This window comes from Scyliorhinus torazame, chromosome 10 (assembly GCF_047496885.1).
Source record: "Scyliorhinus torazame isolate Kashiwa2021f chromosome 10, sScyTor2.1, whole genome shotgun sequence".
NCBI classification, from domain to species: Eukaryota; Metazoa; Chordata; class Chondrichthyes; order Carcharhiniformes; family Scyliorhinidae; genus Scyliorhinus; species Scyliorhinus torazame.
Window position 1 is genome coordinate 184874215 of NC_092716.1, and position 140253 is coordinate 185014467.

A 140253-nucleotide genomic window follows, 5' to 3' on the forward strand; every position below is an offset into this window, starting at 1 on the left:
TAACAGGACCTGACCCTAGACCCCAGAAGCAATATGGATTTCCCCAAGAGGCAGAGGGAGACATCTCAAAGGTTATCGATAGCTTATTAGAACAAGGCGTACTTAGATCAGTAGCCTCTACTAATAATGCCCCGATTTGGCCAGTGAGAAAGCCCAATGGATCATGGCGACTGACCATCGATTACCGGGAACTCAACAAAGTCACCCCCGCAGCAGCCCCCACGGTAGCCACAAGTCCTGAGACCATGTTCAAACAGGGACTCAACGCACAATATTTTACGGTTTTGGACATCAGTAACGGATTCTGGTCCATTCCATTGGCAAAGGCGTGCCAGTACAAATTTGCCTTCACTTTTAAAGGTCAGCAGTACACGTGGACATGCCTTCCACAAGGATTCCACAACTCCCCCTCCATTTTCCACCAACAGATGGCTAATGGTTTATCAAAATTTTCTCGCCCCGAATGTCTGGTCCAGTATGTAGACGACCTATTACTGCAGACAGACACCAAGGCAGAGCACATCGAGCTTCTGTCCGAACTCCTGGAACTCCTACAGCAAATTGGATGCAAAGTGAACCCCAAGAAAGCCCAAATTTTGGAAAACAAAGTGGCATATTTGGGAACGATTATCACGCATGGTAAACGCAAGATCGAGCATAAAAGAATTGACTCGATTGTCAAATTGCCCCTTCCTCAGAATGTTTCAGCCCTCCGGTCGTTTTTAGGACTGGTTGGCTACTGCCAAAACCATATTGACGGTTTCGCCACCAAAGCAGCACCCCTCTCGGAACTCCTAAAGAAAAGAGCCCCTTGGGAATGGCTTCCGCAGCACACGGATGCCAGATATTTTAAAGCGGGCACTCATTGCAGCCCCCGCACTACAGGTTCCAGACCCGTTTTCCCCCTATGCTATAGAGATAGCTAGCACCGACCGCACCCTTTCAGCTGTGCTCCTCCAGGAACGGCACGAACAGTTAAGACCCGTGGCTTACGCCTCCAGAGTTTAGATCCTGTGGAGCAGGGATTTTCAGCCTGTGAAAGGCACCTGCTCGCAGTTTTCTGGGCAGTTCAATACTTCTCATACATCACCGGACTAAACCCCATCACAATCCTCATGGAACACACCCCGACCCAACTTTTACTAGACGGACGACTCAAGGACGGTGCAGTAAGCCAGATTAGAGCAGCCAGATGGACCCTTCTTTTGCAGGGACGGGACATCACTGTTAAAAGGACCAAGACCCACACTTTCCTAGCCGACAACCTTCAGCACCCAGGCACCCCCCACAAATGGGAAATCATCTCACCGCACCACAACACGGGCCCCTTTATCGCGGAAACACCACCCAAAAAGATAGGTAGTTCACCCCAGAGCCTCCAGCATACAGACACGTGCGCACCTTTGAGAATATATGTGGATGGTTCTTCCACTGTATTAAACGGGAAGCGCATTACAGGATGCGGCATCTATGTTGAGGACACGCAGGGACGCGCCCTAGAAGAAATTTCCTTAAAACTGCCAGGACACTTAGGCGCGCAGGCGGCAGAACTAGCAGCCATTGCGTACATTATAGATCACCCAGGTTCCTTCCCTAGCCCAGCAGACATATACTCGGACAGCCTCTATGTCTGTAACAGCCTCACAGAATTCCTACCCCTGTGGAAAACAAGAGGATTTGTTTCCATGGACAGAAACCCCCCCCCCTTCAGCCCCATTGCTCCGGCACATTTTGGACAAAGCACAGGACAGAATATTTGGTGTCATTAAAGTACGAAGTCACCACCGTTCCTCCCCACCTGGAAATGTAAAAGCCGACGCACTGGCTAAAGCAGGTTCCAGACACGGACATTTTTGGAACACCCCCGAAAGCGCCCCAGTGAATGCAGTTCAGGTCTCACAGGCTAATATAGAGGATTTAGTGCAGGCCCAGAAGCAAGATAGTAATCTCAGGGAGATTTTAAAAGGAAACTTTCCAGCCCCATACAATAGGTTTAAAAATGCACTGACCACACATGACGGCGTGATCCTAAAATACACCCTTTATGTGGTTCCTGAACAGGACAGGAATCAGCTTATTTGTTTGTTCCATGATAGTCATGGGCATCAGGGAATTGACCCCACAACAGCCCACCTCAGGCAGCTCTGTTGGTGGCCGAATTTAAAGGACGACGTCACACACTATGTTGAAAAGTGCCTTATCTGTGCTCAAAACAATCCGGGCAGATATGCGAAGAAAGCTCAGCTTAGCCACACCCGTCCCGTTAATGGCCCCTGGACTAACCTCCAGATTGATTTTATAGGACCATTGCCCCCTAGCAGGAATGGTCACAAGTATGTGTTAGTTGTGATAGACACGTTTACAAAATGGGTAGAAGCATTCCCATCTAGAACAAACACGGCAAAGACTAAAGCCAAGATTTTAACCCACCACATCTTTACGAGATGGGGACTCCCCCGCAGCATTGAATCCGACCAAGGTTCCCATTTTACGGGATGTGTCATGAAGAACGTCCTCATGATATTTGGCATTACCCAAAAATTCCACATCGCAAACCACCCCCAGTCAAGTGGTATCGTGGAGCGAATGAATCGGACCCTAAAAGCAACCCTCAGGAAAATGGTCCAACAAAACAGCACCACTTGGGATTCAGTCCTCCCTTTTGCACTAATGTTTTTGCGTAACACTGTTTCGACATCCGCAGGATACACCACCCACACTCTCATGACCGGACGCCCCATGAAAGGCACAGAATTTTTATTAGGACTTGACTTGACCAGCCACGAAGGGACCGCCCTCACACACGAGAACGCAGTGAAACAATTAGTTGAGAATGTGAAAACGGCTCAGCTAGCAGCCGCAGTAAGATTAGGCACAAGGAAGAAACAGAGCAAGGCCTGTTTCGACAAGACAGTACATGCGACTGAGTTTGATATAGGACAGCAGGTCATGCTCTCCATTGACAACCCCAGCACGTTCCTGTCACCCAAGTATTCGGGTCCATACTCCATTGCGGACAAAGTAAGCCCCTCCGTTTATAAGATCAAGTACTCCAACGGGAAGACTCCAACGGGTTTCATATTAACCAGCTCAAGGCATATGGCTCGCAGTCTAACCACACACCCCACGTCATATTCGACGCAGCAGACCACGCCCTGCCCACAGCCCACGCCCTGCCCACAGCCCACGCCCTGCCCACAGCCCACGTATCCTCACCCTCTCCCAACACGCCCACCCCATCCACGGACTCGAGCTCGACTCCATCCCAGCACTCTAGACTCCGCCCAGGCACGCCCACAGACAGCAGCAGCAGCAACAGCGACACAGACAATAGCCACAGCACGCCTCCCTACTATGCCTATGCAACATGACCCACACCCAGCGAATCTGAACACGATTCGAGTGATCCCTTCCTGATCACATTCCTTGACAAACCTCACCAAAGACCAACGCCCTACGCTGACGACCCCGACTCCATCTCCACAGAATTAGATACAACTTTTTGGCACCGTGACAATTCGTACAGGCTCGTCCGAAACGACGAGATGGACCCGAAGTCACACCATGCAGCTTTAGCAACCCTCAACCACTCAAGAGTATGGCATCCAGGAGAAGATGATGACTTTGAGTCTGACTCCCAAAACGACAACCCCTTTGCGACCCTGTTCGCAACTGATAACTGAGGTGTCCAGATGATGTTTTAAAAGAAACCGCTTGGGAGAAACGGTGTTCTTTCTGATGGAACCTGCAGCATGTTCGTTCAATGTTTGTTCGTTAATGTTATCGTTAAGTGTTGTTTGTCAACTCGGAAGTTTCACGGCCCCACGCCACCACTCCGTTGACGCCCGGCTAGTCTATCGACTGAAAATGGTTAAAGGTGCAAGTTTGTCCCAGACAATAGTTCAGAGGAACCAGTCTGTTGACAGAAGATTGTTAGAGGATCTAGTTTGTCCCAGACAACAGTTCAGAGGAACTAGTCTGTCGGCAGACAACAATCATAACTACTCTCTGATTCGAAGGTAATCATGAGAGGCAGCCCCCACGACGACCACATTCTTACCCATTCTTGCCGGTTGCTCAGGCAGTGGAGAAACGGCATTGGTCTCCGCCCTGCCTGAGGACCCCCCTCTGGTCAGCTACGCTCGGGTAGAGCACATACAGCATTGATCACTGTCCTACCCGGGGATTTCATCCAAATCTTACCTGCCGCAGCCCATACGCACCCCATTTTGGCTCGATTACGTTCAAAATTCTTTTGTTTGGTTTCAGCAACCCTTAGGATTGCTTCCCTATGCTATTTACATCCTCAAACACTGGGATGGTAAATCTCACAGGCTGCGAGACGGCTCGCAGTATGGCAGTATTTCCTTAGATGTCTAGTCCAAATATTCGGTTTAAAAAGAAAATGAGGGAGTCACACATGGTGACCAATTATAAAGGGAAATTGGCACTAAAAGACAGACATGCTAACGTACAAAGATATTGAACAAGATAGTAACAGAAACTATGCTTGATTTACAGAATTCCTGAAGGTCCAGGAAGAGAGAAGAGACGGAAAGGAAGAGAAGAAAGAAGAGAACAATGAAGACGTCATACGTGTTTTTCGTTACCATAATTTGTATTCGGTTACGCGCAGACGCGAACCCCCGACCCCAAACCCCCCCAGCCATCAATGAATCACTTCCTCATAGCACCCAGAGCCCAGTGACAAGTAACAACACACCATCATGGTGTGATAGGTTTATAACATGGTACTCCCTTTCATACGTAATTGAATCCCTTTTAGTATTGGCGATATCCTGCAGCATCGTGCAGACTATCCGCATGAGAAAATGGCGAAGGAGAGCCTACCACTCTCGCACCCCGGTATACAGGATGAGATCCCCTATTTTCGGTTTTCACCAGGCCCCCGAACCCCTTGATCTACAATAAAGGACATTCGTTCGGCATCATTTTGTGAATAAAGACAACTGAAAGATTGTACAACTCTGAGCTTGACCACCAAACCAGAGGGAAATGTGAATGCTACTATTATTTGTGTATTGTTAGGAAGTTAGTATGATTGGATGTTTAAGTGAGTGTAGTTTATGGAAGATAGTTAAGAGGTACCATTTTTTAAAATGTTGTACTGCATGTCCCTGTTGTAACATAGCGCCACTTAGAATTTTCAGTTAAAATTTTCATATATAGTTATGGTCAGTGTAGAGGCTATGGAAGAGTGCTCGCTGGGTCAGGAAGTGAAGACAACGCAGTTATGTGATCCTTTGCCACCTCTCAGCCCAGCGCTGAGAGGTGGCAAATGGAGTTTAATGCAGAAAAGTGTGAGGTGATTCATTTTGGAAGGAATAACAGGAAGACAGAGTACTGGGCTAATGGTAAGATTCTTGGCAGTGTGGATGAGCAGAGAGATCTCGGTGTCCATGTACATAGATCCCTGAAAGTTGCCACCCAGTTTGAGAGGGTTGGTAAGAAGGCGTATGGTGTATTAGCTTTTATTGGTAGAGGGATTGAGTTTCGGAGCCATGAGGTCATGTTGCAGCTGTACAAAACTCTGGTGCGGCCGCATTTGGAGTATTGCGTGCAATTCTGGTCGCCTCATTATAGGAAGGATGTGGAAGCATTGGAAAGGGTGCAGAGGAGATTTACCAGAATGTTGCCTGGTATGGAGGGAAGATCTTATGAGGAAAGGCTGAGGGACTTGAGGCTGTTTTCGTTAGAGAGAAGAAGGTTGAGAGGTGACTTAATTGAGGCATACAAGATGATCAGAGGATTAGATAGGGTGGACAGTGAGAGCCTTTTTCCTCGGATATGATGTCTAGCACAAGGGGACATAGCTTTAAATTGAGGGGATAGATATAAGACAGATGTCAGAGGTAGGTTCTTTACTCAGAGAGTAGTAAGGGCGTGGAATGCCCTGCCTGCAACAGTAGTGGACTCGCCAACACTAAGGGCAGTCAAATGGTCATTGGATAGACGTATGGACAATAAGGGAATAATGTAGGTGGGCTTTAGAGTGTTTTCACAGATCGGCGCAACATCGAGGGCCGAAGGGCCTGTACTGCGCTGTAATGTTCTATGTTCACGCTTCGCGCTAGGGATCACAAGGAGGGAGTGTAGCCACCTGGGTTGCCACTTCCCGACTTAAAATGGAGATCCGCAAAGAATGCAGGGAAATTCAGTCAAGCCAGGAAAAACTAGCAGGTGCAAAGTTTCCTGTGTATTAGAACTTGCAGAAACCCAGACAGCACTGAAACCAACAGCCATCTGCATATTCATGAGCGATCCCCCGGAACAATTGAAACATTTAAGGTAAATAAGGCCAAGCCAGACTCCTGGGCGCCAGCAGGAGCCAAGACAAAGGAAGGCAAACGGACACTCAGGAACCGCCCAGCGATCAGGGAACGGCTCTAGTATTGGAGAAATCGATCCAAGTGATCGGAACGTAGTCCAATCACTTGGAACCAGATACGGGGTCCACCCCGAACGGCGCGAAGCCCCTGGGGACTATCGAGTAGAATCCCCAAGTTCAATTCGTCCTTCTTGGCAGGGCCTCTCAGCAGCTCGAAACAACCCTTGACAGTGACCTGCCTAGCCACTACATCAACCAAGTAAGTCTCCAGTCAACGCACGCTACGAGATAGGCGCTCCTAGCTACCAGTCCATACGAGCTTTTGAATCCTGCAGACTCAGAATCGAACGAAAGGCCATTTGTTCCCCTGACCTGGTGGGCCAGTTCCAAAGCTAAGTATAGGCCTTTTAGTGATAGAGATAGTCTAGTAAGTAGAGTTTTATGCATGAGTAGTGATTGACTGTGTATAATAAATGTGTTTTGAGTTGAATCTTACTAATTGGTGTGTCGAGTTATTGATCAGCACTTGAACTTGAACCTCGTGGCGGTATCATAAAGATACCTGGCGACTCTAGAGCAAAGTTTATAGAAACAGAGCAAATTAAGTAAAGACACAACAGGCAACAAATTAAGAGCCAACCAAAGTTAGCAACATTCGGATCTAGGAGATGAAATACATCTCCAAAACAAAAAAAGGGAGAATCCTGTTGGGGAACACTGCTAGGAATTCCCATGACTTAAGTTATTTTAAAATATTGTTTTCTGTTTGCGCTTTACATCTACAACCATCTGGAAAATCTGACTTTGACTTTCACAGGCAGAATGAATGGCAGATTGTGTCATTCATCCATCAATTAATCAGTGATCTTTGGAATTTTCTCTGCATGTTTCTTATTTTGAAAGAGTGGAAAGATTTGACTGGGACTTGGGAGAATGGAGCAGATTATTGAAACCCTTGGGAGAATATATACCATAAGAAAATATTAGCCAGCTGAGAATACTGCGGGCAGATTGTGGCTTGTTCTGGAGTTTGAAACTATCAACAGAGCCCCAAATCAAGCAAACTTAATTCCACTTGCTCTTTCCCCCAGTGAAATATCTGTCCAAATAGAGGTGGCTCAAATTGAGAATTCTATATTTAAACCGAGAATTCGGGCAGCATGGTAGCGCAAGTGGTTAGCACTGTGGCATTACAGCGCCAGGGTCTCAGGTTCGATTTCCCACTGGGTCACTGTGTGTGTGCGGAGTCTGCACATTCTCCCAGTGTGTGCAGGGGTTTCCTCTGGGTGCTCCGGTTTCCTCCCACAGTCCAAAGACGTGCAGGTTAGGTGGATTGGCCGTGCTAAATTGCCCTTAGTGTCCAACAAGGTTAGGAGGGGTTATTGGGTTACGGGAATAGAGTGGAAGTGAGGGCTTAAGTGGGTCGGTGCACTCGATGGGCCGAATGGCCTCCTTCTGCACTGTATGTTCTATATTTTATTAAGAGTAGTTTCTTCAAAAATAAACACACAACTGGACATTTTTAAACACTTTTATTTCATCTTAAATATTCTTGTAAAATGGATCATGTTTCATGATTTCAGCAGTAACTTCATTGATCCTAACTAAAAAATGCTTTTAAAAAAGGGACAGGCAGGAGTACAGCTGTTACATGGAACTGCAAAGAAATTTATCCATTTGCGATGCCTCTACTTGATTGGGCAGCATACAAGTCCCAGATAAACACTCCACTTCCTGCAGATCACATAACAGATCAGACAGTTATTTTCATTCATTCTCAGGATGTGGATGGCATTGGCAAGGCCAATATTTATGGCGCATCTCTAATTGCTTTGGGGTGGTGGTGATGGGCCTTCTTGAACCATTGTAGTGGATTTGACATAGCTGAAATGTCTGAGAACAGACAGAAGAGTTGAATAGGGACTGGAATCACATATTAGATGGCAGGTTTCCTTCTCTTCCTTATAAGGACATTAATGAGGCAGTTGGGATTTCAGGACTATTTGACATCTTCATGCTCACTTTTACGGAGACCAGGTTTTCCAAACTGAATTCAAATTCCCTGAAGGGATCTGGACTCATGATCTCTGGGTTACTGGTTCAGTGACATAACCTACACTACATATGTGATGGCAGCTACAGTGTGGAGCGGCAGGAATACCTGAAAGATCGGGATAGTCACAACCACAGAGAGAGACTGCAAAGACAGAAGCGATTGCATATATCAAGACAATTACATTTCTTCAGGTACTCATTACCTACAAGAATCAGTTCATCAATCAACTTTAGGCGGCACGGTGGAGCAGTGGTTAGCACTGCTGCCTCACTGTGCCGAAGACCTGGGTTCGATCCCGGCCCCGGGTCACTGTCCGTGTGTTGTTGGCGTATTCTCCCTGTGCCTGCGTGGGTCTCACCCCCACAGCCCAAAGATGCGTAGGTTAGGTGGATTGGCCACTCTAAATTGCCCCTTAATTGGAAAAAAAAAAATTGGCTACTTGAAAACATTTTTTAAAAAATCAATCAACTTTAAATGCAATGTCTGCGCTTTCACTTTGCACATTGCATTGCAAACAAAAATAATCAGTGCGACTGTAACCCCCGGGGCTGGTTGCAGTTGGTGGGCAGACATCCTGGTACAAACAAAGTCTGCGCAATATTAATCAAAGTCTGCGCAATATTAATAGGCTACAATAAATGAAAAGTTCCTGGCATGCAGGGACACAGAAATGAGTAAAGTCCAGGGCCACCATCGCTTTAAAATATGGAACTTTGTTCCTTTGATAGCGATAAAAGCCCTGCGAGAATAAGCAAAGCTGATACAGTTTGTGATATGGAAGTACAGAAAGTGAACCCCCCCCCGCCTGTCCCAAGACATTAAAATACAGTTCATTTCTGAAAATGAACCACTGAAATTTCTACCATTATTTTAAAAAGAGTCAATTGAGTTACACCAGACAGATAGCAGCGGTTAGGTTAGGATATCCTGTGCCTGATGTTCCACCAGTAACGCCACATTCTTCACATCCTCACACCAGTAGTCCAATCTCTCTTTCATCCCTTTAATCTGTAACATTGAGGGGCAGTTGTTAATGCACTGGGTTTACATCAATAGTCAATTGTGGCATTAACACATAGTGCAAAGACAATAAATAAATCAACAAACAGTACAGATTAGATGATTAGCAATGGTAAAACCTTTCGCCTGCCAGAAAGTGAGTTTTAAACCAAGTTACTTGTAAACCAAGTTACAGTCACAAAGTGACTGTAAAAACCCATCGTCCGGTGATCACACGCTAATTACTGAAATATTTTCCAACAACCACATTAGTTCCCCACTTTAAGGTTCAGTGTTTACCTGCTGCAGATCCAACACTCGGGGTTGAACCCACGTCATGTGAACGCGCTCATCTACCTCATCAATGCTACCCTTCACCAGACCGACCGAGAGTGCCTTCATCACGAGCAGCTCCACCTGTAAGATCGACATCAGCAACTGTAACCGTTCATTCAACACGTCCAAGCTCAGGCTACTCTGGTCACTGAGCCACTTGCACACGCTTGAGAAGTCACACAAAAATGGGGAGCGAGTACACAGGCAGGGTGGCGCATGGGAGAGAATCTCATTGATTTTAATAGGCTTGAACTTGGGTGGGGGGGGGGATATATAGAATTTAAGCCTTTGAACAAAGTATCTGCACACAGAATTTCCTGTATTTTGGTAGTGATTGAACATTCTTTTCTTTTAGAATCTATATTCTAAACGTTGCAACTGGGTTAGTGCAAATGTAGTCACAGAAAAGGAGTTCACCTCACTAACAGGAACCTTTGCAATCTGAGAAATCTCCTTAAACGTCAGCTGCCGGTGGTTGGCTGGACGGGTGAAAGTCATCTAAAAGGAAGAGAAAACAAGTTAGGACCGCTTCCTATTCATCTCGTAAAATATTAAAGGATCTGTCCTAGCACCCAAGATACTGTTTAGAAACAGCCAACCCACATTCGATAAGAGGAAGTACCTGACATGGTCCCTGGAGAAGTGCAGTGGATACACAGGCTTTAGGAAAGCTTTTGACAAGGTACCACCTGGGGCATTAATACGGCTGATTAAGGGGTATGGCAACAGGGGGAAAACAGCCAACCGGATTATAAAGTGGTCGGAAAGGAAGGAACAGAGTTGGACTCAACATTTAATGCAAACTAACAGGAGAAACTATTTCACAAAGGCTGCGAGATACACTTCACTGACTTCAAGCATTGGTCTAAGCAGCTGGGAGAAAAAGTAGCTTAACACATAGGGACCTCGGCATTTCAGGAGAAAGTCCGCGGCAGGCAAACTGATGACATTTAGCTAAAGTCTAGTGAAAAGGTTACTGAGGCGGGAAGTTATCATGAGACAGTAGAGCTATACTGTAAATCGTGAGAGTGAGAGATGAAGAGAAATTGTTCAGAACAAGAGAGGAAATTCAACATACCTCCATTAGGCAAAGGAGTTGGATTTTTTGCATCAGCCGCAGTTCATTGGCTCTCAGGTCAGGCTAGAATCATACAGAAAAAACAAATTAGGCATCTTCATCACTGACACAGCCACAACCAAGTCACCCATCGCACATTCTCTTGTCCCCCCAACCTTGTTCCACTTTCTCTCTCTCTCCCGAACCGTGGGCCACTTGTTCTGCCCCTACTGCTCACACACTCTGTCCTTTGCCTCGCTTTCTGTCTCCACCCGCCACCAGCCCCGCCCCCCAAACTCTTCCCCATGTCCTGTCCCCTGCACACTCTCCCTAACCCTACCGCCTGTGCCTGGCTCTCCCTCCTCCCAGGAGACTATTTACCTGCTGGCCCCAGGCTGCCTTGAGAGCTTGAAACTTCTCCACATTGCCACTGTTGAAGGCGTGCAAAGTGTCAATCAGCCACTGTTTATCTGTGGTCCGGAGAGACTCCAGCACAGGATGCATTAACTAAAAGGGACAATAAGATCCCAGCGTTAGGTACAATTTCACAAAGTAATCAAGTAAACACTCTCATTATCGCAAATATACTTACAAGTTCTCCAAAGTTGTAAACACCTTCGCCTAAAAGCCCCGCCAAACCAAGAGTGAAAGCTCTCTCCTGATGCTCAGCAACTGAATCAGAAATACAAAATCAAACCTTAGCCAATCACCATGACATCATGTGGCAAATCAATAAGGTGGAGGCGTAGCCTCCCTGTGAAGTATTTGGTGGTGAAACAAACCTCTAAACCCAAAGGAAAAAAGCCACAAGTAAACATTTTATATAAAGATCTATTTCTCAGACTAAACCTTGGAACAGGCCAATGTGAGGAGTGAAGCATTTCATTAAAAAAACTCTTGAAAATAAACATGTGTAAAATAGAAGTGAAATATTTCGCGAAAGTTTCTCTCGAGACCAGAACATGGATACAAGAATAAAACTCAGGAATAAAGTTCATGATGAGCAATGCTTCTCCAGTTTATCTTACAGTGAAACACAGAGATAGACAGATACTGTGAATGCTTTAAAATCTGAAACAATTTAATATCCATGCTTTAACCATGAAGAAGCTGGATTTCTACTTAGAACAGAGAAGTTAAAAAATTATTTGATAGGAGTCTGCAAAATCATGGAAGATTTTGACAGAGGAAACATCTTAGAACAGTTCCTAGTGGCAGTAGAATCAGTAACCAGAGGACACAACTTAAAGATAATTGACAGGGATTGGATTATGTCCTCGAGTCTGAAGTGGGGTTTGAACCTTCTGTTCGGAGAAGAAGATTGTTACCTAGAGTCCCAGCTGACCCTCTAGGGAAAGATAAGGCACTTAAACTTATTGTTCCTTGAATGTTAAATGGAACTACGAATAAAATGTAACCCGTTCTCAGTGTTCCACTCCATGAGCAAAGACGGAATTTACAGGGCTCCAAGTTACAATAAAAGGTGACAGTGAGCAGAATTGGATGGATGTCACTCTGCATGGGGCAATAAGAGATGAAGAGACCTGGCTGAATCTGGCTGTTGCACAAACATCTAGGTTAGAAATACCAGAAAGGGCTGAGCATGACTTTGCTGAGAAACATTTTTAATGCTGTTTGTTACCTGGCAAATCTTTGATATCAATGCAGCCCAGGAAACGCAGGGCGTCCTTGTAGTAAGAAGCATGATTCCCAACTATCTGGTAATACTTGCTTGACAGATCATAAAAGCGTCCATGAACGGATGTCACCCCAGGAAGGTTCACCAGCATCTCATCCACCTCCTCAATTGTTTTCTGGAAGAAAATTGAATTCAAGTTATTCTTCTCAACAAGATTACACCCTTCCTGGAACTAAAACCAAACAGGAATAGGATTAAGATAAAGAACTAAATGAATCAAGTGTGCCAAGTTAAGATTTAACTTTAACAATAGGAAGATGTGGGACTGGAAAGTCCCGAAAGATGTGCTTGTTAGGTGAATTGGACATTCTGAATTCTCCCTCTGTGTACCCGAACAGGCGCCGGAGTGTGACGACGAGGGGATTGTTCACAGTAACTTCTTTGCAGTGTTAATGTAAGCCTACTTGTGACAATAATAAAGATTATTATTATTAAAACATACATATCTCATCCTCACCCACCTGCTCAAGTGCAGAGCTCAAGTTCATGTATCCCTTGCTCAAGGATTGTCTAAAGATTTCCCCTCCCTTCTCCAGGGAATGTTTGGAGCAGGGTTCAAGTCCTGCAACTTCTGACAGGCAAGAATGTCAGTCAAGTACTTTAAAAACTACACTTCCCAGAATAGTCTATTAGTCATTCCCAACTTCCCCTCTGATTCCATCTCCCAGTCTACATTTTGCTGAAAAGTCCTGAATCCTTTCTCTCTCAGATTTACTTTCAGTGATAAATTTTACATTAAACCAGTAGCTTTGTTTTGTATTCAAGGTATTGACATATATATGCCCATACACATTAAGGATAAATCAGATGCACATTATCTTTGATGAGTGTTATGTAAAATTCTCATTTACTGTGTTCTTTCTGATCATTGATCTATGGCTGTTCTACAAAGCTTCCTCTCTCTCCCCTCTATCTGGTAATTTACAGAATACTAGGACTCGATGGGCTGAATGGCCTCCTTCTGCACTGTAGGGATTCTATGATTATGCATCAGAGGAACAGAGTCATTAATGAGAGCACAAATTCTCATTGCTCTAACTTCTGTTCTCCAGTGTGTGGCTCTGAGCCCACGATCTGGATGTGGTGCAACCAATTACCAAGCATCTCTAAGGTGTTCCCCCGACTGACAATCCACAATTCCCAGAAGTACATGTCTGGCCAACACTGGCAATGTTGTTCCAAAAGATCATGGTTGATCTGTAACCTATCGCCATATACCTGCCTCGTTACCTGTCCATCAATGCCTTTGGCTAACAAAAATCGATCAATCTAAGATTTAAAATGAACAAGCACCTTTTGCGGAAGAAGGTTCCAAATTTCTACCACGCTTTATCTGAAGTTTTTTCCTCCCTGACTTCAGATCTTTCAGGAGTGGCTATATATTTTTAGACTCTACCTCCTAGTCCTATATAACCCAACCGTGAAAAGGTTTTTCTTTCAATCCTTACCGTTCCATTCAGTGTCTTGAATCACCGCTTAACCTTCTAAGTTCCAGGAAACAGAACCCTAACTTGTGCAATCTCTGCTTGGAATTTAATGTGTGAAGTCCTGATGCCACACTAATAAATCTCATTCAAGGTCAACATATCCTTCCTAAGGTGTGGTATCCAGAACTTCTCACAATTCTCCAGGTGGCTGAAGCAGGATTTTTCCCTCCTTGTATTATAGTCTTCTGGATATAAAAGGCAATATTCTATTTGTCTTCTCAATTATTTTCTTTATTTGTTAATGATCTACTTAACGAGAACCCCAAGTTTCTGACCCCTCAGTGAGGAAGTGTCATGTTCTATCCTCCCTCCTCACCCCTCCCATGTGGACGGTTTCACACATGAACAAATTGTAATGCCATTTCATTTAAAATCAATATCTCTTTGTAATTTTATGCTTCTAGCAACACTGCTTACAATATCGCCTATCCTTATCTCGTCATCAAACTCGGTTATGTAGCTCTCTATCTCATCATCCAAGTCATATTTTGAGGCCCCAGCACAGATACACAGGACGTCAGTCTCACTTCGTCAATGTTGGGAATATTTCCAGACTGAACTTTTCTTTTACAAAATGGAAGGACATGGCATCATTTGTACATTTGGAATTTTTTTAAAGAATCGTAAGTTCCCCTTAGAGTTGTCAACAAGCAGGCCACTGACTGGAAATCATATGGGGGAGAGAGAAAAAACTTTAGCAGTGAACCTGCTGGATTTAAAGGCAGTCGTGTTGGGGAATAAGCTGAGGAAGGAAGCCTACCCTAAGTGTCTCTCTGTGTCTCAACCTTGCCTAAAATAGTGTGTGGCTATCAACTTGCAACCAAGTATCCCTCATCTGAGTGTAACTGGTCTGCATTTGGACCTGCAGAGACCAGTTGGTGAGAACTCCCAGACGTCCACCGGAACTGATGTGTTGGGTACTCTGGATCTGTGGACACTGCGTTTACCTTAGCAGTAACATAGACAGGCTACCAACACTTGTAATAGTACAACTCTATTTTATTTAACTAAGAGCTGTTAAACATACTTGCACTGTGGGTCGACACAATGTTAGATTGACTGAAGACCTATGCCTAACCTGACAAGCCTATACTGCTAGCACATGGTGGATGTTCGTGCTACTGACTGCGGGCTCTGTCTCAGAGGCTGCACCACGAATGAGCGGGAAAACTAGTGCCCTCTGTCTTTATAGTGACTGTGCCCTAACTGGTGATTGGCTGCTGTGTTGTGTGTGTTGATTGGTCTTGCAGTGTGTCAGTCAGTGTGTCTCTGCACCATCATATACTGATGTGTATATTATGACACCCCCCCTTTTCTAAAAAAGTGTGTGTTTGTGGCAATAAATAATGTAGTATGCGAATGTTCCTAACTATGTGTGGCACATGCGAGCATATTTACAGGACTATGTACAGAAACTCTAAGATATTTACATTGGAAGGTGTCTAGTGCAGATGGACAGTATATAACACAAAATATAACTAGAACAATAGTATGTACAAACCAGTGAGTTAATCAAACAGGGTAACAAAACAATCAGTTTATGAGTTCAATGAGTCCATGAATTCAGGCAGTTCATAAATTCAGTCTCTGAGGTGGGCGATGAATTCTGGTTGACCGCCTCAAGGGTGGGTCAGGGGCCGCCTGTTCTGGAATGGGCGGGACTGTGTCAGACTCAGAGGGTGGCAGAGCGAAAGGGAGATCTGCAAAGTCGTGACGGGTTCGTCGTGACGGCGAGGCAGGACATGATGATCTGGTGGCGAGCGAGGAAGGAGTCGTAGTCCCCACCTATTTCGGTGAAGAAGAGAGCCGTCTTGTAGACGAACCAAAAATGACCTGGGGGCCACTTGTCTGAGCACCACAGCGGTGGCGGACCAACCACCATCGGGAAGTTGGACACGGACCTCAGGAGGCAGAGCAGGGAGATCCGTGGCGCGGGCGTCATATGCCGATTTGTGTTGGGCCCGAGACAACTGCATTCGACGAAGGACCGGAAGGTTGTCCAAGTCCGGGACATGAATGGCCGGCATCGTCGTCCGCAGCGTGTGATTCATAAACAATTGAGCCGGTGACAGGCCGGTGGACAATGGAGCTGATCTGCAAGCAAGCAGGGTGAGGTAAAAATCGGAGCTGCTCAAGGACGAGGTTCCGCATGCTGTGCGGAATGACAATCCTATCCAGCTTTAGTAGAATTCCATCTACCACTGCCAGGTCATCTTTAGTGTTATAGAATTGAGGGCATTGGCCCTTGAGCCACCCGTCTTATCAGGTGCCGCATGACACATTGGAGCAGGGGATCGTTGGCCGTCTCATGACGAATCTGGATGAGTCGTTCGTCCGTGCCGGGCAGATTGGATGCCACCTGAGCATCAATTTGGCACACGAAGCCCGCAGGGTCGCAGGGTGTGGTGACAGATCGGGAGAGTGTATCGGTGACGATGAGCTCCTTACCCAGGGTGTAGGCGAGTTCGAAGTAGTACCGCCTGAGTTTAAGGAGAATGCGCTGCAGGCGTGGCGTCATGTCGTTAAGGTCTTTTTGAATGATATTGACCAGTGGCCTGTGGTCTGTCTTGACTGTGAACTTTGGGAGTCCATAGACACAGTCATGGAACTTGGCCACTCCGGTAAGAAGGCCCAGGCACTCTATTTCAATTTGCGCATAGCGCTGTTCGGTGGGCGTCATTGCACGTGACGCGTATGCAACAGGAGCCCATGAGGAGGCGTTGTCACGTTGAAGGAGCACTGCTCCAATGCCGGACTGACTGGCATCCATGGAGATCTTTGTTTCTTTGGCCGGATCGAAAAATGTCAACACCGGGGCCTTGGTCAACTTCACCCTGAGTTCCCGCCATTCTTGTTCGTGGGCGGGGAGCCATTGGAACTCGGTCGTCTTCTTAGCCAGGTTCCTGAGAGCCGTGGTGTGGGAGGCGAGGTTAGGGATGAATTTCCCCAGGAAATTGACAATGCCCAGGAAGCGGGGGACCGCCTTCTTGTCCTCCGGTGTCTTCATGGCCTTAATGGCAGATACCTTGTCAGCATCCGGCTGCACGGCAAACTGTGAAATTTGGTCTCCGAGGAATTTAAGTTCTGTTTGACCAAAGGAGCATTTGGCCCTGTTGAGGTGGAGGCCATGCCCATGGATTCGTCGGAAGACGCGTTGGAGGCGATCAATGTGCTCCTGCGGGGTGGTAGAACAGACGATGATGTCGTCCACATATACGCGAACCCCTTTGATACCTTCCATCACCTGCTCCATTATTCTGTGGAACACTTCCGATGCAGAGATGATGCCAAACGGCATCCGGTTGTAGCAATACCGGCCAAATTGGGTGTTAAAGTTGCAGAGCTTCCGACTGGATGCTTCGAGTTAGATCTGCCAGAACCCCTTGGATGCGTCTAGCTTGGTGAAAAACTTGGTGCGAGCCATCTCGCAGGTGAGTTCTTCGCGCTTTGGAATGGGATAGTGTTCTCTCATAATACTGCGGTTGAGGTCCTTGGGATCAATACATATGTGTAATTCGCCGGATGGTTTTTTCACGCACACCATAGAGCTGATCCAGTCAGTCGGTTCTGTAACTTTCGAAATTACACCCTGGTCCTGGAGGTCCTGCAGATGCTGCTTGAGGCGGTCCTTGAGGGGTGCTGGTACCCTGCGAGGTGCGTGCACCACAGGCGTGGCATTTGGTTTTAACAGGATTTTATAAGTGTATGTGAGTGTGCCCATGCTCTCGAATACACCTTGGTATCGGATGATGATGGCGTTCAGCTATGTCCGAAAGTCAGCGTCCTGAGATGCGGAAGCGTCAGCGGGTGACAGGGAGTGAACTCTTTGGACAAGGTTTAGAAGTTTGCACACCTGAGCATCAAGCAGGGAGGCTTTAGTGGATCCCAGTATTTCGAATGGCAGGTTAGCCTTTAATGACCGGTGCGACACTTCAAGCTGGCAAGAGCCACTGGCAGCAATGGCATTACCATTATAGTCCAGAAGCTGGCAGGCGGATGGCAAGATGGTAGGCTTGACATGGAGGCTTTCGAGGTCAGACTGTGAGGTTGGCTGAAGCGCCGGTGTCCAGGCGGAATCGGATGCGGGATCGGTTGACCGTGAGGGTGGCACACCACTCGTCGTCCGGATCAATGCGGAATATTGGGAGACTTGGCTTTTGTCTTCTGGAGCATCTTGTGTTTGGTGATGATGCCCACCCGAAATGGTGCTTTAGGGTCCTCGGTGTCAAGGTCCGGAATCAAGTCGGAGTTGGAATCGGTGACCGGTGGCTGGATGGTTCGGACATCCTTGCGTGGCTGGTTGGAGCGACGAGAGGTAGTAGGTTGAGCAGACCTGCATAGGGCTGCATAGTGGCCAAGCTTGCCACATTGGAGACAGCGTCGGGATTTTGCAGGACATTGCTGCTTTAAGTGGGCGAAGCCACAGTTGCCGCACGTCGTGACGTCAGAACGTTTGGTACGCCATCGCACATCCGCGGTGCAGTCATACGTAGTGCGCGCCTGAGCAGTGCGGTCTTCGGCCTCGCTGTCCCCTCGGTCAGTGCGTGCATGCACGGGAGCCCGCGAAAAGCGCGCGAAATGGCGGCCCTCATCCAGGCTTAGGCCCTGGAGTTATTTAATGGCTTGCACCCGCTGTGCCTCGTGGGGACCTTGCTGCGCCGTTTCAGCCGCTTGAATGTGTGAGTATCGGTTAGTGGCGTGTTCATGCAGAACGCAGGTCTCAATGGCTATTGCAAGGGTGAGCTGTTTAACCTTGAGGAGCTGCTGGCATAGGGAGTCCGATTGCACACCGAAAACGATCTGGTCACGGATCGAGTCGGAGGTGGAGCCGTAATTGCAGGACTGCGCGAGGATGCGAAGGTGGGTGAGGAAAGATTGAAAAGGTTTATCCTTACCCTGCAGACGCTGTTGAAAGACATAGCGCTCAAAACTTTCATTTACCTCGATGTCACAGTGACTGTCGAATTTGAGCAGGACTGTCTTGAACTTGGACTTGTCTTCAGCGAAAGTGAGAGAGTTGAAGATATGGATGGCGTGGTCCCCGGCCGTAGAAAGGAAGAGAGCAATCTTCCTGGCGTCTGAAGCAGCTTCCAGGTCTGTAGCTTCGAGGTATAGCTGGAATCGTTGTTTAAAGATTTTCCAGTTCGCATCGAGGTTGCCGGTGATGCGGAGCGGCGGGGGAGGGCGGACGCTGTCCATACTACCTGATGGCTGATTGCTGGTTGAAGGCAGATCACTTGAAGGTAGGTCTATTAAACTCTAACATCAAATACTGGTACCATGATGTGTTGGATACTCTGGATCTGTGGAGACTGCGTTTACCTTAACAGTAACATAGACAGGCTACCAACACTTGTAATAGTACAACTCTATTTTATTTAACTAAGAGCTGTTAAACATACTTGCACTGTGGGTCGACACTATGTTAAATTGACTGAAGACCTATACCTAACCTGACCAGCCTATACTGCTAGCACATGGTGGATGTTTGTGCTACTGACTGCGGGCTTTGTCCGTCTCAGAGGCTGCATCCCGAGTGAGCGGGAAAACTAGTGCCCTCTGTCTTTATAGTGACCGTGCCCTAACTGGTGATTGGCTGCTGTGTTGTGTTGATTGGTCTTGCAGTGTGTCAGTCAGTGTGTGTCTCTGCACCATCATATACTGATGTGTATATTATGACAGGGACCAGTAACCTGTCTTCACACAAGGAACTCCAAGTCAACACCAGTGAGATTCTGTGAACTTTATCCTTTATAACGCACATCCTGTAAAGCCCGATTTGTTTGTCCTTTTTGTGTGTGTGTTGGGCAGTTCTTTATGAAGAGATAGATGGTTACACTCCTTGATTACAACTGTGTTAATCAATACTTTCAACTTGTTAAAATAAGTTTTGTTTTTAATAAACAATTGTTTATTGAAAGAAGTCTGGTTTAAAAACTCTTTATTTTGGGGACCCAGAGAGATGGTAAACAATTGGCCATTTTGGGGAGTAAACTGAACGATTAAATTAATCATACAACCTGCAGTAGAAGCGCTAAGTAATATGCACACTACTCCCATCCTGGTTGGAACAGTACCCACCCGTTATCCCTGCTCGGTTTCCTGCTGCTCAGCCAATTTCCGAACCAGGACTTCAACTTTAGTTAACAATCTCTGATGAAGAACTTTTTAAAATGCTTTTGACAGATAAATAACATCTATAGACACCCTGTTCAACACTTCAGTTAAAAAATTCAACCAGATTTTTCAGCAAAAACCTCAGCCTCTACAAACCAATGCTGGCTCGGGCTATTCAGCCACAATGTCCTTATTATAGCTTCACATAATTTCCCAACTATAATTACTTGGTATCTGCAATCACCCTTCTTAATTAGTGAGTGACATGCATAATTTTTCAACCAAAAGGCAGAGTTCTCAAATCAAGAGAATTTAGGAAGGTTACTGTTGAGGAATTTACAATGTTGCACCTGAGACCACATGGATGATAGTGGTCAAGGCGGCAGCTCACCACCACTTTCTCAAAGACAATTACGACAAATAATGCTGGCCTTGAGAGCAATATTCACATCTCATGAAATAATAAAACTAACATTTATCTGTGTTGCCACTCTTGCTGTTATTTGTAGTGCACTCAAGGATCTGTTATCTTTTTGTGTTTTTGTGTGCTTTCTCTTTTAGTTTTATGTTGTCTCTTACCTCTTTAGTTCGTCATGGATGCCTTTTTTGGCAAGTAGAGCTGGTGCCCCATAGGGATATAAACTGTTCTTGTAGCACATTGCATTATTTTCTGAACACCTCCTACCGATCTTCTGCCACCTTACCCATTAACAGATTTAGTCTCATTGCAGTGAGCCTCATCTAAATTCAGAATCTTAGTAGCTTGTCTCCTTTCAAACACTATGACAAATTCAATCATATTGCAATCACTATTAAATAAGTGTTTACACACATTAGGCTGTCATTAAAACTGGTTTATTACACATGACTAAACTTAACTTAGCCTGCCCTCTGTTGGTTCTAAAATATTGTTGCAGAAGAACAGACAAACTTGAGAAATTGACTAATGCACAAACCAAAGGGATCATTTCCCCTTTGTCAGTTTGGTCCACTCTGCAATCACCCCACCATTTCCTTCCCTTCATAAGAACTGGAAGCAGGAGTAGGCCATCTGGGCCCTCAAGCCTGCTCCACCATTCAATGAGATCATGGCTGATCTTTTGTGGACTCAGCTCCACTTTCCGGCCCGAACACCATAACCCTTAATCCCTTTATTCTTCAAAAAACTATCTATCTTTATCTTAAAAACATTTAATGAAGGAGCCTCTACTGCTTCACTGGGCAAGGAATTCCATAGATTCATAACCCTTTGGGTGAAGAAGTTCCTCCTAAACTCAGTCCTAAATCTACTTCCCCTTATTTTGAGGCTATGACCCCTAGTTCTGCTTTCACCCGCCAGTGGAAACAACCTGCCCGCATCTATCCTATCTATTCCCTTCATAATTTTATATGTTTCTATAAGATCCCCCCTCATCCATCTAAATTCCAACGAGTACTGTCCCAGTCTACTCAACCTCTCCTCGTAATCCAACCCCTTCAGCTCTGGGATTAACCTAGTGAATCTCCTCTGCACATCCTCCAGTGCCAGTACGTCCTTTCTCAAGTAAGGAGACCAAAACTGAACACAATACTCCAGGTGTGGCCTCACTAACACCTTATACAATTGCAGCATAACCTCCCTAGTCTTAAACGCCAACCCTCTAGCAATGAAGGACAAAATTCCATTTGCCTTCTTAATCACCTGTAAACCAACTTTTTGCGACTCATGCACCAGCACACCCAGGTCTCTCTGCACAGCAGCATGTTTTAATATTTTATCACACAGCATCTTTCCATGCAGATGCAACATCTGGGGTGGGATTCTCCGACCCCCCGCCGGGTGGGAGAATCGCCAGGGGTCAGCGTGAATCTCGCCCCCGCCGTCCTCCCAATTCCTCCGCCCCCCCAAAAACCGGCGTGGCGCAAGTCGCGCCGTCCGCCACGGAGAATGGCGGGGTCCGGCACGACTCAATGGGCCCCGGGACTGACCGGATTCTCTGGCCCGCGATGGGCCGAAGTCCCGCCCGTTCTATGCCAGTCACGCCGGCGTAAATTGGAGTTGGTCCCTTACCGGCGGGACCTGGCGGCGCGGGCGGGCTCCGGGGTTCATGGGAGGTCGTGGGGGGATCTGGCCCCGGGAGGTGCCCCCACGGTGGCCTGGCCCACAGTCGGGGCCCACCGATCTGCGGGCGGGCCTGTGCTGTGGGGGCACTCTATTCCTTCCGCACCGGAGGCTGTGGTCATCCGCCATTCCCGGTGCAGAAGTGACTCCACGTGCGCATGCACAGGGATGACGCCAGCATGCGCTGGCACTCCCGCGCATGCGCGGACTCACGCCGGCTGGCGGAGGCCTTTCGGCACCTGTTGGAATTGCGCCAGGCCCCTATCCCGCCGGCCGGCAGGGCGGCAACCACTCCAGGGTGGGCCTAGCCCCTGAAGGTGCGGAGGATTCCGCACCTTTGGGGCGGCCCGACACCGGAATGGTTCACGCCACTCGGTCCCGCCAGGTAGGGGAGAATCCCGCCCCAGATCTTTTACCTCCTCTCTCCTCAGCATAAAAGGTCCCAAACAATCCTCCCGGGTGGAAAAGCAATTTAAGTTCACTACCTTCAATTTAGTCTACTATATTCGCTGCTCACAATGCAGTCTACTCTAAACTGGGGAGAATGCTTTGCAAACCGAATGGTGATGTTCGCAAGTAGGAACTCGACTTTTTGATTAAGTGTCATTTGAGTTCTCCACCCTACTCTGTCCTCAGCCTCCTGCAGCGTTTGTTCCAATGCAAGCTCAAAAACAGCACCACATCTTTTGATTGGGCACCTGACAAGTCCAACAATTTCAGAATGCTCTCTGCTTCAATCTCGTTTCCTTTCTCATCGTATGCCTCGGTTTTAATCTTGTTAATGCTTCCAGAGAGCAGCTGTTCATCACTCCACCATCAGGAGAATCCTAACCCCTCTGGGAGTAGAAAACTCCAAAGATACGGAAGAACCCTGTGAAGAAATTTGTCCTCATCTCAGTCCGAAATGATCAGCCCCTTATCCTAAAACCGTGCCCTCATGTTTTAGATTCACCAGCCAGAGGAAACATCCTCAGTGTCTAATAACCCATCAAGCCCCTTCAGAAAATTTACGTTTGAATGAGATCACCTCTCATTCTTCTAAACTCAAGGAAGTATAGGCCCAATGTACTCAGCCTCTCATCATTTCATTACTCAAATAGAAATGAGCAAGGACAATCTGACAGCTAAAACAGAGACATGGCTGCAGAATGGCATAGATTGGGACCTGAATATTGATGCATACAAGACATTTCAGAAGGACAGGAAGCTAGGAAAAAGATGGGGCAGAGATGGTTCTGTGGATTATTTATGGTATTAGCACATAAGAGAGGGATAATGGAAGTTCAGGAATTCAGCATGTAGAAGCGGTTTGGTTGGAGGCGAGAAAAAAATAAAGGCAAGAAATCACAGTAGGACTGGTGTACAAGCCCAAAGCAGTAACCACATGATAAGAGGAATTATTAAGGAAAAAATAATGGGAGCTTGTCAGAAATGTACAGTAATAATCATGGGGGATGACTTCCGGGTGTGGCGATGACCAGCTGAGTCGCACGTTTCGGCAGCTCCCGGTGAAACGGACTTTTGGGCTCTTGATAGGAGCCCCAACGGCAATTTTGACGGCTAAAAACACTGTGTGGTAAACCAGAAGGGAATCCCCCCTGGATACGGATGGAAAAAGGAGGAGAAAGTGGCCGGATTGCAGTGGATCCTTTAGAACAGCAGCAAGGAAGGCAAGCAAAAACCAAGATGGCGTCGGAAGGTGGCAGTTTAACATGGGGCCCTGAACAACAAGAGTTCTTGAAATGCTGTGTGGAAGAGATCAAAAAGGAAATGAAGAAAGAGCTGTTGGCCCCGATACTACAGGCGATCGAAGGGCTAAAGGAGGAACAAAAGACCCAGGAGCGGGAGCTTCGGGTCGTGAAGGCAAAGGCAGCTGAGAATGAGGACTACATACAGGGCCTGGTGGTGAAGACGGAGACGCAGGAGGCACATCAGAAACGATGTGTGGAAAGGTTGGAGGCACTGGAAAACAACGCAAGGAGGAACAACCTGAGGATTCTTGGTCTTCCTGAAGGTGTGGAGGGAGCGGACGTCGGGGCATATGTGAGCACAATGCTGCACTCGTTAATGGGAGCGGAGGCCCCGGCGGGTCCGTTGGAGGTGGAGGGAGCATACCGAGTGATGGCGCGAGGATCGAGAGCAGGAGAAATTCCCAGAGCCATAGTGGTGAGATTCCTCCGTTTTAAGGATAGAGAAATGGTCCTTAGATGGGCGAAGAAAACTCGGAGCAGTAAATGGGAGAACGCGGTGATCCGCGTTTATCAAGACTGGAGTGCGGAGGTGGCGAGAAGGAGGGCGAGCTTTAATCGGGCCAAGGCGGTGCTTCATAAAAAGATAAAATTTGGAATGCTGCAACCGGCAAGACTGTGGGTCACATATCGAGGGAGGCACCACTACTTTGAGACGGCGGATGAAGCGTGGACTTTTATTGTGGAAGAAAAACTGGAATGAGTGGGTTATTAAAAAGAACGTTTGAACAAAGTGGTGGGGCGAATGTGGGGGGCAAAGAGGGGGGTTAAAAAGGGGGAAAGAGGAGTTTTATGTACTAATCCTGCGACGTGGTAACTTTTCTCTCTCCCACAGGTGGTGATGGGGGGAGGAGGGGAGGTGGAGGAGATGGGGCGTTGGCCATTGGGGGCGGGGCCAAGGGAGTAGCGCGGGCTTGGTTCCCGCGCTATGATAATCATGGCGGGAATAGAGAAGCAGGAAGGAGGGGGCGTCGCACGGTGTGAGCCGAGGTCACGGGGGGAAGCCGAGGTCGGCCAGAGTTTGCTGACTTCTGGGAGCAACATGGGGGGGGGAGTAATTACGCTAGCGGGGGATCTAGCGGGGGGGGGGGTGGGAGGGGGGAATTACTGGGTTGCTGCTGCTGGGGAGAGGGGGGGGCTGGTATGGGGGAGGATGGGCGGGGGGGCACCGCCTGGGGGAGATACAGCTGCGTGGGAACCGGGTGAGGAGCTGGAAAAAGGTGATGGCTAATCGACAAGGGGGGGGGGGGGGGGGGGTAGGAAGCCCCCCAACTCGGCTGATCACGTGGAACGTGAGAGGGCTGAACGGGCCGATAAAGAGGGCACGGGTACTCGCACACCTTAAGAAACTTAAGGCAGATGTGGTTATGTTACAGGAAACGCACCTGAAACTGATAGACCAGGTTAGGCTACGCAAAGGATGGGTGGGGCAGGTGTTCCATTCGGGGCTAGATGCGAAAAACAGGGGGGTGGCTATATTAGTGGGGAAGCGGGTAATGTTCGAGGCAAAGACTATAGTGGCGGATAACGGGGGCAGGTACGTGATGGTGAGTGGCAAACTACAGGGGGAGACGGTGGTTTTGGTAAACGTATATGCCCCGAACTGGGATGATGCCAATTTTATGAGGCGGATGCTAGGACGCATTCCGGACCTAGAGATGGGAAAGCTGATAATGGGGGGAGATTTTAAAACGGTGTTGGAACCAGGGCTGGATAGGTCGAAGTCCAGGACTGGAAGGAGGCCGGCAGCAGCCAAGGTACTTAAAGATTTTATGGAGCAGATGGGAGGTGTAGACCCGTGGAGATTTAGCAGACCTAGGAGTAAGGAGTTCTCGTTTTTCTCCTATGTCCATAAAGTCTACTCGCGAATAGACTTTTTTGTGCTGGGTAGGGCATTGATCCCGAAGGTGAGGGGAACGGAGTATACGGCTATAGCCATTTCGGATCACGCTCCACACTGGGTAGACTTGGAGATAGGGGAGGAAACAGGAGGGCGCCCACCCTGGAGAATGGACATGGGCCTAATGGCAGATGAGGGGGTGTGTCTAAGGGTGAGGGGGTGCATTGAAAAGTACTTGGAACTCAATGATAATGGGGAGGTCCAGGTGGGAGTGGTCTGGGAGGCGTTGAAGGCGGTGGTTAGAGGGGAGCTGATATCAATAAGGGCACATAAAGGGAAGCAGGAGAGTAAGGAACGGGAGCGGTTGCTGCAAGAACTTTTGAGGGTGGACAGACAATATGCGGAAGCACCGGAGGAGGACTGTACAGGGAAAGGCAAAGGCTACATGTAGAATTTGACTTGCTGACTACGGGCACTGCAGAGGCACAATGGAGGAAGGCACAGGGTGTACGGTACGAATATGGGGAGAAGGCGAGCAGGTTGCTGGCACACCAATTGAGGAAAAGGGGAGCAGCGAGGGAAATAGGGGGAGTGAGGGATGAGGAAGGAGAGATGGAGCGGAGAGAGTGAATGGAGTGTTCAAGACATTTTATAAAAAATTATATGAAGCTCAACCCCCGGATGGGAGGGAGAGAATGATGGGCTTCTTGGATCGGCTGGAATTTCCCAAGGTGGAAGAGCAGGAAAGGGTGGGACTGGGAGCACAGATCGAGGTAGAAGAAGTGGTGAAAGGAATTAGGAGCATGCAGGCGGGAAAGGCCCCGGGACCGGATGGATTCCCAGTCGAATTCTATAGAAAATATGTGGACTTGCTCGCCCCGGTACTGACGAGGACCTTTAATGAGGCAAAGGAAAGGGGACAACTGCCCCCGACTATGTCTGAAGCAACGATATCGCTTCTCTTAAAGAAGGAAAAGGACCCGCTACAATGCGGGTCCTATAGACCTATTTCCCTCCTAAATGTAGATGCCAAGATCCTGGCCAAGGTAATGGCAATGAGAATAGAGGAATGTGTCCCGGGGGTGGTCCACGAGGACCAAACTGGGTTTGTGAAGGGGAGACAGCTGAACACGAATATACGGAGGTTGTTAGGGGTAATGATGATGGCCCCACCAGAGGGAGAAACGGAGATAGTAGTGGCGATGGATGCCAAGAAAGCATTTGATAGAGTGGAGTGGGATTATTTGTGGGAGGTGTTGAGGAGATTTGGTTTTGGAGAGGGGTATGTTAGATGGGTGCAGCTGTTGTATAGGGCCCCAGTGGCGAGCGTGGTCACGAATGGACGGGGATCTGCATATTTTCGGCTCCATAGAGGGACAAGGCAGGGATGCCCTCTGTCCCCATTATTGTTTGCACTGGCGATTGAGCCCCTGGCGATAGCGTTGAGGGGTTCCAAGAAGTGGAGGGGAGTACTTAGGGGAGGAGAAAAACACCGGGTATCTTTGTATGCGGACGATTTGCTACTATACGTGGCAGACCCGGCGGAGGGGATGCCAGAGATAATGCGGATACTTGGGGAGTTTGGGGATTTTTCAGGGTATAAATTGAACATGGGGAAAAGTGAGTTGTTTGTGGTGCATCCAGGGGAGCAGAGTAGAGAAATAGAGGACCTACCGTTGAGGAAGGTAACAAGGGACTTTTGTTACCTGGGGATCCAGATAGCTAAGAATTGGGGCACATTGCATAGGTTAAATTTAACGCGGTTGGTGGAACGGATGGAGGAGGATTTCAAGAGATGGGATATGGTATCCCTGTCACTGGCAGGGAGGGTGCAGGCGTTTCAGTGCCTCCCAGTGGTGATCACGAAGGCTTTTTTTAAAAGGATTGAAAAGAGCATCATGGGTTTTGTGTGGGCCGGGAAGACCCCGAGAGTGAGGAAGGGATTCTTACAGCGTAGCAGGGATAGGGAAGGGGCTGGCACTACCGAGCCTAAGTGAGTATTATTGGGCCGCTAATATTTCAATGGTGAGTAAGCGGATGGGAGAGGAGGAGGGAGCGGCGTGGAAGAGATTAGAGAGGGCGTCCTGTAGGGGGACTAGCCTACAGGCTATGGTGACAGCCCCATTGCCGTTCTCACCGAGGAACTACACCACAAGCCCGGTGGTGGTGGCTACACTGAAGATTTGGGGACAGTGGAGACGGCATAGGGGAAAGACTGGAGCCTTGGGGGGGGTCCCCGATAAGAAACAATCATAGGTTTGCCCCGGGGGGAATGGATGGGGAATATGGAATGTGGCAAAGAGCAGGAATAACGCAACTGAAAGATCTGTTTGTGGATGGGAAGTTCGCGAGTCTGGGAGCGCTGACCGAGAAATATGGGTTGCCCCAAGGGAATGCATTCAGGTATATGCAACTGAGGGCTTTTGCGAGGCAACAGATGAGGGAATTCCCGCAGCTCCCGCCACAAGAGGTGCAGGACAGAGTGATCTCAAAGACATGGGTGGGGGATGGTAAGGTGTCAGATATATATAGGGAAATGAGGGACGAAGGGGAGACTATGGTAGATGAACTAAAAGGGAAATGGGAAGAGCTGGGGGAGGAGATCGAGGAGGGGCTGTGGGCAGATGCCCTAAGCAGGGTAAACTCGTCGTCCTCGTGTGCCAGGCTAAGCCTGATTCAGTTTAAGGTATTACACAGGGCACATATGACTGGAGCACGGCTCAGTAAATTGTTTGGGGTGGAGGATAGGTGTGCGAGGTGCTCGAGAAGCCCAGCGAATCATACCCATATGTTTTGGTCATGCCCGGCACTACAGGGGTTTTGGATGGGGGTGACAAAGGTGCTTTCAAAAGTAGTAGGAGTCCGGGTCGAACCAAGCTGGGGGTTGGCTATATTTGGGGTTGCACAAGAGCCGGGAGTGCAGGAGGCGAGAGAGGCCGATGTTTTGGCCTTTGCGTCCCTAGTAGCCCGGCGCAGGATATTGCTAATGTGGAAAGAAGCCAAGCCCCCGGGGGTGGAGACCTGGATAAATGACATGGCGGGGTTTATAAAGCTAGAGCGGATTAAGTTCGTCCTAAGGGGGTCGGCTCAAGGGTTCACCAGGCGGTGGCAACCGCTCGGCGAATACCTCGCAGAAAGATAGACGGAATGGAAAAAAGAAGGCAGCAGCAGCAGCCCAGGATCGGGGGCGGGGGGGGGAGGAACCAGAAGGACTCTCAGGGTTGTTAATATATACTGTATAGTAAGTATAGGTCGTTGCTACAGATAATTATATATTGGACTGTTAAATTATATTTTTGGAGAGTGTTACTTGTGACAAGGCAGTTGCCAATTAGGGCTAGTTTTCATTTTTGTTATTTATTATTTATTCATTTTTTGTTTATAAAATAGGTCATTGTTATTTGTGTTGTTATAATATTGTGTAAAGGATGCACAATGTACTGTGTTGGTTGACCAAAAATTTTCAATAAAATATTTAATAAAAAAAAAAATAATCATGGGGGATTTTAATCGACATATGGACTCAAAAAATCAGATGAGCAAAGGTAGCCTAGATGAAGAGTTCATAAAATGTTTTCACAGTAGCTTCTTGGAACATCGCATTCTGGAGCCAGAAATCAGGCTACAGGCCTGGTATTGTGCAACTAGATAGGATTAATGACCACATAGTGAAGATGCAATTAGACAGCAGTAATCATAACAGATTGAATTATATATTCAGTTTGAGGGAGAGAGTGGGTCCAAGACTAGTATTTTAAACTTAAATAAGAGCAATTATGAGGACATGAAAGCAGAGCTAGCTTAGTGAACTGGAAAATTAGGTTAAGGGATAGGTCAATAGAGATGTAGAGGCAAACATTTTAAGGGATACAGTTCAAGAAAAATTCTAAGGTGAGGTTCCATCATCTATGGTTAACTAAAAAGGTTAAAGAAAGAAAAAGCATATAATTGTGCAAGAATCATAGAATTTACAGTGCAGGAGGCCATTCGGCCCATCGAGTCTGCACCGGCCCTTGGAAAGAGAACCCTACTTAAACCCATGCCTCCACTCTATATCCCCTTAACCCAGTAACTCCACCTAACCTTTTGGACACGAAGGGGCTATTTAGCATGTCCAATCCACCTAACCTGCACATCTTTGGATTGTGGGAGGAAACCGAAGCACCCGGAGGAAACCCACGCAGACACAGGGAGATGTGCAAACTCCAACAGTCACCAGAGGTCGGAATTAAACCCTGGAGCTGCGAAGCAGCAGTGCTAACCACTGTGCCGCACCAATGGTGGCAGGTCAGAAGATTGAATGAAATAATTTTTAAAGAAGCATAGAATGGCTAAAGGATTAATGAGGGGAGGAAAAATTAGTGCATGCGAGAAAGCTTGCTAAGAATATAAAGATAGTAAGTTTACATGGATATTTTTTTTTAAAGTTAACAAAGTGAGCGTTGGTTCTACAGAAAGTGGGTTTGGGGAATTAACAATGAAAAACAAGGAAATAATGCATCAATTGAACAGGAATTTTGTATCAGTCATCACTATGGAGGACGCAAGTAACATCCCCAAAATAGCTGCAAATCAGGAAATGGAAGGGATGGAGGAATTCAGGAAAATTACATTCACCAGGGAAGCAGTGTTGAGAAAACTGTTGGAACTGCGGGCTGACATGTGCCTGGATCCTGATGCACTTCATCCTAGAGTCATAAAAGCGGCTAGTGAAATAGCTAATGCATTTGTTTTAATTTTCCAAAATTTACTAGATTCGGGTAAAATGCCATTACATTGGAAAATAGCTAAAGGAGAGCAACTCCTTTATTCAAAAAGGGGGGAGGCAGAAAGCATAAAACTATAGACCAGTTAGATAAACATTTGTCACAGGGAAAATGTTAAAAGCTATTAAATATGATCTAGCAGGGCACTTGGTAAATTCAAAGTAATCAAACAGAGTCAATATAGTTTTGCAAAATTGAGATCATGCTGAACCCACTTATTGCAGTTCTTTGAAGGAGTCACGTGTGCTGTGAATAAAGGGGAACAGGTGGATGTATTGTACTTCACTTTCCTTTTATTTTAGAAAATAAAAGCGCATGGTGTAAGGGTAACATATCAGCATGGATAAAAGATTGACTGACAAACAGGAAACAGTAGGCACAAATGGGTCATTTTTTGGTTTGCAAGATGTAATGAATGGTATGCCACAGAGATGAGGACTGGGTCCTCAACTGTTAACATATATATATATTATATATGGTTGGCAAATGCCTGATGACAAAGATAGGGTAAGAGAGTAAGTTGTGAAGAGGGCATAAGGAGGCAACAAAAAGATGAAGATAAAGTGAGTGGGCAAAGATCTGGAAAAGTGAGTACAAGATGGGAAAATGTAATCTTGTCCATTTTGGCAGGAAGGAAAAATAAATAAATGTATTATCTAAATGGTTCGAGATTGATGTACTCCGAGATGCAGAGGGTGCCCTGGTGCATGAATCACAAGATGTTAGTATGCAGGTACAGCAAGTAATTAGCAAAGCTAATAGAATGTTATGTTTATTGCGAGGGAAATTGAAAACAAGGTTATGCTTCAGTTATACAGGGCATTGGTGAGGGTACATCTGGACTGTACAGTGTGAGCCTCCTTATTTAAGAAAAAATGTAAATACACTGGAAGCAGATCAGAGACGATTTAGGAGACTAATACTTGAAACGGCAGGGTTGTCTTATGAGGAAAGGCTGGACAGGCTAGGCTTGATCGACTGGAATTTAGAAGAGTAAGAGGCGGCTTGGCTGAAACATAGAAGATCCTGAGGGGTCTTGACAGGGTGGATGTGAAGAGAGAATGTTCCCTCTTGTGGGAGAATCCAGGACTAAGGGGTCATTGTTTACAAATAAGCGGTCACCTATTTAAGACAGAGATGAGGTGAAATTTCCTCTTTCAGTGTCGTGATTCTTGGGAATTCTGTTCCTCAAAAGGTGATGGAGTCTTTGAAGTTTTTTTAAAGGCAGAGCTAGATAAGCAAAGGCGTGGAAGGTTAGAGGGAGGGTGGGAATGTGGAGTTGAGGTTATATTCCAATCAGCCGTGATCTTGCAGAATGGTGGAACAGACTCGAGGAGCGAGTGGCCTACTCCTGCTCCCAATTCAAATGTTCAGATTTAATCTGTTCTACCCTCCACCTGATGATGGATCTTAGTTTTATTTTCCCTGCACTCTTTCCTCCACCCCCCCCCCCCCCCACACACTTGCTTCAAACATGTTCTATTTCTAACATTCTATCACTTCGAAGCTACTATCAGACCACATCTGGAGTATTGTATCCAGTTTTGATCTCTGTATTTGAGGAAGGATGTGGTGGTACTGGAGGCAGTTCAGAGGAGGTTCACCAGATTGATTCCGGGGATGAAAGGATTAACGTTTGAGGAGAGATTAAACAGTTTGGGCTTATACTCGCTGAGAGGGGATCTGATCGAGGTATATAAAATACTAAGAGATTGATAAAGTAAACATAGTCAAAATGTTCCCCCTTGTCGACAATCTAGAACGAGAGGCCACAGATATAGGTTGAGAGGTTGTAGACCTAAATCCGAGGAACTACTTCTCGCAGAGGGTGATGAATTTGTGGAACTCGCTGCCCCATATTGCAATAGAGTCCGAATCATTAAATGGTTCCACGAGGGTGATACATATATTTATGATTTTTTTTAAAACAGAATATGGGGAATAGGTAGGGAGGTGGACTTGATACAAGGAAGAGATCAGCCGTGATCTGAGTGAATGGCGGAGCAGGCTCGAGGGGCTGAATTGTCTACTTCTGTTCCTAATTTCTATGTTCCTAAACAATCCCCATTACAGGCTTAAATATTTTTCTATTTCCTAATTCTACCCATCAAGTCTCCAAGCCTGCGTGCCCATCATTATAATTTCAGCCTCATTCATTTAAGCTCTACCCCTCTCCCATCTTTCCTGTAAACCTTACAATTTGGTATCATTAGTTCCCAGCACTGGTCATCTTGTAGCTGTACTCGATAATGGCTATGCTGCCATACCCTTCAAGCTAAATTTATGTTGGCAACTCAGTCAATTTGTTGCTTATATTGAGTTTGTGTAAAGAACACTTATTTGGGTCATACAACCCAACCCGTCATTCTGCTCTTACATTTGACTAGTAGGATTTTTTTTTTTTTTTTTTAATTGCTCGTGGTTTAATTACTTTACATCTTTTAGTTTTCCCTTCACCAGTAGCACCTATAACACGATTTCTGACTGTTACTCCATTCCCTTTTGTTTGCAAACCATGACTCATTATCTTTTCCACCATTTACTAGTGTAAAGTCCTTGTGACCACCCTATTTATCCTTCCTGCTAGGGCCCTGGTTCCAGCTCAATTCAGGTGAAGTCCAACAGTTCCTTCCTGCCTCAGTACTGGGTGACAGTGTTCCATGAAATGCCCAATAAATTCCTTCAGGATATGAACAGCGAGCGAGTAAGTGGAGTTAAGGCTGACGAGCACTCAGGATTGTATTGAAAGGTGGAGCAAGCTCAAGGGGCCATATGGCCTACTCCTGCTCCTACTTCCTACTTTCTTGGGTTCGGCAGTTGTACGCAAGATTTAGTATCTTACGTAAATCATATCATTTCACACTCCATCCGTAGGATACCAAGTTGAAGTTCTATGGTGATTTGTCCTTGCAGCATTCGGAGTTGTTCTCCATATAATGAAATGAAAACAAGACTCTTAATGTCATGCTTTACCTTTGTCACAGGCAGATCTCCAACATTTAACTTCAGAGCACCAATAGCGGTTTTGCAGAGAATTACTGCCTCGTCACTGGATTTGACCTAAATCAATGAAAATATGCAAAAAATAAATAAAGAAACTAATATGAATAAAACTAGTGGAACACAACAAAAAAAAAAACAATGCTCACCTTTTCTTTTGTTTTTTCCAAAAATATTAGGGCCACATTAGGATCTGCAATTAAACACACGGCATATTCATCACAAAGGACATATGAAGACTGATCAATGATTTAATTACCGGGGCCAATATGCACTTCCTACTGGCTGGCTTTAAGATGACATTGTCTTTAATAGATGCGGATGGTGTTACGTTCCCATTTGCTATTGTAACTAGACGAGAAGATTGCAGAATGGAACCCTGGCTCAAAAGACCGCAACTTTTACTTAAAAAGAAACGTGGAGGAATGGAGTCACGGGACCTCTAATTAGTTTTAACAAGATAAAAAGCATTTAAACATGAAAAAATTGGATGTCCCCACCAAGCTTAACAATTATACACAGGTTTTAGGATATGGGTTACAAAGTACATCTTAATCTATAATGGTTTCATTAACATAAAGTCCCTTTTAAGCACACAAGATGACTGTGAGTAAATACACTCCACTCTAAACCCCAAGTGAATATTTGCGGATGTCTCTTCAGAATTACCCTCCCACCCAGATAATTGTCAAGTGAGAGTTTCCAAACTCCACTCCCAAGAACACGCTTTAAAATCTTTTCTCATAATTATGCTTTCCCTTAGCGATTTACATTCCGAACTCCAGACTGTTTTCCAAATGACACTTTTAAACAAAGCTTCTGCTCCACTTTGAATCCTGTCCAGTCTTTCTTCTGGCAGAGTTGAGAGATGTTCACTCCCTGAGGCTCCATCTCCAACTGTCATCAAATTAGCTAAACTAATACTGAAAAGCTTTTCTACCGTACAAGATCCCAGTTGCTAAGCAACCACCACTGGTTTATTTACTCTTCACACCATAACACTCTCTAAGCACAATATAGTCACAGTTGGAATTGAAACCAACGCTCACATATACAAACACGATGTTCTGTTTTTTAATACAAATTTAGAGTACCCAATTAATTTTTTCCAATTAAGGGGCAATTTAGCGTGTTCAATCCACCTACCCTGCACATCTTTGGGTTGTGGGGTCGAAACCCACGTAAACACGGGGAGAATGTGCGAACGCCACACGGACAGTGACCCAGAGCCGGGATCGAGCCTGGGACCTCGGCGCCGTAAGACTGCAGTGCTACCACTGCGCCACCGTGCTGCCCTTACATATACAAACACCGTTGTCCAACATGTATCTAACTATAGGTTTTGCCCTTCCAGGCCCCGAAACATTAAGTTAAAGCCATTTAAAACTATACCTTATTTCTAATATTTACCAATACAAATATAAATCCCTTAAAATTACCTCTGTTTTCTTAACATTGGTTAATTTACTCCCTTCCACTACTTTCGTGATCTCAGACATGAAACTCTCAGCCTTGTTGTTCCTGTTAATCTGCAGGCATTCTTCAAGCTGTGGAAATCCGTTTCGGACTTGTCTAACAGTTCCAGCTTCAGAAAATTCAAACAAGCCAAAACTAGGGCGTGTATAACAGAAGCAAGAGTAGTGGTTGTCTAGGTGATTAGTCATGATCTCACAAGATGCACTGGTGGCACTGTGATATTGTCAGTGGACTAATACTCCAGAGACCCAGGGCAATCCTCCAGAGTCCTGGGTTTGAGTTTTTAAAAATTCATTCATGGGATGTGGGCGTTACTGGCTGGGCCAGCATTTATTACCCATCCCCAAGGGCATTTAAGAGTCAACCACTTTGTTGTGGGTCTGGAGTCACATATAGGCCAAGTAAGGATGACAGTTTTCCTTCCCTAAATGACATTAATGAACCAGATGGGTTTATATGACATTCAACAATACTTTCCTGGACTTCCGGGTGCGGCGATGACTAGCTGAGTCGCACCTTTCGGCAGCTCCCGGTGGAACGGACTTTTGGGCTCTTAATAAGAGCCCCAACGGCAATTTTAACGGCTAAAAGTACTGTGCGGTGAACCAGAAGGGAATCCCCCCCGGATACGGATGAAAAAAGGATAGGCAGGTGGCCGGATTGCGGTGGATCCTTTAGAGCAGCGGCAAGGAAGGCAAGCAAAAACCAAGATGGCGTCGGAAGGTGGCAGTTTAATATGGGGCCCTGAGCAACACGAGTTTTTGAAACGCTGCGTGGAAGAACTCAAAAAGGAAATGAAGAAGGAGCTGTTGGCCCCGATATTACAGGTGATCGAAGGGCTAAAGGAGGAGCAAAAGACCCAGGAGCGGGAGCTTCGGGTCGTGAAGGAAAAGGCTGCCGAGAATGAGGACGACATACAGGGCCTGGTGGTGAAGATGGAGATGCACGAGGCACACCATAAACGATGTGTGGAAAGGCTGGAGAACAACGCGAGGAGGAACAACCTAAGGATTCTTGGTCTTCCTGAAGGTGCGGAGGGAGCGGACGTCGGGGCATATGTGAGCACGATGCTGCACTCGTTAATGGGAGCGGAGGCCCCGGCGGGTCCGCTGGAGGTGGAGGGAGCATACCGAGTGATGGCGCGAGGACCGAGAGCAGGAGAAATTCCTAGAGCCATAGTGGTGAGATTCCTCCGTTTTAAGGATAGAGAGATGGTCCTTAGATGGGCAAAGAAAACTCGGAGCAGTAAGTGGGAGAACGCGGTGATCCGCGTATACCAAGACTGGAGTACGGAGGTGGCGAGAAGGAGGGCGAGCTTTAATCGGGCCAAGGCGGTGCTTCACAAAAAGAAGATAAAATTCGGAATGCTTCAACCGGCAAGACTGTGGGTCACATATCAAGGGAGGCACCACTACTTTGAGACGGCGGATGAGGCGTGGACTTTTATCGTGGAAGAAAAATTGGAATGAGCGGGTTATTGAAAAAAGAACGTTTGAAACAAAGTGGTGGGGCGAGTATGGGGGGCGAAGAGGGGGGTAAAAAGGGGGGAAAGAGGAGTTTTATGTTATTAATCCTGCGATGTGGTAACTTTTCTCTCTTCCACAGGAGGTGGTGGGGGGAGGAAAGGAGGTGGAGGAGATGGGGCGTTGGCCATTGGGGTTGGGGGCGGGGCCAAGGGGGAAGCACGGGCTCGGTTCCCGCGCTATGATAATCATGGCGGGAATAGGGAAGCAGGAAGGAGGGGGCGTCGCACGGTGCGAGCCGAGGTCACGGAGGGAAGCCGAGGTCGGCCAGAGTTTGCTGACTTCTGGGAGCAACATGGGGGGTGTAACTACGCTAGTGGGGGATCTAGACTTTTTTGTTTTGGGAAGGGCGTTGATCCCGAAGGTGAGGGGAACGGAGTATACGGCTATAGCCATTTCGGATCACGCTCCACATTGGGTGGACTTGGAGATAGGGGAGGAAACAGAAGGGCGCCCACCCTGGAGAATGGACATGGGACTAATGGCAGATGAGGGGGTGTGTCTAAGGGTGAGGGGGTGCATTGAAAAGTACTTGGAACTCAATGATAATGGGGAGGTCCAGGTGGGAGTGGTCTGGGAGGCGCTGAAGGCAGTGGTTAGAGGGGAGCTGATATCAATAAGGGCACATAAAGGAAAGCAGGAGAGTAGGGAACGGGAGCGGTTGCTGCAAGAACTTCTGAGGGTGGACAGGCAATATGCGGAGGCACCGGAGGAGGGACTGTACAGGGAAAGGCAAAGGCTACGCGTAGAATTTGACTTGCTGACAACGGGTACTGCAGAGGCACAGTGGAGGAAGGCACAGGGTGTACAGTACGAATATGGGGAGAAGGCGAGCAGGTTGCTGGCACACCAATTGAGGAAAAGGGGAGCAGCGAGGGAAATAGGGGGAGTGAGGGATGAGGAAGGAGAGATGGAGCGGGGAGCGGAGAGAGTGAATGGAGTGTTCAAGGCATTTTATAAAAAATTATACGAAGCTCAACCCCCGGATGGGAGGGAGAGAATGATGGGCTTTCTGGACCGGCTGGAATTTCCCAAGGTGGAGGAGCAGGAAAGGGTGGGACTGGGAGCACAGATTGAAATAGAGGAAGTAGTGAAAGGAATTAGGAGCATGCAGGCGGGGAAGGCTCCGGGACCGGATGGATTCCCAGTTGAATTTTACAGGAAATATGTGGACTTGCTCGCCCCGCTACTGATGAGGACCTTTAATGAGGCAAAGGAAAGGGGACAGCTGCCCCTGACTATGTCTGAGGCAACGATATCGTTTCTCCTAATGAAGGAAAAGGACCCGCTGCAATGCGGGTCCTATAGACCTACTTCCCTCCTAAATGTAGACGCTAAGATTCTGGCCAAGGTAATGGCAATGAGGATAGAGGATTGTGTCCCGAGGGTGGTCCATGAGGACCAAACTGGGTTTGTGAAGGGGAGACAGCTGAATACGAATATACGGAGGCTGCTAGGGGTAATGATGATGCCCCCACCAGAGGGGGAAGCGGAGATAGTGGTGGCGATGGATGCTGAGAAAGCATTTGATAGAGTGGAGTGGGATTATCTGTGGGAGGTGCTGAGGAGATTTGGTTTTGGAGATGAGTATGTTGGATGGGTGCAGCTGTTGTATAGGGCCCCAGTGGCGAGTGTGGTCACGAATGGACGGGGATCTGCATACTTTCGGCTCCATAGAGGGACAAGGCAGGGATGCCCTCTGTCCCCATTATTGTTTGCACTGGCGATTGAGCCCCTGGCAATAGCATTGAGGGGTTCCAAGAAGTGGAGGGGAGTACTTAGAGGAGGAGAAGAACACCGGGTATCTCTGTATGCGGATGATTTGTTGTTATATGTGGCGGACCCGGCGGAGGGGATGCCAGAGATAATGCGGACACTTCGGGAGTTTGGAGAATTCTCAGGATATAAACTGAACATGGGGAAAAGTGAGTTGTTTGTGGTGCATCCAGGGGAGCAGAGCAGAGAAATAGAGGACTTTCCGCTGAGGAAGGTAACAAGGGACTTTCGTTACTTGGGGATCCAGATAGCCAAGAATTGGGGTACATTGCATAGGTTAAATTTAACGCGATTGGTGGAACAAATGGAGGAGGACTTCAAGAGATGGGGCATGGTATCCCTGTCACTGGCAGGGAGGGTGCAGGCGGTTAAAATGGTAGTCCTCCCGAGATTCCTCTTTGTGTTTCAGTGCCTCCCGGTGGTGATCACGAAGGCTTTTTTCAAAAGGATCGAAAAGAGTATCATGAGTTTTGTGTGGGCCGGGAAGACCCCGAGAGTGAGGAAGGGATTCTTACAGCGTAGCAGGGATAGGGGGGGGGCTGGCACTACCGAGCCTAAGTGAGTACTACTGGGCCGCCAATATCTCAATGGTGAGTAAGTGGATGGGAGAAGAGGAGGGAGTGGCGTGGAAGAGATTAGAGAGGGCGTCCTGTAGGGGGACTAGCCTACAAGCTATGGTGACGGCCCCACTGCCGTTCTCACCGAAGAAATACACCACAAGCCCGGTGGTGGTGGCGACTTTGAAAATTTGGGGACAGTGGAGACGGCATAGGGGAAAGACGGGAGCCTTGGTGGGGTCCCCGATAAGAAATAACCATAGGTTTGCCCCGGGGAGAATGGATGGGGGATTTGGAATATGGCAAAGAGCAGGAGTAACGCAACTGAAAGATCTGTTTGTGGATGGGAAGTTCGCAAGTCTGGGAGCGCTGACCGAGAAATATGGGTTGCCCCAAGGGAATGCATTCCGGTTTATGCAACTGAGGGCTTTTGCGAGGCAACAGGTGAGGGAATTCCCGCAGCTCCCGACGCATGAGGTGCAGGACAGAGTGATCTCAAAGACATGGGTGGGGGACGGTAAGGTGTCAGATATATATAGGGAAATGAGGGACGAGGGGGAGATTATGGTAGATGAGCTGAAAGGGACATGGGAAGAAGAGCTGGGGGAGGAGATTGAGGAGGGGCTGTGGGCGGATGCCCTAAGTAGGGTAAACTCATCGTCCTCGTGTGCCAGGCTAAGCCTGATTCAATTTAAGGTGTTACACGGCTCAGTAAATTTTTTGGGGTAGAGGATAGGTGTGCGAGATGCTCGAGAAGCCCAGCGAATCACACCCACATGTTCCGGTCATGTCCGGCACTACAGGGGTTCTGGGTGGGGGTGACAAAGGTGCTTTCGAAAGTAGTGGGGGTCCAGGTCGAACCAAGCTGGGGGTTGGCTATATTTGGGGTTGCACAAGAGCCGGGAGTGCAGGAGGCGAGAGAGGCCGATGTTTTGGCCTTTGCATCCCTAGTAGCCCGGCGCAGGATACTGTTGATGTGGAAGGAAGCCAAGCCCCCGGGGGTGGAGACCTGGATAAATGACATGGCCGGGTTTATAAAGCTGGAACGGATTAAGTTCGTCCTAAGGGGATCGGCTCAAGGGTTCACCAGGCGGTGGCAACCGTTCGTCGAATACCTCACAGAAAGATAGAGGGAATGGAAAAGAAGAAGGCAGCAGCAGCAGCCCGGGGGGGGGGCGGGGGGGGTAGGGGAGGAACCAGAAGGACTCTCAGGGTTGTTAATATATATGTATAATATGTATAGGTCGTTGCTATAAATAATTGTATATTGGACTGTTAAATCATATTTTTGGAGCGTGTTTATCTGAGACAAGGCAGTTGCCATTTAGTTTTAGTTTTTGTTATATATTATTTATTCTTTGTTTATAAAACAGGTCATTGTTATTTATACTGTTATATTATTGTGTAAAGGATACACAATGTACTGTGATGGTTGACCAAAAATTTTCAATAAAATATATTTAAAAAAAACAATACTTTCCTGGTCACCTTTAAACTGAGTCCCACCATGGCAAATGGTGAAATTTGAATTCAATTTAAAAAAAATAGAATTCTAAAGTTTAGTGATGACCACCAAACCATTGTCGATTGTTAAAACCCATCTAGTTCACTAATGTAATTTAGCAAAGGAAACCTGCCATCCTTACCTGGTCTGGCGACATGTGACTCCAGACCCACAGCAACGTGGTGAAGTCTTAAAATGTCCTCTAAACAAGGGAAATTAAGAATGGGCAATACATCCAGGCCTAGCCATGACGCCAACATGAACAAATTTTTTAAAAACTTGGTTTGAAGGTTTTAATTCAAACAGCCTCATTCCTATTTCATTAGTTTGGTGCCCAATCTCATCTCCAATATTGGTAACAAACCTAAAATTTCAATTAACTGCACAGATTGGCCAATTCACCAATTGAAACAGGAAATGCTTAAATATCCAATACTGGTTGAGCAGAAAGTTCCGCCAAATAAACACGGCAAGGACCCAAGCCACTCCCCCAATAAACTCTGTTCTCTGGTAGCACATCACTTAGGAGAAGTAGGCCATTCAAAAGATCAAGTCTGATCTAATTGTGATCTCAACACCACTTTCCTGTCTGCCTCACATAATGCTCGATTCCCTTGTCTATCAAAAAACTGTCGCACTCATTTGCGAATAAATTCAATGGCCCAGCCTCCACTGCTTTCTGGGGAAGAGATCTCTTATTCTTAAGCTGTGTCTCTTAGTTCTAGTCTCTCCCATAAGGGGAAACAACTTCTCAACATCCATCTTGTCAAGTTCCTTCAGAAACGTACTTGTTTCAATGAGATCGCCTCTCATTCTTCTTAAACCCAAAAAGGATTTAACCACAACCTGTTCAACCTTTCTTCATAAGGTGAGCCCTTCATCCAAGGAATCAGAGTGAACCTTCTCTGGACTTCTTCTACTGCAATTATACCCTTTTCAAATAAGGAGACCAAAACTGCACACACTACTCCAGATGTGGTCTCACCTACACCCTGTACAGCTGTAGTATTCATATTTATACTCATTTCCCCTTGCAATAAACTTCAACATTTAATTTGCCTTCCTAATCACTTGCTGTACCTGCATACTAATATTTTGAGATTCATGTACCAGGACACCCTCTGCACCAACGAGTTCGGCATTTACATAGTATATGGCTTTACTATTCTTCCTGCCAGTGGACAAGTTCACATTTTCCCACATTCTACTCCTCCACTCCATCTATCAAATTTTTGCCCATTCACTTCATCTACATATATCCCATTGTAGACTTAACTCCTTTCCTACTTTTCTTTGTGTTACCAATACATTTAGCTAACCTGTTCACTTCATCCAAGTCATTAATAAAGATTATAAATAGTTGAGTCCCCTACCTACCAACACAATCCCTTCTCTGACAACTGTCAAAGGCTAAACCAGACTATTTGGAACCTTGATTAAATGTCTGACCTCGAGATGAGCTTTGATCACATATTCACTCCACCCCTGCTTCAGCTCATCAGCGGGTGAAAATCTCACTTATGCCTTCATAACCTCCTATGCACCCCTGGCTGGTGTCCACAATCTACCCTCCATAAACTTGAGGTCATCCTATGCTCCGCTTGCCATGTCCTCACTTGCATCAAGTCCTATTCATAGATCATTTCTCTGCTCTCCAAATTAATTTTTGTTCTCATCCATGTGTTAAAATCCCTCCATGATCTCACCCCCTCTATTTCTGTAATCTCCTCCAACATCACAATCCTCTATGTTCTCTATGCAGCTCTGATCTTTGCCTGCTGAACATTCCTGATTTTGGCTAGGTCATAGAAGGCAGAGAGTAGCAATGGAAGGGTGCTTTTCTGATTGGAGGGCTGTGACTAGTGGTGTTCCGCAGGGATCTGTGCTGGGACCTTTGCTGTTCATAGTATATATAAATGATATGGAGGAAAACGTAACTGGTCTGATTAGTAAGTTTGCGGACGACACAAAGGTTGGTGGAATTGCAAACAGCGATGAGGACTGACAGAGGATACAGCAGGATTTAGATCATTTGGAGACTTGGGCGGAGAGATGGCAGATGGAGTTTAATCTGGACAAATGTGAGGTAATGCATTTTGGAAGGTCTAATACAGGTAGGGAATATACAGTGAATGGTAGAACCCTCAGTATGGACAGTCAGAGGGATCTAGGTGTATAGGTCCACAGGTCACTGAAAGGGGCAACACAGGTGAAGAAGGTAGTCAAGAAGGCATACGGCATGCTTGCCTTCATTGGCCGGGGCATTGAGTATAAAAATTGGCACGTCATGTTGCAGCTGTATAGCACCTTAGTTAGGCCACACTTGGGAGTATAGTGTTCAATTCTGGGCGCCACACTACCAGAGCGATGTGGAGGCTTTAGAGAGGATGCAGAAGAGATTTACCAGGATGTTGCCTGGTATGGAGGGCATTAGCTATGAGGAGAGGTTGAATAAATTTGGTTTGTTCTCATTGGAACGAAGGAGGTTGAGGGACGACCTGATAGAGGTCTACAAAATTATGAGGGGCATAGACAGAGTGGATAGTCAGAGACTTTTCCCCAGGGTAGAGGGGTCAATTACTAGGGGACATAGGTTTAAGGTGCGAGGGGCAAGGTTTAAAGGAGATGTACAAGGCAAGTTTTTTTTTTACAGAGGGTAGTGGGTGCCTGGAAATCGCTGCCGGAGGAGGTGGTGGAAGCAGGGACGATAGTGATGTTTAAGGGGCATCTTGACAAATACATGAATAGGATGGGAATAGAGGGATACGGACCCCGGAGCTCTATAAGATTTTAGTTTAGATGGGCAGCATGGTCGGCACAGGCTTGGAGGGCCAAAGGGCCTGTTCCTGTGCTGTATTTTTCTTTGTCCTTTCATCACACTACCCATGCCCCAAGCTCACCCCCTTTCCTTTCAGATGCTCCTTTAAATTACCACTTTGTAAATCATTGACCTTCAGACCTGATTTTTTTATGTGGTTTACGGTCAAATGTTTCTTTAAAATATTCTGACGAAGCACCTTAGGATGTTTTGTTTACATTAAAAGTTGCTGCTGTTGTGAAACTTGGACAGAGGTAAAGAGTCAGATGCTCACACCTACTTCACCCCTGGAGCACTCAGTTCAGGGAGGATCAATTGGCCTTCGAGATGGTGCAGTGCAGATTCACCAGAATGATATCAGGCCTAAAGGGATTAAATTAGGAGTCAGGTTGCACTAGCAAGATTTTTCTTCCGTTGAATATAGAAGATTAAGGGGTGATCTAATTGAGCTGCTGAGGATGATTACAAGAGCTACTAGTGTAGATGAAGAGTAACAATTTCCAATGTTAGGGAGAGTCCAGAGCAGTGGTGGGCAACCTGCGGCCCAGGGGCCACATGCAGCCCACCTGGATACTGAGTGTGGCCCATGAGGCATTTTATTGGCTGCTGCTCATGCACAATGTTGCCACATTCCTCTGATTTCCATCCGGGTAGTTTTTTTCCTATCGGTATGACTAAGTGATGGGCACACAAAGCAAGTGCAAGTGAAGTGAGGTGTATGCTGATTGCACACATTGACTGTGGGTGCTGTGAGCTCCCTCGGCATCCAAAGGGTAAATATTTATTTTGTCTTTACCATTTGAAGTTGATGATGGTTCTATTAATATATGATTAGGCATTTTCGATAACTCGTTCTGAAATATTCTGTGCGTATTGAATGTTTTAAATCTTACTCATTGGGTCATGGTTAGTGAACAAGCCTGGTTTCAGGCTTGCGCCCCATGGAGATGAAGGACCTCTCATGGGGCCCACTTACTAGCTTAGGTTGTCCATCATCGGTCTAGAACAGTGGGGGGGGGGGGGGGGGGGGGGGAGAATAACTTTCAAATTTAAGGGGTGATATCATGAAGCATCTCTTCACAAAAACGGTAATGAAATTCCAGAACCGTTTCCCACAAAAAGTGGAGCTTTCAAGACCGAGATGTATAGATTTCTGTTGAGCAAGGGCTTCGAGGGATGGTAGCCCAGATGGTAAAGACGGAATTGGTGGTGATCTAAGTGAATTATAAAGTTTGAGGGCTGAACGTCCTCATCTTGTTCCTATGCTCGGGAGAAACACACTCACCTGACATTTGTCGCACAACATGTAGAACAATCTCCACAAGAGACAGAGGGTTAATCCTGTAACAATATATTGCAAAAAGGGTTTAACCTGAAGAATTTTGATTTAATCGGCCAACATAATTTAAACAAAATATGCTTCTGCTTTGCCAATCCAGCTCTACTCCTTGACACACCTCCATCCACAAAAACATTAATTCTCCAGATCCAGCTGGGATTCACAAGGTCATGACTGTGTGTTTGGTCAGTTATTTTATTTTTGTCTAGAAACACCATTCCCTGCGAATTACTTCTGACGATTCTGAGCACAAACGCAGCTCAGGATGACACAAAGAGCTTTACAACCAATGAAGTAGTTTTTGTGAATGATGGTCATTATTATAACGCAGGAATATGCAGCATTCACATCAGAAAACATCAACAGGCACTGGAGAGATTAGAGTTCATTAAGGAGAGTCAGACCCTGCTTGACCAATCTAATTGTATTTTTGATAAAATAACATAGAAGGTTGATGAACGGGAAAGCAATGATATTGTCTTTAGAATTTTAAGAAAGCATTTGACAATGTACCATATAAAAAGACTGGCTAACAAAAATCAAGTGTCATGGAATGGAAGGGTCAGTGGCAGCATACAGGGTGAGTGATCCAGAGGACCTGACGACAAATGTTCTCGATAAACGAAGAATGGTGTGAAACATTACATAGAATAAGCATAATGAGAAAGAACACACTGGAGGGACTGACATCCTTGAAGGTGGATAAATTGCCATGGCCAGATGGACTGTATCCCAGGCTGTTAAAGGAAGCCAGGGAGGAAATAGCAGATGGTCGGAGGATCATTTTTCAATCCTCATTGAATATAGGAGAGGTACCAGAGGATTAGAGGCCTGCAAATTTTTTATCCCATTGTTTAAAAAGGGTGGGAGGGATAGGTCAAATAATTATACTTTGGTCAAAGTGACTTCAGTGGAGGGCCAATTATGAGAATCAATTCTGAGAGCCAGGATGAACTGATTCTGGCATTTAGACAGATATGGATTAATCAGAGATAGTCAGCATGGTTGAAGATGTGTCTTACCAATTTAATTGATTTTTTTAGAGGAAGTAACAAGGAGGATTAATGAGAATACTGCAGTTGATATGTTCAAAATAGATTTTAATAAGGCATTTAACAAGGTCCCATAAAGCAGACTGGTCAGAAAAGTAAAAGCCCATCGGATGCAGGGGAATGTGCAGAGTTGGATCCAAAATTGGATCTATGACAGGAAACAAAGGGCAAGGGGCTGTTTAGCACAGGGCTAAATCGCTGGCTTTGAAAGCAGAGCCAGCAGCACGGTTCAATTCCCGTAACAGCCTCCCCAAACAGGTGCCGGAATGTGGCGACTAGGGGCTTTTCACAGTAACTTCATTGAAGCCTACCTGTGACAATAAGCGATTTTCATTCATTTCATTTCATGATCGATAAATATTTTTGTGAATAGAAAGCAAGTTCCAGTATTCCACATGGTTCAGTGTTGGGTCCCCTGTTTGTGGTTTTTATTAATGATTTGGACTTAAATGTAGGAATCATGATTGGAAAACTTGCAGATGACACAAAAATTGGCCGTGTAGTTTATATTGAAGAGCATAGCCACAGACTCCAGAATGGTATCAATGGTTTGGCTGAGTGGGGGGAAAAGTGACAAATAGAATTCAATCCAGAGAAGTGTGAAGTCATGCCTTTGGGAAGGCAAACAAAGCAAGAGAATACATAATAAACAGGAAAATACTGAGAAGGGTCGCGTAAGTGCATGTCCACAGATAACTGAAGTAGACAGGATGGATGGATAAGGTGGTAAAGAAGATATAGAAAGCTTTCCTTTATTGTACAAGGTACAGAATACAAGAGCAGGGATGTCATATAGAACTGTATAAAATGCTGGTTAGGCCACAGCTAGAGTTTTGTGTACAGCTCTGCTCACATTACAGGAAGGACACAGAGTCATACAGCGCATTTGGCCCATCGAGTCTGCACCGACAATAACTACCTCTAATCTTGTGCTAATCCCACGCAGCACTTGTCCCATATCTTTGAATGTGACGGTGTTTCAAGTGCTCATCCAAGTGTTTTTTAAAGATTGTGAGGTTCCCAGCCTCCACCACCTTCCCAGGCAGTGCATTCCAGATTCTCACCACCGAGTGAAATTTATTTTTCTCAAATCCCCTCAAAATCTCCTGTCACTCACTCTAAAACTATGCTCTTGTGATTGACCCTTCAACCAAAAGGAACAACTGCTTTCTATTTATCCTGTCCAAACCCCTCAATCATATCCCCCTCAGCCTTCTCTGCTCTAAAGAAAACAATCCAAGCCTATCCAGTCTCTCCTTATAACACAGATGCTCCATTGCAGACAAGATCCTGGTGAATCTCCTCTGTACCCTGTCTCGTGCAATCACCTCCTTCCTATAGTGAAGTGACCAGAGCTGCACACAGTACTCCAGCTGTGGCCTAACCAATGTTCTGTACAGCTCCAACATAACCTACTTGCTCTTATGTTCTATACCACGACTGATAAAGGCAGTTGTCCCATATGCCTTCTTCACTACCCTATGTATTTGCCATCTTCAGGGACCTGTGAACAAGTACCCCAAGACCCATCTGTTCCTCTGAGCCTCTTAGATTCTCTGTCCCACCCCTATATCTAACTGTAACCCACGATCCTCCGCTTCACTGTTAACCACCCTACTAATCTTCACTGAGTAGTACTGCACTCCGTATGCTTCAACTGACGCCTGTGTCTATGTATTTACATTGTGTATATATGTATATCATATGTTTTTTCATGTATGGAACGATCTGTCTGGACTGAACGCAGAACAATACTTTTCACTGTACCTCGGTACACGTGACAATAAATAAAATCCAATCCAATCCGATCTTGGTGACATCTCCAAACTTTCGTATTCCCATGTTCTCGTCCATATCATTTATATATCCAATTGCTTGGTCTTGAAAATTGCAGCAATGAGGAAAGATTGAATAGGCTAGGGTCGTTTTCCTTAGAACAAGGAGGCTGAGGGATGAGGTATATAAAATTACAAGGGGCCGAGATAGAGTAAACAGGGAAGACCTGTTCCCCAAGCATAAGAGGTGAATTACCAGGAGCACAGATTTAAGGTGATTGATAGAAGAATTAGAGCGGATATTAAGTAAAGCTTTTTCACCCAGAGGGTGGTAGGTGTCTGGAATTTTCTGCCCAGGTTGGTGATTGAAGCAGCAACCCTAAACTCATTTAAAAAGGTACCTGGATATGCACTTCAAGTTTTGTAATGTGCAAGGCTACAGGCCACAGGCTGAAGCGGGATTACAATGGGTCGCTGTTTTTTTTTAAATTAGCCGGTGCAGATACAATGAGCTGAATAGCTTCCTTCTGTGCTGTATCTTTTCTATGGTCTATGCAACAGGAGTCCACCAAGGCAACAGGTGGAATATAATTAATACAGCTAGAAAAAGTGAGTTTTAGAGTTTACAATGTCCCAGAAACCTCCACGCCCATTCCTGTCCAACTGTCAGGACAGAAGCGATGGTACAGGAGTTTAATCAGGAGGGTATTGGCCTGAAAGTCTGCAACATTGACTCCAAGCCCCTCAAACTCTCATGGCATCAAGTCAAACATGGGCAAGGAAACCTACTGCTGATTACCAATTACCACCCGCTCATCTGATGAATCACTGCTCCTCCATGTTGGACACCATCTGGAAAAATGTCTTGAGGGTAGCATGGGCACAGAGTGTATTCTTGGTGGGGGAACTTCAATGCCCATCAGCAAGAATGGCTCAGCAGTACAAGCACTGACTGAGCTGGCCCAGTCCTGAAAGACACATATGCCAGGCTGGGCCTGCAGCAGGTTATGAGGGAACTAATAAGAGGAAAAGACCTGTTTGACCTTGGCTGTCACCAATCTTATCTTAGGTGATTTGGACATTCTGAATTCTCCGTCAGTGTAGCCTAACAGGCACTGTAGTGTGGCAACTTGGGGCTTTTCATTGCGGTGTTAATCTAAGCCTACTTGTGAAACTAATAAAGATTATTATCTCTCCATGACAGTATTGGTAGAAGTGACAATCACAGTCCTTGTGAAGACAAAAGTCCCATCTTTGTACGAAGGATACTGCCCATCATGTTCTGTGGCACACCACCATGTTAAATGTGATAGATTCTCAACTGATCGTGCAGCTCAAAATTGGGCATCCATGAGGTGCTATGAACCGTCAGCAGCTACTGAATCGTCTTGCTTGCAATCTGTAACATCAGGCTCAGAATCTGTAACATCAGGCTCTGGAATATCCTTCACTCTACCATTATCAGGCAAGGAAATCAACCCTGGTTCAATGTGGAGTGCAGGAGAGCTTGCCAGGAGCAGCATCACAACATAGGCACCAATCTGCTGAAGCTCCAGCACAGGATTACATGCATGTAAAACAGCAGAAACAGCCTTACGATAGAGCTAAGTGATTTCACATCCAACAGATCAGATCAAAACTCTGCGGCTCTGCCGCATCAAGTTGTAAATGGCGATGGACAATTAAACTAACTAGAGGCTCCACAAAAATCCCCATTGATAATGATGGTAAACCCAGCATGCCTGTACAAAAGATAAGGCTGAAGCATTTGTAACCACCTTCAGCCAGAAGTGCAGAGTAGATGGCCCAATTGTCCAGGTATGCCCCACCACAAAAGAAAGACAAATCCAACCTGACCAATTACCACCCCATCAGTCTATTCTCGATCAAAGTGATGGAAAGTGTTGTCAACAATGGTATCAAGTGGCACTTACACAGCAATAACCTGAGGCAGAACGGTGGCAGAGAAGGAAAGGAAGCAAATCCTGCACTCCAGGTCCCACTACCTTTTGGGGTATTCTGCCCCATGTGCTCAACGACCTGTGGGCCAGTTCAGCCACAGGAAGAACTATGAATGAGACCAATGGCACGGAGTAGACATCATCCTGGAATCGAGGGACAGCTGACGATGAACTCACCATTGCTGCTAACTGTATCTCTTGGCGCTACAATAAGTATGCTGAAATGTTCAGTATACCAAAATCAAAGTCAAATCAGTTCGGGTTCCGCCAGGGCCGTTCAGTTCCTGACCTCATTACAACCTTGGTCCAAATACTGACAAATGAACTGAACTTATGGTGACATGAGAGCAGCTGCCCTTAACATCCAGGCAATATTCAGCCCAAGCAAAACTGAAGTCAATAGGATTCAGGAGGAAAACCTGCCACTGGCCGAAGTCATGTCTTGCACAAAGAAAGGTGGTTGTAATTGTTGCAGGCCAAATAACCCCTAACCTCTGATCTCTGGTTTAGCTGGGACTGGTTAGCACAGGGCTAAATTGCAGGCTTTGAAAGCAGACCAAGGCAGGCCAGCAGCACGGCTCAATTCCCGTACCAGCCTCCCTGAACAGGTGCCGGAATGTGGCGACTAGGGGCTTTTCACAGTAACTTCATTTGAAGCCTACTTGTGACAATAAGCGATTTTCATTTCATTTCATTTAACTCAGTCCCAGGACATCACTGCAGGAAATCCCCAGGGTAGTGTCTCAAACCCAACCATCTTCAGTTGCTTCATCAATGACCTTCCTTCCACCACAAGGTCAGAAGTGGGGATGTTCGCTGATGACTGCACAATATTCAGTACAATTTGCGTCTCATCAGATATGGAAATAGTCTGCGCCCACATGCAGCATGGACAACATTTGGGATTGAGGTGATAGATGGAAAGTAAGGTGGTAGGTAACATTTGCACCACACAAGTATCAAGCAATGACCATGACCATCTCCAGCAAAAGGGAATCTAACCACCTCCCCATGACAGTCAATGACATTACCATTACTGAATTGCGAACAATATTATCATGGGTGTTACTATTGACCTGAAACTGAACTAGCCATGTAAATACCTTTTCTATGGCTACAAGAGCAGATAAGAGGTTCGGAGTTCTGCTGTGAGTAACTCACCTCCTGACTTCTCAAAGATTGTCCACCATCTACAAGACACAATTCAAGAGTGTGATTTACTGCTCCCCACTTGACTTGATGGGTTCCACACTATCCAGGACAAATCAGCCTGCTTGGTCGGCACTGATCCAACATCTTTAATATCCACTCCATCCAACATCAGCGTACAGCGGCAGCAGTGTGAACCATATAAAAGATGCACTGCAGCAACTCACCAACAGTACCTTCCAAACCCACAACCTCAATCACCAAGAAAAGTGATAAACAAATTAGCTTAAGGACAGAAAACAAAGAGTTGTGGTAAATGGTTGTTATTCAGGTTGGATGATAATGAGCAGCAGTGTTTCTCAAGTTAGTGCTGGGACCACAACTTTTGGTATAGTAAGGATGATACTAATCGACTGCAACAGAAGAGGGACTGACTGTCAGAATGAACAGACAAGTGGCACATGGAATTTAATAGAGTGTGAAGTCATGCATTTGGCAGGAGTGGGAGAGGCAATATTGATTTAATGGCACAATTCTAAACAATGTTCAGATTCAGAAGGACCTGGGGCTTTAGGTGCATTGACGCTTGAAAGTGGTTTAACGCATTGAGAAAGTAATTAGCAAAGCACAAGAGATCTTGAGTTCCATAAATAGAGGTATGGAGTAAAAAAGCTTGAGGTTACGCTGAACCTTAATAAAACTATAGCCAGGTTCACCTTAGAGCAAAGGAGGTCGAGGGATGATTTGATAGAAGTCTACACGATTATGCAGATTTAGGTATGATAGACAAATAAAATCTGTTTCCATTAGCTGATGGCTTAACAATTAGGTAGCACATATTTAAGATTTTCAGCAAGAGATGGGGGTAGGGGATGAGAGAGAATTTGTTTTGTTTTACACGGCAAGTGGTAAAGACCTCAGTGCCTACAACAGTAGTAGAAATGAAGACAGTGATTCCAAAAGGAGGGAAATAAACTTGCTGAGTTTGGAAATAGAGAAAAGGACTAACACTGCAGCATGTGGTTGATGGACGAATGGTCTCTTTCTGCGTGTAGTGTCGCCATGAGTTTCAAAGATTAAAACTACACAGGATAGATCAGTATAGATTCACTAGGATGATAACAGGGATGGAAACTTTGGTTAGGACAGACTGGAGACACTGGGATTGTTACCCCTGAAGCAGCGAAAGTCAGAGGAAGTTTAATAACAGATTTTACATTGCAACACGTTTTGGCAAGTGATAAGAGAGTTTGAGAAATTTGTGCAAATAGGTTGCTGAAGTACAGAATAGCTTGAAACACAGAAGGCGTGGAAGAGTCAAGTGAAGCTTCTCAATGGGAAAGCTGGATAAGTGCTTGAAGCAAGGATGATACAGACACTGGCACAAACAGAGATTATTATGGGACTGCCCTAGCACACAGCTGATACAGACAAGGATGGGCTGAAATGCCTCCTTTCATGCTGTTAAATTCCAAAAGTACATTTGATAAGTTATAGGCATAATTAAAATTTACTTCTTACCTGTGCTCAAATTCACTAATAAAATTCTCATAAAGCTGCAAAAGAAAATGTTTTATTATGTAATGCAAAAAGGGCAAACTAAATTGTTTGCATTGAAAGATATATTGTGGCCAAATTGCCTACCTTGATCAAACCATCACCTGTAGCGAAGCAGGGGTTTTGCACAAAATTCTGCAGTCGGACAGTGAGTTGGTGCCACAATCTGTGGTTAAAACAAAACAGGGTTACAAAGCAGAGGCATCTGGAGTAGTCAGCACCTTCCCGAGGGAACCAGCAATAGCTAAACCTAACCCCTCACTGCTGCAGCTGTATCCCATGAAACAAAAATGCCCCCCATAATCACAATCCTCCCACCCTGAACTCATCCAACCCCCCCCTTCCCCATCACCATCCACACAGATCTCTCTGCCCACCCCACCACCCAGATCTCTCTCTGCCCACCTTACCCCATCACCCAGATCTCTCTCTGCCCACCTTACCCCATCACCCAGATCTCTCTCTGCCCACCTTACCCCATCACCCAGATCTCTCTCTGCCCACCTTACCCCATCACCTAGATCTCTCTGCCCACTCCACCCCACCACCCAGATCTCTCTGCCCACCCCATCACCCAGATCTCTCTGCCCACCTTACCCCATCACCCAGATCCATCTGCCCACTCCATCCCATAGATCTCACTCTGCCCACTCCACCCCCATCACCCAGATCTCTCTCTGCCCACCCCATCACCTAGATCTCTCTGCCCACTCCACCCCATCATCCATATCTCTGCTCACCCCACCCAGATTCCTCTGCCCACTCCACCCCATCACCCAGATCTCTCTGCCCATCACCCAGATCTCTCTCTGCCCACCCCACATATCTCTCAGCCCAGCCTATCCCCATTACCCAGATCTCTCTCTGCCCACCCCACCAATCAGATCTCTTTACCCATCCCACCACCATCACTCAGATCTCGCTGCCCAGCCCTCCCCATCACCCAGACCTCTCTCTGCCCTCTTCACCCCATCACTCATGTCTCTCTCTGTGCACCCCCATCCCAGGTCACCCTGACGCGGGTTGTGTGCGTGTCCCTGGGTCAGCGTCGGGGTGGGGGAGGACTGAGAGAGAATCACAGGCCCCGGACGGTGACTCAGCGGGAAGCCCCGGGGCCTGGGAGAGGGGTTGGGGGGGGGGGGGGGGGGCTTGCGGAGAGGGGTTGGGGGGGGGGGGGGCTTGCGGAGAGGGGTTGAGGGGGGGGGGGGGCTTGCGGAGAGGGGTTGAGGGGGGGGGGGGGGGCTTGCGGAGAGGGGTCCTGCTCGCTGGGCTCCGGGCTCTCACTTCTTGTTGTAAAGCTCCTCCATTTGCTGCCAGTCGGGGCCCAGCTCCCCGGCCCCGCTCTGCTGCTGCTGCAGGAAGCCGCTCACATCCCTCATGCTGCCGGCCGCTGTCGCCTGAGGCCCGTGCTGGGGGAGGGGAAGAGGAGCGCTGCGGCCTGTCTGCTCTGGGTCACTCAGCCCCCGGTCAGTCGGACTCGGGCTCTGCCGGCTCGGGCTCCACGTTCAGTCCCGGTCTCTCTCCGCGCGGCTCCTCCCGGAAGTTCCACCCGGCAGCAGGGCCACTTCCGGTACCGTACATATCCGAATAGAGAGCCCAGGCGGCCGGCCTGCTGAGTGTAAAACAACCACTCCCGTCCGACAGCCCATCACACACACTGGCATTTTCCTCAAGGCCTCGTCCCACACCGACACATCCGGTCAGATATTCCCCGGCCTGACGGTTTACAGATTCAAGCAAAAATGCCAAAAGTAAATGAAAATAAACACATCATTGGTGTTACCGCCGCGACGTTTTATTTTTCTGCAGTTTGCTCGCAGCAGCGCCCCGGAGATCAGTGTCGAGCCGCTGGAGCCTCCTCCCGGGACGAAGGGTGGCGCCCCCCCCCCCCCCGCTGACATTGGGAGTCTGGCTGCGGTTGGTTCAGGAGGCGCGTCTGGTCGGAGTGTTACGGCAGGCCCAGGCCCGGGCCCAGTAACCGTCCGGGGAGAGAGACAGCGGGACAGGTAAACACCGCCCGGGGAGAGAGACAGCGGGACAGGTAAACACCGCCCGGAGAGAGAGACAGCGGGACAGGTAAATACCGCCCGGGGAGAGAGACAGCGGGACAGGTAAATACCGCCCGGGGAGAGAGACAGCGGGACAGGTAAACACCGCCCGGGGAGAGAGACAGCGGGACAGGTAAACACCGCCCGGGGAGAGAGACAGCGGGACAGGTAAATACCGCCCGGGGAGAGAGACAGCGGGACAGGTAAACACCGCCCGGGGAGAGAGACAGCGGGACAGGTAAACACCGCCCGGGGAGAGAGACAGCGGGACAGGTAAACACCGCCCGGGGAGAGAGACAGGTAAACACCGCCCGGAGAGAGAGACAGCGGGACAGGTAAATACCGCCCGGGGAGAGAGACAGCGGGACAGGTAAATACCGCCCGGGGAGAGAGACAGCGGGACAGGTAAACACCGCCCGGGGAGAGAGACAGCGGGACAGGTAAACACCGCCCGGAGAGAGACAGCGGGACAGGTAAATACCACCCGGAGAGAGAGACAGCGGGACAGGGAAACACCGCCCGGAGAGAGAGACAGCGGGACAGGTAAATACCGCCCGGAGACAGCGGGACAGGTAAACACCGCCCGGAGAGAGAGACAGCGGGACAGGTAAACACCGCCCGGAGAGAGAGACAGCGGGACAGGTAAACACCGCCCGGAGAGAGAGACAGCGGGACAGGTAAACACCGCCCGGGGAGAGAGACAGCGGGACAGGTAAACACCGCCTGGGGAGAGAGAGACAGCGGGACAGGTAAACACCGCCCGGAGAGAGAGAGACAGCGGGACAGGTAAACACCGCCCGGAGAGAGAGACAGCGGGACAGGTAAACACCGCCCGGGGAGAGAGACAGCGGGACAGGTAAACACCGCCCGGAGAGAGAGACAGCGGGACAGGTAAACACCGCCCGGGGAGAGAGACAGGTAAACACCGCCCGGAGAGAGAGACAGCGGGACAGGTAAATACCGCCCGGGGAGAGAGACAGCGGGACAGGTAAATACCGCCCGGGGAGAGAGACAGCGGGACAGGTAAACACCGCCCGGGGAGAGAGACAGCGGGACAGGTAAACACCGCCCGGGGAGAGAGACAGCGGGACAGGTAAACACCGCCCGGGGAGAGAGACAGGTAAACACCGCCCGGAGAGAGAGACAGCGGGACAGGTAAATACCGCCCGGGGAGAGAGACAGCGGGACAGGTAAATACCGCCCGGGGAGAGAGACAGCGGGACAGGTAAACACCGCCCGGGGAGAGAGACAGCGGGACAGGTAAACACCGCCCGGAGAGAGACAGCGGGACAGGTAAATACCACCCGGAGAGAGAGACAGCGGGACAGGGAAACACCGCCCGGAGAGAGAGACAGCGGGACAGGTAAATACCGCCCGGAGACAGTGGGACAGGTAAACACCGCCCGGAGAGAGAGACAGCGGGACAGGTAAACACCGCCCGGAGAGAGAGACAGCGGGACAGGTAAACACCGCCCGGAGAGAGAGACAGCGGGACAGGTAAACACCGCCCGGAGAGAGAGACAGCGGGACAGGTAAACACCGCCCGGAGAGAGAGACAGTGGGACAGGTAAACACCGCCCGGAGAGAGAGACAGCGGGACAGGTAAACACCGCCCGGAGAGAGAGACAGCGGGACAGGTAAACACCGCCCGGAGAGAGAGACAGCGGGACAGGTAAACACCGCCCGGAGAGAGAGACAGCGGGACAGGTAAACACCGCCCGGAGAGAGAGACAGCGGGACAGGTAAACACCGCCCGGAGAGAGAGACAGCGGGACAGGTAAACACCGCCCGGAGAGAGAGACAGCGGGACAGGTAAACACCGCCCGGGGAGAGAGACAGCGGGACAGGTAAACACCGCCCAGAGAGAGAGACAGCGGGACAGGTAAACACCGCCCGGAGAGAGAGACAGCGGGACAGGTAAATACCGCCCGGAGAGAGAGAGAGACAGCGGGACAGGTAAACACCGCCCGGAGAGAGAGACAGCGGGACAGGTAAACACCGCCCGGGGAGAGAGACAGTGTGACAGGTAAACACCGCCCGGAGAGAGAGACAGTGTGACAGGTAAATACCGCCCGGGGAGAGAGACAGTGTGACAGGTAAACACCGCCCGGGGAGAGAGACAGTGTGACAGGTAAACACCGCCCGGAGAGAGGGACAGCGGGACAGGTAAACACCGCCCGGGGAGAGAGACAGTGTGACAGGTAAACACCGCCCGGAGAGAGAGACAGTGTGACAGGTAAACACCGCCCGGGGAGAGAGACAGTGTGACAGGTAAATACCGCCCGGGGAGAGAGACAGTGTGACAGGTAAATACCGCCCGGGGAGAGAGACAGTGTGACAGGTAAACACCGCCCGGGGAGAGAGACAGCGGGACAGGTAAACACCGCCCGGGGAGAGAGACAGTGTGACAGGTAAATACCGCCCGGGGAGAGAGACAGTGTGACAGGTAAACACCGCCCGGGGAGAGAGACAGTGTGACAGGTAAACACCGCCCGGGGAGAGAGACAGTGTGACAGGTAAACACCGCCCGGGGAGAGAGACAGTGTGACAGGTAAACACCGCCCGGGGAGAGAGACAGTGTGACAGGTAAACACCGCCCGGGGAGAGAGACAGTGTGACAGGTAAACACCGCCCGGGGAGAGAGACAGTGTGACAGGTAAACACCGCCCGGGGAGAGAGACAGTGTGACAGGTAAACACCGCCCGGGGAGAGAGACAGTGTGACAGGTAAACACCGCCCGGGGAGAGAGACAGTGTGACAGGTAAACACCGCCCGGGGAGAGAGACAGCGGGACAGGTAAATACCGCCCGGGGAGAGAGACAGCGGGACAGGTAAACACCGCCTGGGGAGAGAGACAGCGGGACAGGTAAACACCGCCCGGGGAGAGAGACAGCGGGACAGGTAAATACCGCCCGGGGGGAGAGACAGCGGGATAGGAAACACCGCCCGGGGGGAGAGACAGCGGGATAGGAAACACCGCCCGGGGGGAGAGACAGCGGGACAGATAAACACCGCCCGGGGAGAGAGACAGCGGGACAGGTAAATACAACCCGGGGAGAGAGACAGCGGGACAGGTAAATACCGCCCGGAGAGAGACAGCGGGACAGGTAACCACCGCCCGGGGAGAGAGACAGCGGGATAGGAAACACCGCCCGGGGGGAGAGACAGCGGGACAGATAAACACCGCCCGGGGAGAGAGACAGCGGGACAGGTAAATACCGCCCGGGGAGAGAGACAGCGGGACAGATAAACACCGCCCGGGGAGAGAGACAGCGGGACAGGTAAACACCGCCCGGAGAGAGAGAGACAGCAGGACAGGTAAACACCGCCTGGGGAGAGAGACAGCGGGACAGGTAAATACCGCCCGGAGAGAGAGACAGCGGGACAGGTAAATACCGCCCGGGGGGAGAGAGACAGCGGGACAGGTAAATACCGCCCGGAGAGAGAGACAGCGGGACAGGTAAACACCGCCCGGGGAGAGAGACAGCAGGACAGGTAAACACCGCCCGGAGAGAGAGACAGCGGGACTGGTAAATACCGCCCGGAGAGAGAGACAGGTAAATACCGCCCGGAGAGAGAGAGACAGCGGGACAGGTAAACACCGCCCGGGGAGAGAGACAGTGTGACAGGTAAACACCGCCCGGAGAGAGAGACAGTGTGACAGGTAAACACCGCCCGGAGAGAGAGACAGTGTGACAGGTAAACACCGCCCGGAGAGAGAGACAGTGTGACAGGTAAACACCGCCCGGGGAGAGAGACAGCGGGACAGGTAAATACCGCCCGGAGAGAGAGACAGCGGGACAGGTAAATACCGCCCGGGGAGAGAGACAGTGTGACAGGTAAACACCGCCCGGAGAGAGAGAGACAGCAGGACCGGTAAACACCGCCCGGGGAGAGAGACAGCGGGACAGGTAAATACCGCCCGGAGAGAGAGACAGCGGGACAGGTAAATACCGCCCGGGGAGAGAGACAGTGTGACAGGTAAACACCGCCCGGAGAGAGAGAGACAGCGGGACAGGTAAACACCGCCCGGGGAGAGAGACAGCGGGACAGGTAAACACCGCCCGGGGAGAGAGACAGTGTGACAGGTAAACACCGCCCGGAGAGAGAGACAGTGTGACAGGTAAACACCGCCCGGGGAGAGAGACAGCGGGACAGGTAAACACCGCCCGGAGAGAGAGACAGTGTGACAGGTAAACACCGCCCGGGGAGAGAGACAGTGTGACAGGTAAATACCGCCCGGGGAGAGAGACAGTGTGACAGGTAAATACCGCCCGGGGAGAGAGACAGTGTGACAGGTAAATACCGCCCGGAGAGAGAGACAGTGTGACAGGTAAATACCGCCCGGGGAGAGAGACAGTGTGACAGGTAAACACCGCCCGGAGAGAGAGACAGTGTGACAGGTAAACACCGCCCGGAGAGAGAGACAGTGTGACAGGTAAATACCGCCCGGGGAGAGAGACAGTGTGACAGGTAAATACCGCCCGGAGAGAGAGACAGTGTGACAGGTAAATACCGCCCGGGGAGAGAGACAGTGTGACAGGTAAATACCGCCCGGGGAGAGAGACAGTGTGACAGGTAAATACCGCCCGGAGAGAGAGACAGTGTGACAGGTAAATACCGCCCGGGGAGAGAGACAGTGTGACAGGTAAATACCGCCCGGAGAGAGAGACAGTGTGACAGGTAAATACCGCCCGGGGAGAGAGACAGTGTGACAGGTAAACACCGCCCGGAGAGAGAGACAGTGTGACAGGTAAACACCGCCCGGAGAGAGAGACAGTGTGACAGGTAAATACCGCCCGGGGAGAGAGACAGCGGGACAGGTAAATACCGCCCGGAGAGAGAGACAGTGTGACAGGTAAATACCGCCCGGAGAGAGAGACAGTGTGACAGGTAAAACCGCCCGGAGAGAGAGACAGCGGGACAGGTAAACACCGCCCGGGGAGAGAGACAGTGTGACAGGTAAATACCGCCCGGAGAGAGAGACAGTGTGACAGGTAAACACCGCCCGGAGAGAGAGACAGCGGGACAGGTAAACACCGCCCGGGGAGAGAGACAGTGTGACAGGTAAATACCGCCCGGAGAGAGAGACAGTGTGACAGGTAAATACCGCCCAGAGAGAGAGACAGCGGGACAGGTAAACACCGCCCGGGGAGAGAGACAGTGTGACAGGTAAATACCGCCCAGAGAGAGAGACAGTGCGACAGGTAAATACCGCCCGGAGAGAGAGACAGTGTGACAGGTAAATACCGCCCGGAGAGAGAGACAGCGGGAGAGGTAAACACCGCCCGGGGAGAGAGAGATAGCGGGACAGGTAAATACCGCCCGGAGAGAGACAGCGGGACAGGTAAACACCGCCCGGAGAGAGAGACAGCGGGACAGGTAAACACCGCCCGGGGAGAGAGACAGTGTGACAGGTAAACACCGCCCGAGGAGAGAGACAGCGGGACAGGTAAACACCGCCCGGAGAGAGAGACAGTGTGACAGGTAAATACCGCCCGGAGAGAGAGACAGTGTGACAGGTAAACACCGCCCGGAGAGAGAGACAGTGTGACAGGTAAACACCGCCCGGGGAGAGAGACAGCGGGACAGGTAAATACCGCCCGGAGAGAGAGACAGTGTGACAGGTAAACACCGCCCGGAGAGAGAGACAGTGTGACAGGTAAATACCGCCCGGAGAGAGAGACAGTGTGACAGGTAAATACCGCCCGGAGAGAGAGACAGTGTGACAGGTAAACACCGCCCGGAGAGAGAGACAGTGTGACAGGTAAACACCGCCCGGGGAGAGAGACAGCGGGACAGGTAAATACCGCCCGGAGAGAGAGACAGTGTGACAGGTAAACACCGCCCGGAGAGAGAGACAGCGGGACAGGTAAATACCGCCCGGAGAGAGAGACAGTGTGACAGGTAAACACCGCCCGGAGAGAGAGACAGTGTGACAGGTAAACACCGCCCGGAGAGAGAGACAGTGTGACAGGTAAATACCGCCCGGAGAGAGAGACAGTGTGACAGGTAAACACCGCCCGGGGAGAGAGACAGCGGGACAGGTAAATACCGCCCGGAGAGAGAGACAGTGTGACAGGTAAACACCGCCCGGAGAGAGAGACAGTGTGACAGGTAAATACCGCCCGGAGAGAGAGACAGTGTGACAGGTAAATACCGCCCGGAGAGAGAGACAGCGGGACAGGTAAACACCGCCCGGGGAGAGAGAGATAGCGGGACAGGTAAATACCGCCCGGAGAGAGACAGCGGGACAGGTAAACACCGCCCGGAGAGAGAGACAGCGGGACAGGTAAATACCGCCCGGGGAGAGAGACAGCGGGACAGGTAAATACCGCCCGGAGAGAGAGACAGTGTGACAGGTAAACACCGCCCTGGTAGAGAGACAGCGGGACAGGTAAATACCGCCCGGAGAGAGAAACAGTGTGACAGGTAAACACCGCCCGGAGAGAGAGACAGTGTGACAGGTAAACACCGCCCGGAGAGAGAGACAGTGTGACAGGTAAATACCGCCCGGAGAGAGAGACAGTGTGACAGGTAAATACCGCCCGGGGAGAGAGACAGCGGGACAGGTAAATACCGCCCGCAGAGAGAGACAGTGTGACAGGTAAATACCGCCCGGAGAGAGAGACAGCGGGACAGGTAAACACCGCCCGGGGAGAGAGAGATAGCGGGACAGGTAAATACCGCCCGGAGAGAGACAGCGGGACAGGTAAACACCGCCCGGAGAGAGAGACAGCAGGACAGGTAAACACCGCCCGGGGGGAGAGACAGTGTGACAGGTAAATACCGCCCGGAGAGAGAGACAGTGTGACAGGTAAATACCGCCCGGGGAGAGAGACAGCGGGACAGGTAAATACCGCCCGGAGAGAGAGACAGTGTGACAGGTAAATACCGCCCGGGGAGAGAGACAGCGGGACAGGTAAACACCGCCCGGAGAGAGAGACAGTGTGACAGGTAAATACCGCCCGGGGAGAGAGACAGCTGGACAGGTAAACACCGCCCGGAGAGAGAGACAGTGTGACAGGTAAATACCGCCCGGGGAGAGAGACAGCGGGACAGGTAAATACCGCCCGGAGAGAGAGACAGCGGGACAGGTAAATACCGCCCGGGGAGAGAGACAGCGGGACAGGTAAATACCGCCCGGGGAGAGAGACAGCGGGACAGGTAAACACCGCCCGGGGAGAGAGATAGCGGGACAGGTAAATACCGCCCGGGGAGAGAGACAGCAGGACAGGTAAACACCGCCCGGGGAGAGAGACAGCGGGACAGGTAAATACCGCCCGGGGAGAGAGACAGCGGGACAGGTAAACACCGCCCGGGGAGAGAGACAGATAAATACCGCCCGGGGAGAGAGACAGGGGAACAGGTAAACACCGCCCGGGGAGAGAGACAGCGGGACAGGTAAATACCGCCCGGGGAGAGAGACAGCGGGACAGGTAAACACCGCCCGGGGAGAGAGACAGGTAAATACCGCCCGGGGAGAGAGACAGGGGAACAGGTAAACACCGCCCGGGGAGAGAGACAGCGGGACAGGTAAATACCGCCCGGAGAGAGACAGCGGGACAGGTAAATACCGCCCGGGGAGAGAGACAGGTAAATACCCCTCGGGGAGAGAGACAGCGGGACAGGTAAATACCGCCCGGGGAGAGAGACAGCGGGACAGGTAAATACCGCCCGGGGAGAGAGACAGGTAAATACCGCCCGGAGAGAGAGACAGCGGGACAGGTAAACACCGCCCGGGGAGAGGGACAGGTAAATACCGCCCGGGGAGAGAGACAGCGGGACAGGTAAATACCGCCCGGGGAGAGAGACAGGTAAATACCGCCCGGAGAGAGAGACAGCGGGACAGGTAAACACCGCCCGGGGAGAGGGACAGGTAAATACCGCCCGGGGAGAGAGACAGCGGGACAGGTAAACACCGCCCGGGGAGAGAGACAGCGGGACAGGTAAATACCGCCCGGGGAGAGAGACAGGTAGATACCGCCCGGGGAGAGAGACAGCGGGACAGGTAAATACCGCCCGGGGAGAGAGACAGCGGGACAGGTAAATACCGCCCGGGGAGAGAGACAGGTAAATACCGCCCGGAGAGAGAGACAGCGGGACAGGTAAACACCGCCCGGGGAGAGGGACAGGTAAATACCGCCCGGGGAGAGAGACAGCGGGACAGGTAAATACCGCCCGGGGAGAGAGACAGGTAAATACCGCCCGGAGAGACAGCGGGACAGGTAAACACCGCCCGGGGAGAGGGACAGGTAAATACCGCCCGGGGAGAGAGACAGCGGGACAGGTAAACACCGCCCGGGGAGAGAGACAGCGGGACAGGTAAATACCGCCCGGGGAGAGAGACAGATAAATACCGCCCGGGGAGAGAGACAGCGGGACAGGTAAACACCGCCCGAAGAGAGAGACAGCGGGACAGGTAAACACCGCCCGGGGAGAGGGACAGGTAAATACCGCCCGGGGAGAGAGACAGGTAAATACCGCCCGGAGAGAGAGACAGCGGGACAGGTAAACACCGCCCGGGGAGAGGGACAGGTAAATACCGCCCGGGGAGAGAGACAGCGGGACAGGTAAACACCGCCCGGGGAGAGAGACAGCGGGACAGGTAAATACCGCCCGGGGAGAGAGACAGCGGGACAGGTAAATACCGCCCGGGGAGAGAGACAGCGGGACAGGTAAATACCGCCCGGGGAGAGAGACAGGTAAATACCGCCCGGAGAGAGAGACAGCGGGACAGGTAAACACCGCCCGGGGAGAGGGACAGGTAAATACCGCCCGGGGAGAGAGACAGCGGGACAGGTAAATACCGCCCGGGGAGAGAGACAGGTAAATACCGCCCGGAGAGACAGCGGGACAGGTAAACACCGCCCGGGGAGAGGGACAGGTATATACCGCCCGGGGAGAGAGACAGCGGGACAGGTAAACACCGCCCGGGGAGAGAGACAGCGGGACAGGTAAATACCGCCCGGGGAGAGAGACAGATAAATACCGCCCGGGGAGAGAGACAGCGGGACAGGTAAACACCGCCCGAAGAGAGAGACAGCGGGACAGGTAAACACCGCCCGGGGAGAGGGACAGGTAAATACCGCCCGGGGAGAGAGACAGCGGGACAGGTAAACACCGCCCGAAGAGAGAGACAGCGGGACAGGTAAACACCGCCCGGGGAGAGGGACAGGTAAATACCGCCCGGGGAGAGAGACAGCGGGACAGGTAAACACCGCCCGGGGAGAGAGACAGCGGGACAGGTAAATACCGCCCGGGGAGAGGGACAGGTCAATACCGCCCGGAGAGAGAGACAGCGGGACAGGGAAATACCGCCCGGAGAGAGAGACAGCGGGACAGGGAAATACCGCCCGGGGAGAGGGACAGGTAAATACAGCCCGGGGAGAGGGACAGGTAAATACCGCCCGGAGAGAGAGACAGCGGGACAGGTAAATACCGCCCGGAGACAGCGGGACAGGTAAACACCGCCCGGGGAAAATGAGACAGCGGGACAGGTAAATGCCGCCCGGGGAGAGAGACAGCGGGACAGGTAAACACCGCCCGGGGAGAAAGAGACAGCGGGACAGGTAAATACCGCCCGGAGACAGCGGGACAGGTAAACACCGCCCGGGGAGAGAGACAGCGGGACAGGTAAACACCGCCCGGAGAGAGAGACAGCGGGACAGGTAAATACCGCCCGGAGACAGCGGGACAGGTAAACACCGCCCGGGGAGAAAGAGACAGCGGGACAGGTAAATACCGCCCGGGGAGAGAGACAGCGGGACAGGTAAACACCGCCCGGGGAGAAAGAAACAGCGGGACAGGTAAATACCGCCCGGAGACAGCGGGACAGGTAAACACCGCCCGGGGAGAAAGAGACAGCGGGACAGGTAAATACCGCCCGGGGAGAGAGACAGCGGGACAGGTAAACACCGCCCGGGGAGAGAGACAGCGGGACAGGTAAACACCGCCCGGGGAGAGAGACAGCGGGACAGGTAAACACCGCCCGGGGAGAGAGACAGCGGGACTGGTAAACACCGCCCGGGGAGAGAGACAGCGGGACAGGTAAATACCGCCCGGAGAGAGAGACAGCGGGACTGGTAAACACCGCCCGGGGAGAGAGACAGCGGGACTGGTAAACACCGCCCGGGGAGAGAGACAGCGGGACAGGTAAATACCGCCCGGGGAGAGAGACAGCGGGACAGGTAAACACCGCCCGGGGAGAGAGACAGCGGGACAGGTAAATACCGCCCGGGGAGAGAGGCAGCGGGACAGGTAAACACCGCCCGGGGAGAGGGACAGGTAAACACCGCCCAGGGAGAGAGACAGCGGGACAGGTAAACACCGCCCGGAGAGAGACAGCGGGACAGGTAAACACCGCCCGGAGAGAGACAGCGGGACAGGTATACACCGCCCGGAGAGAGAGACAGCGGGACAGGTAAATACCGCCCGGGAGAGAGACAGCGGGACAGGTAAACACCGCCCGGGGAGAGAGACAGCGGGACAGGTAAATACTGCCCGGAGAGAGAGACAGCGGGACAGGTAAACACCGCCCGGAGAGAGAGACAGCGGGACAGGTAAATACCGCCCGGGGAGAGAGACAGGTAGATACCGCCCGGGGAGAGAGACAGCGGGACAGGTAAATACCGCCCGGGGAGAGAGACAGCGGGACAGGTAAATACCGCCCGGGGAGAGAGACAGGTAAATACCGCCCGGAGAGAGAGACAGCGGGACAGGTAAACACCGCCCGGAGAGAGAGACAGCGGGACAGGTAAACACCGCCCGGAGAGAGAGACAGCGGGACAGGTAAACACCGCCCGGAGAGAGAGACAGCGGGACAGGTAAACACCGCCCGGAGAGAGAGACAGCGGGACAGGTAAACACCGCCCGGAGAGAGAGACAGCGGGACAGGTAAACACCGCCCGGAGAGAGAGACAGCGGGACAGGTAAACACCGCCCGGGGAGAGAGACAGCGGGACAGGTAAACACCGCCCAGAGAGAGAGACAGCGGGACAGGTAAACACCGCCCGGAGAGAGAGACAGCGGGACAGGTAAATACCGCCCGGAGAGAGAGAGAGACAGCGGGACAGGTAAACACCGCCCGGAGAGAGAGACAGCGGGACAGGTAAACACCGCCCGGGGAGAGAGACAGTGTGACAGGTAAACACCGCCCGGAGAGAGAGACAGTGTGACAGGTAAATACCGCCCGGGGAGAGAGACAGTGTGACAGGTAAACACCGCCCGGGGAGAGAGACAGTGTGACAGGTAAACACCGCCCGGAGAGAGGGACAGCGGGACAGGTAAACACCGCCCGGGGAGAGAGACAGTGTGACAGGTAAACACCGCCCGGAGAGAGAGACAGTGTGACAGGTAAACACCGCCCGGGGAGAGAGACAGTGTGACAGGTAAATACCGCCCGGGGAGAGAGACAGTGTGACAGGTAAATACCGCCCGGGGAGAGAGACAGTGTGACAGGTAAACACCGCCCGGGGAGAGAGACAGCGGGACAGGTAAACACCGCCCGGGGAGAGAGACAGTGTGACAGGTAAATACCGCCCGGGGAGAGAGACAGTGTGACAGGTAAACACCGCCCGGGGAGAGAGACAGTGTGACAGGTAAACACCGCCCGGGGAGAGAGACAGTGTGACAGGTAAACACCGCCCGGGGAGAGAGACAGTGTGACAGGTAAACACCGCCCGGGGAGAGAGACAGTGTGACAGGTAAACACCGCCCGGGGAGAGAGACAGTGTGACAGGTAAACACCGCCCGGGGAGAGAGACAGTGTGACAGGTAAACACCGCCCGGGGAGAGAGACAGTGTGACAGGTAAACACCGCCCGGGGAGAGAGACAGTGTGACAGGTAAACACCGCCCGGGGAGAGAGACAGTGTGACAGGTAAACACCGCCCGGGGAGAGAGACAGCGGGACAGGTAAATACCGCCCGGGGAGAGAGACAGCGGGACAGGTAAACACCGCCTGGGGAGAGAGACAGCGGGACAGGTAAACACCGCCCGGGGAGAGAGACAGCGGGACAGGTAAATACCGCCCGGGGGGAGAGACAGCGGGATAGGAAACACCGCCCGGGGGGAGAGACAGCGGGATAGGAAACACCGCCCGGGGGGAGAGACAGCGGGACAGATAAACACCGCCCGGGGAGAGAGACAGCGGGACAGGTAAATACAACCCGGGGAGAGAGACAGCGGGACAGGTAAATACCGCCCGGAGAGAGACAGCGGGACAGGTAACCACCGCCCGGGGAGAGAGACAGCGGGATAGGAAACACCGCCCGGGGGGAGAGACAGCGGGACAGATAAACACCGCCCGGGGAGAGAGACAGCGGGACAGGTAAATACCGCCCGGAGAGAGAGACAGCGGGACAGGTAAATACCGCCCGGGGGGAGAGAGACAGCGGGACAGGTAAATACCGCCCGGAGAGAGAGACAGCGGGACAGGTAAACACCGCCCGGGGAGAGAGACAGCAGGACAGGTAAACACCGCCCGGAGAGAGAGACAGCGGGACTGGTAAATACCGCCCGGAGAGAGAGACAGGTAAATACCGCCCGGAGAGAGAGAGACAGCGGGACAGGTAAACACCGCCCGGGGAGAGAGACAGTGTGACAGGTAAACACCGCCCGGAGAGAGAGACAGTGTGACAGGTAAACACCGCCCGGAGAGAGAGACAGTGTGACAGGTAAACACCGCCCGGAGAGAGAGACAGTGTGACAGGTAAACACCGCCCGGGGAGAGAGACAGCGGGACAGGTAAATACCGCCCGGAGAGAGAGACAGCGGGACAGGTAAATACCGCCCGGGGAGAGAGACAGTGTGACAGGTAAACACCGCCCGGAGAGAGAGAGACAGCAGGACCGGTAAACACCGCCCGGGGAGAGAGACAGCGGGACAGGTAAATACCGCCCGGAGAGAGAGACAGCGGGACAGGTAAATACCGCCCGGGGAGAGAGACAGTGTGACAGGTAAACACCGCCCGGAGAGAGAGAGACAGCGGGACAGGTAAACACCGCCCGGGGAGAGAGACAGCGGGACAGGTAAACACCGCCCGGGGAGAGAGACAGTGTGACAGGTAAACACCGCCCGGAGAGAGAGACAGTGTGACAGGTAAACACCGCCCGGGGAGAGAGACAGCGGGACAGGTAAACACCGCCCGGAGAGAGAGACAGTGTGACAGGTAAACACCGCCCGGGGAGAGAGACAGTGTGACAGGTAAATACCGCCCGGGGAGAGAGACAGTGTGACAGGTAAATACCGCCCGGGGAGAGAGACAGTGTGACAGGTAAATACCGCCCGGAGAGAGAGACAGTGTGACAGGTAAATACCGCCCGGGGAGAGAGACAGTGTGACAGGTAAACACCGCCCGGAGAGAGAGACAGTGTGACAGGTAAACACCGCCCGGAGAGAGAGACAGTGTGACAGGTAAATACCGCCCGGGGAGAGAGACAGTGTGACAGGTAAATACCGCCCGGAGAGAGAGACAGTGTGACAGGTAAATACCGCCCGGGGAGAGAGACAGTGTGACAGGTAAATACCGCCCGGGGAGAGAGACAGTGTGACAGGTAAATACCGCCCGGAGAGAGAGACAGTGTGACAGGTAAATACCGCCCGGGGAGAACGACAGTGTGACAGGTAAATACCGCCCGGAGAGAGAGACAGTGTGACAGGTAAATACCGCCCGGGGAGAGAGACAGTGTGACAGGTAAACACCGCCCGGAGAGAGAGACAGTGTGACAGGTAAACACCGCCCGGAGAGAGAGACAGTGTGACAGGTAAATACCGCCCGGGGAGAGAGACAGCGGGACAGGTAAATACCGCCCGGAGAGAGAGACAGTGTGACAGGTAAATACCGCCCGGAGAGAGAGACAGTGTGACAGGTAAAACCGCCCGGAGAGAGAGACAGCGGGACAGGTAAACACCGCCCGGGGAGAGAGACAGTGTGACAGGTAAATACCGCCCGGAGAGAGAGACAGTGTGACAGGTAAACACCGCCCGGAGAGAGAGACAGCGGGACAGGTAAACACCGCCCGGGGAGAGAGACAGTGTGACAGGTAAATACCGCCCGGAGAGAGAGACAGTGTGACAGGTAAATACCGCCCGGAGAGAGAGACAGCGGGACAGGTAAACACCGCCCGGGGAGAGAGACAGTGTGACAGGTAAATACCGCCCAGAGAGAGAGACAGTGCGACAGGTAAATACCGCCCGGAGAGAGAGACAGTGTGACAGGTAAATACCGCCCGGAGAGAGAGACAGCGGGAGAGGTAAACACCGCCCGGGGAGAGAGAGATAGCGGGACAGGTAAATACCGCCCGGAGAGAGACAGCGGGACAGGTAAACACCGCCCGGAGAGAGAGACAGCGGGACAGGTAAACACCGCCCGGGGAGAGAGACAGTGTGACAGGTAAACACCGCCCGAGGAGAGAGACAGCGGGACAGGTAAACACCGCCCGGAGAGAGAGACAGTGTGACAGGTAAATACCGCCCGGAGAGAGAGACAGTGTGACAGGTAAACACCGCCCGGAGAGAGAGACAGTGTGACAGGTAAACACCGCCCGGGGAGAGAGACAGCGGGACAGGTAAATACCGCCCGGAGAGAGAGACAGTGTGACAGGTAAACACCGCCCGGAGAGAGAGACAGTGTGACAGGTAAATACCGCCCGGAGAGAGAGACAGTGTGACAGGTAAATACCGCCCGGAGAGAGAGACAGTGTGACAGGTAAACACCGCCCGGAGAGAGAGACAGTGTGACAGGTAAACACCGCCCGGGGAGAGAGACAGCGGGACAGGTAAATACCGCCCGGAGAGAGAGACAGTGTGACAGGTAAACACCGCCCGGAGAGAGAGACAGCGGGACAGGTAAATACCGCCCGGAGAGAGAGACAGTGTGACAGGTAAACACCGCCCGGAGAGAGAGACAGTGTGACAGGTAAACACCGCCCGGAGAGAGAGACAGTGTGACAGGTAAATACCGCCCGGAGAGAGAGACAGTGTGACAGGTAAACACCGCCCGGGGAGAGAGACAGCGGGACAGGTAAATACCGCCCGGAGAGAGAGACAGTGTGACAGGTAAACACCGCCCGGAGAGAGAGACAGTGTGACAGGTAAATACCGCCCGGAGAGAGAGACAGTGTGACAGGTAAATACCGCCCGGAGAGAGAGACAGCGGGACAGGTAAACACCGCCCGGGGAGAGAGAGATAGCGGGACAGGTAAATACCGCCCGGAGAGAGACAGCGGGACAGGTAAACACCGCCCGGAGAGAGAGACAGCGGGACAGGTAAATACCGCCCGGGGAGAGAGACAGCGGGACAGGTAAATACCGCCCGGAGAGAGAGACAGTGTGACAGGTAAACACCGCCCTGGTAGAGAGACAGCGGGACAGGTAAATACCGCCCGGAGAGAGAAACAGTGTGACAGGTAAACACCGCCCGGAGAGAGAGACAGTGTGACAGGTAAACACCGCCCGGAGAGAGAGACAGTGTGACAGGTAAATACCGCCCGGAGAGAGAGACAGTGTGACAGGTAAATACCGCCCGGGGAGAGAGACAGCGGGACAGGTAAATACCGCCCGCAGAGAGAGACAGTGTGACAGGTAAATACCGCCCGGAGAGAGAGACAGCGGGACAGGTAAACACCGCCCGGGGAGAGAGAGATAGCGGGACAGGTAAATACCGCCCGGAGAGAGACAGCGGGACAGGTAAACACCGCCCGGAGAGAGAGACAGCAGGACAGGTAAACACCGCCCGGGGGGAGAGACAGTGTGACAGGTAAATACCGCCCGGAGAGAGAGACAGTGTGACAGGTAAATACCGCCCGGGGAGAGAGACAGCGGGACAGGTAAATACCGCCCGGAGAGAGAGACAGTGTGACAGGTAAATACCGCCCGGGGAGAGAGACAGCGGGACAGGTAAACACCGCCCGGAGAGAGAGACAGTGTGACAGGTAAATACCGCCCGGGGAGAGAGACAGCTGGACAGGTAAACACCGCCCGGAGAGAGAGACAGTGTGACAGGTAAATACCGCCCGGGGAGAGAGACAGCGGGACAGGTAAATACCGCCCGGAGAGAGAGACAGCGGGACAGGTAAATACCGCCCGGGGAGAGAGACAGCGGGACAGGTAAATACCGCCCGGGGAGAGAGACAGCGGGACAGGTAAACACCGCCCGGGGAGAGAGATAGCGGGACAGGTAAATACCGCCCGGGGAGAGAGACAGCAGGACAGGTAAACACCGCCCGGGGAGAGAGACAGCGGGACAGGTAAATACCGCCCGGGGAGAGAGACAGCGGGACAGGTAAACACCGCCCGGGGAGAGAGACAGATAAATACCGCCCGGGGAGAGAGACAGGGGAACAGGTAAACACCGCCCGGGGAGAGAGACAGCGGGACAGGTAAATACCGCCCGGGGAGAGAGACAGCGGGACAGGTAAACACCGCCCGGGGAGAGAGACAGGTAAATACCGCCCGGGGAGAGAGACAGGGGAACAGGTAAACACCGCCCGGGGAGAGAGACAGCGGGACAGGTAAATACCGCCCGGAGAGAGACAGCGGGACAGGTAAATACCGCCCGGGGAGAGAGACAGGTAAATACCCCTCGGGGAGAGAGACAGCGGGACAGGTAAATACCGCCCGGGGAGAGAGACAGCGGGACAGGTAAATACCGCCCGGGGAGAGAGACAGGTAAATACCGCCCGGAGAGAGAGACAGCGGGACAGGTAAACACCGCCCGGGGAGAGGGACAGGTAAATACCGCCCGGGGAGAGAGACAGCGGGACAGGTAAATACCGCCCGGGGAGAGAGACAGGTAAATACCGCCCGGAGAGAGAGACAGCGGGACAGGTAAACACCGCCCGGGGAGAGGGACAGGTAAATACCGCCCGGGGAGAGAGACAGCGGGACAGGTAAACACCGCCCGGGGAGAGAGACAGCGGGACAGGTAAATACCGCCCGGGGAGAGAGACAGGTAGATACCGCCCGGGGAGAGAGACAGCGGGACAGGTAAATACCGCCCGGGGAGAGAGACAGCGGGACAGGTAAATACCGCCCGGGGAGAGAGACAGGTAAATACCGCCCGGAGAGAGAGACAGCGGGACAGGTAAACACCGCCCGGGGAGAGGGACAGGTAAATACCGCCCGGGGAGAGAGACAGCGGGACAGGTAAATACCGCCCGGGGAGAGAGACAGGTAAATACCGCCCGGAGAGACAGCGGGACAGGTAAACACCGCCCGGGGAGAGGGACAGGTAAATACCGCCCGGGGAGAGAGACAGCGGGACAGGTAAACACCGCCCGGGGAGAGAGACAGCGGGACAGGTAAATACCGCCCGGGGAGAGAGACAGATAAATACCGCCCGGGGAGAGAGACAGCGGGACAGGTAAACACCGCCCGAAGAGAGAGACAGCGGGACAGGTAAACACCGCCCGGGGAGAGGGACAGGTAAATACCGCCCGGGGAGAGAGACAGGTAAATACCGCCCGGAGAGAGAGACAGCGGGACAGGTAAACACCGCCCGGGGAGAGGGACAGGTAAATACCGCCCGGGGAGAGAGACAGCGGGACAGGTAAACACCGCCCGGGGAGAGAGACAGCGGGACAGGTAAATACCGCCCGGGGAGAGAGACAGCGGGACAGGTAAATACCGCCCGGGGAGAGAGACAGCGGGACAGGTAAATACCGCCCGGGGAGAGAGACAGGTAAATACCGCCCGGAGAGAGAGACAGCGGGACAGGTAAACACCGCCCGGGGAGAGGGACAGGTAAATACCGCCCGGGGAGAGAGACAGCGGGACAGGTAAATACCGCCCGGGGAGAGAGACAGGTAAATACCGCCCGGAGAGACAGCGGGACAGGTAAACACCGCCCGGGGAGAGGGACAGGTATATACCGCCCGGGGAGAGAGACAGCGGGACAGGTAAACACCGCCCGGGGAGAGAGACAGCGGGACAGGTAAATACCGCCCGGGGAGAGAGACAGATAAATACCGCCCGGGGAGAGAGACAGCGGGACAGGTAAACACCGCCCGAAGAGAGAGACAGCGGGACAGGTAAACACCGCCCGGGGAGAGGGACAGGTAAATACCGCCCGGGGAGAGAGACAGCGGGACAGGTAAACACCGCCCGAAGAGAGAGACAGCGGGACAGGTAAACACCGCCCGGGGAGAGGGACAGGTAAATACCGCCCGGGGAGAGAGACAGCGGGACAGGTAAACACCGCCCGGGGAGAGAGACAGCGGGACAGGTAAATACCGCCCGGGGAGAGGGACAGGTCAATACCGCCCGGAGAGAGAGACAGCGGGACAGGGAAATACCGCCCGGAGAGAGAGACAGCGGGACAGGGAAATACCGCCCGGGGAGAGGGACAGGTAAATACAGCCCGGGGAGAGGGACAGGTAAATACCGCCCGGAGAGAGAGACAGCGGGACAGGTAAATACCGCCCGGAGACAGCGGGACAGGTAAACACCGCCCGGGGAAAATGAGACAGCGGGACAGGTAAATACCGCCCGGGGAGAGAGACAGCGGGACAGGTAAACACCGCCCGGGGAGAAAGAGACAGCGGGACAGGTAAATACCGCCCGGAGACAGCGGGACAGGTAAACACCGCCCGGGGAGAGAGACAGCGGGACAGGTAAACACCGCCCGGAGAGAGAGACAGCGGGACAGGTAAATACCGCCCGGAGACAGCGGGACAGGTAAACACCGCCCGGGGAGAAAGAGACAGCGGGACAGGTAAATACCGCCCGGGGAGAGAGACAGCGGGACAGGTAAACACCGCCCGGGGAGAAAGAAACAGCGGGACAGGTAAATACCGCCCGGAGACAGCGGGACAGGTAAACACCGCCCGGGGAGAAAGAGACAGCGGGACAGGTAAATACCGCCCGGGGAGAGAGACAGCGGGACAGGTAAACACCGCCCGGGGAGAGAGACAGCGGGACAGGTAAACACCGCCCGGGGAGAGAGACAGCGGGACAGGTAAACACCGCCCGGGGAGAGAGACAGCGGGACTGGTAAACACCGCCCGGGGAGAGAGACAGCGGGACAGGTAAATACCGCCCGGAGAGAGAGACAGCGGGACTGGTAAACACCGCCCGGGGAGAGAGACAGCGGGACTGGTAAACACCGCCCGGGGAGAGAGACAGCGGGACAGGTAAATACCGCCCGGGGAGAGAGACAGCGGGACAGGTAAACACCGCCCGGGGAGAGAGACAGCGGGACAGGTAAATACCGCCCGGGGAGAGAGGCAGCGGGACAGGTAAACACCGCCCGGGGAGAGGGACAGGTAAACACCGCCCAGGGAGAGAGACAGCGGGACAGGTAAACACCGCCCGGAGAGAGACAGCGGGACAGGTAAACACCGCCCGGAGAGAGACAGCGGGACAGGTATACACCGCCCGGAGAGAGAGACAGCGGGACAGGTAAATACCGCCCGGGAGAGAGACAGCGGGACAGGTAAACACCGCCCGGGGAGAGAGACAGCGGGACAGGTAAATACTGCCCGGAGAGAGAGAGACAGCGGGACAGGTAAACACCGCCCGGAGAGAGAGACAGCGGGACAGGTAAACACCGCCCGGGGAGAGAGACAGCGGGACAGGTAAATACCGCCCGGGGAGAGAGAGACAGCGGGACAGGTAAACACCGCCCGGGGAGAGAGACAGCGGGACAGGTAAACACCGTCCGGAGAGAGACAGCGGGACAGGTAAACACCGCCCGGAGAGAGACAGCGGGACAGGTAAACACCGCCCGGGGAGAGAGACAGCGGGACAGGTAAACACCGCCCGGAGAGAGAGACAGCGGGACAGGTAAACACCGCCCAGGGAGAGAGACAGCGGGACAGGTAAATACCGCCCGGGGAGAGAGACAGCGGGACAGGTAAATACCGCCCGGGGAGAGAGAGACAGCGGGACAGGTAAACACCGCCCGGGGAGAGAGACAGCGGGACAGGTAAACACCGCCCGGGGAGAAAGAGACAGCGGGACAGGTAAATACCGCCCGGAGACAGCGGGACAGGTAAACACCGCCCGGGGAGAGAGACAGCGGGACAGGTAAACACCGCCCGGAGAGAGAGACAGCGGGACAGGTAAATACCGCCCGGGGAGAGAGACAGCGGGACAGGTAAACACCGCCCGGGGAGAAAGAGACAGCGGGACAGGTAAATACCGCCCGGAGACAGCGGGACAGGTAAACACCGCCCGGGGAGAGAGACAGCGGGACAGGTAAACACCGCCCGGAGAGAGAGACAGCGGGACAGGTAAATACCGCCCGGAGACAGCGGGACAGGTAAACACCGCCCGGGGAGAAAGAGACAGCGGGACAGGTAAATACCGCCCGGGGAGAGAGACAGCGGGACAGGTAAACACCGCCCGGGGAGAAAGAGACAGCGGGACAGGTAAATACCGCCCGGAGACAGCGGGACAGGTAAACACCGCCCGGGGAGAAAGAGACAGCGGGACAGGTAAATACCGCCCGGGGAGAGAGACAGCGGGACAGGTAAACACCGCCCGGGGAGAGAGACAGCGGGACAGGTAAACACCGCCCGGGGAGAGAGACAGCGGGACAGGTAAACACCGCCCGGGGAGAGAGACAGCGGGACTGGTAAACACCGCCCGGGGAGAGAGACAGCGGGACAGGTAAATACCGCCCGGAGAGAGAGACAGCGGGACTGGTAAACACCGCCCGGGGAGAGAGACAGCGGGACTGGTAAACACCGCCCGGGGAGAGAGACAGCGGGACAGGTAAATACCGCCCGGGGAGAGAGACAGCGGGACAGGTAAACACCGCCCGGGGAGAGAGACAGCGGGACAGGTAAATACCGCCCGGGGAGAGAGGCAGCGGGACAGGTAAACACCGCCCGGGGAGAGGGACAGGTAAACACCGCCCAGGGAGAGAGACAGCGGGACAGGTAAACACCGCCCGGAGAGAGACAGCGGGACAGGTAAACACCGCCCGGAGAGAGACAGCGGGACAGGTATACACCGCCCGGAGAGAGAGACAGCGGGACAGGTAAATACCGCCCGGGAGAGAGACAGCGGGACAGGTAAACACCGCCCGGGGAGAGAGACAGCGGGACAGGTAAATACTGCCCGGAGAGAGAGAGACAGCGGGACAGGTAAACACCGCCCGGAGAGAGAGACAGCGGGACAGGTAAACACCGCCCGGGGAGAGAGACAGCGGGACAGGTAAATACCGCCCGGGGAGAGAGAGACAGCGGGACAGGTAAACACCGCCCGGGGAGAGAGACAGCGGGACAGGTAAACACCGTCCGGAGAGAGACAGCGGGACAGGTAAACACCGCCCGGAGAGAGACAGCGGGACAGGTAAACACCGCCCGGGGAGAGAGACAGCGGGACAGGTAAACACCGCCCGGAGAGAGAGACAGCGGGACAGGTAAACACCGCCCAGGGAGAGAGACAGCGGGACAGGTAAATACCGCCCGGGGAGAGAGACAGCGGGACAGGTAAATACCGCCCGGGGAGAGAGAGACAGCGGGACAGGTAAACACCGCCCAGGGAGAGAGACAGCGGGACAGGTAAACACCGCCCAGGGAGAGAGACAGCGGGACAGGTAAATACCGCCCGGGGAGAGAGACAGCGGGACAGGTAAATACCGCCCGGGGAGAGACAGTGTGACAGGTAAATACCGCCCGGAGAGAGAGACAGCGGGACAGGTAAATACCGCCCGGGGAGAGAGACAGCGGGACAGGTAAACACCACCCGGAGACAGCGGGACAGGTAAACACCGCCCGGGGAGAAAGAGACAGCGGGACAGGTAAATACCGCCCGGGGAGAGAGACAGCGGGACAGGTAAACACCGCCCGGGGAGAGAGACAGCGGGACAGGTAAACACCGCCCGGGGAGAGGGACAGCGGGACAGGTAAATACCGCCCGGGGGGAGAGACAGCGGGACAGGTAAACACCGCCCGGGGAGAGAGGCAGCGGGACAGGTAAACATCGCCCGGGGAGAGAGACAGCGGGATTGGTAAATACCGCCCGGGGAGAGAGACAGCGGGACAGGTAAATACCGCCCGGGGAGAGAGACAGCGGGACAGGTAAACACCGCCCAGGGAGAGAGACAGCGGGACAGGTAAATACCGCCCGGGGAGAGAGACAGCGGGACAGGTAAATACCGCCCGGGGAGAGACAGTGTAACAGGTAAATACCGCCCGGAGAGAGAGACAGCGGGACAGGTAAATACTGCCCGGGGAGAGAGACAGCGGGACAGGTAAACACCACCCGGGGAGAGAGACAGCGGGACAGGTAAACACCGCCCGGGGAGAGAGACAGCGGGACAGGTAAACACCGCCCGAGGAGAGGGACAGCGGGACAGGTAAATACCGCCCGGGGGGAGAGACAGCGGGACAGGTAAACACCGCCCGGGGAGAGAGACAGCGGGACAGGTAAACACCGCCCGGGGAGAGAGACAGCGGGATTGGTAAATACCGCCCGGGGAGAGAGACAGCGGGACAGGTAAATACCGCCTGGGGAGAGAGACAGCGGGACAGGTAAACACCGCCCGGAGAGAGAGACAGCGGGACAGGTAAATACCGCCCGGAGAGAGAGACAGCGGGACAGGTGAACACCGCCCGGAGAGAGAGACAGCGGGCCAGGTAAATACCGCCCGGGGAGAGAGACAGCGGGACAGGTAAATACCGCCCCGGGAGAGAGACAGCGGGACAGGTAAATACCGCCCGGAGAGAGAGACAGCGGGACAGGTAAACACCGCCCGGGGGGGAGAGACAGCGGGACAGGTAAACACTGCCCGGGGAGAGAGACAGCGGGACAGGTAAACACCGCCCGGGGAGAGAGACAGCGGGACAGGTAAACACCGCCCGGGGAGAGAGACAGCGGGATTGGTAAATACCGCCCGGGGAGAGAGACAGCGGGACAGGTAAATACCGCCCGGGGAGAGACAGCGGGACAGGTAAACACCGCCCGGGGAGAGAGACAGCGGGATTGGTAAATACCGCCCGGGGAGAGAGACAGCGGGACAGGTAAATACCGCCCGGGGAGAGAGACAGCGGGACAGGTAAACAACGCCCGGAGAGAGAGACAGCGGGACAGGTAAATACCGCCCGGAGAGAGAGACAGCGGGACAGGTGAACACCGCCCGGAGAGAGAGACAGCGGGACAGGTAAATACCGCCCGGGGAGAGAGACAGCGGGACAGGTAAATACCGCCCGGGGAGAGAGACAGCAGGACAGGTAAATACCGCCCGGAGAGAGAGACAGCGGGACAGGTAAACACCGCCCGGGGGGAGAGACAGCGGGACAGGTAAACACCGCCCGGGGAGAGAGACAGCGGGACAGGTAAACACCGCCCGGGGAGAGAGACAGCGGGACAGGTAAACACCGCCCGGGGAGAGAGACAGCGGGATTGGGAAATACCGCCCGGGGAGAGAGACAGCGGGACAGGTAAATACCGCCCGGGGAGAGACAGCGGGACAGGTAAACACCGCCCGGGGAGAGAGACAGCGGGACAGGTAAACACCGCCCGGAGAGAGACAGCGGGACAGGTAAACACCGCCCGGAGACAGCGGGACAGGTAAACACCGCCCGGAGAGAGACAGCGGGACAGGTAAATACCGCCCGGGGAGAGAGACAGCGGGACAGGTAAACACCGCCCAGGGAGAGAGACAGCGGGACAGGTAAATTCCGCCCGGGGAGAGAGACAGCGGGACAGGTAAACACCGCCCGGAGAGAGACAGTGTGACAGGTAAACACCGCCCGGGGAGAGACAGTGTGACAGGTAAATACCGCCCGGGGAGAGAGACAACGGGACAGGTAAACACCGCCCGGAGAGAGACAGTGTGACAGGTAAATACCGCCCGGGGAGAGAGACAGCGGGACAGGTAAACACCGCCCGGGGAGAGAGACAGCGGGACAGGTAAACACCGCCCGGAGACAGCGGGACAGGTAAACACCGCCCGGAGAGAGACAGTGTGACAGGTAAACACCGCCCGGGGGGAGAGACAGCGGGACAGGTAAACACCGCCCGGGGAGAGAGACAGCGGGACAGGTAAATACCGCCCGGGGAGAGAGACAGTGTGACAGGTAAATACCGCCCGGGGGGAGAGACAGCGGGACAGGTAAACACCGCCCGGGAGAGAGACAGCGGGATAGGTAAACACCGCCCGGAGAGAGACAGCGGGACAGGTAAACACCGCCCGGGGGGAGAGACAGCGTGACAGGTAAACAGCGCCCGGGGGGAGAGACAGCGGGACAGGTAAACACCGCCCGGGGAGAGAGACAGCGGGACAGGTAAACACCGCCCGGGGAGAGAGACAGCGGGACAGGTAAACACCGCCCGGGGAGATAGACAGCGGGACAGGTAAATACCGCCCGGAGACAGCGGGACAGGTAAACACCGCCCGGAGAGAGAGACAGCGGGACAGGTAAACACCGCCCGGAGACAGCGGGACAGGTAAACACCGCCCGGGGAGAGAGACAGCGGGACAGGTAAATACCGCCCGGGAGAGAGACAGCGGGTCAGGTAAATAACGCCCGGGGAGAGAGACAGCGGGACAGGTAAATACCGCCCGGGGGGAGAGACAGCGGGACAGGTAAACACCGCCCGGAGAGAGAGACAGCGGGATAGGTAAACACCGGCCGGGAGAGAGACAGCGGGACAGGTAAATACTGCCCGGAGAGAGAGACAGCGGGATAGGTAAACACCGCCCGGAGAGAGAGACAGCGGGATAGGTAAACACTGCCCGGGAGAGAGACAGCGGGACAGGTAAATACCGCCCGGGGAGAGAGACAGCGGGACAGGTAAATACCGCCCGGAGACAGCGGGACAGGTAAACACCGCCCGGGGAGAGAGACAGCGGGACAGGTAAATACCGCCCGGGGGGAGAGAGAGCGGGACAGGTAAATACCGCCCGGAGAGAGAGACAGCGGGACAGGTAAACACCGCCCGAGGAGAGAGACAGCGGGACAGGTAAATACCGCCCGGGGGGAGAGACAGCGGGACAGGTAAACACCGCCCGGGGAGAGAGACAGCGGGACAGGTAAATACCGCCCGGGGGGAGAGACAGCGGGACAGGTAAACACCGCCCGGGGAGAGAGACAGCGGGACAGGTAAACACCGCCCGGGGAGAGAGACAGCGGGACAGGTAAACACCGCCCGGGGAGAGAGACAGCGGGACAGGTAAACACCGCCCGGGGAGAGAGACAGCAGGACAGGTAAACACCGCCCAGAGAGAGAGAGACAGCGGGACAGGTAAATACCGCCCGGGGAGAGAGACAGCGGGACAGGTAAATACCGCCCGGGGAGAGATACAGCGGGACAGGTAAACACCGCCCGGGAAGAGAGACAGTGGGACAGGTAAACACCGCCCGGAGAGAGAGACAGCGGGACAGGTAAACACCGCCCGGGGACAGCGGGACAGGTAAACACCGCCCGGAGAGAGAGACAGCGGGACAGGTAAACACCGCCCGGGGAGAGAGACAGCGGGACAGGTAAACACCGCCCGGGGAGAGAGACAGCGGGACAGGTAAACACCGCCCGGAGAGAGACAGCGGGACAGGTAAATACCGCCCGGGGAGAGAGACAGCGGGACAGGTAAACACCGCCCAGGGAGAGAGACAGCGGGACAGGTAAATACCGCCCGGGGAGAGAGACAGCGGGACAGGTAAACACCGCCCGGAGAGAGACAGTGTGACAGGTAAACACCGCCCGGGGAGAGACAGTGTGACAGGTAAATACCGCCCGGGGAGAGAGACAACGGGACAGGTAAACACCGCCCGGAGAGAGACAGTGTGACAGGTAAATACCGCCCGGGGAGAGAGACAGCGGGACAGGTAAACACCGCCCGGGGAGAGAGACAGCGGGACAGGTAAACACCGCCCGGAGACAGCGGGACAGGTAAACACCGCCCGGAGAGAGACAGTGTGACAGGTAAACACCGCCCGGGGGGAGAGACAGCGGGACAGGTAAACACCGCCCGGGGAGAGAGACAGCGGGACAGGTAAATACCGTCCGGGGAGAGAGACAGTGTGACAGGTAAATACCGCCCGGGGGGAGAGACAGCGGGACAGGTAAACACCGCCCGGGAGAGAGACAGCGGGATAGGTAAACACCGCCCGGAGAGAGACAGCGGGACAGGTAAACACCGCCCGGGGGGAGAGACAGCGTGACAGGTAAAGAGCGCCCGGGGGGAGAGACAGCGGGACAGGTAAACACCGCCCGGGGAGAGAGACAGCGGGACAGGTAAACACCGCCCGGGGAGAGAGACAGCGGGACAGGTAAACACCGCCCGGGGAGATAGACAGCGGGACAGGTAAATACCGCCCGGAGACAGCGGGACAGGTAAACACCGCCCGGAGAGAGAGACAGCGGGACAGGTAAACACCGCCCGGAGACAGCGGGACAGGTAAACACCGCCCGGGGAGAGAGACAGCGGGACAGGTAAATACCGCCCGGGAGAGAGACAGCGGGTCAGGTAAATAACGCCCGGGGAGAGAGACAGCGGGACAGGTAAATACCGCCCGGGGGGAGAGACAGCGGGACAGGTAAACACCGCCCGGAGAGAGAGACAGCGGGATAGGTAAACACCGGCCGGGAGAGAGACAGCGGGACAGGTAAATACCGCCCGGAGAGAGAGACAGCGGGATAGGTAAACACCGCCCGGAGAGAGAGACAGCGGGATAGGTAAACACTGCCCGGGAGAGAGACAGCGGGACAGGTAAATACCGCCCGGGGAGAGAGACAGCGGGACAGGTAAATACCGCCCGGAGACAGCGGGACAGGTAAATACCGCCCGGAGACAGCGGGACAGGTAAACACCGCCCGGGGAGAGAGACAGCGGGACAGGTAAATACCGCCCGGGGGGAGAGAGAGCGGGACAGGTAAATACCGCCCGGAGAGAGAGACAGCGGGACAGGTAAACACCGCCCGGGGAGAGAGACAGCGGGACAGGTAAACACCGCCCGGGGAGAGAGACAGCGTGACAGGTAAACACCGCCCAGAGAGAGAGAGACAGCGGGACAGGTAAATACCGCCCGGGGAGAGAGACAGCGGGACAGGTAAATACCGCCCGGGGAGAGATACAGCGGGACAGGTAAACACCGCCCGGGAAGAGAGACAGTGGGACAGGTAAACACCGCCCGGAGAGAGAGACAGCGGGACAGGTAAACACCGCCCGGGGACAGCGGGACAGGTAAACACCGCCCGGAGAGAGAGACAGCGGGACAGGTAAACACCGCCCGGGGAGAGAGACAGCGGGACAGGTAAACACCGCCCGGGGAGAGAGACAGCGGGACAGGTAAACACCGCCCGGGGAGAGAGACAGCGGGACAGGTAAACACCGCCCGGAGAGAGAGAGACAGTGGGACAGGTAAATACCGCCCGGGGAGAGAGACAGCGGGAGAGGTAAATACCGCCCGGGGAGAGAGCGGGACAGGAAAACACCGCCCGGGGAGAGAGACAGCGGGACAGGTAAACACCGCCCGGAGAGAGAGACAGCGGGACAGGTAAACACCGTCCGGGGACAGCGGGACAGGTAAACACCGCCCGGAGAGAGAGACAGTGGGACAGGTAAATACCGCCCGGGGAGAGAGACAGCGGGACATGTAAATACCGCCCGGGGAGAGAGACAGCGGGACATGTAAATACCGCCCGGGGAGAGAGACAGCGGGACAGGTAAATACCGCCCGGGGGGAGAGACAGCGGGACAGGTAAACACCGCCCGGAGAGAGAGACAGCGGGATAGGAAACACCGCCCGGGAGAGAGACAGCGGGACATGTTAATACCGCCCGGAGAGAGAGACAGCGGGATAGGTAAACACCGCCCGGAGAGAGAGACAGCAGGATAGGTAAACACCGCCCGGGAGAGAGACAGCGGGACAGGTAAATACCGCCCGGGGAGAGAGACAGCGGGACAGGTAAATACCGCCCGGAGACAGCGGGACAGGTAAACACCGCCCGGGGAGAGAGACAGAGGGACAGGTAAACACCGCCCGGGGGGAGAGAGAGATGGACAGGTAAATACCACCCGGGGGAGAGACAGCGGGACAGGTAAACACCGCCCGGGGAGAGAGACAGCAGGACATGTGAACACCGCCCGGGGAGAGAGACAGCGGGACAGGTAAACACCGCCCGGGGAGAGAGACAGCGGGACAGGTAAACACCGCCCGGAGAGAGAGAGACAGCGGGACAGGTAAATACCGCCCGGGGAGAGAGACAGCGGGACAGGTAAATACCGCCCGGGGATAGAGACAGCGGGACAGGTGAACACCGCCCGGGGAGAGAGACAGCGGGACAGGTAAACACCGCCCGGAGAGAGAGACAGCGGGATAGGTAAACACCGCCCGGGAGAGAGACAGCGGGACAGGTAAATACCGCCCGGAGAGAGAGACAGCGGGATAGGTAAACACCGCCCGGAGAGAGAGACAGCGGGATAGGTAAACACTGCCCGGGAGAGAGACAGCGGGACAGGTAAATACCGCCCGGGGAGAGAGACAGCGGGACAGGTAAATACCGCCCGGAGACAGCGGGACAGGTAAACACCGCCCGGGGAGAGAGACAGCGGGACAGGTAAATACCGCCCGGGGAGAGAGACAGCGGGACAGGTAAACACCGCCCGGGGAGAGAGACAGCGGGACAGGTAAACACCGCCCGGAGAGAGAGAGACAGCGGGACAGGTAAATACCGCCCGGGGAGAGAGACAGCGGGACAGGTAAATACCGCCTGGGGGGAGAGACAGCGGGACAGGTAAACACCGCCCGGGGAGAGAGGCAGCGGGACAGGTAAACATCGCCCGGGGAGAGAGACAGCGGGATTGGTAAATACCGCCCGGGGAGAGAGACAGCGGGACAGGTAAATACCGCCCGGGGAGAGAGACAGCGGGACAGGTAAACACCGCCCAGGGAGAGAGACAGCGGGACAGGTAAATACCGCCCGGGGAGAGAGACAGCGGGACAGGTAAATACCGCCCGGGGAGAGACAGTGTAACAGGTAAATACCGCCCGGAGAGAGAGACAGCGGGACAGGTAAATACTGCCCGGGGAGAGAGACAGCGGGACAGGTAAACACCACCCGGGGAGAGAGACAGCGGGACAGGTAAACACCGCCCGGGGAGAGAGACAGCGGGACAGGTAAACACCGCCCGAGGAGAGGGACAGCGGGACAGGTAAATACCGCCCGGGGGGAGAGACAGCGGGACAGGTAAACACCGCCCGGGGAGAGAGACAGCGGGACAGGTAAACACCGCCCGGGGAGAGAGACAGCGGGATTGGTAAATACCGCCCGGGGAGAGAGACAGCGGGACAGGTAAATACCGCCTGGGGAGAGAGACAGCGGGACAGGTAAACACCGCCCGGAGAGAGAGACAGCGGGACAGGTAAATACCGCCCGGAGAGAGAGACAGCGGGACAGGTGAACACCGCCCGGAGAGAGAGACAGCGGGCCAGGTAAATACCGCCCGGGGAGAGAGACAGCGGGACAGGTAAATACCGCCCCGGGAGAGAGACAGCGGGACAGGTAAATACCGCCCGGAGAGAGAGACAGCGGGACAGGTAAACACCGCCCGGGGGGGAGAGACAGCGGGACAGGTAAACACTGCCCGGGGAGAGAGACAGCGGGACAGGTAAACACCGCCCGGGGAGAGAGACAGCGGGACAGGTAAACACCGCCCGGGGAGAGAGACAGCGGGATTGGTAAATACCGCCCGGGGAGAGAGACAGCGGGACAGGTAAATACCGCCCGGGGAGAGACAGCGGGACAGGTAAACACCGCCCGGGGAGAGAGACAGCGGGATTGGTAAATACCGCCCGGGGAGAGAGACAGCGGGACAGGTAAATACCGCCCGGGGAGAGAGACAGCGGGACAGGTAAACAACGCCCGGAGAGAGAGACAGCGGGACAGGTAAATACCGCCCGGAGAGAGAGACAGCGGGACAGGTGAACACCGCCCGGAGAGAGAGACAGCGGGACAGGTAAATACCGCCCGGGGAGAGAGACAGCGGGACAGGTAAATACCGCCCGGGGAGAGAGACAGCAGGACAGGTAAATACCGCCCGGAGAGAGAGACAGCGGGACAGGTAAACACCGCCCGGGGGGAGAGACAGCGGGACAGGTAAACACCGCCCGGGGAGAGAGACAGCGGGACAGGTAAACACCGCCCGGGGAGAGAGACAGCGGGACAGGTAAACACCGCCCGGGGAGAGAGACAGCGGGATTGGGAAATACCGCCCGGGGAGAGAGACAGCGGGACAGGTAAATACCGCCCGGGGAGAGACAGCGGGACAGGTAAACACCGCCCGGGGAGAGAGACAGCGGGACAGGTAAACACCGCCCGGAGAGAGACAGCGGGACAGGTAAACACCGCCCGGAGACAGCGGGACAGGTAAACACCGCCCGGAGAGAGACAGCGGGACAGGTAAATACCGCCCGGGGAGAGAGACAGCGGGACAGGTAAACACCGCCCAGGGAGAGAGACAGCGGGACAGGTAAATACCGCCCGGGGAGAGAGACAGCGGGACAGGTAAACACCGCCCGGAGAGAGACAGTGTGACAGGTAAACACCGCCCGGGGAGAGACAGTGTGACAGGTAAATACCGCCCGGGGAGAGAGACAACGGGACAGGTAAACACCGCCCGGAGAGAGACAGTGTGACAGGTAAATACCGCCCGGGGAGAGAGACAGCGGGACAGGTAAACACCGCCCGGGGAGAGAGACAGCGGGACAGGTAAACACCGCCCGGAGACAGCGGGACAGGTAAACACCGCCCGGAGAGAGACAGTGTGACAGGTAAACACCGCCCGGGGGGAGAGACAGCGGGACAGGTAAACACCGCCCGGGGAGAGAGACAGCGGGACAGGTAAATACCGCCCGGGGAGAGAGACAGTGTGACAGGTAAATACCGCCCGGGGGGAGAGACAGCGGGACAGGTAAACACCGCCCGGGAGAGAGACAGCGGGATAGGTAAACACCGCCCGGAGAGAGACAGCGGGACAGGTAAACACCGCCCGGGGGGAGAGACAGCGTGACAGGTAAACAGCGCCCGGGGGGAGAGACAGCGGGACAGGTAAACACCGCCCGGGGAGAGAGACAGCGGGACAGGTAAACACCTCCCGGGGAGAGAGACAGCGGGACAGGTAAACACCGCCCGGGGAGATAGACAGCGGGACAGGTAAATACCGCCCGGAGACAGCGGGACAGGTAAACACCGCCCGGAGAGAGAGACAGCGGGACAGGTAAACACCGCCCGGAGACAGCGGGACAGGTAAACACCGCCCGGGGAGAGAGACAGCGGGACAGGTAAATACCGCCCGGGAGAGAGACAGCGGGTCAGGTAAATAACGCCCGGGGAGAGAGACAGCGGGACAGGTAAATACCGCCCGGGGGGAGAGACAGCGGGACAGGTAAACACCGCCCGGAGAGAGAGACAGCGGGATAGGTAAACACCGCCCGGGAGAGAGACAGCGGGACAGGTAAATACCGCCCGGAGAGAGAGACAGCGGGATAGGTAAACACCGCCCGGAGAGAGAGACAGCGGGATAGGTAAACACTGCCCGGGAGAGAGACAGCGGGACAGGTAAATACCGCCCGGGGAGAGAGACAGCGGGACAGGTAAATACCGCCCGGAGACAGCGGGACAGGTAAACACCGCCCGGGGAGAGAGACAGCGGGACAGGTAAATACCGCCCGGGGGGAGAGAGAGCGGGACAGGTAAATACCGCCCGGAGAGAGAGACAGCGGGACAGGTAAACACCGCCCGGGGAGAGAGACAGCGGGACAGGTAAATACCGCCCGGGGGGAGAGACAGCGGGACAGGTAAACACCGCCCGGGGAGAGAGACAGCGGGACAGGTAAATACCGCCCGGGGGGAGAGACAGCGGGACAGGTAAACACCGCCCGGGGAGAGAGACAGCGGGACAGGTAAACACCGCCCGGGGAGAGAGACAGCGGGACAGGTAAACACCGCCCGGGGAGAGAGACAGCGGGACAGGTAAACACCGCCCGGGGAGAGAGACAGCGGGACAGGTAATCACCGCCCAGAGAGAGAGAGACAGCGGGACAGGTAAATACCGCCCGGGGAGAGAGACAGCGGGACAGGTAAATACCGCCCGGGGAGAGATACAGCGGGACAGGTAAACACCGCCCGGGAAGAGAGACAGTGGGACAGGTAAACACCGCCCGGAGAGAGAGACAGCGGGACAGGTAAACACCGCCCGGGGACAGCGGGACAGGTAAACACCGCCCGGAGAGAGAGACAGCGGGACAGGTAAACACCGCCCGGGGAGAGAGACAGCGGGACAGGTAAACACCGCCCGGGGAGAGAGACAGCGGGACAGGTAAACACCGCCCGGGGAGAGAGACAGCGGGACAGGTAAACACCGCCCGGAGAGAGAGAGACAGTGGGACAGGTAAATACCGCCCGGGGAGAGAGACAGCGGGACAGGTAAATACCGCCCGGGGAGAGAGCGGGACAGGAAAACACCGCCCGGGGAGAGAGACAGCGGGACAGGTAAACACCGCCCGGAGAGAGAGACAGCGGGACAGGTAAACACCGTCCGGGGACAGCGGGACAGGTAAACACCGCCCGGAGAGAGAGACAGTGGGACAGGTAAATACCGCCCGGGGAGAGAGACAGCGGGACATGTAAATACCGCCCGGGGAGAGAGACAGCGGGACATGTAAATACCGCCCGGGGAGAGAGACAGCGGGACAGGTAAATACCGCCCGGGGGGAGAGACAGCGGGACAGGTAAACACCGCCCGGAGAGAGAGACAGCGGGATAGGAAACACCGCCTGGGAGAGAGACAGCGGGACAGGTTAATACCGCCCGGAGAGAGAGACAGCGGGATAGGTAAACACCGCCCGGAGAGAGAGACAGCAGGATAGGTAAACACCGCCCGGGAGAGAGACAGCGGGACAGGTAAATACCGCCCGGGGAGAGAGACAGCGGGACAGGTAAATACCGCCCGGAGACAGCGGGACAGGTAAACACCGCCCGGGGAGAGAGACAGAGGGACAGGTAAACACCGCCCGGGGGGAGAGAGAGATGGACAGGTAAATACCACCCGGGGGAGAGACAGCGGGACAGGTAAACACCGCCCGGGGAGAGAGACAGCGGGACAGGTGAACACCGCCCGGGGAGAGAGACAGCGGGACAGGTAAACACCGCCCGGGGAGAGAGACAGCGGGACAGGTAAACACCGCCCGGAGAGAGAGAGACAGCGGGACAGGTAAATACCGCCCGGGGAGAGAGACAGCGGGACAGGTAAATACCGCCCGGGGATAGAGACAGCGGGACAGGTAAACACCGCCCGGAGAGAGAGAGACAGCGGGACAGGTGAACACCGCCCGGGGAGAGAGACAGCGGGACAGGTAAACACCGACCGGAGAGAGAGACAGCGGGACAGGTAAACACCGCTCGGGGACAGCGGGACAGGTAAACACCGCCCGGAGAGAGAGACAGTGGGACAGGTAAATACCGCCCGGGGGGAGAGACAGCGGGACAGGTAAATACCGCCCGGGGAGAGAGACAGCGGGACAGGTAAATACCGCCCGGGGAGAGAGACAGCGGGACAGGTAAATACCGCCCGGGGAGAGACAGCGGGACAGGTAAACACCGCCCGGAGAGAGAGACAGCGGGACAGGTAAACACTGCCCGGGGACAGCGGGACAGGTAAATACCGCCCGTAGAGAGAGAGACAGCGGGACAGGTAAACACCGCCCGGGGAGAGAGACAGCGGGACAGGTAAATACCGCCCGGGGAGAGAGACAGCGGGACAGGTAAATACCGCCCGGAGAGAGAGACAGCGGGACAGGTAAATACCGCCCGGAGAGAGAGACAGCGGGACAGGTAAATACCGCCCGGAGGGAGAGACAGCGGGACAGGTAAATACCGCCAGGAGAGAGAGACAGCGGGACAGGTAAATACCGCCCGGGGAGAGAGACAGCGGGACAGGTAAATACCGCCCGGAGAGAGAGACAGCGGGACAGGTAAATACCGCCCGGGGAGAGAGACAGCGGGACAGGTAAATACCGCCCGGGGAGAGAGACAGCGGGACAGGTAACTACCGCCCGGGGAGAGAGACAGCGGGACAGGTAAATACCGCCCTGGGGGAGAGACAGCGGGACAGGTAAATACCGCCCGGAGAGAGAGACAGCGGGACAGGTAAATACCGCCCGGGGAGAGAGACAGCGGGACAGGTAAATACCGCCCGGGGAGAGAGACAGCGGGACAGGTAAATACCGCCCGGGGAGAGAGACAGCGGGACAGGTAAATACCGCCCGGGGAGAGAGACAGCGGGACAGGTAAATACCGCCCGGGGGAGACACAGCGGGACAGGTAAATACCGCCCGGAGACAGCGGGACAGGTAAACACCGCCCGGGAAGAGAGACAGCGGGACAGGTAAATACCGCCCGGAGAGAGAGACAGCGGGATAGGTAAACACCGCCCGGAGAGAGAGACAGCAGGATAGGTAAACACCGCCCGGGAGAGAGACAGCGGGACAGGTAAATACCGCCCGGGGAGAGAGACAGCGGGACAGGTAAATACCGCCCGGAGACAGCGGGACAGGTAAACACCGCCCGGGGAGAGAGACAGCGGGACAGGTAAATACCGCCCTGGGGGAGAGACAGCGGGACAGGTAAATACCGCCCGGAGAGAGAGACAGCGGGACAGGTAAATACCGCCCGGGGAGAGAGACAGCGGGACAGGTAAATACCGCCCGGGGAGAGAGACAGCGGGACAGGTAAATACCGCCCGGGGAGAGAGACAGCGGGACAGGTAAATACCGCCCGGGGAGAGAGACAGCGGGACAGGTAAATACCGCCCTGGGGGAGAGACAGCGGGACAGGTAAATACCGCCCGGAGAGAGAGACAGCGGGACAGGTAAATACCGCCCGGGGAGAGAGACAGCGGGACAGGTAAATACCGCCCGGGGAGAGAGACAGCGGGACAGGTAAATACCGCCCGGGGAGAGAGACAGCGGGACAGGTAAATACCGCCCGGGGAGAGAGACAGCGGGACAGGTAAATACCGCCCGGGGGAGACACAGCGGGACAGGTAAATACCGCCCGGAGACAGCGGGACAGGTAAACACCGCCCGGGGAGAGAGACAGCGGGACAGGTAAATACCGCCCGGAGAGAGAGACAGCGGGATAGGTAAACACCGCCCGGAGAGAGAGACAGCAGGATAGGTAAACACCGCCCGGGAGAGAGACAGCGGGACAGGTAAATACCGCCCGGGGAGAGAGACAGCGGAACAGGTAAATACCGCCCGGAGACAGCGGGACAGGTAAACACCGCCCGGGGAGAGAGACAGCGGGACAGGTAAATACCGCCCGGGGGGAGAGAGAGCGGGACAGGTAAATACCGCCCGGAGAGAGAGACAGCGGGACAGGTGAACACCGCCCGGGGAGAGAGACAGCGGGACAGGTAAATACCACCCGGGGGGAGAGACAGCGGGACAGGTAAACACCGCCCGGGGAGAGAGACAGCGGGACAGGTAAATACCGCCCGGGGGGAGAGACAGCGGTACAGGTAAACACCGCCCGGGGAGAGAGACAGCGGGACAGGTAAACACCGCCCGGGGAGAGAGACAGCGGGACAGGTAAACACCGCCCGGGGAGAGAGACAGCGGGACAGGTAAATACCGCCCGGAGAGAGACAGCGGGACAGGTAAACACCGTCCGGGGAGAGAGACTGCGGGACAGGTAAATACCGCCCGGGGAGAGAGACAGCGGGACAGGTAAATACCGCCCGGAGAGAGAGACAGCAGGACAGGTAAATACCGCCCAGAGAGAGAGACAACGGGACAGGTAAATACCGCCCGGGGAGAGAGACAGCGGGACAGGTAAATACCGCCCGGAGAGAGAGACAGCGGGACAGGTAAATACCGCCGGGGGAGAGAGACAGCGGGACAGGTAAATACCGCCCGGGGAGAGAGACAGCGGGACAGGTAAATACCGCCCGGGGAGAGAGACAGCGGGACAGGTAAATACCGCCCTGGGGGAGAGACAGCGGGACAGGTAAATACCGCCCGGAGAGAGAGACAGCGGGACAGGTAAATACCGCCCGGGGAGAGAGACAGCGGGACAGGTAAATACCGCCCGGGGAGAGAGACAGCGGGACAGGTAAATACCGCCCGGGGAGAGAGACAGCGGGACAGGTAAATACCGCCCGGGGAGAGAGACAGCGGGACAGGTAAATACCGCCCGGGGGAGACACAGCGGGACAGGTAAATACCGCCCGGAGACAGCGGGACAGGTAAACACCGCCCGGGGAGAGAGACAGCGGGACAGGTAAATACCGCCCGGGGAGAGAGACAGCGGGACAGGTAAATACCGCCCGGGGAGAGAGACAGCGGGACAGGTAAATACCGCCCGGGGAGAGAGACAGCGGGACAGGTAAATACCGCCTGGGGAGAGAGACAGCGGGACAGGTAAATACCGCCCGGGGAGAGAGACAGCGGGACAGGTAAATACCGCCCGGGGGAGACACAGCGGGACAGGTAAATACCGCCCGGAGACAGCGGGACAGGTAAACACCGCCCGGGGAGAGAGACAGCGGGACAGGTAAATACCGCCCGGGGAGAGAGACAGCGGGACAGGTAAATACCGCCCGGGGAGAGAAACAGCGGGACAGGTAAATACCGCCCGGGGGGAGAGACAGGCGGACAGGTAAACACCGCCCGGGGAGAGAGACAGCGGGACAGGTAAACACCGCCCGGGGAGAGAGACAGCGGGACAGGTAAACACCGCCCGGGGAGAGAGACAGCGGGACAGGTAAATACCGCCCGGAGAGAGACAGCGGGACAGGTAAACACCGTCCGGGGAGAGAGACTGCGGGACAGGTAAATACCGCCCGGGGAGAGAGACAGCGGGACAGGTAAATACCGCCCGGAGAGAGAGACAGCGGGACAGGTAAATACCGCCCAGAGAGAGAGACAGCGGGACAGGTAAATACCGCCCGGGGAGAGAGACAGCGGGACAGGTAAATACCGCCCGGAGAGAGAGACAGCGGGACAGGTAAATACCGCCCGGGGAGAGAGACAGCGGGACAGGTAAATACCGCCCGGGGAGAGAGACAGCGGGACAGGTAAATACCGCCCGGGGAGAGAGACAGCGGGACAGGTAAATACCGCCCTGGGGGAGAGACAGCGGGACAGGTAAATACCGCCCGGAGAGAGAGACAGCGGGACAGGTAAATACCGCCCGGGGAGAGAGACAGCGGGACAGGTAAATACCGCCCGGGGAGAGAGACAGCGGGACAGGTAAATACCGCCTGGGGAGAGAGACAGCGGGACAGGTAAATACCGCCCGGGGAGAGAGACAGCGGGACAGGTAAATACCGCCCGGGGGAGACACAGCGGGACAGGTAAATACCGCCCGGAGACAGCGGGACAGGTAAACACCGCCCGGGGAGAGAGACAGCGGGACAGGTAAATACCGCCCGGGGAGAGAGACAGCGGGACAGGTAAATACCGCCCGGGGAGAGAGACAGCGGGACAGGTAAATACCGCCCGGGGAGAGAGACAGCGGGACAGGTAAATACCGCCTGGGGAGAGAGACAGCGGGACAGGTAAATACCGCCCGGGGAGAGAGACAGCGGGACAGGTAAATACCGCCCGGGGGAGACACAGCGGGACAGGTAAATACCGCCCGGAGACAGCGGGACAGGTAAACACCGCCCGGGGAGAGAGACAGCGGGACAGGTAAATACCGCCCGGGGAGAGAGACAGCGGGACAGGTAAATACCGCCCGGGGAGAGAAACAGCGGGACAGGTAAATACCGCCCGGGGAGAGAGACATCGGGACAGGTAAATACCGCCCGGGGAGATAGACAGCGGGACAGGTAAATACCGCCCGGGGTGAGAGACAGCGGGACAGGTAAATACCGCCCAGGGAGAGAGACATCGGGACAGGTAAATACCGCCCGGGGAGAGAGACAGCGGGACAGGTAAACACCGCCCGTGGAGAGAGACAGCGGGACAGGTAAATACCGCCCGGAGAGAGAGAGCAAGCGGGATAGGTAAATACCGCCCGGGGAGAGAGACAGCGGGACAGGTAAACACCGCCCGGGAGAGAGACAGCGGGACAGGTAAATACCTCCCGGAGAGAGAGAGACAGCGGGACAGGTAAATACCGCCCGGAGAGAGAGAGACAGCGGGACCGGTAAACACCGCCCGGGGAGAGAGACAGCAGGACAGGTAAACACCGCCCGGGGAGAGAGACAGCAGGACAGGTAAATACCGCCCGGGGAGAGAGACAGCGGGACAGGTAAATACCGCCCGGGGAGAGAGACAGCGGGACAGGTAAATACCGCCCGGAGAGAGAGAGACAACGGGACAGGTAAACACCGCCCGGGGGGAGAGACAGCAGGACAGGTAAATACCGCCCGGGGAGCGAGACAGCGGGACAGGTAAACACCGCCTGGGAGAGAGACAGCGGGACAGGTAAATACCGCCCGGAGAGAGAGAGACAGCGGGACAGGTAAATACCGCCCGGAGAGAGAGAGACAGCGGGACAGGTAAACACCGCCCGGGGGGAGCGACAGCAGGACAGGTAAACACCGCCCGGGAGAGAGACAGCGGGACAGGTAAATACCGCCCGGGGAGAGCGACAGCGGGACAGGTAAATACCGCCCGGGGAGAGAGTCAGCGGGACAGGTAAACACCGCCCGGGGGGAGAGACAGCGGGACAGGTAAATACCGCCCGGGGAGAGAGACAGCGGGACAGGTAAATACCGCCCGGGGAGAGACACAGCGGGACAGGTAAACACCGCCCGGGGGGAGAGACAGCGGGACAGGTAAATACCGCCCGGGGGGAGAGACAGCGGGACAGGTAAATACCGCCCGGGGAGAGAGACAGCGGGACAGGTAAATACCGCCCAGGGAGAGAGACAGCGGGACAGGTAAATACCGCCCGGGGAGAGAGACAGCGGGACAGGTAAATACCGCCCGGAGAGAGAGATAGCGGGACAGATAAATACCGCCCGGGGAGAGATACAGGGGAACAGGTAAACACCGCCCGGGGAGAGAGACAGCGGGACAGGTAAATACCGCCCGGGGAGAGAGACAGCGGGACAGGTAAATACCGCCCGGGGAGAGAGACAGCGGGACAGGTAAATACCGCCCGGGGAGAGAGACAGGGGGACAGGTAAATACCGCCCGGGGAGAGAGACAGCGGGACAGGTAAATACCGCCCGGAGAGAGAGACAGCGGGACAGGTAAATACCGCCCGGGGAGAGAGACAGCGGGACAGGTAAATACCGCCCGGGGAGAGAGACAGCGGGACAGGTAAATACCGCCCGGGGAGAGAGACAGCGGGACAGGTAAATACCGCCCCGGGAGAGAGACAGCGGGACAGATAAATACCGCCCGTGGAGAGAGACAGCGGGACAGGTAAATACCGCCCAGAGAGAGAGACAGCGGGACAGGTAAATACCGCCCGGGGAGAGAGACAGCGGGACAGGTAAACACCGCCCGGGGAGAGAGACAGCGGGACAGGTAAACACCGCCCGGGGAGAGAGACAGCGGGACAGGTAAATACCGCCCGGGGAGAGAGACAGCGGGACAGGTAAACACCGCCCGGGGGGGAGAGACAGCGGGACAGGTAAATACCGCCTGGGGAGAGAGACAGCGGGACAGGTAAACACTGCCCGGGGAGAGGGACAGGTAAATACCGCCCGGGGAGAGAGAGAGCGGGACAGGTAAATACCGCCCGGGGAGAGAGACAGCGGGACAGGTAAATACCGCCCGGGGAGAGAGACAGCGGGATAGGTAAATACCGCCCGGTGAGAGAGACAGCGGGTAAAGCTCCGTACGTCCGATAGATATCCACGCCGAGCTCCGTACGTCCGATAGATATCCACACCGAGCTCCTTACGTCCGATAGATATCCAGACGAGCTCCGTACGTCCGATAGATATCCACACCGAGCTCCGTACGTCCAATAGATATCCACGCCGAGCTCCGTACGTCCGATAGATATCCACGCCGAGCTCCGTACGTCCGATAGATATCCACGCCGAGCTCCGTACGTCCAATAGATACCTACAATGAGCTCCGTACGTCCGATAGATATCCACACCGAGATCCGTACGTCCTATAGATATCCACGCAGAGCTCCGTACGTCCGATAGATATCCATGCCGAGCTCCGTACGTCCGATAGATATCCACACCGAGCTCCGTATGTCCGATAGATATCCATGCCGAGCTCTGTACGCCCACATATACTCAAATTGACCTTTGTATAACCAGTTTGTCCTCACACCAAGGACAGTATGCCAGGTACAAACCCACATTGAGTACCCATATTTGTACAGCCCCGTGAACAGTTTATAAGGTAGATTATTTATTGAAATTGGGTTTGTGACATTGATGCCATTAGCCAGATTTCTTTACCTATTGATTTACTACGTTGCTTTGTTATTGATGGTCAAATTTAACTCAAATGTTTGGATAATTTAGGTTTTGTTGTCTAAAATAATGATAGCTATCAGGATAAGATGATGATTAATATCCTGGTCAAGTTTATTGTTCAGTTTTCTCTTCATTTGGCTAGATTGAGGAGCACTGGCACTCAGCTCTCTGCGGGTTTTCATCACCCCCTGCCCTAGAAAGTGACCCGCCGACACAGTCCCAGCACCCTGCTACACATACCCTGAGAGGGTGGGAAATGGGGGTGGGTAAGGTATTGATGACGGACCAGGCCATGTCCTATGTGAAGCAGGCAAGTATAAGGGCCTCCCTGGCCCTCCAGGTTTGCCGGACCCTCACCACTGCCACCTGTCCTGCAGCCTCCAGCTGGACCTCCAGTTCCTTCCTGAGATCATCCTCCAGCCCCTGTTGGTGCAGCACCTCATCATCCTCGTCCTCCTCCTCGGAGGTGGCCACATGTTCCTCATCCCCAACTTCCAGCTATCGCCCTGCTGCTGTGCCAGGTTGTGGAGGCACAGCAGATCACCACAAAGCGACCCTCCGGTGTTGTACTGCAGGGCACCCAGTGTGACCACTTGCTGGGGAGGCCGATGAATGACGGGAGGCCGTTTGATATGGGGTCGTTTCCATTAATTGTATGGAAATAGGACTTAAGTGGTGATAATTGGTTACTCGCTATACTACGGCGAGATCCAGATTTTGCGTATGGGAGCAGGCCGGTTGCATCGCAAACTGTTTGGCGCTTAACGCGGTTCTCGTTTTCAGCCTTTCCCACTATTCACAGGCCTTGATGTGCTTGAGCGAGAAGCTCTCCTGGATGCCGTTTAAGAATTCTGTCCCCTCTAAGCCTTTCACACATTGCCTATCCCAATTAATATTCATGAAGTTGAAATTCCCCCACTATTATTACCCTATTATTTTACACTTTTCTGAGATTTGTCCACAAATCTGTTCTTCTATCTCTCCTTAACAATTTCCAGTAACGTGATTGCCTCCTTTTTGTCTTTAAGTTTCACCCATATGGCCTCAATTGAGGAGCCTGCTAAGCTATCATCCCTCCTCATTGCAGTAATTGACTCCTTGATCAATACTGCAGTACCACTTCATCTTTTATCTCCACTTCCATCTCTCCTCCTTACTCTATACTCCAGACTATTAAGTTGCCAGTCCTGCCCCTTCCCCAACTAGGGGCTTTTCACAGTAACTTCATTTGAAGCCTACTTGTGACAATAAGCAATTTTCATTCATTCATTCATGTCTGTGTGATAGCAATAATATCATACTCCCATGTGTTAATCAACACCCTCAGTTCATCAGCGTTACCCATATGACTCCTTACCATCTAGCCTTGCCATATTCCCACAGGCCTTAACAAGTCTCCCTTTGCACTCCCTTTTCTTCAATATTTGGCTGTGCATCAACCCAAACTGTACTTCGATTTGGATTTGATTCATGTGTACCGAGGCACAGTGAAAAGTATTGTTCTGCACACAGTCCAGACAATACCTCCACACTGTCATGTTACAATTAGCCACTAAATGGGGCGAGGGACAGTACTAGAAAAGGCACTGACTCTTAGGCTTCTGGGGGAGAGTGGAGTAGAGGAGAAGAAACTGGAGTGAAGTGCATTGTAGAGCTAGAGAAGAAACAGTTACAGTTAGAGTATAGAGATGGTGTTAGTGAGTGTAGTTTAATATAATCCATTTGTTTACTATAGGAATAAGTGTTGAACTTTAATTTAAGTAGTCTAAATAAATTTAGCTTTGTTGATGAACCTAGCTTTAAGTGTCTTTGTGAACACTACACTTTCCATCCTGAAGTCAACCTTACAAAGATCACCACAGGGCTTTACTGACTAACCGCCTGCCCCATTCTTCTCACCCATTCCCTCTCTGACTGACTTCCTTAAGCTGCAGCGTGACGTCTAAAAACATGTGAATTGTGTTCTGTCTTTGTTTCAGGTGGCATCATGAGTTTCGCGTTGTGCCACAATCTCACCTGGACCCAGCCCAGTCGCTTTGCTTCTCGATGGTTACAGTTTAATCACAGCTGCATCAGGAATTTCCAAACCGAGATTCTGGCCAGACTCGGTACCCACAGACAGGCACACAGCAAAACGTCAAGGTATGGGCATGTATACATGAGTTATATTTGCACTGTTTGATATTGAAGGACCGGATATTGTGATCGGAATAACAGTGATGCTAACAGCACTTCCAGCAACTACACAATCGCAGTAAAATGCAGAAAACAGGAAGTTGCTACCTTAACTTCCCTTTCCCTCCAGAAGGTTCACACCACCTGTACTTCACTGAAAGGCTCAGCATTCAAACAACATGGAAAGGTGTGAAGTTGGGGTGAAGTAAGCTTATTCAGACTGTACGCTACTCATTATCGATTCTGCATTCTGATTGGTTATGGAGGCACCGAGTTACTTGTCCTGTAGATGGTGCAATGCTGTTTGACCTTCTGGCTGACAGTAGGTTGCCACAGAAAGTCTAGATACAAATGGAACTCGGATTCGTAACTGCTCAAGGGAGAATCTAGCCCAGTCTATGGATGCTTTATCTATTGTTACAGAAACCGATGTGTGAATCTTCCATCAACCACATCTTCTGCCCGGTACATCTTCAGTGGGAATGGAAGTGGTGAGAGAGTGCAGTCCCTTGAGGACATCGCAAGGCTCATTCGGAACAGGGAGTGCTCCAGGATTGTGGTGATGTCTGGTGCTGGGATCAGTACACCCAGTGGAATCCCCGATTTCAGGTAACCTCGACCCATCCTGGGATTACCGGGAACATCGCAGAGACAAGTAACCACTAGAGGCACTAACCAGCAACCAGGAATGTTACTCAGTAATAAACTAATGATGCTGGTTCGCATGAGTTAAGGACTGCATTGGGGTATTGGCAATAGAAATTTATTGCCTTCCCCACTGATGGGGCAGTATAGAGGGAGTGTTTCTCTGTATCTAACACGGGGTGGTGGAAATCTGGAAAGGCTTTTGAAGCTGGGAGCAATTCAAAATTGTCACAGCTGCTCTCCCTCCAGGAGGGGGCTGCAAGGTAAGTGTTACTGCTGTAATTCCTCTCAGCCCCTGTCTGGACTACCCTCTAACTTCCAGACAGGGGTCTATTTTCTGCTTTTGGGCGGCTGTCTGAGGGGAAGGTCCTTGTGGGGGGTTCCCCCTATTAGTGCGGCCCCTGAGATGTTCATCTATTACAGGGGTCCCTGTGGGGGGTGGGGGGGGGGGGGGGGGGCGGGAGGGGGGAGAGGGTTTCCTAGTACAGGAAGCGTGGGCAGTCAGGGCATTGTTGGGGAGGGAGTGGCCCAGGGGTGGGCTGAGATGGTCTCTACCAGCGTGACCCTGGCGTGGTGGACCTCGCGGTGGGCCAAGGGGGCAATCGTTGCCCCCGGCATCAATCCTGATTTTGCCCCGACGGCTGATTTTCCATCCCACCGGGGAACACAATCCGGGCATCCCGGGACGGAGAATCCCGCTCAATATCTCCAGGAGTCCCAGGAAGGTGAAATAACAAAGGTTTGTTTATTTAGACAAACAAAAATAAAGGCCACAATGCGGCACACAGCACTTAAGTCACAGCCGGGACTACCGATCATGCCAGTACAGACCTGGCGGCTTTTAAGTACCTGGTTCAGGAACCCCAGCTGCTAGGCTTCCGCCCATCAGCGGGGGAGCTCGTATTCTGCAAGCCCCACAGGAAGATCAATTGGTTCATCCCCATGGGTCTCGTGTTCTCATTCGTTGTTATGTCATCCTAACTAGGTGGATTAATATCCGTGCTTTCCTATTCAGGTCACCAGGCAGTGGACTCTACGATAATCTACAGCAATATGACATCCCATACCCCGAAGCCATCTTTGAAATCAACTACTTTTTCCACAATCCAAAGCCTTTCTTTGCTCTGGCCAAGCAGCTCTATCCTGGAAACTGCAAACCCAACTTCACCCACTACTTTGTTCGATTGTTACACCAGAAAGAGTTACTGCTGCGAATGTACACTCAGAACATTGATGGCCTAGAACGCAGTAAGCAACATTTGAGTATTGGTGAAATAAGGAAATAGAGCTCAGGAATTTAGGCGTGAAATCGGGAAGGTTGTCTTTCAAAGGGTTGGGGAAATGTGGAACGTTCAGATTGTGGCGGATGCTGGAGACAACTGGAACTTCTAAGACTGAGATTGATAGATAGTGGTCGCTGCTGGGTAAATGTAGTTGAGTTGCAAATCGTATAGAATGGCAGAGCAATCTCCAGGACTGAGTGGCTTTCTCCTGTTCCTTTTGCAGCAGGCTTGAAGGGCTGAATGGCCTCCTTCTGTTCCCATTTAAATGGCTGACGGAGTTGAAACACTCCGACTGGCAGTGGGCAGTATGGGGGTGCCCATGTTGGAATTAACTGGTGCCCATAATGAGGAAATGAACACAGATTTTTGATTTTTGTTGGAGGTCTCCTCTTGTGCTGCTTCTGTGGTGAGTCGATGAATCATACACTGATACATCACAGAAGGCCATTCTGCCCAGTGCTTGTGCTGGCTCTGTGAAAGATCAATTCAGTTAGGCTCACTCCTCTCACTCTTTCCCAAAGATATGCAAATTTCCCCCCTTTGAGTATTTAACCAATTGCTTTTTGAAAGTCATTATTGAATATGCTGACCTCTGTCAGAATATCCTCTGCTGACCACTATTTGTAGAATCTCTGCCGGATGCTGTCTATAGACGTTGTGGTGACTCCTGACTAAAGAATTTGTGGTGACCGCGGAGCCCCTGCCAGCCCCTGTCCATGGAGCCCCTGTCCGCGGAGCCCCTGTCCGCGGAGCCCCTGCCGGTCCCTGTCCGCGGAGCCCCTGCCGGCCCCTGTCCGCGGAGCCCCTGTCCGCAGAGCCCCTGTCCGCGGAGCCCCTGTCCGCGGAGCCCCTGCCGGCCCCTGTCCGCGGAGCCCCTGCCGGTCCCTGTCCGCGGAGCCCCTGCCGGTCCCTGTCCGCGGAGCCCCTGTCCGCGGAGCCCCTGTCCGCGGAGCCCCTGTCCGCGGAGCCCCTGCCGGGCCCCTGTCCACGGAGCCCCTGTCTGCGGAGCCCCTGCCGGGCCCCTGTCCGCGGAGCCCCTGCCGGGCCCCTGTCCACGGAGCCCCTGTCCGCGGAGCCCCTGCCGGTCCCTGCCCGCGGAGCCCCTGCCGGTCCCTGTCTGCGGAGCCCCTGCCGGTCCCCTGTCCGCGGAGCCCCTGCCGGTCCCTGTCTGCGGAGCCCCTGCCGGGCCCCTGTCCGCGGAGCCCCTGCCGGTCCCTGCCCGTGGAGCCCCTGCCGGCCCCTGTCCGTGGAGCCCCTGTCCGCAGAGCCCCTGTCCGCAGAGCCCCTGCCGGCCCCTGTCCGCGGAGCCCCTGTCCGCGGAGCCCCTGTTCGTGGAGCCCCTGTCCGCAGAGCCCCTGTCCGCAGAGCCCCTGCCGGCCCCTGTCCGCGGAGCCCCTGTCCGCAGAGCCCCTGTCCGCGGAGCCCCTGTCCGCGGAGCCCCTGCCGGGCCCCTGTCCACGGAGCCCCTGCCGGTCCCTGTCTGCGGAGCCCCTGCCGGGCCCCTGACCGCGGAGCCCCTGCCGGTCCCTGCCCGCGGAGCCCCTGCCGGCCCCTGTCCGTGGAGCCCCTGTCCGCAGAGCCCCTGTCCGCAGAGCCCCTGCCGGCCCCTGTCCGCGGAGCCCCTGTCCGCGGAGTCCCTGTCCGCAGAGCCCCTGTCCGCGGAGCCCCTGTCCGCGGAGCCTCTGTCCGCGGAGCCCCTGTCCGCAGAGCCCCTGTCCGCGGAGCCCCTGCCGGGCCCCTGTCCACGGAGCCCCTGTCTGCGGAGCCCCTGCCGGGCCCCTGTCCGCGGAGCCCCTGTCCGCGGAGCCCCTGTCCGCAGAGCCCCTGTCCGCGGAGCCCCTGTCCACGGAGCCCCTGTCTGCGGAGCCCCTGCCGGCCCCTGTCCGCGGAGCCCCTGTCCGCAGAGCCCCTGTCCGCGGAGCCCCTGTCTGCGGAGCCCCTGTCCGCGGAGCCCCTGTCCGCAGAGCCCCTGTCCGCGGAGCCCCTGCCGGGCCCCTGTCCACGGAGCCCCTGTCCACGGAGCCCCTGTCTGCGGAGCCCCTGCCCGCGGAGCCCCTGTCCACAGAGCCCCTGCCCGCGGAGCCCCTGCCGGGCCCCTGTCCGCGGAGCCCCTGCCGGTCCCTGTCTGCGGAGCCCCTGCCGGGCCCCTGTCCGCGGAGCCCCTGCCGGTCCCTGCCCGCGGAGCCCCTGCCGGTCCCTGCCCGCGGAGCCCCTGACGGCCCCTGCCCGCGGAGCCCCTGCCGGCCCCTGTCCACGGAGCCCCTGCCGGCCCCTGTCCGCGGAGCCCCTGTCCGCGGAGCCCCTGTCCACGGAGCCCCTGCCGGCCCCTGTCCGCGGAGCCCCTGTCCGCGGAGCCCCTGTCCGCGAAGCCCCTGCCGGGCCCCTGTCCACGGAGCCCCTGTCCGCGGAGCCCCTGTCCACGGAGCCCCTGTCCGCGGAGCCCCTGCCCGCGGAGCCCCTGCCGGTCCCTGCCCGCGGAGCCCCTGCCGGTCCCTGCCCGCGGAGCCCCTGCCGGTCCCTGCCCGCGGAGCCCCTGCCGGCCCCTGTCCGCGGAGCCCCTGCCGGCCCCTGTCCGCGGAGCCCCTGTCCGCGGAGCCCCTGTCCGCGGAGCCCCTGTCCGCGGAGCCCCTGTCCGCAGAGCCCCTGTCCGCAGAGCCCCTGTCCGTGGAGCCCCTGTCCGCAGAGCCCCTGTCCGCAGAGCCCCTGTCCGTGGAGCCCCTGTCCGCAGAGCCCCTGTCCGCAGAGCCCCTGCCGGCCCCTGTCTGCGGAGCCCCTGCCGGCCCCTGTCCGCGGAGCCCCTGCCGGGCCCTGCCCGCAGAGCCCCTGCCGGCCCCTGTCCGCAGAGCCCCTGTCCGCAGAGCCCCTGTCCGCAGAGCCCCTGCCGGCCCCTGTCTGCGGGGCCCCTGCCGGGCCCCTGTCCGCAGAGCCCCTGCTGAGCATTCTCCACGGACTGTCTGCTTGTGTTTGTACATTGAGTACAAACAGGAATTTAGTTGTAATCTGCTCACTGTTTCACAGTCTGCTGTGGCTATTTTGAGTTCTTGGGTGAGTCTAGACCCGTGGAACGCGGGAAGGATGGGGCTAGGAAGTTGTGATTCTAATCACCCAGTCACTGGCTTCCTATCCAACTGTCTTTCAGTTGCTGGAATCCCACCGGAAAAATTAGTGGAAGCTCATGGAACGTTCGCCACAGCGACCTGCACTGTGTGTCGGGAGAACTTCTCCTGGGAACAGCTGAGGGTAAGTCAGAATTGCGTAAACATAACTTCGCCCGACACCAGCACAGCCCCAAACACTGGGCCCAAACCCCCTCCCCAGACACTGAGCCCAATCTCCCCGGGATTATGAGCCCGATCCCCCTCCCCGGACACTGAGCCCAATACCCCTCCCCGGACGCTGAGCCCAATACCCCCCCGGACACTAAGCCCGATCCCCCCGGGACACTAAGCCCAATCCTCCTGGGACACTGAGCCAGATCCCCCCCCCCCCCCCCGGACACTGAGCCCGATTTTCCCCCCCCCCCCGGGACACTGAGCCCGATCACCCCGGGACACTGAGCCCGATCACCCCGGGACACTGAGCCCGATCACCCCGGGACACTGAGCCCGATCACCCCAGGACACTGAGCCCGATCACCCCGGGACACTGAGCCCGATCCCCCCGGACACTGAGCCCGATCCCCCCGGACACTGAGCCCAATCCCATAGGGACACTGAGCCCCATCCCCCCGGACACTTAGCCCCATCCCCCCCGGACACTGAGCTCAATCCCCCCGGACACTGAGCCCTATCCCCCCGGGACACTGAGCCCGATCCCCCCGGGACACTGAGCCCGATCCCCCCGGGACACTGAGCCCGATCCCCCCGGACACTGAGCCCTATCCCCCCGGAAACTGAGCCCAATCCCCCCGGACACTGAGCCCGATCCCCCTGGAAACTGAACCCAATCCCCCCGGACACTGAGCCCAATCCCCCCGGACACTGAGCCCAATCCCCCCGGGACACTGAGCCCTATCCCCCCGGGACACTGAGCCCAATCTCCCCGGGAAACTGAGCCCGATCCCCCCGGACACTGAGCCCGATCCCCCTGGACATTGAGCCCAATCCCACCGGACACTTAGCCCCATCCCCCCCGGACACTGAGCCCAATCCCCCCGGACACTGAGCCCTATCCACCCGGGACACTGAGCCCGATCCCCCCGGAAACTGAGCCCGATCCCCCCGGACACTGAGCCCAATCCCCCCGGACACTGAGCCCTATCCCCCCGGGACACTGAGCCCGATCCCCCGGGACACTGAGCACGATCCCCCCGGAAAACTGAGCCCGCTCCCCCCGGAAACTGAGCCCAATCCCCCCGGACACTGAGCCCAATCCCCCGGACACTGAGCCCTATCCCCCCGGGACACTGAGCCCGATCCCCCCGGGACACTGAGCCCGATCCCCCGGGACACTGAGCCCGATCCCCCCGGGACACTGAGCCCAATCCCCCCGGGACACTGAGCCCGATCCCCCTGGGACACTGAGCCCGATCCCCCCCGGACACTGAGCCCGATCTCCCCCGGACACTGAGCCCGATCCCCCCGGGACACTGAGCCCGATCCCCCCGGGACACTGAGCCCAATCCCATAGGGACACTGAGCCCCATCCCCCCGGACACTTAGCCCCATCCCCCCCGGACACTGAGCCCAATCCCCCCGCCCCCCGGGACACTGAGCCCTATCCCCCCGGACACTGAGCCCTATCCCCCCGGACACTGAGCCCGATCACCCCGGGACACTGAGCCCGATCCCCCCCGGGACACTGAGCCCAATCCCATAGGGACACTGAGCCCCATCCCCCCGGACACTTAGCCCCATCCCCCCCCCCCCGGACACTGAGCCCAATCCCCCCGCCCCCCGGGACACTGAGCCCTATCCCCCCGGACACTGAGCCCTATCCCCCCGGACACTGAGCCCGATCACCCCGGGACACTGAGCACTGAGCCCGATCCCCCCGGGACACTGAGCCCATTCCCCCCCCCCCTCCCACCCGGGACACTGAGCCCAATTCCTCCTCCTCCTCCCCCCCCCCCCCCCCCCCCCCGGCCGGACTCTGATCCCGATCCCCCTCCCGGACACTGAGCCCAATCCCACCGGACACTGAGCCCCATTCCCCCCCGGACACTGAGCCCCATTCCCCTCCGGACACTGAGCCCCATTCCCCCCCGGACACTGAGCCCTATCCCCCCGGACACTGAGCCCGATCACCCCGGGACACTGAGCCCCATCCCCCCGGGACACTGAGCCCGATCCCCCGCCTGGACCCTGAGCCCGATCCCCCCGGGACACTGAGCCCGATCCCCCCGGGACACCCCCGGGACACTGAGCCCGATCCCCCTGGACACTGAGCCCGATCCCCCAGGGACACTGAGCCCGATCCCCCACCCCCCCGGACACTGAGCCCAATCGCACCGGACACTGAGCCCGATCCCCCCGGGACACTGAGCGCGATCCCCCCGGGACACTGAGCCCGATCCCCCCGGGACACTGAGCTCGTTCCCCCCGGACACTGAGCCCGATCCCCCCGGGACACTGTGCCCAATCCCACCGGACACTGAGCCCGATCCCCCCGGGACACTGAGCCTGATCCCCCCCCCCGGGACACTGAGCCCGATCCCCCCGGACACTGAGCCCGATACCCTCAGGACACTGAGCCCGATCCCCCACCCCCGGGACACTGAGCCCGATCCCCCCGGGACACTGAGCCCATTCCCCCCGGAACACTGAGCCCATTCCCCCCGGACACTGAGCCCGATCCCCCCGGGACACTGAGCCCGATCCCCCCCCCCTCCCGGACACTGAGCCCAATCTCCCTCCTGGACACTGAGCCCAATCCCCCCATCCCGGACACTGAGCCAAATCTCCCCCCCCCCCCCCCAGGACACTGAGCCCAGTCCCCCCCCCCCGGACACTGAGCCCGATCCCCCCGGGACACTGAGCCCGATCCCCCTGGACATTGAGCCCAATCCCACCGGTCACTGAGCCCGATCCCCCGGGACACTGAGCCCGATCCCCCCGTGACACTGAGCCCAATCCCATAGGGACACTGAGCCCCATCCCCCCGGACACTTAGCCCCATCCCCCCCGGACACTGAGCCCAATCCCCCCGGACACTGAGCCCAATCGCCCCGGACAATGAGCCCGATCCCCCCGGAAAACTGAGCCCGATCCCCCCGGAAACTGAGCCCAATCCCCCCGGACACTGAGCCCAATCCCCCCGGACACTGAGCCCTATCCCCCCGGGACACTGAGCCCGATCCCCCCGGGACACTGAGCCCGATCCCCCCGGGACACTGAGCCCAATCCCCCCGGGACACTGAGCCCAATCCTCCCGGGACACTGAGCCCGATCCCCCTGGGACACTGAGCCCGATCCCCCTGGGACACTGAGCCCGATCCCCCCCGGACACTGAGCCCGATCCCCCTCGGACACTGAGCCCGATCCCCCCGGGACACTGAGCCCGATCCCCCCGGGACACTTAGCCCCATCCCCCCCGGACACTGAGCCCAATCCCCCCGGCCCCCGGGACACTGAGCCCTATCCCCCCGGACACTGAGCCCTATCCCCCCGGACACTGAGCCCGATCCCCCCGGGACACTGAGCCCGATCCCCCCGGGACACTGAGCCCGATCCCCCACCCCCGGGACACTGAGCCCGATCCCCCCGGGACACTGAGCCCATTCCCCCCGGGACACTGAGCCCATTCCCCCCGGACACTGAGCCCGATCCCCCCGGGACACTGAGCCCGATCCCCCCCCCCCTCCCGGACACTGAGCCCAATCTCCCTCCTGGACACTGAGCCCAATCCCCCCATCCCGGACACTGAGCCAAATCTCCCCCCCCCCCCAGGACACTGAGCCCAGTCCCCCCCCCCGGACACTGAGCCCGATCCCCCCGGGACACTGAGCCCGATCCCCCTGGACATTGAGCCCAATCCCACCGGTCACTGAGCCCGATCCCCCGGGACACTGAGCCCGATCCCCCCGGGACACTGAGCCCAATCCCATAGGGACACTGAGCCCCATCCCCCCGGACACTTAGCCCCATCCCCCCCGGACACTGAGCCCAATCCCCCCGGACACTGAGCCCAATCCCCCCGAACAATGAGCCCGATCCCCCCGGAAAACTGAGCCCGATCCCCCCGGAAACTGAGCCCAATCCCCCCGGACACTGAGCCCAATCCCCCCGGACACTGAGCCCTATCCCCCCGGGACACTGAGCCCGATCCCCCCGGGACACTGAGCCCAATCCCATAGGGACACTGAGCCCCATCCCCCCGGACACTTAGCCCCATCCCCCCCGGACACTGAGCCCAATCCCCCCGGACACTGAGCCCAATCCCCCCGGACAATGAGCCCTATCCCCCCGGGACACTGAGCCCGATCCCCCCGGGACACTGAGCCCGATCCCCCCGGGACACTGAGCCCAATCCCCCCGGGACACTGAGCCCAATCCCCCCGGGACACTGAGCCCGATCCCCCTGGGACACTGAGCCCGATCCCCCTGGGACACTGAGCCCGATCCCCCCCGGACACTGAGCCCGATCCCCCTCGGACACTGAGCCCGACCAATCCCACCGGACACTGAGCCCCATCCCCCCGGACACTGAGCCCCATTCCCCCCCGGACACTGAGCCCTATTCCCCCGGACACTGAGCCCTATCCCCCCGGACACTGAGCCCGATCACCCCGGGACACTGAGCCCCATCCCCCCGGGACACTGAGCCCGATCCCCCGCCTGGACCCTGAGCCCGATCCCCCCGGGACACTGAGCCTGATCCCCCCGGGACACCCCCCGGACACTGAGCCCAATCGCACCGGAAACTGAGCCCGATCCCCCAGGGACACTGAGTGCGATCCCCCCGGGACACTGAGCCCGATCCCCCCGGGACACTGAGCCCCATCCCCCCCCCGGACACTGAGCCCGATCCCCCCGGGACACTGAGCCCAATCCCACCGGACACTGAGCCCGATCCCCCCGGGACACTTAGCCTGATCCCCCCCCCGGGACACTGAGCCCGATCCCCCCGGACACTGAGCCCGATCCCCCCAGGACACTGAGCCCGATCCCCCACCCCCGGGACACTGAGCCCGATCCCCCCGGGACACTGAGCCCATTCCCCCCGGGACACTGAGCCCATTCCCCCCGGACACTGAGCCCCATCCCCCCGGGACACTGAGCCCAATCCCACCGGACACTGAGCCCGATCCCCCGGGACACTGAGCCCGATTCCCCCCCCCCCCCCCCCCCCCCCCCCCGGGCACTGGGCCCAATCCCCCTCCCGGACACTGAGCCCAATCCCGCCGGACACTGAGCCCAATCCCCCCGGGACACTGAACCCGATCCCCCTCCCGGACACTGAGCCCGTTCCCCCCGGACACTGAGCCTGATCCCCCCAGGACACTGAGCCCGATCCCCCCGGGACACTGAGCCCAATCCCCCCGGGACACTGAGCCCAATCCCCCCGGGACACTGAGCCCAATCCCCCCGGGACACTGAGCCCAATCCCCCCGGGACACTGAGCCCAATCCCCCCGGGACACTGAGCCCAATCCCCCCGGACACTGAGCCCGATCCCCCCGGGACACTGAGCCCAATCCCCCCGGGACACTGAGCCCAATCCCCCCGGACACTGAGCCCAATCCCCCCGGGACACTGAGCCCAATCCCCCCGGACACTGAACGCAATTGCTTTGGATTGTGAGCTTGACTCTGTGCCGGACACTGAAGCCAGACCCTCACCCCAGACACTAACCTGACCTGCTTTATCCATATCTCAGTATCTGTCTCTCAGTAACTGGCTGGCATATGAGGCAGTGTGTGATTTAGTTGCTCTCTGATTACCCCTATAAAACTCCCTTTTTCCAGCTGCCAGCCACACTAGTTGGGACAAAACGGTTTCTCCTGCTCCCACCACCGGGCTTTTCTCCCTTTTGATTGTTGTTCGTGGGATATGGGCCTTGCTGACGAGGCTGCCCTTTAAAACCATTTGATGATAATAACATTTAATACCCATCACCAGTAGCATTTGAGAAAGTGCTCGTGAGTAACCTATAGTCCATGTGGTGCAGGTACACGCCCAGTGCTGTTCGGATGGGTATTCCAGGATTTTAACCCAGCGACAGTGAAGGAACGTGATATGTTTCCAAATCAGGGTGCTGAGTGACTGCAGGTGGTGGGATTCACGGGTATCTATTGTCATTGTTCTTCCTGTTGGTAAACGTCATGGGTTTGGAAGTTGCTTTCGAAAGAGCCTTGGTGAATTGCTGCAGTGCATCATGTAAACAAAGCTGCCACTGCGTGTTGGTATTGGAGGGAGTGAATGTTTAAGGTGGTGGATGGGTTCCAATCAAGTCGGCTGCTTTGTTTTAGATAGTGTTGAGCTTCTTGAGTGTTGTTGTGCTGATCCACACAAGTAAAGAGTATTCCATTACACTCCTGACTTGTGCCTTGCAAATGATGGACAGGATTTGGCGGGGGGGTTACTTCCTGCAGAATTCCTGAGCTGTGCTTGTAGCCACAGTATTGAAATGGCTCTCTCAGTTCAGTTTCTGGTCAATGCTAACCCCCAGGATGTTGATAGTGGGAGTTTCAGCAATGTTAATGGACTGCTTCTGCGGAATCACAAATTGTACTGAACACTGTGCAGTCATCAGCAAGCATCCTATTTCTGACCTTGCAATGCAAAGGTGAATCAGCTGAAGATGTTTGAGCTTTGGCCACTACCCTGCGGGAATCTAGCAGCAATGCCCCGGGACTGAGGTAATTAACCTACAACCGCCACAACCAGCTTTGTGCTAAGTATGATTCTAACCAGTGGATAGTTTTCCCCCTTACCCCCATTGACTTCAATTTTTCCTGAAAGTGCAGAATCTCAAGAGTGGGGAAAGGGTAGAGAGTGAGGGGGAAAATGAGGGGAGAGGGTGGAAGATGAAAGAGGGGGGAGGGTAGTAGTGGGGATGGGGCAAGTTGAGTAAGAGGGAGGAACTCTGGGGAGAGAATGAAGGGAAGTGGGGACGGTTAGGAGAAGGTGAATGGGTTGTGGATGGGTGGGAGAGAATGAGGGGTGGAAACGCGAGGGTTGAAAATGAGTGTTATTGGCTGATGGACAAAGGGGTATAGGGAGTGGGGAAGAAAGTGAGGGGAGTAAGGGGTGTGATGGGGAGAGGGTGTGGGATGATTGGCTATAGGGGTTGAGGGCATGAGTGGTGATAGGGTGGGGGATGATGAGGTAAAGGGAGAACAGGTAGTGGGGTGAGGGATAAGGGGTAAGATGAGGAGGGGTGAGGGAGACAAATGGGAGGGTGATAAGGGGATGTTTGACCTGATGAGGAGGAGGCCGCATTGTGTGATGTTCTGAGTCTCCATGTCTTCCTAATCCTCTCTCTGACCTGGGTTTGATTGCAGGGAGATGTCCTGGAGAGAAAAGTGCCTCACTGTCCCTGCTGCTCTGGAGTAATCAAACCTGACATTGTATTTTTCGGGGAACAGTTGCCAGCAAACTTCCATCAGTACATCTTTGACTTACCTTCCGCAGACCTGCTGATCATCCTGGGGACATCCCTCGAGGTGAGATACTGACCAGACACCCTCGCCATGACCAGACAGACACTGACCTGGCACTGACCTGGCACTGACCTGGCACTGACCTGGCACTGACCTGGCACTGACCTGGCACTGACCTGACTCTGACCTGACTCTGACCTGGCACTGACCTGACACTGACCGGCACTGACCTGGCACTGACCTGGCACTGACCTGACACTGACCTGGCACTGACCTGGCACTGACCTGTCACTGACTTGACACTGGCACTGACCTGACACGCACTGACCTGACACGCACTGACCTGACACGCACTGACCTGACACGCACTGACCTGACACGCACTGACCTGACACGCACTGACCTGACCTGACACGCACTGACCTGACACGCACTGACCTGACACGCACTGACCTGGCACTAGCTGGTTCTTGACCTGATGATGACCAGACATAGACTGGACACTGACCCAACACCAACTGGGAACTGACTGGATACTGACCCAATGGTAACCAGATACTGACACAAAACAGACCCAACACTGTCTGGACATTGTCCCAACACTGAACAGATACCATCCTGACACTGACCAGATACTGACTTGATACTGCCAAACACTGACTTGATACTGACCAGACGCAGACTTGCTACTGACAGACACTGACTTGGGGTGAGCACAGTAAGAAGTCTTACAACATCAGGTTAAAATCCAACAGGTTTGTTTCGATGTTTAAGATTCTTTGAATCTGTCTATATATATGTTTCTGGATCATACCTCTTCATTCACCTGAGGAAGGAGCAGCGCTCCGAAAGCTAGTGACATCGAAACAAACCTGTTGGACTTTAACCTGGTGTTGTAAGACTTCTTATTGATACTGCCAGACACTGACTTGATACTGCCAAACACTGACTTGATACTGACCAGACGCAGACTTGCTACTGACAGACACTGACTTGGGGTGAGCACAGTAGGAAGTCTTACAACATCAGGTTAAAATCCAACAGGTTTGTTTCGATGTTTAAGATTCTTTGAATCTGTCTATATATATGTTTCTGGATCATACCTCTTCATTCACCTGAGGAAGGAGCAGCGCTCCGAAAGCTAGTGACATCGAAACAAACCTGTTGGACTTTAACCTGGTGTTGTAAGACTTCTTATTGATACTGCCAGACACTGACTTGATACTGACAGACACTGACTTGATACTGCCAAACACTGACTTGATACTGCCAAACACTGACTTGATACTGCCAAACACTGACTTGATACTGCCAGACGCTGACTTGATACTGCCAGATGCTGACTTGATACTGACAGACGCTGACTTGATACTGCCAAACACTGACTTGATACTGTCAAACACTGACTTGATACTGCCAAACGCTGACTTGATACTGCCAGACGCTGACTTGATACTGCCAGACGCTGACTTGATACTGCCAGACGCTGACTTGATACTGACAGACGCTGACTTGATACTGCCAAACACTGACTTGATACTGCCAAACGCTGACTTGATACTGCCAGACGCTGACTTGATACTGCCAGACGCTGACTTGATACTGCCAGACGCTGACTTGATACTGCCAGACGCTGACTTGATACTGCCAGACGCTGACTTGATACTGCCAGACGCTGACTTGATACTGACAGACGCTGACTTGATACTGACAGACGCTGACTTGATACTGACAGACGCTGACTTGATACTGCCAGACGCTGACTTGATACTGCCAGACGCTGACTTGATACTGACAGACGCTGACGTGATACTGACAGACGCTGACTTGATACTGACAGACGCTGACTTGATACTGACAGACGCTGACTTGATGCTGACAGACGCTGACTTGATGCTGACAGACGCTGACTTGATGCTGACAGACGCTGACTTGATGCTGACAGACGCTGACTTGATGCTGACAGACGCTGACCTGATGCTGACAGACGCTGACTTGATACTGACAGACGCTGACTTGATGCTGACAGACGCTGACCTGATGCTGACAGACACTGACGTGATACTGACAGACGCTGACTTGATGCTGACAGACACTGACGTGATACTGACAGACGCTGACTTGATGCTGACCAGGCGCAGACTCGATACTGACAAACACTGACTCAACACTGAGAAGCAGACTCGATACTGACAAACACTGACTCGACACTGAGAAATACTGACCAGACACTGACCAGACACTGACCTGATACTGACCAAACACTGACTTGATACTGACCACATACTGACCAAATACTGCCAAACACTGACTTGATACTGACCACCTTTTCTGGGGAAGTGACATCACCTGTTGGTGTGTTGAATCTCTGTCCCGATCTCACTGACCAGCTGTGGCTCAATGGACAGCACTCTCTGAGTCAGGAGTTCAGATCTCACACCAGAGACCTCAGCACAAAATCCAGATCGAGATTTCCGGTGGGATCTTGGAAGATTTTGTTGCAGAGGGTGAGGATTTGAACAATGGAATCCATTGGGAAGTAGTGTGACTAAGGACAAGGGTGATAGGGGAATATCTTTGGGCCTTTAACATTTCTTGAAGGATGGGCTCTTTGGTGAGTGAGCTGGACTCAACTGAGATCCGAAGAGGTGGGGGAAGAACACAAGTCCAGGTTCCTATGCCGAGACCCTGCTGGAAAGTGAGCATGTGCAGATATAGCTATGAAGCCTCCCTTTGTTAAATAGCTCTAATTTCCTATCCTGCGTGATCGATTTAGGACAGGCATCCTGTGTCAATATGTATTTACAGTCATTATTTTTCCATGGTCTCTGACCCTATATCCCAAATTCCATTGCCTCCTCCCTGACCCTGTATCTTGTCCCTGACCCTGTACTCCCTGACTCGCCCCTTCATTCTATACCCAAGATCCTATTCCATACCCCTGCCCCAAACCCCCTTCACCCTAACCTTGTATAACCTCTGCCCGCGTTGCCAATTTATAGGATCACGTTGGAATTACAACAGGGAAAGAAGCCATTCAGATCATCCAGTCGGAATTGGTGTTTACTCACCCTTCGAATTCAAGCCACATTTATCTGCCCTGGGCGCTGGAGCCCAGTCACCCGTGATTCTCCCCACTCTCTGAGAGTGAGACTTTTGTCTGTCTCTGTATGCCTGCCTACTTCATACAGTAATGACCTTGCCTGGATTTTAACTTACCTGAAACCACCAGGTATTTCACATTGTTAGATTGAGAGGTTCTCCATCCGGAACCCAACCTGATCGTCAGGCTTGGTCTCCACTTGGGCTTGGGAGCCGGTTGTTAGAGGTTGAAGGATAAGGAAAAGGGAAGGGATCAGTGCTTGATTGGGAAGGGGGGCATTTGTTGTGGAGGTTAGTGTCGATGGACCGGTTGATCTCGGTGTTAGTCAGGTGATGGGGCTTGATCCTGAGGGACACTATCAATCCTGGTGTCGTGGGAATGATGGCCTCAGTGCTCAGAGATTGGGGCCTTATGAATATTGTGGGTGGGGTGGGCTCTCTGTGGGTGGGGGGAGTGGGGGACATTGACAGGGTTTCCCAAGCAAGGACACTGAATGAGAGATTGGGTGCATGGGGATGAAGGATGGTGGCGGGGTAAAAGGTTTGGGGTGAAGGGGTGAGTGGTGAGCGGCCAGGCAATGGGTGTCAGGGATAAGGAGTGAGGTGTCAAGGGTGTGGGTGAGGGTTGAAGGGGGTGAGGAGTGAGTAGTTTGGAGTGAGGGAGCTGGGAGTGGTGATGAATAATTGAAACTGGTTTGATTTGTGGATCATTTACACCAGAAAGAATCTTTCAGGTGGAGCCGTTTGCGAGTTTGTCAGAGATGGTGAGGAAATCTGTGCCTCGAGTCCTCTTCAACCAGGATCTGGTGGGATCGGTCGCTCGGAATCCACTGAGGGTCAATGACATTGTGGAACTGGGGGATATTGTCGGGGGCGTGAAGAGATTTTCCAAGATGTTGGGATGGAACAAGGAAATTAACGACCTTCTTACCAGAGAGCATGAGAAGGTACTGACCGATTGACAATCACAAACCGGTACAGGCGCGTTATCCAATCACAGACTTCCGAACATACCCATTGTCACAGACCTATTATCCAATTACAAACAACAGTACAGACCTTTGTCCAATTATAAAAGGTAATACATGCCCATTGTCCAATCACAGACAGTGAGGCACATAGATACATAGAAACATAGAAGATCGGAGCAGGAGGAGGCCTGTTGGCCCTTCGAGCCTGCTCCACCATTCATCACAATCATGGCTGATCATCCAACTCAATAGCCTAATCCTGCTTTCTCCCCATAGCCTTTGACCCCATTCTCCCCCATTGCTATATCTAGCTGCCTCTTGAATATGTTCAATGATTCAATGTTGATTACTTCCGGTGGTGTAGGACTACTTCCTGTGGTATACATCTACTAGGGGGCAAGGGGAACAAGAGGCCGGCAGGGTGACACAAAAAGGGGTCTGACCCATTTGCTCCCACCAGCACACTCCCTCAGTTGGGCACAATGGAACAGACATCAAGGTTAAGCCAAACACGGGATGCAGATAGACATGAGGTGCAGAAGGATACAGATTACAGATTGTCACTGGCTGCAGATGGACACAGGGCATAGACTGACATTAGGTGCAGACAGATGGGTGAACATGGGGCACAAATGGACATGGGGCGCAGAGAAACATGTTATGCAGAAATTGATTGATTGTGTTTAAGTCTTGCTTTTTCTTCACAGTTGGAAAGGGATAACATTGAGCGCTCAAAATGAGTTGACGTCCAGTGAACTAGATTCTCTTGCAACATGTTTGAAATAAAATATTCCTGGAATTGTGAAGCTTTTATTATGAGTGAGTAATTATAATTTGGAGAAACAAGACATCTTTAGATTTCGCACCACTTTTTGGAAAACATTTACAATTTGAGTTTTGTAGGTTAGTTTGGCTCACACTGAAGGCAGCGCGGTGGCTCAGTGGTTAGCATTGCTGCCTCACAGCGCCGAAGTCCCAGGTTCGATCCCGGCTCTAGGTCACTGTCCGTGTGGAGTTTGCACATTCTCCCCGTGATTGCATGGGTTTCGCCCCCACAACCCAAACGTGCAGGGTAGGCGTATTGCCACGCTAAATTGCCCCTTAATTGGAAAAAATGAATTGGGTACACTAAATTTTTAAAAAATATTGACTCACACTGTGGTAAGGGGTTATGAACACTGTCGATGATGCCCCTCTCCCACTGGGGCAAAGCAGGTTTGGAGATAATGGATAGTAAATGAAGTTGTGGTACAAATTAACTATGACCTGTTTGAATGGTGCAGCAGACCCAAGGGGCTGAATGGCCTTCTGTTCCTATGTCAGGAACTCTTGGGCATCAGTAGACCTTCTACAGAACTATTGGCGAAGGGCAACAGCCAAAGGAGCAAATACTGATAATGGGGCAAGTATATTTAATGGTGTAACTACAGATATTGGGATAAATACAAATAATGCTGCAAGGATTTTTATTGGGGCAAGTACTGATAATGGGCAAATAATGTAATACTGGGCACAGTACTCCAGTTGGGGCCATGCAGTGTTTTGTAAAGGTTCATTATTACTTCTTATCTATGTCTATCCTATAACTATCCTTCTGTTTACAAAGCCCAAGATCCTGTATGCCATATTAACTGCTTTCTCAATCTGTTCTGCCATCTGCAACAATTTGTCTACAGTATATTCCCAAGTTCTCTCGACTCCTGCAACCACTTTAGAATTTTGCACTTTATTTGAAATGGCCTCTTCTCAGTCTTCATCCCAAAATGTGTCGCTTCACACTTCTCTGCATTAAATTCACCTACCCATTCCATCAGCCTTCTACTTCCTCTTGAAGTCTATCACTATGATCCTCACAGTTCACACATTTTGCATCATCTGCGTAAAAGACTCTTGCTCAGTTTGAGTGTACGGGTAGTAGGGGTGGTTGCATACATATGTGAAAGGTCCAATAAATGGACAGGTCCAGATCCTGATAGCTGCTGTTAGATTGTTAAGGCCAATCAGAGGGTAATTGTAGTGACAGGTCACTGATGGATTTGTCTCCAGGGCAGACTGATGTTTGAGACAGATAGGCATGTGAGATACCAGTCTCTTTCATATTAATGGTAGATTTTGATCGTTTTCCTTAATGATTTTTTTTCCCCTCTAGATTCAACTTCTCAGAAAAAGATCTGGAAATTGTCTAAGTCTGGATATTTTCCATAAGTACAGCAGAGATCTGACTGAAACCCTTGGCTGAACAGTTTGAAAGTTTCAGGCCAGGCCCAATGAGGCTGGAAGTGGCTCCATGAGACCAAGATCTTTCTCTCAGATTCAACCTCAAATCAAATTCAAAAGGAAAACAAAATGTGTAAAGTAGACCATCAGATTCCATCTGATCACACCACGATGACTGAATGAATTTTGAGATTTTGATCCGATTTTCAGATATAGTTAATAGTCTTCAGAATAAAGGATAGTTTGAACCTGACCCATCCTCCCAAAGCAGGGTGACAAGCTCTTTAATCAATATGTCTTAAACTTTGCGTACATCTCCATGAGGGGATTCCAGCAAACCCCTAGACTCTGTCCAGTTGTCTGCAGACAGGTTTCCACAAATTGTTCCTGTATTCTCATAATAAACATTATTCTTAAAGAGTCTCAGTGCTAACTTAGTTCATTAACACATCTTCACGTATCTGGCGATATGTACAGGGGATCAGTGGGATTGAGTCAATATTAACAGGGAGTGCACTGGCCATGTACCAGAATTTAACAGGTGACTCTCCCCAGGTGTGTGCAGTATTTACAGGGGAGTCTTGACAGTGTGTCAGCAGTTACCAGGAACTCTGGCTGTGTGCAGTATTTACTGGTGTTCTCCAGAGTTTGCTGTGTCTACAAAGGGCCCCCCAAAACGCCAACAGAGATACGCATGGGAAATAAGGAAGTTTTCCAGATTTCTGCTATGCCTTGTGTGAAACGTGATTCCTGACATCACCCTTGAATGGCCTAGCTCTAATTCTAATGTTAAGCCCCTTATTCTGGAAACCCCGTGCCCTCTCCCACCCAGAGAAAATAGTTGCTTTGTAACAGAATTATTCAATGTTTTCATCATTTTAAACACCTTACTTAGATCTTCCTCAACTTATTGAACTCAAGGGAACACAGGCCTATTCTTTGCAGACATTTAGCCCTTTCTGCTGAATCTGCGCTGCATGCTGTCCAAGGCTAATATCCTTCCTGAGGTACAGTTCTCTGAGTTGAATGTAGTTTACTCCAGATGTGAACACAGTTATTCAAGATGAGATCTGACCTGAGCTTCCATCCCTTTATAATTTAACCGTTTTGATCACTTCATATTTGTCCCCAAGTATTTACTGATTCCCATACACTGATCCCTAAATTTCTCTGCTCTTCCGCAGTTCCTAGCTTCTCGCTATTTAAGGATTTTGATTTGTCTTTCTCAGATACAAAGTGAATAAACTCGCACTTCTCCATATTGGATTCCATGCACAGAACAGACCAACTGGTCTGTGACAGTACTCTCCCATCCCTCTTCATCTCACTCTATTAATATATCCTTGTATTCCTTTCTCCCTCATCTGTTTACATATCTGTTCCTTAACTGCGTCTATGATAGAGAGTGGATGAGACTTGTGCAGTCGGCATTGTGAATATGAACTTTCAAAAGGCGTTTGACAAAGTATCACATAATAGTCATTTGGAAGTATAGAACTTGAGTGTCAGATCATTTCACGCTGTGATTCATGCAAACTTCATGAACGGGCCTAGGGCCATCCTTTTGGCCCTGAAAAGTGCCCAGTCTACCTCAGATTACACTGGAAGGGAAAGGTATTTCAGACATTTGAGAAACAGGTGAAGCTGTTACATGCTGCTACTATGCAGTGGCAACACGAATGTGACATTCTCCACTAACAGGGTGCGGCCGTCAAGCCAAAAATATGTTCTGCCTATCACACAAATGAGAAATGTGGTATATGAATTTCAATGCCTCTGTAGGCCGTACATTCAAAGACTGGCGGATTGTATCAAACAGCATGTTCACAATGGGCAAAGTACAGACCATACCCAAACAGCCCCTGCTTTCAAAACTCAAAGCACAGTGTTCAACATTATATGTGATTCCATGATTAGACAACATTCGCACAATTGAGGATTCAGCAAATTATGCTGACAACCAATTTAAGATTGTCAGTTGGGCTCACAGTGTGGTGCATTTGAGTACTGGAAGCTACATATATTAATACACAGGGCCGTTCTTTGCAGACAGAAAGAACATGAACACACATTGCACCTGTTTCAGCTAGTTATGATCACCCCCCAGAAAGAGTTTGTTAATTTGTTGATCCCAGCAAAACCCCTCAATTTGTCACCATCCAGCTGGGATAACCCCCAAATTGTTACAAACCTGAGTGAGGAGCAATGATTTATTCAGCAACGCACCATCACTCCCCACCGCCGCCCGCTGATAGCAGCAAGATTGAATCTGACAAGTTTTCTTTTCCCATGGGTACCTTTTCCAGACCCAATAGTTATGTTGGGTCTGGAAAAGGCCCATTTTAACGAGGCTTTTGTGAATTAAAGATAGAGTAAGGTTATTCATTACGAAAGAGGAAAGGAGAAAAATGGTAAAACATATGCATTCATACAGATTAGAATTAAGAATTGAGTCAATTAGTAAGTAAATATAAATAAAAATGTACACGGAACAGTCCTTGATTCACGAGGAGTAGATGATGAAGCATTGCGGCCGTTACTATTTTATTCCAGTAGAGTTGACTTAAGTAGTCAAATAATCGATTCTTCGGTTCCAGGGGTTCTGGGCTTTGGCAGAGAAATTTCAGTCCTCTTTCCAGCTGCGATCTTTTCAGCTGGTCTGACTTCCTTAGTCAGAGAGGTTTGAGATGTACTTGCAAAGAAATGGCTATTTGCAGGGACATTGCCGGCTGCTTTTGTTACTGAACCGCACACAGTGTGTAACAATTTACAGCTGCTTATCCTTGCAGAGCACACACAGGCACTGGGGGAGCTCTCTCAGCTAGTTTTTAACCCCTCCTTTTTATATCCCAAGTGGAAAACGGAATCCATTAGTCCAGCTCAGCATTACATCTTTTTTAATTCAGTATTTTGGCGTATTTCCGTGATTTGTTTCTCCATCATGACATTTCACTTCCTCATGGAATGAAATGAAATTCATTCTCATTTCATTACAAAAGATAGAAAAAACTTCTAAAACGACAAAACTCTCACACACACACATTCACTCTCTTAGCAATGGTCAATGCTGTCTCCAATCAGGAGTCCACACTATAAATCTGTCGTTTTCCCTTGCATTGCATTCTTGCAAATGCCCCAACGAGTATAAAAAGTTTTGACAGAAAATATCTCTTTTTCAGCAGTATCATAATCTTAATTTGCAAAATTAGAACTCATGGGGTAGAATTTTAAGGTTGATGAGCAATCGACACCCTGCGCTGTAATGTTCTATGTAACATGTTACTGCCGGCTCTCGGAAGCCCGCTGACATTTAACGCTCACGTGAGTGTTGATAGACAGTGGGAGGGACTTCCGTCCACCTTTGGAAAGAAGTCCAACCCATGAGATTGGCCAACAGCTCTCCAAGCCGAGCAGGCTCAGCGCTGCAGTGGTCAGAAACGGTACTGCAGTGTGGTTAAAAGCAAATTGCTGAGGATGCTGGAAACTGAAACAAAAACAGAAAATACTGGGCAATCTCAGCAGGTGGAGAGAGAAGGGAGCTAACGTTTCAAGTCTGGATGACTCTTTGTGAAAACAGTGCGGTGCCTGGAACTAAGTCCCAGGACTGTTGGAAAGTGAAATCCGGGGGTCCTGGGGGTGGGCAGATAGGGAACACCCTGGGTGGTTGGAAGGAGGTGATTGTGCTGTCGGAGGGGAGTAGGCCAGGAGGGGTGGGAGGCCTGTAAATCCAATGCCCCGGATGAGATGGAGCCCCAACTTTGAAATGGCCTTCAGATCCCATTCAAGGGAGAGAAATGTTTTTTTCTCTGTTTCCCATCCTACCCGCACCTTATACAGCCAGCCTAAAAACTGGGGCTAGGCGGAAAAAGACTCTTAAGTGAACATTAAATGACCACTTAAGGTGTTTAGTAGGTGAAAGGAGGGGATTCCTGCCCACCAAAATGTGAAATTGCTGGATTTGGGTGGGCAGGTTCCCAGGGGGAATCCCCACCATTCAACTTTACCATCCATTCCGCCCCCGCCCCCCCCCCCCCCCCCACCCATATCAGAACCCTCTTTGGGGAGCTTAAAATTCTGCCCATAGGATTAAAGGGGCAGTGATAATCTAGGGTATAAAATTGCCAAGACAGAAAACAGGAAAGTAGTGAATGGTTGTTTTTCAGATTGGAGAGAAATATTGCTCCCCAGTAGTGGATGTTGTGACTAAAGCTCGTTTTTGATATATATTGATGACCTGGACTTGGGTATACAGGGCATGAATTCAAACTTTGCAAATAACACTGTTGCACAATCAATTTGGATTGGATTGGATTTGTTTATTGTCACGTGTACAGTGAAAAGTATTTTTCTGCGAGCAGCTCAACAGATCATTAAGTACATGGGAAGAAAAGGGAAGAAAACGAAAATACATAATAGGGCAACACAACATATACAATGTAACTACATAAGCACTGGCATCGGATGAAGCATACAGGGTGTAGTGTTAATGAGGTCAGTCCATATTGAAGCACAATTGCTTCACAGCTCCAGGGTCCCAGGTGCGATTCCGGCTTGAGTCACTGTCTGTGCGGAGTCTGCACATCCTCCCCGTGTGTGCGTGGGTTTCCTCCGGGTTTTCCGGTTTCCTCCCACAGTCCAAAGATGTGCAGGTTAGGTGGCTTGGCCATGCTAAATTGCCCTTAGTGTCCAAATTGCCCTTAGTGTTGGGTGGGGTTACTGGGTTATGGGGATAGGGTGGAGGTGTTGACCTTGGGTAGGGTGCTCTTTCCAAGAGCCGGTGCAGACTCAATGGGCCGTATGGCCTCCTTCTGCACTGTAAAATCTATGAATTCTATAAGAGGGCCATTTAGGACTCTGGTGACTGTGGGGAAGAAGCTGTTTTTGAGTCTGTTCGTGCGTGTTCTCAGACTTCTGTATCTCCTGCCCGATGGAAGAAGTTAGAAGAGTAAGTAAGCCGGGTGGGAGGGATCTTTGATTATGCTGCCCGCTTTCCACAGGCAGCGGGAGGTGTAGATGGAGTCAATGGATGGGAGGCAGGTTCGTGTGATGGACTGCGCGGTGTTCATGACTCTCTGAAGTTTCTTGCGGTCCTGGGCCGAGCAGTTGCCATACCAGGCTGTGATGCAGCCCGATAGGATGCTTTCTTTGGGGCATCTGTGAAAGTTGGTAAGGGTTAATGTGGACATGCCGAATTTCCTTAGTTTCCTGAGGAAGTATAGGCGCTGTTGTGCCTTCTTGGTGGTAGCGTCGACGTGGGTGGACCAGGACAGATTTTTGGAGATGTGCACCCCTAGGAATTTGAAACTGCTAACCATCTCCACCTCGGCCCCGTTGATGCAGACAGGGGTGTGTACAGTACTTTGCTTCCTGAAGTCAATGACCATCTCTAGTTTTGCTGGCATTGAGGGAGAGATTGTTGTCGCTACACCACTCCACTAGGTTCTCTATCTCCCGCCTGTATTCGGGCTCGTCGTTATTCGAGATCCGGTCCACTATGGTCGTATCATCAGCAAACTTGTAGATGGAGTTGGAACCAAGTTTTGCCACGCAGTCGTGTGTGTAATGACCACTAAAGCGAGGTTGTAGTCCAACTGAAGGCTTTAATAAGCTAGATGTTTCCCCCTGCAGCTCAGGTGAAGGCTGCTGGGGCGGCACAGGCTCTTATAACCCGCCTTGCAGGGCGGAGCTACCATACAGATTGACCAATAGGCAACATACAATATCTACCAATGGTGTTCCAGCATTACCAGGTATCGTAACACCTCTACACAGACTACCACATTCACCCCCTGTTAAAAAAGAGTCCGGCGGAGGTGGTGGCCTGATATTGCAACATGGTAACGTGGGTAGAAATTATAGTTATGGAGGTACCGTAATACCTCCGTACAGCGTTTTGTAACTATTTACAATTCTATTTACTATTTCCAATTTATGATTCATAATTAACTATACACTTTAAAATGAAGCAATCAGTCGATCGGGGCCCCTGGTCGTCCTCTGTGATCGTCGAAGCTTCGGTGGTGACTCCGGTGGAGGCTCGGGCGTCAGTGACTCCGGGAGCGTGGCCTCGATCTCTGTGGCAGCTTCGACACCCCTAGACGGCGCTGGTGTGGAAAATGGTTGACCTGGGAAGGGAACTTCTATGGGGTGCGTCAGTGGGTGGGGGGGCCTAGATGGGGCCGGCGGAAGGACCGATCCTCCTGTAAGGTGCACTGGTGGGAGGGAGGGTGGGACTGGTGGCTTGGATGCGCGTGGGGATCCGGCGGGCGCCAGGTCTCATAGGGAAACCGTATCTTGACGGCCGTCAGGGTACGCCACGTAGGCGTACTGGGGGTTAGTGTGGAGAAGATGGACCCGCAAGTGTTTTCGGAGCAGGATGGGTCCGGGAGCGAGGTCCCAGAGGAGGACTTCCTGGGGAAGACAAGGAGACGTTCATGAGGTGTTTGGTTGGCTGTGGTACAAAGCAGTGACCGGATGGAGTGGAGGGCATCCGGGAGGACATCCTGCCAGCGGGAGACTGGGAGATTCCTGGACCGTAGGGTCAGTAGGACGGTCTCCCAGACCGTTCCATTCTCCCTCTCTACCTGTCCGTTACCCCGGGGGTTGTAACTGGTCGTCCTGCTCGAGGCGATGCCCTTGCTGAGCAGGAATTGACGCAGTTCGTCGCACATAAAGTAGGACCCCCTATCACTATGTATGTAAGCGGGGAACCCGAACAGTGCAAAGATGCTATGGAGGGCCTTGTTGACGGTGGTTGTGGTCATGTCTGGGCAGGGGATGGCGAATGGGAACCGGGAGTACTCGTCAATCACGTTCAGGAAGTACGTGTTGCAGTCAGTGGAGGGGAGGGGGCCTTTGAAGTCCATGCTGAGGCGTTCAAAGGGACGGGAAGCCTTTATCAGGTGTGCTTTCTCTGGCCGGTAGAAGTATGGTTTGCACTCCGCGCAGATTTGGCAGTCCCTGGTGGCTGTCCTGACCTCCTCGATGGAGTAGGGCAGGGTGCGGGTCTTGATAAAGTGGAAAAGCGAGTGACCCCCAGGTGGCAGAGGTCCTCGTGGAGGGCTCGGAGGTGGTCCACTTGTGCGTTGGCACATGTGCCGCGGGACAGGGCATCAAGGAGGCTCTTTTAGCTTCCCGGGACGATACAAGATCTCGTAGTTGTAGGTGGAGAGTTCGATCCTCCACCTCAAGGTCTTAACGTTTTTGATCTTGCCCCGCTGTGCATTATCAAACATGGAAGCCACCGACCATTGGTCAGTGAGGAGAGTGAATCTCCTGCTGGCCAGGTAATGCCTCCAATGTCGCACAGCTTCTACTATGGCCTGGGCCTCTTTTTCGACTGAGGAGTGGTGGATTTCAGAAGCATGGAGGGTACGGGAGAAGAAGGCCATGGGTCTGCCTGCTTGGTTGAGGGTGGCCGCCAGAGCTACGTCAGACGCGTCGCTCTCGACCTGGAAGGGGAGGGACTCGTCGATGGCGTGCATTGTGGCCTTTGCAATGTCTGCTTTGAGGCGGCTGAAGGCCTGGCGGGCCTCTATCGACAGGGGAAAAGCTGTGGATTGGATCAGGGGGCGGGCCTTGTCCGCATAGTTGAGGACCCACTGGGCATAGTAAGAGGAAAACCCTAGGCAGCGCTTCAGGGCCTTGGAGCAGTGAGGGAGAGGGAACTCCATAAGGGGGCGCATGCTTTCAGGGTCGGGGCCTATAACTCCATTTTGCACTACGTAGCCGAGGATGGCTAGGCGGTCGGTGCTAAACACGCATTTATCCTTGTTATATGTAAGGTTAAGGATCTTTGCGGTCTGGAGGAATTTTCGGAGGTTGGTGTCGTGGTCCTGCTAGTCGTGGCCGCAGGTGGTGACATTATCGAGATACGGGAACGTTGCCCGTAAACCGTACCGGTCAACCATTCGGTCCATCTCGTGCTGGAAGACCAAGACCCCGTTGGTGACACCGAAGAGAACCCTTAAGAAGTGATAGAGCCGTCCGTCTGCCTCGAAGGCAGTATATTTGCGGATGGGGAGCTGGTGGTAGGCGGACTTAAGATCCACCATGGAGAAGACTTTGTAATGCGCAATCCTGTTTATCAGGTTGGATATGCGGGGGAGAGGGTATGCGTCCAGCTTCGTAAGCCTGTTAATGGTCTGACTGTAGTCGATGACCATCCTATGCTTCTCCCCGGTCTTTACCACCACTACTTGAGCTCTCCAGGGACTGTTGCTGGCTTCAATGACTCCTTCCCTCAGTAGCCTTTGGACCTCTGACCTAATAAAGATCCGATCCTGGGCAATGTACCGTCTGCTCCTGGTGGCGACGGGTTTGTAATCCGGGGTGAGGTTCGCAAACAGGGAAGGCGGATCACCCTTGAGGGTCGCAAGGCCGCAGACTGTGAGGGGAGGTATAGGGCCGCCGAATTTGAAAGTTAGACTTTGGAGATTACACTGGAAGTCTAAACCTAGGAGTGTGGCCGCGGAGAGTGGGGAAGGACGTAGAGCCGGTAATTTTTAACCTCCCTTCCCTGGACTGTGAGGTTTGCTACACAAAACCCCTTTATCTCTACTGAGTGGGAACCGGAGGCCAGGGAGATATTTTGATTAACGGGGTGGACGAGGAGAGAACAGCACCCTACCGTGTCGGGGTGTATGAAGCTCTCCATGCTCCCAGAGTCGATTAAGCAGGACGTCTCGTGCCCGTTGATTAGTACTGTTGTTGTAGCAGTTGAGAGTGTTCAAGGCCGGGACTGATCCAGGGTCACCGAAGCTAATCTCAGCAGTTGAGTGTTCTCTTCGAGCGGTGTGCGGTCAGCCGAGCTGGGATCCTGGGAGTCCATCCAAGATGGCGGCTCCCATTGGTCGCACATGACTGGGATTGCACAAAATGGCGGCACCTTTCCATCGAATGTGGCGTCCACGGGACAAGATGTCGGCGCCCGGGGGCCGCAAGTGGCCCTGGAGTAGGAAGATGGCGGTGCCCGATGGCCTCACGGGGACCGTGGAGAGGTTTGTGGCGGCAGTCCGCATTCGCCGCCAGAGACCACGGCGACCGCACGGGCCTGGCATACCACCACGAAGTGGCCCTTTTTACCGCATCCCTTGCAGGTGGATGCGCGGGCCGGGCAGCGCAGCCAGGGGTGCTTGGCCTGCCCGCAAAAGTAGCAGCGGGGCCCCCTGGGGCTGCCAGGCTGCCTTGCAGCACAAGCTTGTGGGGGGATGGTGGATGTCTCGGGGTCGGCTGCGGAGGGGTTCCACGCTGCCCAAGGTGCTGCCGCGCGGTCAGGAACTTAAGCGCAGGCGTTTCTGGAGGCCACATCCAGGGAACCTGCAAGGGCCCGTGCCTCCTTGAGGCCTAGGTTGTCTTTTTCCAGCAATCGTTGGCAGATTTGGGAGGACAGCATACCTGCCACGAAAGCGTCCCAGATCAAGAGTTCTGTGTGGTCGCTCGCCGAAACTTGCGGGCAGCTGCAGTTTCTCCCCAACACCCGAAGCGCACGGTAGAATTCTTCCAGCGATTCCCCAGGGATTTGTCGCCTCGTTGCTAGCAGATTTCGGGTGTAGACCCGGTTTACCGGGCGAATATAATGTCCTTTTAACAGCTCTATTGCTGCATCAAAGTCTTCCGCATCCTCGATGAGGGTGTAAATTTCCGAGCTCACCCTCGAGTGCGGGACTTGCATTTTCTGTTCTCCCGTGGATGTGTTTTCGGCCGTTCTGAGATATCCTTTAAAACATGCCAGCCAGTGCTTGAAGATTGCCGCTGAGTTCACCGCGTGGGGGCTGAGTTGCAGACACTCCGGCTTGATTCGGAGCTCCATCCTTTTAAATCTAGCTTATTAAATTGATGCACGATCAATGACTACTAAAGCGAGGTTGTAGTCCAACTGAAGGCTTTAATAAGCTAGATGTTTCCCCCAGCAGCTCAGGTACAGAAAGAAGGCTGCTGGGGTGGCACGGGCTCTTATACCCCGCCTTGCAGGGCGGAGCTACCGTACAGCTTGACCAATAGGAAACATACAATATCTACCAATGGTGTTCCAGCATTACCAGGTACTGTAATACCTCTACACAGACTACCACAAACACAAAAAAAAGAAATGTAGTTTGATGCAGCTTTGTTCAACAACTTGATTGATCAGTACTTCTTTATAACTACCTACTTTTGTGTATATTATTTACTGAGTGTCAGCTGAAAATTGTGATATATAGCTCTCTGTTCGTTCATCAAAACTTTCTGGTAAAAGTTCAGGCCCCAGATCAACATACGAATTAGGAGCAGGAGTATGCAACTCAGCCCCACAAGCCTGCTCTGCCATTCAATAAGATCATGGCTGTTCTGTTTGTAACCTCATCTCTACATTCCTGCCTACTCCCGATAACCTTTCATCCCCTTGTTTATCAACAACCTCACAACAACTCTTTTTTGACAAAGAAAGTTCCAACGACTCACAGCCATGAGAGAAAAACATTCTCCTCATCTCTGTCCCAAAATGGGTGACCCTTATTCTTAAACAGTGATCCACCAAATTCTAGATTCTCTGACAAGAGGAAACATCCTCTCCACACCCACCCTGTCAATGTCCCTCAGGAACTTGGGCGAAATTCTCCCCCAACGGCGCGATGTCCGCCGACTGGCGCCAAACACGGCGCCAATCAGACGGGCATCGCGCCGGCCCAAAGGTGCGTAATGCTCCGCATCTTTGGCGGCCTAGCCCCAACATTGAGGGGCTAGGCCGACGCCGGAGGGATTTCCGCCCCGCCAGCTGGCGGAAATGGCGTTTGTTGCCCCGCCAGCTGGCGCGGAAATGCGGCGCATGCGCGGAGCCCGCCCACGCCGCCTGGTCCCGCCGGTAAATACCAGGTTTGATTTACGTCGGCGGGACAGGCAATTTCTGGGCGGGACTTCGGCCCATCCGGGCCGGAGAATCCAGCGGGGGGTCCCGCCAACCGGCGCGGCCCGATTCCCGCCCCCGCCCAATCTCTGGTACCGGAGACTTCGGCGGGAGCGGGATTCACGGCGGCCTACGGCCATTCTCCGACCCGGCGGGGGGTCGGAGAATGACGCCCCTTATATCTCCCAGGCTTGACTCCCGGCTTGGGTCACTGTCATGGAACAGAGAACATACAGTGCAGAAGGAGGCCATTCGGCCCATCGAGTCTGCACCGACCCACTTAAGCCCTCACTTCCACCCTATCCCTGTAACCCAATAACCCCTCCTAACCTTTTTTGGACACTAAGGGCAATTTAGCATGGCCAATCCACCTAACCTGCATGTCTTTGGACTGTGGGAGGAAACCGGTGCACCCGGAGGAAACCCACGCAGACACGGGGAGAAGGTGCAGACTCTGCACAGACAGTGACCCAGCGGAGAATCGAACCTGGGACCCTGACGCTGTGAAGCCACAGTGCTCGCCACTTGTGCTACCATGCTGTCTGTGCAGAGTCTGCACGTTCTCCTCGTGTCAGCGTGGGTTTCCTCCGGGTGCTCCGGTTTCCTCCCACAAGTCCCAAAAGACATGCAGTTAGCTAATTTGGACATTCTGAATTCTCGCCCTGTGCACCCAAAAGGCGCCGGAATGTGGCGACTAGGGGCTTTTCACAGTAACTTTGTTGCAGTGTTAATGTAAGCCTACTTGTGACAATAAAGATTATTATTATTATTTGTTATGGTCTGTTTATCCTTTCCCCTATTAATACCTTTCTCTCTTGCCTTGTCTCTACTCTTTGATTCAACACAACTTCTGAAATCTGATTTCCCCTTTCCCCATTTAGTTTTAAACCTACTTCCTTGGAGATGTGGCGCACTATGGTTCAGGTATAGAACATCCCAATGGTCTAGCCTCACTTTCCCCAGTGTTGGCGCCCGGCGTGTCCCATAAACTAGAACCAACTTCTCCCAGTCTTTGAGCCTCGCATTGACTTTATTTACCCTATGCCAGTTTGCATCTAAAGGAATTGAATCATGAGAGGCCAGAAAGATATCTGATGTAGTTCTAAGGTTTGTGAGATCTTCCTATAGTTTCTTTGAAATAATTGTGGAATCGGTGCTGGATCTCAGGGTTTGTGTAAAAGCATTTAAGACTAAAGAAGCCTGAAAGGAATGTGGAAAATTGAGCTGGATTCCTTATCAAAATAATGGAACAGAAGCTTTGTTTGATAATTGGAAAGCTTGGAGCTGGATTCTTGAAAACAGCTGATGGAAAGCATTGTTTGAAAGGAGATTTTAGAGCGTGACTTTTTGGGAGTGGAGTTTGGAAACACTCAAGTGACAATCATCTGCGGGGATTTGAGAGAAAAAGTCCACGAGAGATCGGTTGAGTGACATCGGCCATTTTGTTTCAGATTGAGGTGTTATCTTGCATACATTTGTGAACCTAAGGAGAAAGTAAAGGATCATTGTGTTATAATCAAACTTTTCATGTTTAATAATTTTTTCTTGGTGTTAAAAATTAATTAGCGGCCCTGTGACTCTCCACGTTTTCTTAAAAAAGTAAAATGAGCCAGGGTTCAATTCTGGGGCCAACCTGTCCAATAGTAACAACAACTGGGATCGTAACATCCTACTGAGAGGTTATCAGGTTGAAGCTGATCTGGGATAATCCACGCTAACTTCCATGATAGGAGAAGCACATAGAGTTGAATTAGTCTTCTGGTAAGCATGGAATTTCCGGTGATGTTATGTAGGGGGGAGACGTACACAAGGTGGCTCCTGATGGAGTCCTGCACTTTTTGCCCTTGTGTCTGAGTTTGAGCGGATATTTTCTTTTGAAAACCCACCTAATTAATGGAATAAGGATCCTATTTAAATGAAATACACAGCAAAATCAGGGGAGAAAAGGCAGACAGAGAGAAGTTTGTTGACAGAAATGGAGGCCTCTCAAAGCTGATCGGCAGAGAAAGCGGCGGAGGCAGCCTCTGAGGCTCTGGCTACTCCATTAATGACCAAGGTACTTTCGAGTACCCGGATGAAAGAATTTGATAAACACTGGCGGGTTGTGTCGGTGGACCTCTGGAAATCGATGGAGGAGGCCATGGCCCCCATTCGAGTGGCTCTGGAGAAGACCAACGAAACATGGAAAGCCCATGGAGCCATGATTAAAGACATGGGAGTGGTCCTTTCAAGGCATAGTGATCAGATTGCCTCACTGGAGGTGGAGATGTCTCTGGTGGCCGAAGCGAATAAATCGCTGAAGCCAAGGTTTAGAGAATGGGTCCAGGAGGCAAAGAATTATGGGGCTGCCAGAGGGGATGGAAGGCCCAGCGCCCACGGAGCACTTTGCAGAGATGTTTGGGAAGATAATGGGGGTGGTTGGATTCACGTCCCCCGCTGAGTTGGACTGAGCCCACTGTGCAATCCGGCAGAAGCCTCATCCTGGAGATCCATTACGTGTGGTGATAGCTTCAAAGAGAAAGAATGGGTTCTGAGATGGATAAAGGAGTATCGTGACTTCAAATTGGAAGGCCACGCCATCAGGTTTTACCAAGATCTGGGAGTGGAGCTGGTGAAGAACAGGGCTGTGTTCCATAAAGCCAAGGCCGCCTCATGCAAAAGTGGTATCTGATTCAGTGTGGTGTACCCGGCGTGGCTTCGAGGGAAAGGATTATTTATTTATCATCAAGAAAGAAATAGCGAGGAATCTGGATGGAAATTGACCCATTGGGCAGACGCAGCATGGGTTCATAAAGGTCAGGTCGTGCCTAACTAATTTAGTGGAATTTTTTGAGGACATTACCAGAGCGATAGATAATGGGAGCCAATGGATGTGGTATATCTGGATTTCCAGAAAGCCTTTGACAAGGTGCCACACAAAAGGTTGCTGCATAAGATAAAAATACATGGTATTAAGGGGAAAGTAGTAGCATGGATATAGGATTAGTTAATTAATAGAAAGCAAAGAGTGGGGATTTGTTATAACCTGCCTGCTTACCATTGGCTGGGGACTAATGACAATCCCACAATCCTGTGGGAGTATGAGCTTCCCCAATGAGGGGGGCGGAGAAACCATTAGTAAACTCCAAGTATAAATAAAGCTGGCCAGTTTGGAACCAGCAGGAAGGAGTGTGCAGCAAGGGAAGTTGCTGCTGCTGTTATATATATATATGTTATTGTAAATAAATGTTATTACTTTGTATCCTTAAAACTCGTGCTGGATTCTTCGTGGCCCTCACAAAAGGATTAATGGGTGTTTTTCTGGTTGGCAATCAGTAGCTAGTGGTGTCCCTCAGGGATCAGTGTTGGGCCCACAATTGTTCACAATTTACACAGATGATTTGGAGTTGGGGACCAAGGGCAATGTGTCCAAGTTTGCAGACGACACTAAGATGAGTGGTAAAGCAAAAAGTGCAGAGGATACTGGAAGCCTGCAGAGGGATTTGGATAGGTTAAGTGAATGGGCTAGGGTCTGGCAGATGGAATACAATGTTGACAAATGTGAGGTTATCCATTTTGGTAAGAATAACAGCAAAAGGGATTATTATTTAAATGATAAAATATTAAAACATGCTGCTGTGCAGAGACCTGGGTGTGCTCGTGCATGAGTCGCAAAAAGTTGGTTTACAGGTGCAACAGGTGATTAAGAAGGCGAATGGAGTTTTGTCCTTCATTGCCAGAGGGATGGAGTTTAAGACTAGGGAGGTTAGCTGCAATTGTATAAGGTGTTAGTGAGGCCACACCTGGAGTATTGTGTTCAGTTTTGGTCTCCTTACCTGAGAAAGGACGTACTGGCACTGGAGGGTGTGCAGAGGAGATTCACTAGGTTAATCCCAGAGTTGAAGGGGTTGGATTACGAGGAGAGGTTGAGTAGACTGTGACTGTACTCGTTGGAATTTAGAAGGATGAGGGGGGATCTTATAGAAACATATAAAATTATGAAGGGAATAGATAGGATAGATGCGGGCAGGTTGCTTCCACTGGTGGGTGAAAGCAGAACTAGGGGGCATAGCCTCAAAATAAGGGGAAGTAGATTTAGGACTGAGTTTAGGAGGAACTTCTTCACCCAAAGGGTTGTGAATCTATGGAATTCCTTGCCCAGTGAAGCAGTAGAGGCTCCTTCATTGAATGTTTTTAAGATAAAGATAGATAGCTTTTTGAAGAATAAAGGGATTAAGGGTTATGGTGTTCGGGCCGGAAAGTGGAACTGAGTCCACAAAAGATCAGCCATGATCTCATTGAATGGTGGAGCAGGCTCGAGGGGCCCAGATGGCCTACTCCTGCTTCTAGTTCTTATGTTCTTATTTGATGTGCCAGGAGAGGCAGCTTCTTTTGTTGGGCGAGGTGTGATTGAGCTTTCTGGATGTTGGGGACGGACATGTAGAATTGTTGGGGTTGCATGTTTACTTTGGCATTCTTGTTGGGTTGAATATTTGTAGTTCAGGCTTAGGTTTGGGGTTTAGTTTTATATTGAGTTCTGTTCTAATTGTAACGATAATAGAAAGCTGTTGGAGTGCAGTGGTTTTGGAGATTTTAGTATTTTGTTGTTTGTAAGCATTTCTCTTTACTCTAATTGGAGCCTCCCTGCTAACCTAAGAGTTAGCTATCGGGAGCAGTGTTGAAGGGTTGACTGCAGCTCATCCTAGCAGTTCTTTAGATAATTTTGTCCTTCATTGCTAGAGGGATGGAGTTTAAGACTAGGGAGGTTATGCTGCAATTGTATAAGGTGTTAGTAAGGCCACACCTGGAGTATTGTGTTCAGTATTGGTCTCCTTACCTGAGAAAGGACGTACTGGCGCTGGAGGGTGTGCAGAGGAGATTCACTAGGTTAATCCCAGAGCTGAAGGGGTTGGATTACGAGGAGAGTTGAGTAGACTGGGACTGTACTCGTTGGAATTTAGAAGGATGAGTTTTTGTTTAGGTTTAGGTTTGTTAGAAGTAGATTTTAGTTTGTTGTGTCTGCCTTGCTTCTGTTTGTTTACGTATTTGGGTGTGGTAGCATCTGAGGGCGAGGAAGAGGGGGGCTGGAATGGGGGTGTAGTTTGCTGATGGTGCCTGCAGATATTTATTTTTTTAGTTTAGAGAACCCAATTCGTTTTTTCCAATTAAGAGGCAATTTAGCGTGGCCAATTCACCTATCTTGCACATCTTTTTGGTTTGTAGGGGTGAGACCAACGCAGACAAGTGGAGAAGGACCCAAGGCCGGGATTGTACACAGGTCCATGGCGCCGTGAGGCAGCAGTGCTAACCACTGCACCTCCGTATGCCCCACCTGCAGATATTTATTGGTTTAGTCTTGTGATTTTGTTTGGTGCCCATCTTGGGTGGTATTTGCTCACCTGAAGAGTTTATATTCCGACGTGTTTTTCAAGCGACTCATTTGCAGGTCAGAGATGAGACAAGGCTGCGGAATAGGTGGGTGGGACAGGACTTTCATTCAGGCTTCGATGGTAGGGCCCAAGATGCGGCAACATTAATGAATAAAAGATTTTTGTTTTCTGCAGCTAAGATCTTGGTTGACCCCAATGGCAGACTTGTTATAATCTGTGGCTCTCTGGTGGGCACTCGGTGGTTCTGTTAATATCTGTGCTCCAAACTGGGACAATAGGAATTTTATTAATAATCTGCTGGCCTCCGTCCCCGATTTGGATTTGAGTCACCTCAAATCCAAGGTGGGGACATAAATTGTGTTCTGAACCCTAGTCTGGATCGGTCCAAGCCCAAATCTCTGACTCCATCACGGGTGGCCAGAGCTTTATTGTTTTACATGGAACAGATGAGGGAGGGTAGATTTGTCATTTTTCTCACTTGCACAGCACGTTTACTCGTGGATTGACTTCTTTATGGTGGATAGGTCTCTCCTCCCTTCTGTGGTGTTGGCTGGTTCTTCACACATTGTGATTTCAGACCATGGCTCGCACTTTGTTAATTGGAGGTTGGACATGAAATTATTAGTGGACAAGAAATGTTGTGAACGCATGTCCACTGCCATTGGGGAATATATAAAATGGTTAATCTCACCTTCAACACTTTGGGAATCCCTTGGATGGGACATTATCTCCTACAACGTGCGCATGATGGAGACAGCGAGGGTGGAGCAGCAGAGGCTGGTGGACTCCTTGCTTGAGGTGGAACACCAGTACTCATTTTCCCCAACGCTGGAGTTGTTGGCATTTAGAAAAAAGCTGCAACACAATTTGAGCTATTGTTAACAGACAGAGCGGTGGGCCAGCTGCGACGCTCGAGGGATATGTTTTATGAATATGGGCCGAATGCCAGTCCCACCTTAGCTCACCAGCTGAAGCCACAGGTGGCTTCCCAGGAGATCGTACAGGTACATAACTCGAGCGGCAGTCCGGTATCCGCCCCTCCTCAGGTTAATGTGGCTTTTGAATCATACTATTGTGATCTCTATAGATTGGAACCTCCGGCGGAGGGATTGGTCATGATTAACCTTTTGGACAATTGATCCATCCCAGCTGTGTAGAGGGAGAGGAATGAGGAGTTGGAATCCCTGTTGGGCCCAGAAGAAATCATGAAATGCATTGAGTTGATGTAGACTGATAAAGCTCCTGGCACGGATGGCTTCCCCATTGAATTTTATCAAATGTTTGCACAGCGGTTGCTACCTTTAATTTTGGATATGTTTAATGATACCTTATCCCGAGATTAGTCTTCTATCCTTGCACAGGCCTCTGTTTCCTTGTTTCTCAATAAAGACAAAGACCCAATAAGAGTGTGGGTGGTATCGACCTACATCACTTTTAAATGAGGATATTAAGAAGCTACTTGCCAAAGTGCTGGTGCTGTGGCTGGAGCCCTGCCTCCCAGAGGTTATCTCAGAGGATCAGGAGACTTCATTAAGGGTCAGCAATTGTTGGCAATATACGTCATCTGCTAGAGGTTGCCCTTTTCCCCTCCTCGGTGCCTGAACCGGAGGTGAATGTGTCCCTAGATACCAAAAAGGCATTTGATAGAATGGAGTGGGAATATTTGTTTCAGATTCTTGGGAGGCTTGGATTTGGGCAGAAGTTTATCTCCTGGATTTGACTACTGTATAGGACCCCACTGCTCGTGTTCATATGAATGCTCTGAACTCTGGCTACTTCCTGTTGAATAGGGGCACATGATAGGGATGCCCACTGTCTCTGTTGTGTCCGTTTACGCGGATAATCTACTTCTCTATATTACAGAGCCAGTACCCTCTATGGACGAGATAATGAAACTGCTTAGGAGTTTTGGCTCCTTCTCTGGGTACAAGTTGAACTTGGACAAGAGTGAATGCTTCCCGGTCACTCCCCCCGAAGATGAGAGCCCAAATGGAGGCATTACCTTTTTGCCTTGCTAATAATAGCTTTCGTTATCTGAGGGCGGTGGCCCACAATTGAGCTTTGCTTCATAAATTAAATTATGCTCATCTGGTTGATGGTGTCAAGTCCAATTTACAGAAGTGGGATAACCTACCCTTGCCCTTGGTGGGCAGGGTTCAGGCTATTAGAATGAACATACTCCCAAGATTTTTATTTCTTTTTCATGTCTCCCCATTTTTCTTCCCAAGTCCTTTTTTTTTGCCAAAGTCAATAAATTAATGTCCTCCTTTATTTAGGTGGATAAGACTCCAAGGATTCATGGGGCTTTGCTCCAAAGAGATAAGCATTCTGGGGGCTTGGCACTACCCAATTTATTGTTTTACTAGTGGCAGCCAATATTCTGAAGATATTGTTGTGGTTCAGTTATCCAGGTTCCATATGGAGACAAATGGAGGCGGCCTCTTGCAGTTTCTCACCTTAGTGCAATGCCAACCACATCATTTTCCCCCCCAATAAAATTTTCCCTGAATCCAGTGGTGGTCCCACTCTGAGAATCTGGAAGCAGTTCAGACAGCATTTTATCTATATTCCCTATCTTCGCTTGCCTCCCCACCTGCAATAGCCACCTTTTCCTGCCAGTGGGTTTGGACTCAACATTAAGTTATGGGAGGGGAAGGGCATGGAGAGATTTGGAGACCTATTTGTGGAGGGGAGGTTTGCCAGTTTTAAGGAACTGATGGAGAAATTCCAACTGCCTGGTTCCAGGGTTTTTGGATACTTTCAGATTCACAATTTTTTGTACAAGGCTTTTCCCTCCTTTCCCTTAGACCACCCTCTTTCCCATTGACGAGGATTTTGTCTTTGGCCAGGACTATTTCAGGCACATCCTCATCAGTGGAGTCAGCTCCGTTGAGTGAGGTGAGGTGAGGGTCAAATGAGAGGATCAACTCCACATCTTCATGTGATCAACTAAGTCTGACCCAATTCCAGGTGGTGCACAGGGTGCATCTGACTAAAGTGAAAATTAGTGTATGTTCACTGGGGTAGAGAACACGAGTGAATGTTGTTCTTGGGGGCCAACCAACCACACTCATATGTTCTGGTCTTGTACTAAGTTGGTAAGTTTTTGGGCCTCTTTCTTCAACATGTTGGAGATACTCAAATGTTGATTTAGATCCATAGCCGCTGGTGGCCATTTTGGGGGTATCAGAGTCCCCGGTGCTTCAGACTGGGGTGAAGGCAAATGTCCTCACCTTCGCCTCCTTGATAGCCTGTTCTGCTAGGTAGTTCTGCTGGGTAGAGGTCTTCTACTCTGTCCAGTGCCTCAGCTTGGTTGGGTGACCTCATGTCTTTCTTACATTTGGAGAAGGTTAAGGGTCGGTAGAAGAGTTCTACCTAAGATGGCAGCCATTCACCCCCTTTTCTAAGGAGCTCGTCACTGTCAGCTGTTAGGGGCTTTAGTTTAGTTTCTTGGGGTTAAGTTAATATGTGCTTTTGCTTGTCAGTCTCATTGTTAATATTGTTTTGTATGATTGTGTTTATGAAAAATTGTTAATAAACATTTTTTTGAAGTCTTGTAGCAAGCACTGTACAGAAGTTCCAGGAAAAGTGTAGTTGTCTTTCCAGAATATATTCCCCAAAAAGTTAATTTAAAAAAAATAACATCCATCCTCACAGGGGGATAGAGAAAAAGGTTATATAGGGCAAGGACCACAGAGAAAATAAATATAGGTTCAGGTGAGTTCCAGAGTCTGAGAAACAGTGTAGATGAACAACCCAAAGATGTGCAGGTTAGGTGGATTGGCCACACTAAATTGCCCCTCCCCTTAATTGGAAAAAAAATAATTGGGTACTCTAAACTTATAAAAAAAGATTTGTTGATGGAAAACCTGCCTCCTCTAGCTTCACAAGGCAATGTTACACGTTCTAGCAGCTTGGTTGGGGGGGGGGGGGGGGGGGGAGTTCATGTGACATAACTCCCAATTCTTCTCCTTGGTTTTGACAGAAGGATGTATATTCCTCATCTGGATCCCCGAGATGGTTAATGTTTTATCTATTAATAAGTTTACCAGAGGTTTCAGGGTCCTTTGCCCTGGCTGATGGATTGTCTCACTAGGCTAGAACTTTGCCTCAGAAATGTAAAGTGTCCATTGCGCATTTTCTTGGAATCGGAGGTCACAGAAGGGCATTAACGCTTCTTTTGGGATAACAAGGTTGTTGTGGTTTTTGTTCTTTCTTTATTTGTTTATTAAGTCTTAACAACAATCCGAATGAACAACAATACAGAAAATAGCTGACAATACGACAGTAAATTAATAAATTTACATTTGGAAGAGAAAGGGAAAGAAATAAGAAAATCGGTGGTTTTCTGAAGGTTGGAAATTCCTTTTGTGGGTGTCGTGGCCAATCATGGCGTCAGTGTAAGGTTTTCAACCGTTTGTTTTTAATTATAAAGTAATGGCATGGTATAGATAAACATCTATATTCTTTAATGTCTTCTTGGCATAAAACTCCCCAACTCTAAGCAGGTGAGGGGGAATCTCTCCCCCAATTCCAGGAACGGGAGGGGTCTCTCTCCCCCAGCTCCAGGAAGGTCGGGGAGGGGGGCGAAAAGAGTCTCCCAACTCTAGGAAGTTGCATGGGGGTGGATCTAACTCCAGGAAGCTGAGGGGAGATCTCTCTCCCCAACTCCAGGAAGGTGAGTGGGGGGGGGGGTCTCTCCCCCCAACTCAAGGTGCAGGAGGGGGGTCTCACCCCAACTCCAGGAAGGTGCAGAGGGTGTGGGTCTCTCTTCCCCAACTCCAGGAAAGTGTGGAGGGGTTTGGAAGTCTCTTTCTCCCCTAATTCCGGAAGGTGCCGGGGGGGGGGGGGGGGGGGGGGGGGGGGATCTCTTTCCCCAACTCCAGGAAAGTGGGTGTGTGTGATGGGTGGGGGGGGGGGGGGGGGGGGAAAGAGTCTCTTTCTCCCCTAATCCCAGAAGGTACCGTGGGGGGGGGGGGGATCTCTTTCCCCCAACTCCAGGAAAGTGTGTGTGTGTGATGGGTGGGGGGGGGGGGGGAAGAAGAGTCTCTTTCTCCCCTAATCCAGGAAGGTTCCTGGGTGGGGGGGGGGATCTCTTTCCAATTCTAGGAAGGTTGGAGGGAGGAGGGTCTTTCTTCCTCCAACTCGGCAAGGGAATCTCTTCCCCAACTTGGCAGAAGGGGAGGGATCTCTCTCCCTCCCCAAAATGGTGGGAGGGTAGGGGGTCTCACCCACTCTGGAAAGGGGTTGCTCCCCATCTCCACAAGAAATGGAGGGTTTCCCTACCACCTCCAATACACTCAGTCAGTGTTTTGTACATTATTCTTGCTCGTAACTTATAGAAAACCTAAAAAGACAACTTCTAAGTTTGTGCAAAAGATTCTTTAAACAAATATCTGTTGCATATAGAAGAAGCAAGAAGACATCAGAAATAGATTTCATTTAATCTTTATTTATTATATTAAAAATTGATCCAAGCCTCCTTATTTGCTGTGTTGAATGGGGAACAAGCCAGTGAACAATTCACAGTTCAAAAGATAGTTCCTGTTCTAGAAGTACTCTCTCATTCATCAAAAGGTGTTCCTGCAAACAACGTACCAGAGCAAACAAAACTGGGTGAGACTCCGCATTAGGGCCAGGTTCAGGATCAGCGATAGCTCGATCAAATGGGGGTCAGGGTCATATGGACTCAGCATTAGAGTTAGGATCAGATGGGGTCGCAGCATTAGACAGGGTCAGTGTCATGGGTCGGTTGGGGTCAGGGAGATTCAATGTTAAGGTGAAGTCATCCAACGCCTGCAATAACTTTACGTAAAAGCAATGCTTTTTTAAACCCCTGGACAGCAGATTTGAAAAATACACTAAACGTGTAAGACAATGGCAACAATCCAGATATAACAGACATTCAATTCCAATTATATTGAAACCAACAGATCTGAGCCTTCACTTTCCCAGAAGCAGCAGGGGCAGTTTTTGTTAACAACACTTTACAAGTGGAGCAATGTCAAAACTGTTGGTTTGTTAAATATAGAGTAACCAGCAGATTAATCAGGAGAGTAATCCTGCCCAATCACCAGGTCAAGGTATAGGAACAGAAAATGCGAGAAGGGAACATTCCTCTGAGTTGCTGGTTGACCGATAAGACTATTTGCAGAATTTTCTGTCTATATTTCAGATTTCCAGTTTTGTCAATATTTTGTTGTCTGCGGCAACACGAGGGATGGACTTGGTGATTCACTGCCATGTCCCCTCTCAATGGATTCCTCCTTTTGCTTTTTCTTAACTTTTTCTACCTGTGCTGCCCTTTTAATGACCTGTATCCTCTCACTCAAGTCGCTCTTCTTCCTTCTTTCATTGTCCATGTTCCAACTTGAACTGCTTCTGTCCCCTGCCTGCCCACTCTGCCAGCTTTCTGTCCCCACTACCAGCCAGTAGTCATTAATATTTGGTGTCATTAGCACATTTTGGGGACTTATTCGCTTAATATCCAAGACTAGGTCATTATTGACACTAAATAACAGCAGCTTTAACACAAACCAGTGGGGCATCATTCATGCTCTTTCTCCAGCCAAGAACCTTCCTTTTATTCCAAATCCACCACACCCACTCCTCCCCCAATTATCTTTGAACACATGCCACATTTCCCTTAATTCCTGCTGGGAATCCCGCTCCGATTGAGGAGGGTCACTCGGTTCTATCACTTCATAAAGACCTGCAACCTGCCCGACTCCATCGAGGAGGTCAGGAACGCCACCAGGAACTGCCAGATCTGTGCAAGCCGCATTTCTACCGGCCAGATAAAGCGCATCTGATAAAGGCTTCCCGTCCTTTTGAGCGCCTCAGCCTGGACTTCAAAGGCCCCCTCCCCTCCACCGATCACAACACGTACTTCCTCAACATGATTGACGAATACTCTCGGTTCCCATTCGCCATCCCCTGTCCCGACATGACCGCGGCCACGGTCATTAGAGCCCTCGGCACCATCTTTACACTGTTCGGTTTCCCCATCTACATACATAGCGATAGGGGGTCCTCCTTCATGAGCGACGAACTGCGTCAATTCCTGCACAGCAAGGGCATCGCCACGAGCAGGACGACCAGTTACAACCCCCGGGGGAACGGTCAGGTAGAGAGGGAGAACGGAACGGTCTGGAAGACCATCTTACTGGCCCTGCGGTCCAGAAATCTCCCAGTTTCCCGCTGGCAGGAAGTCCTCCCGGACGCCCTCCACTCCATCCGGTCGCTGCTGTGTACAACAGCGAATCAAACACCTCACGAACGCCTCCTTTTCTTCCCTAGGAAGTCCTCCTCCGGAACGTCACTTCCAACCTGGCTGGCAGCCCCGGGACCCATCCTGCTCCGAAAGCATGTGCGGACGCACAAATCGGACCCTTTGGTCAAGAGGGTTCATCTCCTCCACGCGAACCCTCAATACGCCTACGTGGCGTACCCCGACGGCCGACAGGACACGGTCTCCCAGCGGGACCTGGCACCCGCCGGAGCCCCACACCCCCCTTCCCCAACACCAGTGACCCCCTCTGGAGCCACGCACATCCCCCCGACACCAATCACCCCCTCCCTCCTGCCGGCGCACCCTACAGCCCCAGTCTGTGGGGCTGAGGGTGTGTGGAGCGGGAAGCTGCTGGGGCTGAGGGTGTGTGGAGCGGGAAGCTGCTGGGGCTGAGGGTGTTTGGAGTAGGGAGCCACCTGCGGGGCTGAGGGTGTGAACAGTGGGAAGCTGCTGGGCTGAGAGGCTTTTTCTTTGCCAGTGATGGAAACAGGAATGAGTCTTGCAACTAAAAGGCTTTCCATGACTCACAGAGATTGCCTTCCCGGTGTTTCTTATCTCAGCATCCCTCAGTGATTGGATAGCCACCTACCCTGTGAACATCCATCCAACTCGAATGTATTGGAATAGAATTGAGATTTCACCTCGAAACATAACAGTTATACTTGCTCCCATTAAACACCACCATCTATACGGTGTTACAGAATTAACAATCTTGAAATATGGGTTCAAATCTCATCACAATAATGAGGTACTGGCTAAGGTTTACCAACGTTCCCTAGATTTTGGAACAGTCCTAGTGAATTGAAAGTTAGCAAATGTGACACCGCTGTTCTAGAATGGAGAAAAGAGAAACATAACTACAGGGCAGTTTGCTTGACATCCGCCATTGGAGAAATGCTGGGAATCTATTATTAAGGAAGTCTTAATGATGGACTTCGATAAGCATGGTATGGTTAGAAAATGTCAACATGGTTTTATTTTTATGAAAGGGAATTCCTGTTTGACAAATACATTCCATTTTTTTGCAGATGGAAGTAGTCGGGTAGATAAATGGGAATCAGTAGATGTGCTATACTTGGATTTCCAAAAGATATTCAATGTGGTGCCACACAAAGTACACAAGATGAAGGCTCATGGGGTTGGGAGTGACATATTAACGTGGATAGAAGATTGGTTAATGAACAGGAAGCAGACAGTAGGCATAAGTGAGGCATATTAAAATTGGCAGCTGTAAACAGTGGAGTGTCTCAAGGAACAGTGATGGGGCCTCAGCAATTTACAATCTATATAATGACAAAGGGACAGTGTGTAGTTTATCTAAGTT

At 52.7% G+C, this 140253-nt stretch overlaps 2 protein-coding genes across 8 annotated transcripts; one reads left to right on the forward strand and one right to left on the reverse strand.

Moving 5' to 3' along the window:
• Window positions 1-7866: 7866 nt before the first annotated feature.
• LOC140384421 (26S proteasome non-ATPase regulatory subunit 13-like) lies at window positions 7867-53580 on the reverse strand. Its single transcript, XM_072466102.1, has 13 exons — window positions 53327-53580; window positions 52130-52208; window positions 52007-52041; window positions 44495-44550; window positions 33705-33748; window positions 33529-33615; window positions 12440-12611; window positions 11390-11469; window positions 11179-11304; window positions 10819-10881; window positions 10158-10238; window positions 9705-9821; window positions 7867-9413 (listed from the first exon to the last, which is right to left on the reverse strand). Exons 1-13 carry the CDS (start codon window positions 53419-53421, stop codon window positions 9318-9320), a joined length of 1131 nt encoding a protein of 376 aa, XP_072322203.1. The 5' UTR covers window positions 53422-53580; the 3' UTR covers window positions 7867-9317.
• A 48-nt stretch (window positions 53581-53628) lies between these two features.
• On the forward strand, window positions 53629-115805 carry sirt3 (sirtuin 3). Of its 7 annotated transcripts, none has more exons than XM_072466103.1 (9): window positions 53640-53793; window positions 96429-96591; window positions 97048-97233; window positions 98285-98517; window positions 101692-101792; window positions 108996-109157; window positions 112931-113143; window positions 113875-113986; window positions 115317-115805. In XM_072466103.1, the coding sequence occupies exons 2-8, from the start codon at window positions 96437-96439 to the stop codon at window positions 113905-113907; spliced, it is 1083 nt and encodes a 360-aa protein (XP_072322204.1). In that variant the 5' UTR covers window positions 53640-53793; window positions 96429-96436; the 3' UTR covers window positions 113908-113986; window positions 115317-115805. The 7 variants fall into 7 exon arrangements, with proteins under 7 accessions (XP_072322209.1, XP_072322210.1, XP_072322204.1 ...); XM_072466104.1 differs by lacking the exon at window positions 53640-53793 and adding an exon at window positions 53860-54048; XM_072466107.1 differs by lacking the exon at window positions 53640-53793 and adding an exon at window positions 67971-67994.
• Window positions 115806-140253: the final 24448 nt, after the last annotated feature.

Excerpts from the sequence above, each read along its gene's own strand:
- LOC140384421 (XM_072466102.1), bottom strand. The coding sequence starts at position 53,421 with ATGAGGGATGTGAGCGGCTTCCTGCAGCAGCAGCAGAGCGGGGCCGGG. Across the intron at positions 52,209-53,326 it reads GAGGAGCTTTACAACAAGAA|ATTGTGGCACCAACTCACTG; the intron begins GTGAGAGCCCGG and ends TTTTAACCACAG. Across the intron at positions 12,612-33,528 it reads GAGATCTGCCTGTGACAAAG|AAAACAATTGAGGAGGTGGA; the intron begins GTAAAGCATGAC and ends ATTTTCTTCCAG.
- sirt3 (XM_072466103.1), top strand. The coding sequence starts at position 96,437 with ATGAGTTTCGCGTTGTGCCACAATCTCACCTGGACCCAGCCCAGTCGC. Across the intron at positions 97,234-98,284 it reads AGTGGAATCCCCGATTTCAG|GTCACCAGGCAGTGGACTCT; the intron begins GTAACCTCGACC and ends TTTCCTATTCAG. Across the intron at positions 113,144-113,874 it reads TTACCAGAGAGCATGAGAAG|TTGGAAAGGGATAACATTGA; the intron begins GTACTGACCGAT and ends TTTTCTTCACAG.